This window comes from Cannabis sativa, chromosome 1 (assembly GCF_029168945.1).
Source record: "Cannabis sativa cultivar Pink pepper isolate KNU-18-1 chromosome 1, ASM2916894v1, whole genome shotgun sequence".
In the NCBI taxonomy this organism is placed as follows: Eukaryota; Viridiplantae; Streptophyta; class Magnoliopsida; order Rosales; family Cannabaceae; genus Cannabis; species Cannabis sativa.
The window spans coordinates 640,475-775,286 of record NC_083601.1 but is presented as its reverse complement, the minus strand read 5'-3'; the positions used below and the strand labels follow the sequence as shown (position 1 = coordinate 775,286).

Sequence of the window (134,812 nt, the reverse complement as noted above, 5' to 3'; positions counted from 1 at the left end):
AAAAACATGTTTTATTTATTTATTTATTTATTTATCATTTCCATCACCATTTTTCTCGTTTTTTTATTATGAGTTTTTTATAACTAAATTTAGCTATTTTTTTTTTCATTTGCACTCAACCTTTCAAAAATTGTATTTTGGAAACAAAAATTTAAATTTTGTAAGTGAAAAATTATTTTCAAATATGTGATTGGTTGTAGTGTAATTTAATGTTTTTAAATTTTAAAAAATTAAATTTGTGATTGGTTGAGAATCTCAAAATACAAAAGTAAGAGAATAATTAGAGAGTTTTTGAATTTTATGATTTGAAAACATAAAAATAGTATTTTCATTTATTAGCCTAAATTAACTCAAAATAATATTCAAATTTTATTTTTAAAAACACTCAACCAATCAAGAATTCTTATGTGGACCCCCACTATTTTAATTTTCAAAAACATAAAACAGTTTAATCTTTTATTCTTTTTTTTTTTTTAAGGATTTAATCTTTTATTCTTTATTATTATTTTCTTAAATTTCGTCCCAAATATTTTATTTTAAAAAAAATTAACAGTTTAATCTTTTGGTATAAAAACTTATTAAAATGTGTAGTTTCCCCTTGATATTAATATAGCTATATTGTGTGGCAGATATTGAGATATACCAACAAGATCTCACTATTATTTTTTGAATTATATATCAAATCATAATGTTCATACAATTGGAAATTTTTTTTACATTAAAACATTAAACATTTACATTTTTCACATGTTCCATGGATAGCCACGAGAGCCAGTTTTTCCTCAGTATATCTTTCTATCATATTAAAAAATACACCTTACTTAATTACCAATTACATACTTCTTTCTTGTCCAATCTATAATTAATTTGCTAATTATTAAAATTCCTTAAAAGGGTTGTCTTGACCACTACTGAATTTTGGGGTAGAAGCTGGTGATTCTACCAATGCCATTTTAGTGTAACGCTTCTCAAAGTTAGCCACACAACAATCTCCATCAACTTTGGGAAGAAAACTTGGCTTAATTTCTCTGCACTCCAATTTCTTCCAATTGATTGTCTTGAACCACTTGTGCCTTTTTATGTCATTTCCCCCATTTGGTCCACTTCCAAGACGCATTCTTGGATCTTTTTTAAGGAGCTGATATAAAAAAACATACCCACAAAACAAAATAAATATAAGTAACATCAATTATTGTCAGACCCTATCTAAACAATCATCTCGCATTTAATGCCGCATGGGAGGAGGCGAATTGAAACTGCCATATGTCTTAAAGTCTGATGACACAACCCCCACTCTGTAGCTACTATGCTATGATTAGCAAGCCTAGTGACGGCTACTTTATGAGGACTCACATCAGTCAAAAAGGATAAAGGACTACATCCACAAAACCCCTACAAAGCCTAGGGATTAGACCATGCATCTCTTATGATATATTCATTGGGAATGTGTGGCTTTACTGATAATTACAGAAAGACATGTACCTCAATTCTAGGGATCACCCCACATAAACACTATAAATACCCCAAACTCATTAAAGGAGGGGTTGGGAATTCTGGGTTACATAAGAACTAGAAGAAGAAAAATCCACCAAGAACATTCTCTGTAATAAATACTATCATAAATATACAGACTCGTGGACTAAGGCTCATTAACGCCCCAACCGCGTAAAAACCTTTCTCTTAATTCCTTAAAGCTCTCTTAATTATTATTATTATATTGGTTGCCGAAAACCTCGGTCAACAATAAAATATTTAATAATGAAACAAATAGATATATATGTTACTAAAATAATAACAATAACAATAAGAATATAATATTATAATTTAAACCTATAACATGGTATAATTAAAAATATTGGCGAGATGGTTAAATTTTAGGATGAATATTATTTTGAATCATGTGTTTTGTAAAAGTTATTCATTGGACCTTTTATTTTGTTAAATGATCAAATAGATACTATATTTTCCAAAATAGTAAAAATATGACCTTTAGTTTAATTTTCAACAATTTTATTTTTAGGCTTTGATTAGCAATTATATGGCAATTTAAATTGAAAATAATAATTGGGAAACATGCAAGCATGTGGCCGGCCATGGTGTGTATGGGCCTCACATGGATTTTACAGTTTCCTCAATTTTATTTCTATTTCTCCAAAAATACCATTTTTCGAATTCTAATCATTTAAATGTCAAAACTAATTATTTAATAACTAAAATAGATTATTAAATAATATTGCCATTTAAAATAATTATTAATTTAGACATGCAAAGTCTCATAATTAATAATTAAACCTAGAAAACCTTTATCCTTAAACTGTGAGAATTCAAAAATTAGACATAGTCTAACTTTTAGAATTATAATTGATTAATCATAAATCAATTATAGAGTCTTACAAACAGTATAGTCTCAACTAGAATGGGGACCATGGATCTATATGCTGAGCTTTCAATAAGTTGAACCGATTTACCAAGTAAATCCCTAACTTATTAATTCCTCGTTGAATCCACTCTTAGAACTTGGAATTGCACTCTCAGACTTATATAGAGCATATCATATGTTTCACGATATCAATATGCTATCTCATTTAACCATTGTTATAATCTTAATGTGATTTAGAGATCCTCTCTATAGATGATTTACATCAAGATGGGACCAATTTACCGTTTACACCCCCTCAATGTATTTTGCCCCTTTGAACACTTAGTTACCTGTAAATGATGTTTTAGTGATCTGATATACAGTCACTGAAACAAGAGCTCATCCATTTACTTCTATTTAACTAAGCTCAAAAGGAATCATCACTTTACTTCTATACACCAGTAGAAGCTATAGATTTCCATATTTATGTTCAGCACTCCCACTCAGTTATGCAATCATGTTCCCAAAATATATGTATTATCCTGACCCAAAGGTAGGCTTAACTAATAAATCAAAGAACAAGAATAGCACTCCTGAGATTGAGCCTAAGCATATCAGGATTTAGATTCTCTTAATCTAAGATCAACTTCTGATATTGACTTGGAAAGATACAACGGTAAGTTTACAATATCTTTGACCAAGTTCAATATTGGTCCAGTCCAATGCATACTCCATACATTCGAAACCAGTATACTTTGTCAATGTTCTGGAAAGAACATAACACTTACTCCAAGTGTAAGTATACTTCATCGCTGATTATCACATCAGTGTAAATCCAAAACACTAATGAACAGGGACCAAATCTTTTGAATCATATAATCACAATCACATTCCACTGTATTGACAATACTGTAATTGTGAATAACTATATGTTCTGGATTTAACTGATTTTGTGCATATATCAAGTATATATATTAAACCATAAACATGTAACATACATGTAATCATAATTCACTTCAAAATTCTAAATTGATAACTAATCAGATTGTAATGGGTTTTATTTAGGGCATAAAACCCAACAAACTCCCACTTGCACTAACATAAAACAAGTTGTGCATTACAATCAATCTTTTGCCTTGATCCTCTGATCAAGTGTAGTATATTTGAATCCACCCATATATCTGGAACCAGGTTCATAAGACTCATGAAACCTCCTTAACTTATGCTTTACTCATCAAGGGATACTGAAATCCTTACGGCCCATTAAGTATATCTGAACAACCAGAAGACATATCTCTCAAATTTTAAAATTTGGAATTGAGATAATGCAGTGTAGAATTTTCTTCAGTAAAATAACTTTCTGGTAATTTCGAATTTACAAAGTTATATCTTCTCTGATGAAGCTTGAATTATTATAGATGGGTTTTAACACTCTTCTATAATGATTCCTCCACCCCCAGAGTATCAGTAACTGAACTAAAGGGAAAAATATTTTCGTAAAAGATAACATCTCTTGAATGAAATAGTTGTTTGGTTTGAAGGTCTAGTAGAGTGTAGGCCTTCATATTTGGAGGATAACCAATACATGCACAAGCTCTTGCTCGAGGGGAAAACTTGGTGGAGGTGCTAACATGAGATGCATATGCAAGACAACCGAAGTTTCGAAGATGGTTGTATTGGGGGGGTTTGTTGTGTAATAATTGATAAGAAGTTTGGTCTTTTAGAAGGATTGATGGTGTTCTATTTAACAAATAGACACCAGTAGAGATCATGAAAGACCAATATTGTAGGGATAAGTTGGATTGAAAGGCAAGGGCTCGGGCAACATTCAAAATATGCTGGTGTTTCCTTTCTACCACAGCATTTTGCTGTGGTCTTCCTACACAGGAAGTGTGATGTATAGTCCCTTGAGAAGCATAAAAGGAAGTGAGGGTGAGTTCTTTAGCATTATCGGTTCTTATTGCTTTGATATTGGTCTTATACTGAGTATGTATGAGTTTGAAAAAACTCTGTATTGCCAATATTGCATCTGATTTGGTTTTTAAAAAATATAACCAAGTGTGTCTTGAGTGATCATCCACTATGGTTAAGATAACTTTTGAAGATACAAAAAATGTAACCAGTTTTACCATAACATCTCTAGATCGAATTATTATTATATTTTATTTTGACAAAAAATCAATTGAAAGTCCTATTTATACAATTTTGAAAAATACATGGTCCATTTTATCATTTAACAAAATAGAGAGTCCAATTAATAACTTTTGCAAAATACAGAGTCCAAAATGATATTCACCCTAAATTTTACTACCTATAAAATGTTCTCCACAAGATGCTATTTTCCAAAACGTCCTTGCAAAGTCTGCTACTTATGAAAATATTTATATTTTTTTGGATAATTTTATTGGACACTCAATTTTGGCATTTGTATTAGGAATGTATATTGCAGCTTATTTTTTTATTCATTTTATTGGACCCTGAGGGAGTATGCTGCCAAATGAGATACTCTTCAGACGGAGACAAAAGGAGAGGAATGGTGAGGATGACATTAACAACTTCCTTTGGGAAATAGTGGGAGAGGCAGGGAAGATTCTAGGTCATGTTATTATTTATGAAGTGTGCAACCTGGGTTGGAGGATCACAATGGGTGGTCACAAACATAGTATTTGGGATCCAGTAATCATGCACAGGGTCAGTTTTTTTTTGTCGTTTCCAATCTTTTATATAAGACCATGTTTCAACAAATCCTTTCCCCAGTTAATGCTACGCTACACTAGAGAAGGGGCACGCGCAACAGTACTGTCAAGGAAAGAAGAGTGAGGATGATATCTAGTTGCAAGAACTTTAGCCACAAGAGAGTTTGGATGTTTCAACAGTCTTCAAGCTTGCTTAGCAAGCATAGCTTAGTTGAAGTAAAACAATTAATATTTAGGGAGGCATATTGATAAACTTGTATATAATTTTCTTTTTACATAATTAATATATATATAAATCTATAAAAACAAAACATTTAGGGAGGGTTGTATAAAATCATAAGAATAATATTGGATTAAACTAATTCTTAGATTAATTATAGAATCAAAATCATAATTAGAGTTTCATCTACAATATAACAACTAAGAAAATTAGTCATGTAGAGCAGAAAATATATGGGTCGTGCTTTTTGACACAACACGAGTTTAGGAGGCACGAGCACAACTTAATATGAAAAAATATAGGTTTAACATGACACGTCATGTTGCTGCAAATTGGCATGATGTTATACAAAAAATATAGGCATTCACACGACATGAGAAATCTAAAAACACAACACGTAAGTACAAATAGACTAATCCAAGAGCACAACACATTAAAAATTCTTATAATACTAATAATGATAATAATAACAATAATAATAGTAATAGTAATAATAATAACAATGCATATGTATTTACTTATAAATATTCAAATTTTAATTATTTTCAGTAGTTTCGTATATAATTATACATAAAGTATTGTTGAAAAATTATATAAAAAAACATACATTTTAGTGATTAACTCATTAATTATATAAAAAAAAATAGAAAAGTGAAGCCCGAGTACTACCCGTATAAGAAAATGGGCAGACCTATTTATGAAAACCGAGTCAGTCCGAGTAAAACATGACATGAAAATGTACCTTTTTAAAGTATTGGCACGACATAGTACAATACGACCTATATTTTCGGGTCAACACGACACAACTATATTATTACGGATATTTTAAAATATGGATCAGACTAATACGACTCACGTATTTAGAATTATAATTAATGTGATGTCATTTATCATCTTAATATATTACTTAAAATATACACAATCAGAAGAAAGTAAAAAAGAAAGAATTAAAACAATTTAAAACTCTTCAATGCTACTTCAATTTGCTTTATTGGTCGATCGAAATCATATCTCTTTTCAAATTTTCTTTTTCTCAGTCTCTCCTCCCTTTATTCTGGTTGTTCATAGGCATGTTATATGTCCAAAATTGACTGTGAGTCGAAGTAGAGTTAAAAACATGTTTTATTTATTTATTTATTATTTTCATCACCATTTTTCTCGTTTTTTTATTATGAGTTTTTTATAAATTAATTTAACTATTTTTTTTTTTTTCATTTGCACTTAACCTTTCAAAAATTTAAATTTTGTAAGTGAAAAATTGTTTCCATATATGTGATTGGTTGTAGTGTGATTTAATGTTTTTAAGTTTTAAAGAATTGAATATGTAATTGGTTAAGAATCTCAAAATAAAAAAAGTACATAAGAAAATAATTAGAGAGTTTTTAAATTTTATGATTTGAAAACATAAAAATAGTATTTTCATTTATTAGCCTAAATTAACTCAAAATAATATTCAAATATTATTTTTAAAAACACTCAACCAATCAAGAATTCTTATGTGGACCCCATTATTTGAATTTTCAAAAACATAAAACAGTTTAATCTTTTATTCTTTTTTTTTTTTAAAAAAAAGGATTTAATATTTTATTCTTTATTATTATTTTCTTAAATTTCCTCCCAAATATTTTTATTTAAAAAAAAATTAACAGTTTAATCTTTTAGTATAAAAACTCATTAAAATGTGTAGTTTCCCCTTGATATTAATATAGCTATATTGTGTGGCAGATATTGAGATATACCAACAAGATCTCACTATTATTTTTTGAATTATATCATATCATAATGTTCATAGAATTGGAAATTTTTTTTACATGAAAACATTAAACATTTACATTTTTCACATGTTCCATGTATAGCCACGAGAGCCAGTTTTTCCTCAATATATCTTTCTATCATATTAAAAAATACACCTTACGTAATTACCAATTACATACATACTTCTTTGTTGTCCAATATATAATTAATTTGCTAATTATTAAAATTCCTTAAAAGGGTTGTCTTGACCACTACTGAATTTCGGGGTAGAAGCTGGTGATTCTACCAATGCCATTTTAGTGTAACGCTTCTCAAAGTTAGCCACACAACAATCTCCATCAACTTTGGGAAGAAAACTTGGCTTAATTTCTCTGCACTCCAATTTCTTCCAATTGATTGTCTTGAACCACTTGTGCCTTTTTATGTCATTACCCCCATTTGGTCCACTTCCAAGACGCATTCTTGGATCTTTTTTAAGGAGCTGATATAAAAAAACATACCCACAAAACAAAATAAATATAAGTAACATCAATTATTGTCATATCAAAAGTCACATGTATAAATTTATATAATTGTATATAGTTTGAGTTTACTTGATATAATTTACTTACTCCTTTCAATAATGAATGTGCTTCACTTGACAAAAATGCAGGCAGCTTGATCTTCTCTTTCACTATTTTTTGGTGGATTTTATATTTGTTTCCACCAGTAAATGGAGGCTGCAACAACAAATTAATTAATTTAGATTAGATAAGTGAGTAGAATAACATGTTTTAAACTTATTGGTAAAATTAACAAAACAGTATTAGATTTGGACGTAATTAATTACACAGTAATTTCCAAACACGAAATATGAAGAAAGTTAGGTACCTGTCCAGTGAGCATTTCAAAAAGGAGAATTCCGACACTCCACCAATCTGCAGCCTTGTCATGATCTCGTCCCTGAACAATCTCCGGCGCCATGTATTCGTCGGTTCCACAAAAAGTATTTGATCTTCCTGTGTTCTCATCAAATTGTTTTGCCATGCCAAAATCAGTCACCATTACCTAAAAACAGAACACATATATAAATGTAAAGTGATTAGTAATTAGAATATATAACCAAAAGTAGTAACAGAGGATCACACAATATTAATATTAATTACATGGCCTTCAGAATCAAGAAGAATGTTATGAGGCTTTAAATCTCTATGCATTATCCCATTTTCGTGGAGATAAGAAATAGCAGAAACGATCTCAGCAGTATAAACACGCGCCAAATCCTCTCTGCAAGGAAGAAAATTATAATGTATAATGTTAAAATTAAACACATAAATAGTACTTACAGCTAATTTATTAAGTTGAAAATCACAATATATAGAAGTAATTAAGGGAATATTGTTTGTTTAGTGCAATTAATATTATGAATTGTTTGTCCTTCAATCAACTTTAATATCCTATCTTTTTTTTTTTTTTTTTTTTTAAGTTAGTGCAATTTTAATAATATAGAAAACTTAAAAAAATAATTAAATTTTTAAAAATATCATTTCTTTTTTCTTTTCTAAAACACTAAAGATAGTAAAATAATATATTGTTTAGAAATATAAAAATAGCTGTGTGTACCTAAATAAGCCTTCGCGATGAAGCTGATAGTCAAGATCGCCTCCATTAATGAAATCGAGCACAAAGTACAGTCTATACTTGTTCTGACATAATATAAGATTAAGATATTAGTTTTGGTGCTACAATATCCATATATAGTAACTACAGTCTAATTAAATCAACTCTTTCACCTATCTATATTCTATTCTTAAAATATATCTCGTAGTGATATTAAGCACCACAAGTGAAGTGGCTTTTAATATTTTTTTATATTTTAATTATAATTTAGTACCTGAAAAGAGTATTTGAGTTGCACAATGAAGGGATGATTCAGTTTGGCAAGTATTTGTCTCTCAGATATCATGTACTGAGCATCATTTTCATCCGAAGCCTTATCCTTACGCATGACTTTCATGGCATATACTTCACAAGTACCAATCTTTCTCACTTGATAAACTTTTCCATAAGACCCTTGCCCAACAACCTTAAGAATTTCAAAATCTTCAATTCCCACACTTTGATGATCATGATCATAATTATTATTAGAATATTCATGTGTACAGTCATCATCCTCTAATAAGGTCAGATTTTGAAGGTCATAGATTGAGTCCGGAAGAGGACCAAATGTATCAGAAAAGTCTTCATCAATATTATAAAACTTCTTCTCAATAGGGTTCACTATCACCATATCGTTTTTGCTCTGGAAAATAATCTTTGAATGAAAAATTAATTGGAGGGGTCTGAACACACGTTAAGAAAAAATAAGAGAGTAACACATATTTATAAGTGTTATGAGATAGCCTAATTCTAATAGGAATATAAGTATAGACGTGATTAATTATAATATCTACAACAAATTACCCATTTCACAACAGAAGATTATAGCATTTTTCAAAAAGTATTATAATTATCTAAGACTTAATAAAACCGGTAAATTAGGATTTTTAAAAAGGATAGGCGTGCCTAAAAAATTTTAAGCGGCAACTTAAAAAAATAAATGTGATATTTTCTCGTAAGCAGTAAATTAAATTCTCATTCTATTCTTTTGATTCTAATATCCCAGCTTTCCCATTTCGTCTCTCTCGCACTATTTCTCTTAGCAGCACCACATTTGTGATCTCTCTCTCTCACTCACACACACAATTCCTATTACAAAAAGGGGCGGCGACGACAAGAGGCAGCGGCAATAAAAGAAAAACTACATTGTTTAGGTATGATTTTAAGTGTTTATTATAAGATTTTCGTGACAAATATTTTTTTTTCACGTTATTTGATAAGATTTGGGTCTCTCCAATCACGAACACATTATTCCTAGTGACGTTATTGGCCCTACGATAGCAAAGTTCGTCAAACAGGTATTTCATCATTCTAATTATTATTATTTTGTTCTTGTAATCAAATGAATAATTTTTTTAATATTTGAATTTTTCAATACAATTAAAGTTATTAGGGTTTTGTTTGTCAAGATTTGTGGTTTATTTTAGAATCTCATGTTTATGATTGTTTTATTGATTTAATTAGGTGTTTAGATAAGCTGAAATGTCGATTGAGTGGGAAGCCCATAATTGATCTAGAAAAATAGAAATTTGATTGTCTTTTTTCTCAAGGTTTGCCTTTTTTTTTTTTGTTATTTTCTTTTTTTGTAATCAAGGGGTCAATGAATTAAAAAACGATTATATAGTCTGTTTTGTCTTTGGGTTTTTGTTGGTGAATGTACTAAATCTTCTCTGATAAGAAAAAATTAGCTTTGCTAAGTGTTGGCACTTACAACTTTTAAGGAAGTTATATGAAGACCCTCATTTGTAATTTTGTTCAATTGGAATGCTTTACACATATATCCAATTGGGTCTTGAGACTATCTTATAAAGATGTAATATATCAAATTGGTCTATCTATGTTAGTACAAATCATAGAGTTTTTTTTTTTTAAATTAGATTCATTATTATTGGTAAGTTTAATAAAGGGTGGGTTTATAATTTATTTTCTAGTTTTGGAACTGTATTTGCAGTTATATATCTACAGAGGCATTTGTAAGTGGTTTCTTGCTGTAAAATTGGGACAATTTATTTGACTTCTTTTTCAAATTTATTTATACTTTTTCAAAGCATGTATATTGTACTAACAAAATGAAACTAACTTGCTTTTTCTTTTAGATGGCTATGAATGAAATTCTTACTTTCTCACAATATGTATATAATAGTGATTAAAGACTAAAGATTTTATTCTCCTATGTATAAAAAATATCTTGATGAAATACTCACGTAAGTTTTGAATTTTATTGTATTGATTTTAGTTGACTTAATTTCCAATTTTTAATGTTAAAAAAATCATTGTTCAACAAAGGGGCTGCAAGAGGTGAAGATTATTTTTACTGCTATTAATTTTCGGATTATTTTTTCATGGAAAATTATCTTTTTTAATTGTATTATAGATGCGAGTTCTTTTTTCAACTAAAAAAAAGTAAAAGATGAGATAAATTGGAAATAATTAATGCTTATTTAGGTGTTGTTTGGTAACATTTTTGTTTTCTAATTTTTTAATCACAAAATGAAAGTAAAATTTTTGTTTTTAAAAATTTTGTTTTTGAAAAACAAAAATGCTTTCTATAACGACTTTTGTTTTTCAATTTTAAAAATAAAAAATAAAAGTGCGTTCTGTAAAGTTCATTTTCATTTTCATTTTTTGATTTTTTTTACGTCGGGTCTAGGTTCGGAGTCAGATTTGGGTTCAAGTCAGAGGCTGGGTTCAACGCCAGAACCGTGGGGGGATTTGGGTCTGAGTCATGATCGAAGTCCAAGATATTGATTAAGAAAAAAAAAAAACTGTTTAAAAAAATATTGAAAGTGATTTTTTTTAAAAAAAAAAAAAATTGATTCTCAATTAAAAAATTGAAAAGTATAAACAATTTTATAGACCATGTTTTTGAAAAATATTTTTATTTTTTCAATTTTAAAAACAGAAAACTGATTAAAAAAGTGTTACCAAACGACACCTTAGTTTTATGGTTTTGAGCTAGTTTCTCATTTTCTCTACCGTGGTAGAGTCAAGTCTTACGGACTGAGTTCTTATATTGAATTTAGGACTAATCCTGAAAGTACAACCATGTATATATTTTTAGAAGGATTTTTATGCTTATGAATCTTTTCTATTTTAATACAGGAGCTGCAAAACTCGAAGACTATAACTTCAATTGGTGATCTGAACAATGCTCATAAAGAAACAGTCATGGATAGCCCTATTGTGAGTGTAATTTTTTCTTCATCTTATAACTCTCATTATTATATGGTAGATAATTTAAGGTTGGATGGTTTTTTGCAAGTAAATTGATAGTTGAGGGAGTTTTGCCGCAAATTACCCTTAAATTTTTTGTTTTTATTTTAATTTTTATTTTGTAAAATATGGCCACGTAGGATAATTTTTATTGACCTGTCATTGCCACGTGGGCAAAATTAGGACTTAACGAGGCTAAATAGACGACACCTTAAAAATGTAAACGAAACAGTACTTTGGAAGGTTTTCCCACCAAAATATGAAGTTGGATGGTTTTTTACAAGTAAATTGATAGTTGAGGGGGTTTTGTCGCAAATTACTCTATTTTGTTAAATGATCAAATGAATATTATATTTTCTAAAATGGTAAAAATATGACCTTTAGTTCAATTTTCAACAACTTTATTTTTTGATATAACTAACCTTAAGATAATTTCTGAAGATACAAAAAATGTAACTAGTTTTACCATAACATCTCTAGATCGAATTATTTAAATTTTATTTTGACAAAAAATCAGTTCAGAATCCTATTTATACAATTTTGGAAAATACATGGTCCATTTTTTCATTTAACAAAATAGAGTTCAAAATGATATTTACTCTAAATTTTACTACCTACCAAATGCTCTCCACAAGATGTTATTTTCCAAAACGTCCTTGTAAAGTCTGCTACTTATGAAAATATTTATATTTTTTTGAATAATTTTATTGGATACTCTATTTTGGCATTTGTATTAGGAATGTATATTGCCGCATATTTTTTTTATTCACTTTTTTATGAGAACAATATCTCCTTTGTTTGGACAATAGGGATAAGTTTTCTCTTTTATTCTTTTTGTTTCTCTCTACATATATAGTAAAGTTAAGGAAGCAACTTTGAAATTAGAGTCGCATACGCGGGAGTTGTATCTCGAGTTATTCCGATAAATTTTGAGGACAAAATTTCTATAAGGAAGGATGGTTGTAATATCCTGATAAGCCTAATAGTAAATATTTAGGGTTTATATATATTATGGGATAATCAAGTAATAAGTAAGATTATGATCCTACTTATCTATTTCAGTATAAATTTTAATTTTATTATAAGTGGATAAATAAGCGTACTTTATTAATTACGAAGAATTATATGGCATGTGTGAATATAATATGAGCTATTTATGGAATAAAAATATTTTTAAGTTTGGCGACCTTGGTGACTCAATTAGGAGCCAAAGATGTCATCACATGTTTAATTAGTAGTTTTGATGGGAATATTATGATAAGTTGATAGTATAAATATTAGGGTTATTAAAAGTATGTTGGGGATAGTGTCCTAGAAATAGAGTTTTTTAGTGATTAAGAAATAATAAGATAATTATTATTAATAAAATTTTATTAATAATATATTAATATTATTATTAATATATATTATTAATATTATTATTATTAATAATAAAATTTATTTTTTAAACTTTATTAGTATATATATTAAGTTTTTATTTTTAAAACATAAACAAAAAAATAAACAAAACTCTCTTTTTTGGTGCGACGAAACCTTTTGTGATTTCGTTTTAAGTTGAAAATGATTGGTTTTATATATTGACTTTGCGATTTAGAGTAGTTATGGGGATTATGACTTCATAAAACTATTTTTAAGTACTTATGGGACTAGTTTCGATGTTTACTTGTTGAATATGAGGTGATTTTGAGTTAGAAATTGAGTTTGAAACTTTTAAAATCTTAAGTCTGAGCTTTAATGGTGTTTTCCGTTTAAGGATACGATTTTAATTTTTCTCATGTAAGGACTGTTGTATCTATAGCATTTATGTGCCCTAAGAAGTTTGGAATGATTTGGATAGATTTCAGTGGTATTTTGGAGAGTCCCAAACTTGGAACTTTCGTTCCTGTAGAAAACGGTCTGTCGTTTGGGAGAAAATGACTAGCTGTTTTCTGTCAAGAAACCTAGAGAAAACAGTAGGTCATTTGTGTTGGTGTTTTTGAAGCCCAATTTTCGTATTTTTTTTTGGAATTGAAAGTAGGGATACCCTAGTGACCTATAGGGGACCCTTGGAAGTAAACTTTTGGACCTGAAATAGGGATAGATTACTTGGTAAACTGTTGTTTTATTGTTATGACAGAAGACCCGAGATCGTCGATCGTTCTCCAAACAGGTCGACCAACATACCTGAACCGAAACTTGAGGTAAGAAAAGTATAATGTACCACATGGCATGATAGGTTTCGTAATTGTTAATTGTTTGATTAGGCAATAACAATGTGAATGTGATATACGAGTTCACCTGATTAGGTGAGGAAATATATTAGTGCCAGACTATGGCACAGGTTTGCCTGACTAGGCAATGTGATATATGACTTCACCTGATTAGATGATGTGATATATGGATTCTAGGCTATGGCATGGGCTTGCTTGATTAGGCAATATGATTTATGGATATCGGTATTCAGGTTGTTCCTATGAGGCAACCGTGATAAAGTCATGACTCTAAACTGAAACCATTGTTAGGTTTCTTCTTGTCGGTGATCCTAGTTAGGTAGCGGCAGTGACACATGGGTGTCAGGTTGTGGCACAGACTCACCTATTTAGGTGATGCGATACATTGGTGTCAGGTTGTGGCATAGGCTCACCTGTTTAGGTGATATGATACATTTGTAATGACTGCATGTTAAAATATAGATTAGTAAAGGCAATTAGCATTAATTATTGACATTTTTATAATTATTTATTATTTTATTATGTTGTGGGTCCCATTTTTAGAAATGGGCACCAGAGTTATAATTTCTCTATTCTGGAGATTTTATTAAACTCTATGAATATTATTTATATTAAATATGAATTATGCAATTTTTTATGATTTTTGCTCGGTAACAACGGAAAATGCAATGGATGGTCGTTAAAGTCACATGGGTAAGTTTAGAACCTATTTCTTAGCAGGACAAACTTTTGAGATATTACGAATATTGGGTTTAAGTGGGGTTATAGTTTTGGACCATTTTACCCCTAGACTTATTATTACTTAAGTTACAAGTAAGAGGGGTATTTTTGGTATTTCACACTTGAGGATTAGGTGGCTGTTTGAGAGCTTGACAGCTGCCCAATTATTAGTTTTCAGCATAATTGGAATTAATGGGTTAGTTAATTAAGAAGAAAATCCAAAAAAATCAAGAAAACTATAGAAATTTCTCTTTCTCTCTCCCTTTTGCTCGACCACCATAAGAACCGGCAGAAATCAGCCCTAACCCTCATTATTTTCTAGAATTCAACAAAAAATTAAGGTGTTTCCAGGTGGAGGTAAGCCCTAGCACCTCAATCTTTTAGTTATTCAAGCTTTAAGTTTAGTTCTAGCATGCAGTTTTGTGAATCAATGGCTGTTAGGGTTAGAATTATTTGTAGTCTAGTTTCTAGGTTCAGTTTGAGTTGAAATTGAGTTCTTGATGCTAGTTTTGATGTGTTATGTGGTGAATGAACAATCAAACTTGGGTCATTAATGACATTTTTGGATTTTGTGTATGTTTCTTGCTGTTATTGCTTTGAAAATATTATTTGAGGTTTGTACATGTGTTCTGGAAGTTTTGGTGATGTTTGAACACGAATTGGACAAGTTTTGAACTTGTTTGGGTTACCTAGTGCAAACCGGCTAATCGTATCAGGGGTAGGTTTCCCGAATAGTTTGATTTGTGGTTCGTGTTATTTTCAAAGCCTTAGATGGTTATTTCCTTGATAATTAGGGTATTTTTATAATAATTACCAATAACAGAACTGTTAATTAGTAGTGAGTTTGGGTTCTCGGATTAGGGTTTTGACATGTCACTTACCTGTTTACATAAATATGACTTAGGGCATCCATCTAGCACAAGGTTTTCCGTTCAAGTCGGCCGACTCACTTGAATTTAGAAACAAGGTAAGAATAGCATAGAACATGTTATATATGTGATTGTATATATGTGATATATGTTGGGTTTTGTGCCCTAAATAAAATTCATTTCAATATAATCAGATTTACTTATTAATAAAGATCATAAATAACATTTAATGTTTCATGGTTCACATGATTTATTTCATGATTATATATACATAATGTATGAATTCTATTTAAGTCCAGAAATATGAATTTGTTAATGATTATAGTGTTGTCAGCACAGTGGAATATAATCTTAGTTATATGTTCGAAAGTTTATTCCCTGATTTGTCAGTTCACTGGATTTAGACTGACATGATAATCAGCGATAGGTATTCTTACACCTTGGATAAGTGTTATGTCCTTTCAAGGGCATTGGCAAAGTTTACCAGTATCAGATGTATGGAGTATACATCGGAAGGGACCGATATTGAACTTTGATTACATATATTAAAATTTACCGTAATATCTATTCAATTCAATATCACCCGTTGATCCTAGATCAAATGATCTTAATCCTGATATGTTTAGGTTCGATCTCAAGAGTATTATACATGTTCTTTGATTTGTTAGTTAAGCCTACTTTTGGGTCAGGGTGATACGTACATTTTGGGAACATGATAGTATAATTGAGTGGGAGCGCTAACATAAATATAGAGTCTATAACTTCTATAGGAATTTAGAAGTGAAACGATGATATCCTTCGAGCTTGGCTAAACAGAGATAAATGGTGGAGATCTCATTTCACTTCGCTGAAATATCATTTATACGGAGCTAAGTGTTTTAAGGATAAAATACATTGAAGGTGTAACGGTAACTTAGTGCCTATTCAATGTAGATCATGTATTAGAGGGTCATTGATCAAATTAGGATTATAACAATGGATAACTAATAGCGTATCTATATCGTGGAATATATGGAGCGTTCTATATGACTGAGAGTGCAATTTCAAGTTCTAAGTGTGGATTCAATAAGGAATTAATAAGTTAGGGAATTTACTTTGTAAATTCGGTTCGACTTATTGGAAGCTCGGTTTATATAGGCACATGGTCCCCATACTAGTTGAGACCATACTGCTTGTAAGACTCAGTTAATTGATTTTGATTAATCAATTATAATTCTAAAGTTAGACTATGTCTAGTTTATGAATTTTCACTAAGCAAGGGCAAAATTATGAAGAAAAGAGATTCTAGGTTTATTTGTTAATTAAGAGACTTTATATGTCTAATTAATAAATATATTAAATGACAATATTATTTAATAATTAATTTTAGTTATTAAATAATTGGAATTGACATTTAAATGGTTGAATTTGAAAATTGGCGTTTTTGAGAAAATGAGATGCAGAAATGATAAAACAGTAAAATTGCATAAAGTAAGGCCCATTATCCAAAGCCCATGGCCGACCACTCTTATAGACTTTTATCATTTAATTTTTTATTATTTTTATGCCAAATAATTCTAACTTAAACCTAGGTGGTTACCTATAAATAGGTAGTGTTGGCTTCGGGAAAAAGATGATGCATCTCATTCCTTTAGAGAAAATCTTCTAGCTGCCACCTTCTCTCTTCTTTTCTTCTTCAATTTCGATATCCTTGAGTGATAGAGTAGTGCCCACACACATCAAGTGGTATCTCAATCATAGTGTGTAAGACTGTAGGAGATTCCAAACAACAAGAAGGAGAATCAGCATCAAAGGAAGGAGAGAACGAGATCCACATTCAGATCTTGATTATGTTCTACTACAGAAAGGAATCAAGGGCTAGAGATCTGAACGGAAGGAGTCATTATATTCCGCTGCAACCAATGTAAGGTTTTCTAAACTTTATATGTGTTTATTTCATTGTTTTAGAATTCATATTAGGATGTTAATGAAACATACATGGTAGTAAATTTAGATCCTGGTAAAATATTTCCAACAATATATGCATGCTTAATATGATTCGTATACTACCAACACTAGTACTGTAGCAGTACTGAGTGCATTGGTATAGCGTACAATGTTTAAAGAGTACAGTACAGTATTACCAACACTAGTACGGGCGGGTACGAAGTTTATGTGGTATAACACTTTGTGGTACTCAGGGTACAGGATAAATCCTACCAACACTCGTACAGTAGCGGTACGTAGTGCATGTGGTACAGTGGTAGTACCCTAGTAAAGAATATTCTTACTTATCAGATAAGCTTTGTGGATAGGTGTATGAGCGCCTAGATACATGTTGATAATATATCATTTGTTATATGCTTTTCTTACTGAGTTTGTTGACTCACAGTTGCTACTTTCATGTGTAGGTAAAGGAAAGGCGAATGCTGAACATGAGTGAGCTCTGAGCTTGGATGGTGATTGTACATGTCGAGGCGACGCGACCTAGAGTGTTCAATCGCAGGACATCTTGGATTGTATTTTATAGTCCATGTGCGACAAGTTTATAAATGTATTTTGATAATGTTTGTAAAAGATTAAATACAAGATCCCAATTTATGTAGATAAATATATAAAAGTTTATAAAGTTTAATAATTTAAATCAAAAGTTATAATTTAGCACGATTTTCAAGAAAAATCATTTGATTAGCAAATGTGCTACGTTAATTAGAAAATCACTGCAGCGCCTAAGTATTAGGGTGTTACAACATTGGTGCTAGATTAGGGCACATGCTCTTCTGATTAGGCGATGCGATATATTGGTACCAGTTTGTTGCACGAGCTCACCTTATTAGGTGATGAGGTCAGATGATGTATGGTGTCAGGTTATGACACGGGCTTGCCTAATTAGGTAAAGCAATATATGATTACTTCTTATCGCCACGTATACGATCGATTATACTACATACTCTTTGGAACATACATTGTTTGATTATTTTATGATAGTAAGATGGATAATTAATTATTACATGTATTTCTTTTATTATTTTTCTTGCTGAGTCCTTATGATTCACTGGTGCTTTGTGGTGCAGCTAAGGGTAAAGAAAAGCTAGAGGAGCTATTAGGTGATGGTCTTCTCTAGCAATGTATATATTGACCTTACCAGCGTGTGTGTCGAGTTACCATGAGTTGTTTTGGGCAATATCTGCTTGACTTGCTGTTGTACATAGTCTTGTTATAAAATTTTTATAACAGGGATCCCTAGAACACAATTTTAGTGTCGTTATGATGTCCATTTTTAGTGTTTTATTTTGGTGAAGTTTTTAATATTCACATATTTTAAAAATTAATTTATCTATTAGTACTAAACTAGTTTATAAAATCACACACGTGACGTCCATATAGATTAGGGCGTTACACCAAGTACCTTTGGGCAGTCACTTAAAACAGGATGTCATTTGGGTTGAATGGGCGTACAATCTCTATTTGAAAGGTCAAGATGTGTGGTCTCTTGAACTGAATCCAATGTTAGTTGGTATTGGAGGAAGCTCTTAAGACTTAGAGATGTATTTGTTAGATAAATTAACAATTAACCCAAGATCTATTTGTATATAACATAGAACACAATAGTAGTATATGATAATTGAGTATGTGTACCTGATTGATCCATAGCAATTATCTCAGTTTGATCCACAACAGTTACTCCAATTTGATAGTGCAATACTATCAACTAAGTCTTCCTCCCTAGATCTCTAAATCAGAAGCAGTTTATTTTATCTGATTATCAAAAGGTATACAATTGTGATGAGATAATATGTATTTATAGAGTTAGGGAGGGGACTTAGCTACAAAACCCTAGTTGGGCTGGGCCTGCTCATCAAAGGCTTCAGTCAACTAGAAAAGCCCACACTTCTGCTTCACCTAGACTTTACTCACAGATGCTAAGCCCATTAACAATTGATCACCAACAACATGGGCTAACACAGCAAAGAACTATCCAATCAACCCAAGTTTTAATAAAACCAATAAAATTTAATGTAAGCCCAAATAAAAGTCTAACATTCTCCCACTTGGGCTACATTGATTTTAATACATATATATTATATATCAAAAATAATTTTGTTTGAAAACGACTCATGGGTTGAACAACAAGAAAACATTTGTGGCCACTTTAAAAAATGATAGTTCTCTGATAGCATCTCAACATACCGGTCCAATTTAACCTTTGATAATGAACTATGACAATCATATTGTTTTTAAGTCAACAAAAGACATTCATAATCACAAATACCAAAGTATTAAATCGACATGGTCAATAAGTCTAGTAGTGTGGTAAGGAATTATGTTCAACATGTGATCAATTTAAAATAACATAATATCCTTATCAGTCCTCAATTTCACTAATACCGTGATGCTTAATAAATAAGCCAGTGAAATTAAACATACACCACTTAAAATAAGTAAGTGTCACTAAACTTGCTTAAAGAATTAAGCCAACAACATATCATTGTCAATAAGCAAATAAATTTAAAAGACAATGATCACAACAATATGAACCACATGCTTTCAATTCAATCATTCTCGAGAATATAACAAAACATAATTGAAAACATATCCATTCAATAATAAAAAATATTGAAACATAAAATGTAGTTCATAACTTTATTCAGAAAATTATAAATAATAATTTCTAAAAACAAACAGAAAACAAAACTCCCACTAACCCAAAAGATCAAAAGATTCTAAAATGCCCATATTAACAACATGTTTATTAAACAGCACGGCACTTAACCCTTTGGTTAGAGGATCTTCTAACATCGACTCGGTCTTGCAATTTTCAATGACAATGTCTCCTTTCTTGACCAAGTCTCTGACAGAGAGATACTTTATTTCCATATGTTTAGAAGCACTACTAATCTTGTTATTCTTTGAAAAGAAAACAGCAGCATTATTATCACAATAGATTAGCATAGGTGTGGAAATAGAATCAACCACTCGTATCTCCGAAATAAAATTCTTCAGCCACAAAGCTTGCAAAGATGCCCCATAACATGCAACAAACTCAGCATACATAGTAGATGATGTGATCAAAGTCTGTTTGACACTCTTCCAAGAAATAGCAGCACATGCCAAGGTGAAAATATAGCCAGAAGTTGACTTTAAATCATCTACACAACCACCAAAATCTGAATCTGAATAACCAACAACTCGAAGATTGTCAACATGCTTATACACAAGCATAAAACTCTTCGTTCTTTGCAAATATCTCAAAACTTTCTTGGCTGCAACCCAATGATCATGACCAGGATCAGATAAATATACATTTACTACGAAAGCTATGTCAGGTCGAGTGCAAACCTGAGCATACATCAAACTCCCTACTACACTTGCATAAGGGATGTTCTTCATTGCTCCTCTTTCCAAGTCGTTCTTAGGACATTGCTGCTTAGTGAACTTGTCCCCTTTCAGAATAAGAACAGAACCGGCTTTACATAAATCCATGTTGAACCTTTTGAGCACACGATTAATGTAAGCTTCTTGAGATAAGCCAAGAACTTTTCGATTCCTGTCACGATGGATCTCAATCCCCAAAACATAGGATGCCTCTCCAAGATCTTTCATATCAAAATTGGAAGACAGAAAATTTTTGGTCTCATTTAGTAGTGACAAATCACTGCTGGCAAGTAAAATGTCATCTACATAAAGAACAAGAAAAATATAACGACTCCCACTGATCTTCATATAAATACACTGATCAAACTTGTTCTCTACGAAACCAAACGATGTCACAACCTTGTCAAACTTCAAGTACCACTAGCGAGATGCCTGTTTGAGACCATAAATGGATCGTTTCAACTTGCAAACTAAGTGTTCTTTTCCTTTCTCCTTGTAGCCTTCAGGTTGAGACATATAGACTTCCTCATTCAATTCTCCATAAAGCAAACGGTTTTAACATCCATTTGATGCAATTCTAAATCAAAATGCGCAACTAAGGCCATAATAATTCTGAATGAATCTTTAGTGGAAACAGGTGAGAAAGTTTCAGTGTAATCAATACCTTCTCTTTGAGTAAAGCCTTTAGCCACTAAACGCGCTTTAAACCTTTCAATCTGTCCCTTTTTATCCCTTTTAGCCTTTAAAATCCACTTACAACCTATTGGTTTAAAACCATCAGGTAATAAAACTAGGTCCCATACACCATTTTTCTTCATGGAGTCGATCTCATCATCCGTAGCTGCTAACCATTTTGAAGATTGTGGACTATTAAGTGCTTCACTAAAAGTGACAGGATCCACAAAATGATCAATATCATATTCTCCTTCTCCAAGATAAACAAAATTATCATGACACTTTGTTGACTTCTTTTGTCTCTGAGATCTTCTTAGAGGAGGTACTTCTGGAATAACTTCTCTTTGTTGATCATTGTTTTGAATAACATCTTCCACAACTGGAATTTCTTCAATAACAGGATTCTCATTAACAATAGGAGCTTCATCATTAACAAGCCCTTCATCAATAATAGGACCTTCATCATCTTCGATATCGGGAGCAATGTATTCATCAACAATGGGAGCATTACCAACTGGAGTAGGATGGAGACTACTATTATCATCTCTTGAAAATGACATAGGAATACAAATTCCTTTAGAGGACTCCCCATTTCAAGAGATGTTGAAGGAATTTTTTCAGCAACATCAAATTCCAGACATTTAGCGACCGAGATTCAACAATTCGCGTACCACGAGTGGGACAAGAAAAAAGCGATAGCCTTTTGAGCGCATTGGATAACCAATGAAATAACAGTGATTTGTTCTCGGATCTAACTTTTTCAAATTAGGATCATAAATCTTTACTTCAGCTGGACAACCCCATACACGAAGATGATTTAGACTAGGCTTCCGCCCAGTCCACAACTCAAAAGGGGTTTTGGGAACAGATTTACTGGGAACACGATTTAAAATATAAGTTGCAGTCATAAGTGCTTCACCCCATAAAAACTCTGAAAGATTTGTTCTACTCATCATACTTCTAACCATATCCATGAGAGTGCGATTTCTTCTTTCAGCAACGCCATTTTGCTCAGGTGAACCAGGCATAGTGTATTGAGCAACTATACCATTTTCTTGTAAGTACTCTGAAAAAAGCCCCATGTGTTGTCCAGATTCTGTATAACGACCATAATATTCTCCTCCACGATCAGAATGAACAACTTTGATGACTCTTCCTAATTGTTTCTCAACCTCATTTCGAAAAAATTTGAGTTTATCAAGGGCGTCAGATTTTTCTTTAATTAAATAGGTGAATCCATAACGAGAAAAATCATCAATAAAAGTGATAAAATACTTATTTCTGCACAACGTGGTGGAATAAGGACCACTGATGTCCGTGTGGATAATTTCCAATAAAGATTGACTGCGATTTGCAGTCTTCTTTCTTGTTTTAGTCAATTTTCCACGAGTACAATCAACACAAGTATCCCAATCAGAAGCATCAAAAGGAGGAAGTACTTCAGATTTTAATTAAACGATCAACCCTTTCTCTGGAAATATGACCCAATCTTTTATGCCATAACAATAAGGATGTTTCCTTAATATGAGGTCTTTTACCCACAGTATTCACAACATTAAAAGAGGAATCTAAAGGAGCCAATGACAACTTGTAAAGACTATCAGAATAAAAGCAATTTCCAATAATTCGAGAGTCAAGCATAATGTCAACATTATCATTTGCAAAATGAAAAGAATATCCTTGTTTAACCAAAAGCGGAAGCGAAACTAAATTCCTTTTAAAAGTAGGAACATAAAAGGTATTGTTCAAAATAATCTTAACAGTAGACTGTAATTCAAGAATAAATGTTCCAACATAGATAACGTCAACTCCAACATCATTGCCCACTTTAAGCTTGGACTCCCTCTCACTTGGCTTCCTGAGATCCCTTAGCCCCTGTAAGGAAGCAGAAACATGAACAGTAGCACCACTGTCTAACCACCAAGAATCAATAGGAACGTCAACTAGATTAGATTCAAAACAAACACATGCTAATGGATTACCTGATTGTGCTTGCTTCTTTTCTGACCAAGTCTTAAATTTGTGACAGTCCGTTCTCCGATGCCCCAATTTTTCACAAAAGTAACACTTCACATTAGAGTATTTGGACTTTCCATTGTTATTCTTCTGTTTATTCTTATGCTCCTTACCATTACCATTCTGTTTAGTAGCACCATCATTTTTATTCTTGAATTTTCCTTTTCCTTTGTTGGGCTTGAGGTGAGAAACATAGTTAGCAGATTCATTCTTCTCACTTTTAAGCTTGCTTTCTTCAGCTACACACTAAGAAATTAGGTCGCTGATAGTCCATGTTTGATTGTAAGTGTTGTAGGTTGTCTTGATAAGGCTGAAAGAGGCAGGAAGAGCATGAAGAGCTCGATGAATAATGAAAGAGTCAGGAAGAGGAATATTATGATCTTTCAACTTGGACTGAACATTCACTAATTTCAGAATAAAATCTCGCACTCCTTTTAATTCATCATACTTAATGGTTGTCATTTCATCCATAAGATGTCCAGCTTCAGCGTTTTCACCAGTGTCGTATAATTTTTCTACAGCATTGAAAAACTCTTTGGCATTTGTAGTGTCTGGCAAACCACTCAATAGATGTTCAAGAATGGATCTTTTCATAGTAAGAAGACTAAGACGACTTGACTTTTCCCATTGTGCATGATGAGTTCTCTCGGCGGTACATCGGAATCGCAAGATCGGCGAGTTTTTCTTCTCGTAGGCACAAGTCCAAATCCATTATGCCTAAAGTAAATTCCACATCTCGTTTCCATGTCTTGTAGTTGGAAGCATTCAAAATATGGGTGGAAGCATTATTGTTGTTCACAGAAAAGGAGACTGAAAAATTCAAAAATTAAAACTTGAATAAGCAATATGAGCAATGTATTAGAAAATATTGTAGAATCAACTGGTCATTATAAACTCCCCTTTGTGGTGAGAATATAACACACACATGATCTACCTTCATGAAGTTAACAACAAAGAAAAAAATACATATCATTTAATAATTTTATTACCTTTGGGCAAATAAATTTCTTAAAAATATGTATTAATTCAAGCAAAAAATAATAATAAATTTATATATTTAAATTATTACCTTTGGGCAAATAATTAAAATATATACATTTAATATTAACTCACTTCATGGAATGTGAACTAATATATGTAAATACTACCTTTGGGCAAGTAATTACACATATAGTCAACCAAAAATATAATATTTTCTTCAACATGTGAAATTTGGTGATAAAACAATCATTAAAAATTAATAATTTTCAACCAAATTTCTAAAAGAGATATATAATTGCTTTTATTATAACTTTAGAACAACAAATAATCAAAAGATTTGAATATAAGAAAATTGGTGGAGACTACATAGTCAAAATAAATTAAATAAGGGAGTGACTATGTCATATGGAACGAGAAGAAACTCAAAAAATTTTCTATGATCGACAAATTTCGAAAAATTATCAAAAAATATTTTTAATAATTTTTTAACTACATAATTATCATTAAAATAATAATAATTATTAAACGGAGTCAAAAAATTAATTAAAAATCATAGAAAAAATCAGAAATTTAATTTTAAGCACGCTGAAAAAAAAAAACGAAATTCCAGGAGCCCTCACGCGCCCCCACGCGCCGCCTGCGCGAGTGGGCGTTGCTGGCTGGACTCCTTCTCCTTCCTCCAGCGGGTCCTGTGAAACGGGTCACGCGACCCGGTTGCCCAGTCGGGTCTGGCGTGAAAAACCGGCGAAAAACCGACGGAAAAATTCGAGAAATAGATGGTTTTGCTCGGGATTGAATTTCTAGTCAATCTATATCTCTAATTTCGGCTATTAATTGCTAAAAAAAATAGATCTGAAGGAAAGCTATCCAAAAATAAAGAACATAAAAAAAAAATTGATTTGGAATATCAATCTTAATCAAAAAACAAAATTAATCATTTAAGAACATTCATAAACAATTAATAATGAGATATCTATAATCAATTTTAGATTAAAAACAATAAAATCAAAATACACAAATTATAATTTCATATTATAATCATATAAACCCTAAAATTTTAAAGTTAAAATTCTCTTAATATACACAATGATTTCATGCATATAATATATCAATAGAACGAGAATTTAATAATAAACAAACCCCCTAAAATTTTAAGATTTAAAAACAAAAAAATCAACATAAAATAATAACGAAATTAATATGAAATTATGGATAATTAACATATACAAATTAATTATACTAATTATAGGTTCTAAATCATATACAATAGGCAATCTAATACCAAGTACCTTTGGGCAGTCACTTAAAACAGGATGTCATTTGGGTTGAATGGGCGTACAATCTCTATTTGAAAGGTCAAGATGTGTGGTCTCTTGAACTGAATCCAATGTTAGTTGGTATTGGAGGAAGCTCTTAAGACTTAGAGATGTATTCTCTCAGGAAGATATATTGCAAGTCGGTTGTAATGGCAATTTTAAGATTGGACAGGTTTACAACAAGCTCATAAATGGATCTCGGTATGAGTTCTTGAAAGCAACTTGGTGTAAGCTTTCAACCCCGAAATATAGATTCATTATATGGTAAGCATTACATACCAACCTTCTTACAAGATTATAGAAACACATCCCTATTACCACAAATGTGTGTCTGGTGTGTGAGTGAGACATTTTTTTTTTTTTTTGATTCAAGCGTTTATATATTACATCATGTTTTACTCTTGGAGAGTGTTACAACATATTAAGAGTGTACTTGGGAGTCTTTGGCCTAACTCTTTTGAGGATTTTCGGAATTGGCTTGGTTTAAAGAGACCAGAAAGACTCATTTTTGATAGTCTCTATGTTGTGTTAGCATGTACATTTTATGATATTTAGCTAATTACAAATTGTGTATTTCTGAAAAAAGTGCATAACATCAAGTTGTGTAGGTAGTAACTTTAAAGAGAATCTAAAAATTAGGCTAAAGATTCTATTGGAGAAAAAATTATCTAATCTTGATAGAATTATTCTTAAAAAATATAAAAGAGATGTAATTGTTTTGGTGGGGTGTTCTATTTGTAATTCACTTAATTTGATTAATAGAAATTTTATTTATTATAATTAAAAAAAGCATTATAATAGATTAATCATGTTTCATAAATTATATAAAAATAGATCTTAATTAGCTAATATATCCAACGGAAGCTGCAGCTTTGAGAAGCAAGCCAAAGAGTAGAAATGGGTTTGAGAAATTTGGGCAGTGATCACTATCCAAAGCATACACATCCAACGGTCTCCATCTCTTGATCATAGCTTCTTGTTGCTCTGGTTTCACCACTCTATCCTGCAGTGTTTTGATGTAGACACGTGGCACCTTGTCCACGTCATTACTCTCAGTGAACTTGGCCGACTGTATTGCTAGGATGGGCCCTGGTCTCTGAAGCATGGAAGCTAACGTGCAATCCTGAAATATAAAACACAAGAAAAATGAAAAAGAAACTTATATATATAGAAAAAAATAATTAAAAATCATAGTAAAAGAGTGTTGCAGAATGAATGAAATGACATTGTGGGGTTTTGATGATAATTTGTTTAAAGAATAAAAAAGACATACGATAAATAAAAGAGCCATGCTCAATAATTATACAATTGAGGGCTGTCACGCAATCTACATAATTTACATGAACCATTAATTATTTTTCAATTCTAATATATATATATTTTTTTATTTATGTGTCAGTTAATACGGAATCTTATCTATATTAAATTATAAATGTAGTGAAATTACCTCTTGAGGGCTCATGTGGTATGAAATTTTGCGTTGAAACTCTTTCTTGATAATTGCACTAGTTGGAGGCTTATCATTTCCAAGCCCAAATCCCAAGTCATACACATCTCCAAATTCAGATAAATCTGGTGCGCCCTGTTTTCACCACAAAGATATTAAAAAGAAAAGAAAGAAAGCCAGAATTTTCATGTCCAAGAAATAAATAAAGAAATATTTGAATCATTGGGTTAATTTATACTTTAAATAAACACTGTTGACTCAACAGTAGTCATCTCTCAATGATTGAAGGTACAACACATAGCGAAAAAACACTGTTTTTCTTGGTGAGCCTAGTAAATGTGAGTATGAATAATAAAGTGATCTTAGTTATTTCTTATTGACAAGACAAAGCTTTTGTGTTGATTTGGATAACAAAAACATGCCGACAATGGAAGCCAAAAAATTATTGAAAAGATGATTGAATAAATTAAGAAAGGGGGACCAAATTAAAAAGTAACTAATTATTTTCGTAATTATGTGCCTAGTTTTTTTTTTAAAGAAGAGAGGTCAATTCAATTCAAATGACCAAAAGGCCTAATCCATCTATCTCCATTCTTCATGGAGATTTTAAAATTATCTTCTTATTAATAAAATAATAAAACCCAAATACCTTAACTCCACCATGAGATTTTACTAATTGGATGACACTATGTTTAGTGTGATTTTTATTTATTTTTTTAAAAAAAACAATGCTACTCATTAGTGCTCTCCTCTTAGCTACAAAAAGCCTAAATCTAAACAAATAAATAAATAAATCTATAGTTAACCATAACAAAATCGTGAAATGCTTTTTTTTTTTTTTTCCAATATGATAAACTATTTTGTTTTTTTTTTAAAAAAAAAAACTCTTCCACATATTTGAGTAAGTGGGTAAGCAATATTCAACCCCGACTGGTAAATTTCTTCTGAAATAAGCACCTAGTAATCTCTCTACAATTCCAAATTACCCTATGATCTTACCAATTCAAATCAAACAACAAGATAAGCAAAAACAACATTAAAAACAGAGTAAGTTGAAGAAAGAATGAAAGAAAAAAAGCTTTACATCTTTGATATCTTGATCAGTACAAAACCCAAGTTTGAGCATCGTTGCAGCTAAATACACAGCCAAACCAATTTTCTTTGCAAACTTATGAGTTGCCCAAGTTACACTAATTCCTCCGGCACTATGTCCCACCAATATAACCTGAAATATATATATAGATATACATATTACAATATATATAATCATATAATAAAATGGAGATGTCACAACAAACTAATTATAAATATAATATATTAGGATTGAGCTATATATATATGTACCTGCTCATCTTCTGGCAAAGTTGACATGAAGTTGAATAAGGGCTCATTGTAATCGTCGAAAGTGAAGACGGAATCGGCATCGGACTTGTCTATACCGGCGGATTTGAGGTCAATACAGGAGACTTTATAGCCGGAATTTTCCATTAGGCACCGGATTTTGTACCAACACCAACTCCCTCCACTTATACCATGGACCAAAACAAAGTGTGCCTTCAATGGTGCTGCTACTACTCCGGATTCTGGCATATTTTCTTCTTCTATCTTTTCTTTCTTAACTTTTTTCTACCTTCACTTGTCCACACATATATATATATATATCTTATATACATATATATATATACACGTACATATACATACATATATATATATGCGTTTCGAAGTTGGAATTAGTCTTAGTGAGTCATGATTTTTTTGCTCCTCTCACTAATTTGGCATTATTCTGAGATGGGATAATTACTATATGGGCTCACGTCCATCATAAGCACATTGAACACCCTTTTCACAAACTCAGCCAATCAGCTCCTTGGTCAAACCTTTGAAAGTCAACCCTCACTACCACTGGACATGAGATAAGGGTGATTTATTATTATTATTTTCCCACTTAAGCGTTTCGTTTCAAATCACGCGTTAGACATGCTGTGTAAAACAGACACTGTAACACTTTAAACATAAATTACTAAAACTGACGTTATATGACTCTAATCAATTTCTTGTTTTTATACAAATAAGAATATCAAAGAATACATCATCCAAACCTCATACATGTTGTTCGTATGTATATATTTATAATTTATAATATGTAGAGAGTCCCAACAGTGAGAAAGTTTTGAAAATATTATAAAATTTATATATATCCTTGGAAATGGAGATTTGTCTCTCTATTTAATTAGTAGCATTATTAAATTTGTTATATATATTGCAGAGCAAATTGATTTTAAATTTGGTTTGTCCATCGGAAATTTTGCGTTTATTTGGGTTGATATGTTCAATCAAATATATATGTATATATATATTTTCTATATGCAGGCGAACATTTCATTTTCATCATGATCAATTCAAATTAATAAAGTATTATTAATTAGTTGGAAATAATTCTAGTGATTTATAATTATATCTTGTTTTAGTGGTAATAAGGTCTCCTAAATTAAATATTCAATAAAACAAAAAAAAAAAAAAAGGAAAAAAATGCTTGCTTAGTCTACCTATATTACTATGTATTCATTAGTATTAAAAGAATATTATATTATTAATTTGAGTTTATAAAATTAATTAGTTATTATGAGTCATTATTTAGAACTCGATTGGGGATTGATATGCATATATAGAACTGCAGCTGCTTGGAGTATCAGAACAAAAAAAGCTTATTAAGAGGTGAGGTGGGTCACATTAATATGGGACAATGGCATATAGTCTCCATGATTTAATTCAGGAGATTCTTCTTTTCAATGAAATAATTAAATAAATAAATATATGATAAAATAATCGTAATTCAGAAACAGTGAAAATGATTAGCAGGGCAAGAATTTTTTTAATAAAATTATTATTATTATCATTGGAAAAAAGGTAATAAACTGGTCTCTTGCATTTGGAATTGAGCTTTTGGATAATGACAAGTATTATAACATACATGCATATGCATATAAAGATGCACAAACAGCCAGCTAATTCTCAAATATTCCTAGCTAGTTTAGATATAGTAAATTGTATTTTATTCAACTACCTATAAGCCATTTTTATATCATTAAACTTGGAATTGAAAAATTAAAACCTCTTGGTATTATTAGGTATAGATAAGATTTCAGGTGAGGTGTAGCTTTCCTAGATGTGAATATTTTCTACTTCAATTTACTTAATAATAGACTCCTCATCGACTATATATAGATTTATTGATTTTTCAAGTTTCTAGCCAAATTAATTTTGAAATAGTTACTTGTATAAGTAATATTGCTATACAGATTAAGTTGATGTATCTGTGAGAGAGAAGGAAAAAAATATTAATAATATGTTACTGAAAAAGTAATATATTCTTAATACTGGCGAGCACTAAAGGCCAATGGGGCATATAATTTTTGCTACTTACACTTAGTTGACAACACTATTTTGCTTACGTTTCAATCAAAGGAATATCATCAACTCCTAATATTTATCCTTATTCATCAATGAGTTTTTTTTTTTTTCACCAAAATCTTTTTAACTGTCGTGTTACTAGTATTTAACTTTCAAACTCAAATTTTAGTGGTAAAATCCTCTAAATTACTGAACTAGTGGTAAGTTTAAGGTGTCATTCAATTAACTGTCATTATGGGTTGTTTATGTGTACGCTCTTCTACACATGACATGTTTATATTGGTAGACCTAATATTATTATTTTTAAAATTCATTTTAAAATTAAATAAATAAAAAATAAAAATATGATTAATTTTGAAATAATTTTTAAATTTTTAAAATAATAATATTAAGTGTAGCAATATAAATTTGACACCTATACAAAAGTGTATACATATATAGTTTATATTAGAAATTAACGGCAAAAAATGGATGGCACTTTAAATTTACAAGTAGTTCAGCAGTTTGGAGGGTTTTAGCATCAAAATTTGAACTTGGATTAAGTGCAAGTGCAGTAATAGTTAAGAAGATTTAACAGCAAAAAACTTTCATCAATTAATAAGGTATAAGGATCACGCGGTTCCAATTAATATTTATATGTATAAAATATAAATTAGAAATCTATATTTGTTGTTTGAAAAATAAACTCATCATCATCATTAGCAACACTATATATACTTAATAGCAGTTAGTGATAATAATAAATAAATTGATTAATTACTCGTGAGATTCGAGACTAATCAAGCTAGTGCCTGCAGATGGTATATATGAACATATATTTATATATCTTTTTTAATAATTAATAGTAATGTTTATTTATTACTCTCTTCGTGAGAAAAAAATAATAATAATGATAAAAGTAGTTGCCCAATACTAATGATCAGAATCTTGATTAGCATTTGTTTATAATAATTATTAAAAAGTCAAAAACATTTCAGTTTTTCTAAGATTTGATGGTAAAAGGTTGATCCTCCACTTCATTTTAATTTGTTTTCCATAATTGTTTTATCATTGCAAAACGTGCCTTAACTATATAGGTTTTCACAATTTTTTTGAGAAATTTCCACTATTATTATAAATCAAAGGTGGTTTACAATAATAGAGAAAATAAGATGTGGTGTTTCTCTCATCTAATAAACATCTTCATCCAACTCTAGAGAGTACTTTGCTAAGCCGTGGGCAGCTTGATTAGCATGCCTACGAACATGAGTGACAGTAACTCTAAGGAAAAATGATAAAAGACAACAAATATCATCACTTAGATTTGAAAAATAAGATAAGTCTGTATGTAAAGAGATTAAAGCAGAAGACACTCTTAAAGCATCAGTTTCAACGTGTGCTATCGAGATTTGTCGTTGATTAGCCTAATCAAGACTATGAAAGAATGACTTTGCTTCCATTTCATCGCTTCTAAAATAGTCTTGGACTGGTTTGGATAATGCAGCAACAACTTCCTCTTTGTAATTTCGAATCACTGCTCCAATTTCCAATACCTTATCTTTAGTGTTGGCAGCTGCATCTACATTTATTTTAAGACAATTGAAATCTGGCGGCTTCCACAGTATCCCATTCATTGGCCTCATGTTGTAACCAGTATCATCATGTTGTGGTGAGCCTTGTTCGATTAACACAGGTGGGTGATCTTGCTATTGCAACACATATCGTGATAGGTGCTGCTGGTGCAATGTTGCAGGGGCTGACGTGCCTTGGTAGTGTAGTGAGCCTTATTCAATTGACACAGCATATCGTGGGTGATTTGCTGGTGCATCACATGTCGTGATGGTTGCTGTTGGTGCAATGTTACAGGGGCTTACGTGCATTGCTGGTGTGACAAATGAGGATATTTATCCAAATAACTTATAGCTTGTTTTGCAAGAGCAGAGGCAACACGTTTTGTTCCACCATGAAGCCCTTTATTTCTATCATTCCAAGTGCTCCACATAAGGCAAATTCGGAGTTCAACATCAACCTTATCCATAGTTGTTGCGAGATGAATTAAAAAATCTTCGTCGAACATACCATGAGCACAATAAAAATCAATGGAAAAGTGCATTTGCTTCCAAACTGATTTGGCATGCTTACATGTGAATAATGCATGACCAATTGACTCCCAAGCGCTATTACACCTTGGGCAAGTTGCCAAATCAATAACTTTTCTTTTATGCAAGGTAGTGGCTACGGGCAATGCTTGTTGAATGACCCTCCAAGCAAATATTTTAACCTTTTGGTGGTAACTGTAAAGCCCAAAAAAACTTCCACCAACTTTTGTAGTTGTCAGATGTTGATTCATCGTTAACTTCTGAGATAGAATTTGCTAGGTAGAATCCAGACTTAACTGAGTAGATCCTAGTAGTGTTATGATGCCATTTAAGTCGATCTTGAGATTGGTAAAAGCTTAATGGAATTGGGAGAATCCTATCTATGTCAATTTGAGCAAAATGCTCTTGTAGAAGAGGTAAATTCCATTCCATAGTATTGCATATGAAGGTAGAAACTAGGAGGTTTGATTTCATACTACAAACTACACTTGATCTGGATATCAAGGTGTTGAGATTATTTGAAATGTACTTTTTGTCTTATATTAGTGCAAGTGGAAGTTTGTTAGGTTTAGTGCCCTAAATAAAACCCACTTCAATATAATCAGATTTACTAATTAATATAAGATCATAAATCACTTTTATATTGCATGGTTCACATGATTTATTTAATGATTATGTTTAATGTATAAATTATATTAAGTTCAGAACATATACAAATATGTATATGTTTGTTCATGATTATAGTATTGTCAGCATAGTTGAATATAATCATGATTATATGTTCAAAAGTTTAATTCTCATGATTTGTCAGTTCACTGGATTTAGTCTGGCATGATAATCAGCGATAAGTATACTTACACCTTGGATAAGTGTTATGTCCTTTCTAGGGTATTGGCAAAGTTTACCAGTATCGGCTGTATGAAGTATACATTGGAAGGGACCGATATTGATCTTGGATAAGATATCATAAACTTACCGTTATATCTTTCTAAGTCAATATCAATGGTTGATATTAGGTTTATGGATCTTAATCCTGATATGGTTAGGTTATATCTTAGTTATAGTTTTTATGTTCTTCAATTTGTTCGTTAAAGTCGACCAATTGGATCTTCTTGTGACATACAGATTAAGGACATGGTAGTTCAATTAAGTGGGAGCGCTGATCATAGATATGGAATCTATGGCTTCTATAAGCATTTAGAAGTGAAATGATGATTTCCTTCGAGCTTGGCTGAATAGAGATAAATGACTGAGGCCTCATTTCAGTAATTATATTAGTTTAATGAAGTATCATTTATAGGTTGCTAAGTGTTTTAAGGATAAAATACATTGAAGGGTAGAACGGTAAATTTGTCTAGTGAACCACATAATTTTAAATAATTAGGGAGTAGCCACAGCATCCTTAGTTATATAAAATTATATATATTAAGTGGATCAAGATCACATAATGGACATGAATTATGTGAACATAATAATCTTACCCTATAGGAATTTTATTATATTTACATAATTAATATGTTAAATTAAATTCTCTTAATTTATCCCACAGGGAATTATGTAGATTTAATTTAATAATTTTATCATAAAGTATAAAAATTTTGAAACCTTTATAAATAATTAAGTGTTTCATACCTTTCATTAAGATAGAAATATTAAAGTTTAAGTTTTTCATAAATTATTGTGTAAATCTATCATAATCTACATCTAAATCTAATCTTATTAAATTAAAAATTTAGCTCACAGGCAATTTTTGTTTAATAAGATTTCATATTTAAGCATGTTTATTCATTGGTAAAAACATGATTCATTTAAACCTCAAAACTATAAATGTAATTTTATTACATCACTATTCATAAATTTCTTCCATACGAGTAAAATTTCCAAAATTTATTCTGATAACTTCATCTAAAATGTACAATTTTTACTGTATAATTAAGAAAAATAAATCACACTTTATTATCACCAATAAATTTTAATTTATTGTGTATGAATTCATTCTAATATAGTCAATGTGATTATTATCACATAGTGGATTATTTTAGATTGTTATTCCACATTCATAATTTCTTACAAGGTTTACAAATAAACTTAAGAAAGTCAATAACTGTGAGCAAATCTTATCCACAGACAAGATAAGTTCTCACATTTAGAAGTTTAAGGAACAAGCAATATAGTAGTGGCTTTGTTTTAAAATTGGCAAAGACCTTTTATGTTCCAAGATTCTATTGAAACTTGATTTAGACACATTTAGAGGTCTTTACTACAAAATGATGTCACTCATAAAGATATGCAAGTTCAATCTGACAATAAGAAATGTGTTATTAATAAGAATTCTTCTACATTATAGCATAAAAAATTATGGAACATATATCCATGAATAGAATAAATGTTAGTAAATGGTGGGGATATTCATTACACTTGATTTTACTAACTTTATTTAGAACTTGTGTGAAATTCATTAAGAATATGTATTCCAACAAGTCAAAATCGGTGCATATTAGAATTCTATCATATTAGAAATCATACAAGTCAATTAATTTTGAAGATATGGACTCAAATTTTGCATCTCATTTTTTAATGATTACTCACATAAATTATTTTTCTACAAAAGTATAGATTTATATGTTTCAAAGACATTTAAATCTTAAGTAGAGAAATAGTGCATTTTGCATATTAAGATAGTGAGATCAAATATAAAATGGAGAATACTACATTAAAATTCGTGAGTATGGATAAACTCTCGATCCATTTGTAAAGTTTCTTTAAAAGTATGGATTCATTGCCCAATACATATGCCTGGTACACCTAAATCATAGTGTGTGACAGATTTAAGAAACTAAGCATTTTTTGGACATGGGGTGGAGCCTACATATCAAACTCCAAACCTTCCTAAATCTTGGTCTATTGATACTCTTCAATGGGGTGTACATATCGAATCATGTTCTAACCAAAGTTGTTTCTCAAACATATTTTGAGTTGTGATAAGGCTGAAAACCGACTTGATGACATGTACACATTTTATAAATACCCATATATAGTTAGAGTACAATTGTCAAAGAAAAGATCTGGGCTCAAAACCATAAATGAGCATATTTCATCTGAAAAGCTATAAGGTTTAAGGGTTACATATTTTATTATCCATCTCACAACGCTAGAACTGTGGAATTAAGAATTGACTTAATCAGTGGGAGTGATCAATCTATGAACCTAGTTTCTGAGAAAGATCATTTATATTTTCTCAAACTTCCACCTCAAGTGTTAGATTAATTATGATTTACAACAACCCTTAAGATTAATGGTTATTGAGAATTCATAACTAATCATTAATAATCTACAAGTCATTGATAAAATTCTAATAAGTTATGTTATTTAGTAATTGCTTACAATTTCTAAAGTAACATGCATATTGAACCATTTGCTCTTTCAAGAGTTTGTTGGTCCATCCTTAAGATGACTTATTAGAACAATAAGATCAATGTTTTTTAGTGATTACATTCTATACAATAAGAGTTCAGTTACAATATTAATTTGAGACACAAATTAAACTGTGGAATGCACAGAATTAAAATTACAGTACAATATGCCGTGAATGAATATATGAATATCTTAAAGAGCAATAAAGTTTATCTTTAGTAAAGTTGCCTAATGGGGTGGAGAACATTCATTAAGTTTAAGTTTTTTCACCAATAAATACTCATTAGGCAACATGGAGAAATATAAAGATATAAAATCAAATTCATTGCTAAGAATTTCATTTTGAAATAAGAATCAATAACAAAGGAGATCTGCATTCTCACTTGTTTTTTATAAAAGATTCTATTATAGACCTTGGCATTTGTTGCTCGTTTCAATTCATTAATCAATTCCGAACAGTGAATTAGAGGAGAAGGTATACAGACCGCCATAAAGTTTTTTCTCTAATAGTGGTGAACATATGCTAGCTTAAGGTGTCTACCTATAGATTAAAATAAATATCTCACAAATTGGTATTTTCATTATATCATCTTTTCCTTTAGGTTTGAAAAGAGAATTATGGAAATAATTATATACCAGAAGGTTAGTGGGAGTAATATTTGTTTTATACATAGACAATATGTTACTTGCAAATGATGATAAAAGTTTTTCATATAAGGTGAAATAATTCATATCTCAAATTATTATTTTGAGATAAAGAATATAAATAACATATATAATTTTAATTAATTAGAGAGTAGCCACAGCATCTCTGATTAAATAAAATTATGTATTATTCATCTGATAACTTTTATCTTTAAGTGTGATAAATTCAACTCAAACCAGCATCTGAATTATGATCTGGAGTGAGAATGAATTAAGAGCATTCATTTGCTTCTATTTTAGAAGCCTAATGTATGCCTAAGAGTCTGAATAAGACTTTGCATTACATTTGTTTCAGGATCGTTAAGTAGTATCAGAATAACTAAAGTTAAGACCACTTTATTCTTCATACAAAGTGATGAGGTGTCTTTAAGATACTAAAAATTATATTCATACATATTTTAAGATGAATTGACCATCTGGAAATATAGTTAACCAATTAGATTCTAACGTACTTCACTGGTTGTATTGATTCACGTAAATCAATATTTTATTACAACCTTAAGATTACCAGTAAGTTATATTGTGGAGAATCTTGATTGTTATTTCCACTATAGAAGTCACATTCATTTATTGTTTTGAGGATACATCTCATATGATGTATTATAGAGTTTCATAGTAGGCCTAGAGTTTAGAATTACAGTTTCATTAGGCCATTAAGAAAATTTTGCGATAAATTCAGTTACAATAATACTAGTCGAAGCTAGCATATCGACACTAAGTATTTAGTCATAAAAAGACGTGATAAGTGGTCATTAATCACGCAAACTGAATTGGGTGATCGCACATCCTTGACTAAAGGCATGCCGCAACACAAATTCAAGGATCATAAAGTAAATATGGGATTCAGTTAACCCATATGCAGTTTTTTATTTGTACAACCAAAAATTATTCAATGAAACTCTAATTTCGATATTTTCTCATATTTATGTGTACCTTAATTTCATCTGAGAAAATTATCGTAAGAGGACCTGAATAAACATAAGGTTTAGGGTTTATTCACTTAAGTACATTGCCACATTAAGTACATTGTTATATAATAAATATATCGTAATACATGGAAGATAATACTCGACTTATAATGAGGACATGTCGCTATGATTCGTATGTTTATTATATAATGAGGAACGTTTAGGTTTGAATGTTTTAGTCTAAATGCTGACCAAGTGGGAGAATATAAGAATATTATTATTTAAGGAAATATATTTCTATTTAAAGAAATAAATTTTTATTTAAGGAAATAAATAAATAATTAATTTTCTGATAAATGAATATTTTATATTCATTGAATCTGGACAAAATCAATTATGTAATATTCTATATATGGTCAGATTTCTCTATTCATTGCCTGATTTGATTTCCTGAATTAATTGTCAAAATATTCTGACAATTAATGTGGCGCAGATACTGATGGAGTTTCTCACCTATAAATATAGGGTCTCAGTCCCCGAGCTACTTACTCATTCTGTTCATAACAGCAAAATTCCATCTAAAGAGAGTTGAGAGAGCGAGGAAGCCCGATTACCCACATCAACTAGTTTCCTTTACAGATCAAAGCTTATGTGGGTTTGAAGCTCAAGAATCAATGGCTGGAGGTATTTCGATCTTATATTCATATAGTGTATATGTTTATTTATTCCGCATGTTTATTGAACTTTGATTAGATATATTAAAATTTACCGTAATATCTATTCAATTCAATATCACCCGTTGATCCTAGATCAAATGATCTTAATCCTGATATGGTTAGGTTCGATCTCAAGAGTATTATACATGTTCTTTGATTTGTTAGTTAAGCCTACTTTTGGGTCAGGGTGATACGTATATTTTGGGAACATGATAGTATAATTGAGTGGGAGCGCTACCATAAATATGGAATCTATAACTTCTATAGGAATCTAGAAGTGAAACGATGATATCCTTCGAGCTTGGCTAAACAGAGATAAATGGTGGAGATCTCATTTCACTTTGCTGAAATATCATTTATACGGAGCTAAGTGTTTTCAGGATAAAATACATTGAAGGTGTAACGGTAACTTAGTGCCTTTTCAATGTAGATCATCTATTAGAGGGTCATTGATCACATTAGGATTATAACAATGGATAACTAATGACGTATCTATATCGTGGAACATATAGAGCGTTCTATATACCAAGAGTGCAATTCTAAGTTCTATGCGTGGATTCAACGAAGAATTAATAAGTCAATGAATTTAAGATATAAATTCTTGATCTGCTTATTGGAAGCTCGGATATATAGACCCATGGTCCCCATACTAGTTGAGACAATACTGCTTGTAAGACTCAGTTAATTGATTTTAATTAATCAATTATAATTCTAAAGTTAGACTGTGTCTACTTTGTGAATTTTCACTAAGCAAGGGCGAAATTGTAAGGAAAAGAGATTCTAGGTTTATTTATTAATTAAGAGACTTTATATGTCTAATTAATAAATATATTAAATGACTATATTATTTAATAATTAATTTTTAGTTATTAAATAATTAGAATTGGCATTTAAATGGTTAAATTGGAAAATTGGCGTTTTTGAGAAAATGGGATGGAAAAATGACAAAATGGCAAAATTGCAAAGTGGGCCCAATCCACAATCCATGACCGGCCACACTTAGTGTATTTTACCATTTATTTTTCATTATTTTAATGCCAAATAATTCTAACCTAAACCTAGGTGGTTACCTATAAATAGATAGTGATGGCTCTCATTCAAACTTAACTCTGTCAGATGAAAGTTGAGCCTCCTATTCTATACATAGCCGCCACTTCCCTTCTCTCTTCTTTTCCTCTTCAATTTCGAACCTTGAGTGAATGAGTGAGTGCCCACACACATCAAGTGGTATCTCAATCATAGTGTGTAAGACTGTAGGAGAATTCCAAACAACAAGAAGGAGATTCAACATCAAAGGAAGGAGAAAAAGAGATCCACGTTCAGATCTTGGTGATGCTCTGCTACAGAAAGGAATCAAGGGCTAGAGATCTGAACGGAAGGAGTCATTATATTCTGCTGCACCCAATGTAAGGTTTTCTTAAACTCTTATGTGTTTATTTCATTGTTTTAGAATTCATATTAGGATGTTAATGAAACATACTTGTTAGTAAATCTAGATCCTGGTAAAATATTTCAAACACTAGTTAATAAAGATTATAAAAATAAAACAAAAATGATATACAATGAAAATAATTGAAACCAGATTCATTAATCAATCAAATGGGGAAAAAATACAAAAAGAATACTCATAAATATAAACAAAATAACACACAATGCACACCAATAATCTAAAATAAAATATAAGTGTGAAAACTAGTTTCAAACCTAGAAATAAAATAATAAAAAGAAACTTAAAATAAAAAATATACAATAACATCATAAAAATACTCATAAATATAAACAAAATAACACACAATGCACACCAATAATCTAAAATAAAATATACGTGTGAAAACTAGTTTCAAACCTAGAAACAAAATAATAAAAGGAAACTTAAAATAAAAATTATAAAATAACATCATAAAATAAAGCAACCTCATTACAGAACCTTTAAAACCTGTAAAACTAGTTTTGAACTTATGAACCATGTAAAACCAAATTCGACACTATGAAAAATCATAACAAAATATAAATGCTAAACAATAAAGTTAACTGAAACAAGTCATCAGAATTGGAATAGTCGCCAGAGTTGCTGTCGGCACCGAGAAAGTCACCAGAGTTGTTGCCGGTGCCGAAAAAATCATCGGAATTGACATTATTGTCGAAAAAATCACAAAAAAATACCAAGAAACTGGTATCTTGATGGAGAAACTGGTTTCTTGATGGAAAAAACAGTTTCTATGGTTTCTTGATGAAAAAACCAGTTTCTTTGTGATTTTTCCGGCGACAATGCCAAATTTGACAAATTTCCCGGAGTTTGCTGTTGGTACCGAAAAAGTCACCGGAGTAGCTACTAGTGTCGAAAAAGTCGTTGGAGTTGTTGCCAACGCCAGAATAGTAGTCAAAATTAGCATTGTCGTCAGAAAAATCACCGAAAAAATTACCAAGAAACCAGTTTCTTAGTCATTTTTCCAGCGACTATGTCAATTCTGATGATTTTTTCGAAGTTTGCTATCAGTGTCGGAAAAGTCGCCGAAGTAGCTGCTAGTATTAAAAAAGTCGTTAGAATTGGCAGTTACCGGAAAAATCACCAAGAAAGTAGTTTCTTCATTAAAGAAACCAGTTTCTTGGTGATTTTTTTAGTGATTTTTCTAGTGACAATGCCAATTCCGACAAATTTTTCGACATCGGCAGCAACTCCAATGACTTTTTCGACGCCAATAGCTACTGCGGTGATTTTTTCGGCACCGGCAGCAAACTTCGGCGACTTTTCCGACATCAGTGACAAATAAAACTACCTAAACAAATAAAAACATTAAATATGGGATTTAAAAACCTAATTTACACATATACATATAGCATATCAAATACTATAAAAGTACCTAAAAAAAATACCATATAAATTGGTCAAACTTAAATGTGCCATATTTATCATAAGAACTTTTAAAATCTCATAGTAAATGTATTCCTTAATAGATAAACGTGGATAGTAAGGAACAAGGGAGTTTAATATCGGTACACGTTTCAAAACAATCTACCCCATTTTTAGGAATAAAATTTGCAACGATAATTATGCAAATAATTTAATAATAATTTTATCGAGAGTAATTTCTCTTAATCTCTTATAACAGAATGTGTTTTTTTGTCATAACAAAAAATTAATTGTGACTAAAATATAATATTTAGATACAAACTGTTACTAATTTAATTTTAGAGACAATAAGTATTGTGCTTAAAAATACATTTAGTCACAATAAATTGTGATTTTTGTAATTAATATCTTTAACCACGAACCTTTTAATGATAACATAAGAATGATGAGTCATTTTTTTTTTACTTTTTAATAAGTTTTATTGTGACTAAATTTATTGTATGTCTAAATTTATGAAGATTAATTTGGAAGCACTAATATTATTAAATTTATTTCAACCATGCATTAATCATCCAATTTTTACGTGTATTAAAAAGTTAGAATAAGGAATTTATATTGTTAAGTACTTAAAAGATGCAAACTAATTAATTCTAATAACTATTATCATGGCCGACCCCGAGGGTAGGCGGGTTAGGCGTGCACATCGGGCCCCCGAACGCTCAAGGCTCCGAAATTGTGAAAAAAAATATATTAATATATAGATAAAATATTAAATAAAAAGAAAATATAATAATAAGTGTTTGGTGTAGTGGTAAAAGGTCTTACTGGATTGAACCTTAGAGCTCTTAAGAGTTTTTTAAAGCTTTACCATTAAATTAAGTACTAAAACTATCACTTTCATTGTAGTTAAATTAAATATATAGGGGCCCCAAAATTTAATTTCGCCTTAGGTCCTATATACCTTAGGACCGGCCCTGACTATTATTGAAAATCATTTGCCATATTACTTTAGATAAGTATAGTAATTCGTAGATGAGTTAATGATTAGAATTTGGAGAGTGACTTGAGCTTTAAAGAAAAGGAATCGGAGAGTACTTGATTTGGAGATTAGAGTAAAAAGTTTGATAAATACAACTACTTTATGTTAGGAGAAAGTGATTAGATTTTGGAATGAATAGTACTATTAAAGATGCATGTATATGTATATATGGGTATAGATCTTATCACTTTTGTTGTTGGTTTGTTTTTTCAAAAAAGCTTTATTATTCATTCTTTTTAAGCGCACAAAATTAAAGGGAGAGAACAAAGTTGACGATGAGTGAGTCCCAATTCGAATTGATCTCCGTGCAGAGTAGATAGAATAGGAGTAGAAGAAAAAGAAATACAGAGAACAAATATGTATAGCAATATCGAGTCCACGTTGGGTTGTCTCCAAAAACGTTATTTTTTATGACTGTAGTACTACTAGTGTGTGACAGCCTATGCACTTCTTTTATTAACCAGAAATGCATAATGTGTAAAGTGTCCATACTATTATTCATGTAATTAAAGAATCTACACCTTCCTAACACCTTCAAACATACAATTAATACAAAATGTAAAAAATGGTAAGTTTCTAAACTTCTCCCTTATATACGTCCATAAAGAAAATTTTACTCCTTCCCCTATTGTTCTAAGATTTCTTTCGATGATACCTTCCTCTATTGAAATTTAGCTTACCATTAAAGTTTTCCGATTTTTTATTCTTCGTCTCTAAGTCTATAAATTTTAAGATAGACATGACTTCATTTAGGGTAATATAAGTTCTTCCATATTTGATTGTTGTCTTTACTTTCTTGTAGAATTCTAGTAATGAGTTGAGAATGATGATTGCGTGGTTTTAATCACTCAATGCTTCACGTTCTTTGGAATTAGCCAACTCTATATGCATTCTCATCAATTCATCTAAAATGTGTTCAAGACTCTTAGATTTGTTCATCTTGTAGCCAAAGGTCCTTTCCTTAAGAAAGATTTTATTTGTTAGTGAATTCTGTTGAAATTGCTCTTTCAACTTCCTCCATATCTTTACTGGAGTTTCTTCCTTATCAACCAACCTAATGATTGCATCACTTATGTTGAATATGATAATTCATGTAGCTGTTTCAAGATACTCTTCTGGTTAATTTGAATTTATATGCATACATTTAGTGTATATTAAATTTTTGAACACAAGCTTACTAAAATTAAAAAAAAAAAAGGAACACTTTATATTCATACTCATAATATCCTTCTCTCTTCTCTTCTCTTCTCTTTTAACTTCATCATCTATACTCTCCATTCCCATCTATACTGATGGTGGTTCGATGGGAGTCCGATGGTGGCCCGGTGGTAGCTCGATGCTACCTATTTTTTTTTAAATTTTTTTTATGTTTTTGTACATAAAAAAAGGTAGCATCAGGCCATCATCGGACCATATTCTACATTTATAGATGTTAAGCTTCATTCATTAAGCTCGTCAGGAAGGCATCGGACCACCATCGGCCCACCTTCGGACTACCATCAGACATTCGTCTTCAACCTTTACTTATTTTAACAACAAGAAGGCATCAAACCACCATCGGGTCTGGTAAAGAAACCAGTTTTTTGCCCAAAACTTAGATCTGGCCATTTTCAGCCCTAAATCTATTCTCACATATAATAAACATTAATCATATAATTTATTTCTTTGATAATATTGTCGATGGTGAAGCCGTGGTTGAGGGAGAAGTCGTTAGGTCTGTAGGTTGCTGGGTCCGCGGTGGTCATTGGATCCGTGGGTCGTTGGGTCTGTGGTCGTGGTGGTTGTGGAGAGAAGGGACCAAGGTTGTGAGTGGTGGGTTGTGGGTCAAGTCCTTGGGTGAGTTCAGAGAGCGAGAGAGATAAGGGAGGAAGAGAGGGTTAGATGTTTGAAGTCGGAGGGGTAGAATTGGGTTTTATAAAATGTTAGCCTAATCTACCAATATGGGCTAACTTAGGTGTAGAAAAATAATTTTAATATAATAAATGCATAAAAATCAAATTTCCCTTCCTTTAGGCCATTCAATGGGTTCTTCAAGGACTCTTAACAGCTTTTGTTGTGCAAGTAGAGACCTTATCTTCCTCCTCCATATTCTATAGTGACTTGATCCATCAAATTTATCAATGTGAGTTTTAAGACTACTCATATTGTATTTGATAGGAATTAAATCAGATTTAGTGTTAGAAATTTCTATAGGATCATTTAATGGAATGTTCTCCGAATCTCCAACATTTGATTCCTCCTCTTGATTGCCATCTTCATGTTCTTGAAGATCAAATTCCTCTTGTTCTTGATTTTCGATATCTTGCAGACTTGCTTCTTAAATGTATTAATTTGTATCTTTATTTGCAAAATGTTTTTCTTTCAGGCCCAACAAGCAAAGTCAAGAGTCAAAGATTGTCTTCACTCACCACTAAGGTTCGGCCCAACAACAATAAAAAGCAACCCAAATAATGAAACGCTAAAGATACAAGAAACCTTAATATATAAGGGTGAATAAACACACGGTAAGACCCTTAAAGCATCACCTTCTTCTTTTATTCTTCTCTTTCTATTAGTTGCAAGGGTTTCAAAAGTTCAAGGGTTAGGTTGTATGGCTCTCTATTCTTTCTCTTCTACACTCTCGCTACACCAGAAAAAAGAACCCAAAAAAAAAAAAAATACTCAACTTGAACCAAGAACACTCAAATCGAGCCCAAAAATTTCTATCTCAAAATCCAAAAATTTCTATCTTAAAAACTCACTCTCTCACGGATTCAAACACTCAACCCGAAACCAAGAATAATCCAAAAAATCACAAAGAGACTCTCGGCCAAAACTCTCAAAATTGAAACTAAGAACAGCACAACAAAATAATCTATAAAAAAAAAAACAAAAGTTAGGGTTTAGAGAAAAACAAACAGGGCAAAGAAAAATACCCAAAATTGTTCTTGGAGTTTGTTTACTGAGATTTTTGGAAACTAAAATATTCAAGAGCTAAAGAAATAATAAATGGTGAAAAATAAGAGAGAAAGATTTTTTACGTGGTTCGGGTGTTAACAAACTCTAGTCCACAAGTCTTTCTATTAGCATCGTTGGGCAATATTGATGAGTTTACAATGTTATGCAGGAAATCCTAACTCTTTTCCCTTACGTTCTTTCTTAAGAAGAAGAAGAAGACCAAGGATGATTTTACCAAAATTTTTGCTATGTGTTTAGTTGGCTTGCCCCTTTTGCATGAAAATAGTAGGGGTATTTATAGGCTAAGTCATGAGCGTGGGTCGCCCCACGACCCACCTAGAGTCTTTGCTTTTTTTCCACTATTGAGGTAAATTACATGCAATATAAGACTGATTAGTTGATCCTTAAATTTGATTGCTGGCATCACACGCATGAGGGAGCGCGTCCCTCAGGGAAGTCATAGCGACAGATGAATAATTGAAATGACTCTTCTTTTAATGAACACATTACTCAAAGCATGCAATGATGAACGTCAAGTGTTTGGACAGAACATTAAATGATAACGTTTTAACTTCTCAACCATTGAATGGGAGGATACTCTTTAATTGAGATAATCAAGGTCGGTCAGTTTAAAGGGCAAGGACTTCAATTGGTGCATAAGTAAATTTAAAAGGTTTATTCGTCTTCAACCTTAGTAAGTTTCTTCTATTTTTTTTAGAATTCAAAGCTCAAAAATCTCTGCTCACCTTACCCCCTATTTGATGAAGACTTAGGTTGCTAACATTGTCGCAACTGGACATTTAGGTAAGCTTTACACACTCGGGCTTAAAGTACAACACCCTTCCTTTACCTGCCTTATTATTCGGCAAGTAACCCCACGTTCTGTTGACTTTGCATAATCTGCGTTAACATTACGGTTGTATTCTAATTACTTAATCCTTTGAAAATAGGTGGAACTCAAATATTCCCTTCAATTATACTAACTTTAATTAACATTTCAATTAAATAATAAATTTAAATAAAATAAAATGTTATGATTATAAAAAAAAAAAACCATAAATAATAAATTTAAGTAACATATATAACTGATAAAGATAATAATACATAAATACATATTCATTTTATATATTATTGTAAACAAATTGTAAAAAAAAAAACCTATATATAACTAGATCGTGTCTAATGTTGATATAATAAATAATTATTATTTTTGTAAAATAATATATAAAATTTTTATGCTCAACCAAATAATGTAATTTAATTAAACATTATCATACATAATTAAACACAATTATAAGTTTATAGACATATTTTCCTTCATCATACTCATCATAATTATATTATTTTGAATCCCTTTTATCAAACAGCTTGGTTATTTTTTTATATATATTTTTCAACTTCTTTTTTGAGAATTTTTTCCATAAAATAGTTTTTCTTAAAAGAAAACTATATCTTTACACATAATATACAAATTCATAAAATTTGCAATTTCTCCACAAATATACACATTTTATATAAAATTAAAACTATTAAAATGTTATAAAATACAAATTTTATGGGAAGTATGAATCATAAATTATTAGTATATAATAATTAATGCTGATATTTTGTTGGATACCAATAATATCTAGCACCTCTAAATATATTATTCTTAAAGATTATTATATCAAAATATATAAAACTTGATATTAATTAGACTAATAGTCCTATTAACACATAAAAAATAAACATTAGACTTTTTTAACATTTCCTCCTTTGTTTATTTATTCATTAAATTTGAAAAATCACAGTAATGTTTTCCCCGCCACAAACTTTTGGTTAATTGGTTTGGTTGTTCGGCGATGGACCCACATTGACTATGTTTCATTGGCTATCTCTTCGACTCATCCGCCATACTTTAAACTCACTTATTTGTATTATTTTCAGTTCCCAAAATACCCTTTCCTCATTCTAATATTACTCAGCTCATACATTTTCAACCTTTAATCAAAAAATATGAATGCTTGTATTTTTCAAGCAAAATTTTATACAAACTCTATTCAATAAAAATTAATCTTTAACATTCAAAAAAAAAAAAAAAAATTCTTTAAGCTGCCGCCTCACTAAATTTATGTAAAACTAAATTATAGATTTTTGTTATGTGATTTAAGTTCATTGAATTTTTGTAATTTGTATAAAAAATACAATAATTTTTACTAAAATAATTTTAACCCTATGAATTTTGGTAGGAAAAGAATATGAGAAAAATGTAAAAAAAAAAAATATATATATATGTTTGGTATGAAAATAAATTGTATAAATAAAAATATTAATTCCACAAAATTTTTATTAAAAATAATCTCACATTGTTAATGTGTAAAAATTAAATACCATATATATATTAGAGTTGGTCTAACAATGTGTGAAAATAATGAATGAGCTACTCCTTTTATTACTGTAATTGGGTTTGAGATTGAACCTCATGTACTTTAGTTACTTTTATTCTAAAGTCGAGCATTATATAAGATTCATAAATTACTCATTAATTTTGAGATAGAACCTCATACATATTCATTTTAAATTCTAACCATTTTTTTTTTAATTAGTGAAAATTCTAACAATTTTGCTTTGCTAAATATGAAAAGTTATTTTTTTAGTCTTCATAATTTTTTTCCTACATTTTCTTACTTTTTTTTCTTAATAAAATCAAACTTCTAAATACAGCCTAAAAAATTAAAGGAGTTTTCGTATTTTTACATTTTAAAATATTTTTTTATATATATTTTTACGAAATTTTACACAAAAACTTCTATAGCAATTAACAAGCAACTTAAATAGCAATTAAAATCCGCATAACAACCCACATAAAAACCATCAGAGTAATTTAAATCATAAATTAAAAAAATAATAATAAATAAGGTAATTTTTCAAAATTAAATTAGTAATTTAAGATGAATATTTATTATTTAAATAACCCCTAAAAATTATTTTAATATATTAGTAGTAATAAATGTATTGCACTTTTTTGTATTCTTCTTCTGAAATACATGTTTTTTTTTTTTCTTTTTTAAAAAAAACAGTTTGAAATACATGTTTAAACAATATTTATTCTTAAAAGAATAAAGTGTAAAATTATAAATGTTAAATTTTTTCTCGAAAAAAAAACTTAGAAATGTTAAACTGAAAAATTAGTTCATTACAAATTTATCTTTCAAGTTATTTTAGACAAAATATATAAAATTTTTGTATATCAGTTTATAAATTCAGAAAAAAAAATAAAGTTTTTTTTTCCTTTTTGAAGGTATCAAATCAAAGCAAATAAAGAGTTATTATTATTATTATTATTGTTTTCCCAATCATTTTCTAATAAATCTAGAAAGATACAACAATTAGATAAATACACATTAATAATAGACCCACTATTTTATTAAAGCTTATCAAGTAGATGTAGGGTCCAGATTCTAAATTCTAATACTAATAGATAGGGACTCCAAACTAATTTTTAAAAAACAGAGGAGAGATGGAAAGGACCAAAATTGAAAATTAAAAAAATGACTGAGGGCATTTTAGGAATAATACAAAAAAAAAAAAAAAAGGCGGGCTTGCTTATGAATGGGCGGATGGCCCGAGACCCAAACTTGGGATACTACTGTCCTGTCCTCCACTCTCTCTCTCTCTCTCTCTCTCTCTCTCACTATCATTTCAATTATCAAACAAAGCTAATCAAAACCAAAAATTTCAACCTTTTCTCTTTGTCCTCAAACCCCAATAACCTACTTCCTTTGAAATGCAGTGAATTTGAAGAAGACCCCATTCCCTCGTCTCCTTCCTCATACTCCAGTTTATTCTTCTTTCATCTGGACTGGATTTCATTCACACCCGCTTTTCCTATCTCAAGGTCTTTCCACTCGAAATTCTTTTCGTATATCATTGAGCTTGTGTATATAATATATATATATATATGTACTTATATGGTTCTTCGTTCTTGTGTTATGTTGATTCACTTGATTTCCTTTTTTATTTTGCTTTCTGGGTTTTTTGAGTTTGGTTGATTTGGTTTGTAAAGTAATGTTCTTGTTTGATGCATTAAAACCTTTGTTTAAAACTTTTTGCTTTCAGGGTTTAGCTTGAATTATTTCTAGTGTGTGCCTGTGTGTTTTTTTTTTTTTTTTTCTGGCCTTCATCTTAATTGTTACTTAGGTGGTTTTATGAAAATGTTGGAAAGTTTTGGTGTATTTGGCTGTTAAGGATGAACATGACTTAATCATTTAGTGAATGTAACCTTTGGTGATTATACAAATATGTATGTAGCTTTTGTAACAAGGAGTTGCCTCTGTTACCACCATGGGAAATGAGTGCCTTATTGGTGTATTTATTGAAAGGCAAGCCAAGTGGGTGGTGGGTTTTGCTTGTTTCATCTGTCATGAACATGGCTTTCTTTTTTTTTTTTTTTTTTTTGCTTTTCATGGGTGGTGAGATGGGTTCTTCTGATTGAAGCGTTTCACACATGTAGTATTTAGTAGGTGTGATGATGGACAGATGGAGTACTAAACATTGTGTGGGCAGAATGGCCAAAAAAGTAGATTTTTAAGCATGGGAGGATACTTAATTTTCTGACACCAATGTGTGAGGAAAAAGTATAACACAAAGTAGCTTTATTTCAATCATTAAACCTTTTATTTAGTCAGAAGTAGTGATAAACTACTTAGGAGATTCTAATCCTGAAGCTATTCAACCATTATGAGAAATAAATGTTTATTCATTACTCTGGTTCAATTAACCATTAAAGCTGCGATGCAGAAATAAAAAGTTATTTCTAGATCTAGTTTTGTTTGGTTGGGTAGAAAGTTATTTTTTTTCTCTTGTTTATGTTCATTTATTGAGATTTATGATAATATCTATTGTTTGTTTGCTTTTCTCAGGATTTACTATTTCCTGAGTAAAACCAAATAACAAAGCCAATACTTTTTCTTTTCCCTTCTTTTAATTCAGCTCTGGTTTTGGTGTTGTGCAGTACACAGTAGTTGAAGTCAACTGTACTTGTGGTTAATATGAATATGACTGAATCAAACACTCAAGGTTCAAGTTGGGAGATCAATCCAAATAGTTCTAAATGGCTGGCAGAAAATCTTAAGGGTAAGCAACTATCTTAATACTTGTAATGATAAATTTGTCAATCACTTCTATAAACCATGCCTAGTATGTTTGCTCATTCATTATGAGACTGTGTAATTGCTGAAACTTTGTCAATATTTATGTATTCATTGACTAAGTAACTAAATGATTCTTCTTCACAGAGATGGACCAGAGTGTAAGGCGGATGCTAAATCTGATCGAAGAAGATGGTTCTTTGACACTGAATGTTGAAATGTACTTCCAGAGAAAATCAGAGTTGATTATTAATGTGAAAGAGTTTCACCAACTGTATCGATCATTGGCTGAGCGCTATGATCATGTGACAAAAGAATCATATAAAAGTATATCATCTGATCACCAAATGCAAGGCTCTGGAAATTCCGAGTCAGGATATGATCAAGACTCTCCACTGTTAACTCCTGATGTTAAAGTTGGTTTGAACAAATCTGGTCATCTTGCTGCTGGCTTGGATACATCTCCAAGCTCCCCTGGTGGTGGCTCAGTTTTTTCTTTAAAGGAGGGGAATGAATCATCCTCATCATCATCAGACTCTGAGTCAGAATCTTTTGTCAACAATTACTTGCGAACGCCTCTGATCATCAGTAGCCAGTCACTGCAGCAGAAGACTATTGAGCTGGAAAATGAACTTTCTGCTTTGAAAGACAAGCTACAAACAAGAGAAGCTGATCTTGAAGCTGAGAGAAAACGAGTATTGGTTTTGCAAAAGCAGATTTTTGAGATGGAGACTCGAGTTTCAGATACAGATTATAAGAGTGGGATGTTAGAGGAAGAGTTGGAAGTAAGTAGAAATATGCTTAAGGGGTCAGTTAAAGAGATTGCCAAGCTGAAACATTTACTTAATGAGAGAGAATCTGAAGGTCATCAGTTGCAACATCAGCTTGAGTCAGCTCAAGAAGACATAACAACTTTTAAAGTGCAGCTTGATTCAGAGAGAAGACTTGTTTCTGAACTGGAGGAGAGGATTGTAAGGTACAATGCCGATGTATCTGACCGTGAACTCATGGTGAGGGAACTAGAAGTTGCATTACATGATGCTGAGCAACAATTTTCTCAAGAGAAAGCAGAGTTGGAAGCTGAAGTTTTAAGTTTGACTGAGAGACAAGCCCTTCTTGATAGGAAACTTAAAGAGAGGGAATTGAGGATCAAGGAGTTAGAAGAAAATATACTGATTTCTAAAGTTGAGAAGATTGAAATGCAAAGAGTGCGTGTTGCAGAAGAGATGGCTTTGAAGACTGAGAACAATCAGCTGCTGGTAGAGCTTTCTGAGCGAAGAGAACATATTGAAGTTTTGAACAAAGAATTCGACAAATTTAAACTGAAGTATGACATGTTAGTGGCAGAAAAGGATGGCTTAACTGCTAAAGCTGACACACTCATTGCGAATGTGAGTACCCGGGACAATCAGATTCAGGCAATGGAGACGCACCAGTGTCAGCTTCGCAAAGAACGAGAGGAGTTGACTGATGAGTACCAAAATGCACAAAAACTTATTGATGAGCTGAAACTAAGGGTAGATGAGCTGCAAAATGAGGTTGATAGGCAGAGAGTGTTGATCTCTGATGGAGCTGAGGAGAAAAGAGAGGCGATAAGGCAGCTATGTTTTTCGCTGGAGCATTATAGAAGCGGATATCAAGAACTTCGTCAAGCCTTTGTTGGACACAGGCAGAATGCTGTTATGGCTGCATAATATGTGATGTTGGAAGTTTCTATGTGATGTTCATCTTTGCATGGTTTGTTTTGTTCTAGGTTTGGAAATCCTTTATATTTGTTCAATTTGAACCTTTTGATTTTTGTTTGATATGGTTTAATGTTTATGTTTAGTAAATAGTGTGTAAGAGACTGGGAAGGAGCAAAATGTAGCTAAGTAATTTTATTCATTTTATATTTCTTACTTTAAATCATTCATTGATATATTATAGTGTGTTGGTCAAAGCTTACAAGTATAGTGATTGGACTTTGCTTTGTATTTTAAGGCCTGTTTTCTCATATCCAATGGCGCAGTAAATTGAAGTTTGTTGTCGTATACAATTAGGGGTGTTCATCCGATCCAATCCGCACTTTTTTGGTCAAACAACATCCAATCCGCACTAAGTGCGGATTTCATATTTTGGATCCAATCCGATCCGCATAAGAGTTTAAATCCAATCCAATCCGTAATAGTGCGGATTGGATCGGTTATTTTAGATCAGTTATTTTTTTAATAATTAATTAATTAATATTTCATAAAAAAAAATTAAATAAAGACTATTGTTTCTTAATCTCCAATAATAATCTATTTCTATCTTTATATATACAAATTAAACCAATATACATATAGATATACTTATCTTTAGATTTACACTAAAATATATATGTATATAATTACTAAAATAAATAAGCTAGTATATATATATTTAAACTTTTATGTGTACGTGTCTATGTGAATAAGAATTATTTTTGTTGTATTTTTTATTACAAAATAAATAAAATGCACCAATTCAATATATTACTAAAAAAGATTAAGAAATTAGAAATTTGTGTATTTTTTTAATTAATATATATTACATATTATAATTTTTTAAAAATATATATAATTAAGTGCGGATTGGATTGGATCGGTTACTTTTTGAGGTCAAACAACATCCAATCCGCACAAGTGCGGATTTTAGATTTTTCAATCCAATCCAATCCGCACAAGTGCGGATATCCGCATTTTGCGGATTGGATCGTGCGGATTGGATTGGATCGAATACTTTGTGAACACCCCTATATACAATATCATCCCTTAGTATTTGGCAAACGAATTGGAGCACAACCAAAATATCTATAAACCATTGAGTCAGAGAAAACCTTTTGCCCGTTCTGCATTATTGTTATTTTTTTTTTTTGTTTGTTTGTTTTTGAAAGTAAAAATGTGTTTCATAACACGTGTTTAGTAAATTTCATTTTTTTATTGTTAGTATTTTTTTTAATTATTATTTAAGTGAGGACTGAGAAATTGAGGTTAGAGAAAGTGGGTCGGGGTACAACACCGACATCGGGCCAAGGGCTAGGGTTGAGGTCGGGGTTTGGGATAGGCTTTGGGTTTAGGGCTAGGCTGAGTTTCAAGCGGGGATTTAGGTTTTGGCTAGGGTCGGGGTTTGGCTCGGAGGCCAAGGTCTAGGTCTAGGTCCAAGGTCGGGGTCAAAGTCCAAGGGTTGGGATCTAAGTCCAAGGGTCGGGTTGTGGTTGGGATCCGAGTTTGAGACGAGAATCGGGACGGGGCTAGGGTCGAGGTCCAGGTCTAGGCTAGGGTTCAGGGGTCGTGTCGAAATTGAGCACCAAGTCGGGCTTGAGGTCAAGGTTCGTGCTAGGGGTTGGGGTTGGGTTCTAAAGTCCAAATTGAGAGAATACAATTAGACTATAATTAAAAAAAGAAAACTATTTAAATAATTTTTTTTTGAAAAAGGGAATTTTATTAATCAACTTGAAAAACTATCATCCCTTACAATTGAAAGTAAATCAGATGGAGCAGAAAGCTCATCATAAATACAATCTGACATAAAACAAGACCTCCTCGCAATGCAATGCGCGACCCTATTTGCAGATCGTTTAACAAAAGAAATAAAAACATTGTTTAAATCAGAAAGAAGCCTTTGACAATCTTGAATAAGTAATCCAAACTGAGAAGGCATCTGTACCGAACCATTAATAGCTTGAACAACTACTAAAGAATCGGTTTCAATTTCCACATCAGACAGATTTTTGACCTTAATCCAGCTCAAAGCTTCCTTCACTCCAACCACTTCAGCAATCTCAGGAGACACCCTTCCAACTTTGCTTTGTGAAAAAGCTTCCACAAGTTTAGCCTCACCATTTCGAAGTATACACCCGAATCCAAACCGATTTTCAGGTTCAAAAATAGCCCCGTCGACGTTCATCTTGAACTTAGTTTTAATTGGTTTCATCCAATGCTCTCTATCATTACTGAAATTAACATTCAGCAATGGTGTAAACACCTTTGTTTGAGCATTTTTCCATGTGTCAAGATTAGTCCTAGCCGATCGGACTACTTCCAAAGCTGTAGTCGATTTGTTGCTCCAAAGTACATCATTTCGTTCCAGCCACAAACGCCACAAAATCATGGCAGTTTCCTCCGCCTTTTGCTTGCTACTGCTCATTAAAATATCACTAAACCAGCTGGTGAACATGTGTTCTTCCACACCAGCAGCCGTGACAGAAGAAAGGTTCCAGCAAGACCGTGCAAACTCACAACCAAAGAGGACATGTGATGTTGATTCTGGGGACTTAGTGCAGAGAGGACAAGTGAGATCAACATGTATATGCTTGTTGGAGAGTTGAACTTTGGTTGGTAATGAACCAGAAGTTACTCGCCACACCAGATGCTGAACTTTTGGTGGAACATGCAGCTGCCAAATTCTCTTCCAATATGCATCAGCACCATCAATCGGCCAGTCTCCATTCTGTTTCTGCAACAGTTTGTAGGCACTTCCAACAGAGTATACCCCACTTGTTTCCTTCGACCAATACCAGCAGTCACCCCTACTTGAATCACTCAATTGAATGGACAGAATTAAGTCCTGATCATGTGGAATAAACATATCTTTAATCAACTCAACATCCCAAGCTCTCCTTCCCATCTGTAACAAACTATCAACCGATCTACCAACAAGATTGGGGTGATAAGTTGTGACAAACTATTTAAATAATTTTGAAAGTCATATTATTATATTTTTTTTAATTTTTAAAATTTAAATTCTCATTTTAAAAATTCAAAAATAAAAAAATATCTTTAAAAAATATTTTTACGATTTCTAATTAAGAATAAAAAATTGTTACAATACGCACACTGTTTTGAGCTAAATGATTGATAATCTAAGATGGAAACAAAATTTTTATATATAAATATTTTTATATATAAAGTTAAGATATAAAACGGTGATATGATATTTTAAAATCACTCTAAATATTACGTATATCTTGAATTTTATAATCATGTATATAAATGTTATTATTATTATTATTTAAATTAATAATTAGGTTATAGCAACTCTAATATTAGAACTCTAAGCAAACATACATTGCATATTACTAATATCTAGTATATATATTAAAATCATGTATATGTGAGCTATTTATTAATACGTATATATATATTTTAATTTAAGAAAAAAATAGTAAAAATATCAAAGGGACGAAGTTTTTAGCATTTGTTACTACAAAGTCAATTACAAAAATAGTAAAACAAATTCACATATATTATTTACTGTATTTTTTTTTTTAAAAAAAAAAATTAACATGAGATTCTAGGTTCATATTAAGAGACGTTGATTAGAATTAACCTAGATGTACTAAGGTTTTTTTGTCAATAACTTATTGTTGATAAACCCATTCTATGCCAACCTCTTAAAAACTATTTCAGAACAAATTTATAAACTCAATCAATTAAAACAAATAACAACTCAAGATTTACTTAACTAACATTATTTCTAGCTCAAAAAAGTTAGTTGGAAAGTTGTTACCTTTCCTTTCTTGATTCTTTCAGTATTTAAGAAAACCTCTCATTCAAATCCACGTGGTTTGAGAAGTTGATCACTTCAGAGAGAGAGAGAGAGAGAGAGAGAGAGAGAGAGAGAGAGAGAGAGAGAGAGAGAGAGAGAGAGAGAGAGAGAGAGAGAGAGAGAGAGAGAGAGAGAGAGAGAGAGAGAGAGAGAGAGAGAGAAGATTCACCATTATTGAGACTAGATTGTGGCTGGAATTGATGAACATTGATGTAATCTTGGCTTGAAGTAATAAGATTGACTAAGCAATCCTTGTGGAAAGCTCGACAGAGGACGTACCCCATATAATCCGGGCAAACATATATAAATCTAGTTGCTTCTCTTTGAATTTTCTCTTTGATTTCTGTTGTTGATAATCACTCCTGCATGAATTGTGTTAGATTGTTTTGCTAATCTTGAATGTGGTAAAATTGATTCTTTTCTAAGCCTGTTCTAGAATCAAGAAAGGAAACTTGATTAGTAAAGTAGGTTTGTGCATGTGTGGTGATATTGTCACAAATATGGTTGTGTATTTTGGTTGCATGTGTGATAACTAAGGTCAACAAGTTGACCTTTGTATATCTAATGTCATTTTTGTGAGTTGGTGTAAGTGTGTATTAAACTTCCTACAGTGATATCAGAGCCAAGGTTCTTGGCATCAAAATTCAACTCATATATTGATAGAGAAAATAAGAAGTTCTAGAAGAAGGAGGAGATCAAGAACAAGAATTCAATCTTGAAGAATTCTTTGACATCCCTTTGGATGAGAACACTCGAACTCAATCTGTATTTGATTTAAATTTTGATATCATGAGTAATATCAAAGCTGACATTGATAAATTTGATGGTTTAGAAGATTATAGGATACGGAGGAGGAAGATTTGATCCCTGTTAGCTCAACAAAAATTACTAAGAGTGCTGGAGGACCCTATAGAATAGCTTGAAGTGATAACCAAGATTCAACAAGGAGAGTTGCTTGAAACAACAATAAGATTCATCATATATAACCTATCTGATGGAATTATCAGATTAGTTGACAAGGAAGAAACCCCTGCAAAAATATGGAAGAAGCTAGAAGACCAGTTCTAACAAAACTCCTTGACAAATAAGATCTTTTTCAAGGAAAGAATCTTTGGATACAAAATCAGTCACTCCAAAACTTCAAATCAGAATCTTGATGAATTTCTTAGATTGCACATTGAGCTGGCTAACTCAAGGGAGAATGAAGCCTTGAGTGATGTAAACCAAGCCATCATCATTCTAAATTCCCTACCAGAATCCCATAGGGAGGTTAAAAGAGCGATCAAGTATGGGAGAACATCCATAACAAAGGAAGAGGTCATTTTAGCATTAAAGTCAAAAGACTTGGAAATGAACTAATGAAGAATGAAAGATTAGGAAATTCCAATTGGGAATTGAACCTAAGTAGAGGCAGACCTAATCAAAGGAAGCCATGGCAGAATAGAGATAGGAGTAACAACCAGGGACATAATAAATGACATCACAATAACACCGAAGGAAAACCAAACAACAAAGGCCCTTTAGACCCTAATGGTTGCTATCATTGTGGAAAACCATGACACTACAAGAGAGTTAGTTATTTTTGGAAAAAGAGTAGCAAGAACAGAAAAGGGTCAAGGGAAATATTAGACAATAAACAAAAACAAGACTATCAAAATGCCAATCAAAATGATGGCTATGATAGTGGAGAGGTTTATGCGGCAACAACCACATTCAATGATTATTGGATAATAGATTCTAGTTGTACATTTCACATGACCAACAATAAATTTTTTGTGTTTTTAGGGAAACCTAGGGAGGCAAAGTCATTCTAGGTAAAAATCAGACATGTGAAATCAAAGGGGTTGGTACTGTAAGCTTCAAGATGTTTGATGGAGTCACTATATCACTAACTAGAGTCAGGTATGTCCCTAAACTGGCAAGAAATTTGATTTCACTAAGTATGCTTGATGACATGAATATGAAAGGCAAGATTAAGGTTGGTCAGATCAAGCTATGCAAGGGCATTATTGTCATCATGAAAGGCTTGAAAAATTATGGGTTGTACATGTACTATCTTTATGGTGAACCAATTCTAAATGCAAAAACGCAGTAGCATAGACACCAAAGGACGAGAATGCTACCCCATGGCACAAGAGGTTAGGCCACATATGTGAGAAGGGACTTCAGATAATGAGAAACTGCTTGGAAAAGATAAGGTAACAAAGGTAGATTTCTATGAATTTTGCATTCCTGGAAAACACCATAGATTGAAGTTCAAAAATGGCACACATAAGTTTAAGCACATACTAGAATATGTAAACTCTGACCTTTGGGGCCTAAAAAGGTCAGTACACATGGGGATTGTGTCTATTTCTTATTCGTAGTAGATGATTAATCTAGGAAGGTTTAGATGTATCTACTAAAACATAAAAATAACACTCTTCAAAGGTTTGTTCCTTAGAATTTCCTTATGAAAAATCAAACTAATAGGAGGATTAAGGTGCTTAAAATTGACAATGAGTTGGAGTCTTGTAATGATTTGTTTGATTATTACTACAGAGAAAATGAGATATTAAGGCATAGGACAATTGGATTGATACCCCAATAGAATGGGTTGCTGAAAGGATGAATAAGACTTTACTTGACAAGTCTAGATGTATGATGTTTAATAATGGATTAGCTATGGGGTTTTGGGGTGAAGCTGTTACAATTGCTTATTTAGTGAATAGATATCCCTCTAGTGCCACAGAACTTAAGACACCAGAAGAAAAATGGCCAGGCAAACCACCTAACTATCTAACCCTAATCTATTTTGGCTGTGCAGCTTATGCACACTAAAGTGGGTACAGGTTGTGGGTGAGAGAACAAGGTGGATATAAAATCATAGACAATAGAGATGTGATATTTAGAGAGAATTGTTTCTCTTGTATTACTAATGAAAGTTTAAGTGTAGGTACTTTAGACTCTAACAATGCATGAACACAATAATTATACCACCATAAACTATTTAGGTGGAACAACCAAGAACAAGACCTGATATTGGTCAGGTGGAACTAGCACAAGCTGAAGCTGATCAGAGAATGACACAACCTGACATAGGTTAGGTGAAAAATAAAAGTGAATCAACCCAGAAGACATCATTGAATACCAGCTCATTGGAGAGAGTAAAGAGGGTTCCCAAACCTACTCAAAGGTTTAGTTTTAATCTCTGGAATGAAGTGATGGCTTATGCTTTTCTGACTGTTATGGAACTAAACAACACAGAGCCTTACTGTTATGAAGGAGCCACCAAGTCCAAAGATGTAGCAAAATGGAACAGTATTATGGGTGAAGATATGACTTTACTTAAAAAGAACAGAACTTGGATACTGGTGAGAAGACAAGAGGGCAAGAATATTGTTGTATGAAAGTGGTTATTCAAGCATAAAGAAGGGGTCAAATATGGAGATCCAATTAGATATAAGGCAAGGCTTGTAGCTAAAGGATTCACACAGAAAGAGAGTATAGATTATATTCATTAGATTTTCTCACATGTTGCTCAATATAAAACTATTAGAATTATGCTTGCCCTAGCTACAAAGTACAACCTAGAAGGAGAGCAGATGGATGTAACCAATGCTTTCCTCAATAATGAATTAGAGGAAGAGATATACATGGACCAATCCAAGGGTTTTGTAGAAAAAGGCAAAGAACACCTAGTATGCAAACTAGAATAGTTCATGTATGGGTTAAAGCAGTCTCCTAGACAGTGGAATAAAAGGTTTGACTCCTTCATGGTCAAACATGGATTCACTAAGAATTATTAGGATACATGTTTGTATCTAAAAGGAAAAAAATATCATGATGACCATATATCTAATTTTATATGATGATGACATGTTGTTAATTAGTAAAGAGAAGGCCAGGATTGAGAACTTGAAGAATTTGTTGAAAATAGAATTTGAATTGAAAGACTTGAGGGCTGCTAATAAGATTATAGAATTGCAACTTTTTCCTGAGAGTATAAAAGTTAGAGTATTGTAAGTCAACTGTAATGAAATTGTAATGCAATAGTTATATCAATTGCGAGCCAACTAACATAAAACCTCACAAAACCTAATAATACCCCATATGTAATACAAACGAAACTTACCACAATCATGTTTTGTGTTAGGCTATTTTTAGCCTAAGTTTTAGGTTATTTTTTTATAGTTATTTTTCTTCTTTGTTATTATTTTTGGAATAGAACTACGCTTGTTTTCTTTGATTTTAGGTTTCAGACTTGGAATATATGAATTGATTAAATTTCAGAAAATAACGATCTATAAAATAGAGAAAATTTGTGAGAAAATAAAGATGAAACTTCAAGCCTGAATTAGACTATATTCTGATCAGAATTTGGAAAATGTCAAAGCATAAAAGTTTTAGATCTCTTTTTTTCTTCTTTCAAATGCATCTTGAATAAGCTCATTTAGAGTTTGTATGTGAAAGTTATGCATATTTTACTAAGAGAGGTCAAAGCAAAAAATTGAATTCCGTGGTCGCGATCAAAAGTGGGCAGAATGGTTTTCTTTTTTCACTTTTCCACAGTGGTCGCGACTAGACTATCTGTGGTCGCGACCACAGCTCCGTACGGGACCGCAACTTTATCTTTTCTCAATTTTGGGATGAAAAACTCTATTTTAATAAAGGGGGTCACGAATTTTAGTGGAGATAGACAAAATAGAATCCTTAAAACACAAAAAGAATGCTCTTGGAGCGAGCGTGGGTGATCCGTGAAAATTTTCCATATAGTTCTTTCTCTTCTCTTGATTTCTTATATTTTTATTTGTGTTTTGTTTAATTATAGATTTGATTATGAGCTAAACTCTCTATTTAGGGATGTGATGAATATTGATCGAGATTATTCTATGGATTAATGCTATTTGATTGTTCTTTCTTTTCTATTATTGAGATTTATTCATATTTATACTTATTACATGTGTTTGATTGACCACCTTATGCATGATTTATGATCTCAATACAAAATTTAAAAAATTAGTATTGAGAATGCTCTAAATTAATAAACATAGATATAATATTAAAGCATATATAATTTTTCAAGAAGTCGTATCCTCTGATACGTTTGCTGTCTCTCTATTTTGAGAGTTTGTTTTGAGTGCTTTGTTGTTTGTTTGTTTTGATTTCGACTGTGTGTTGGTATCCGATGGCATCAAGTAGTGGTAAGGGGAGAATCCTGGAGGTTAGGAAAGAACCTATAATCCTAGAGGAGGAAGAGACAGAAGTCTTAAGAATCCCAGGGAGTAATATAGAAGAAGTGGCGATAGACACCAGATGGTGTTTGGTGGGCAAGCTATTAACGGGTCGAGTTTCAGATTTTAACGTCTTTCAAAACATGATGGCGTTTCTTTGGCAGCCGGGGATGGGAATGTACGTCAAGGAACTCAACCCAAATTTGTTTCTTTTCCAATTTTACCATGAGATCGATATACAAAGGGTCATTGATGGGAGTCCATGGTCCTATGATCAAAAGCCATTCATCTTTACTAGGTTGAAGGATGGTGATAATCCTAGGCTTGTTGAAATCAACCATCTTGATATGTGGGTTCAAATCCACAATCTACAAACGGGTAATATGACCCTTAGTGTTGTGATGGCGCTCGAAAATTATATCGGTACGTTCATTGAATCAGATCCTAACAATTTTCTGGGAGTTTGGAGGGATTACCTTCATGTTAGATTTCGGATAAATGTTGATAAACCAATTAAATGAAGGATGAAGATAAGTATTGATAATCTCTCATGGTACTAGGCAAATTTTAAATATGAAAAACTACCAACTTTTTGTTTCATATGTGGGATTATAGGACATTCGGAGAAGTTTTGCCCAAGACTTTTCTTGAAGTCGCTGCATTTGCAAGAGAAGCCATATAGCCTGGAATTAAGGGCATCGGCTCAGAGGAGGCAATCGACTTTCGGGGCGCAGTGGCTCCGGTCAGGGGCGGCGGTGCGGGATACTTAGGGGAGCAATGTTGCGCAGGGGGTCACATTAATTCCTAGAAATCTGGAGATAACAGGGGGAGTGATTGGAAAAAATCATGGACATGATACCAACCATGATTCTTTGCTGAATGAGGGGCGAAGCAGTAGCAAGGGGACATTGGGAATCAATGATGAAGATTTGACTTTAAATGTTAATAGTAATGGGAATTTCTTTGATTTTACCATTACTACAATGGTTGACTCAAAAAGAAGAAGGCCAGATTCCAATTTGGGGAATTTTGTGGGACCACGGGAGAATGAATTTTCTGATATAATAGATGATATGGAGCAAGATGTTGTGGGGCTTCCAAAAAATGGATCTTTGGTGGGTTCTGGTTTCCAGGCCCACCCAGAACCATGAGTTGTTTAAGTTGGAATTGCCGTGGGCTTGGGAACCCGCGGGCCAAACAATTCTTATTGGACCTTGTGTCCCAAAAGAAGCCCAACTTTTTATTTCTTTGTGAAACTTTATGCAATAAGACTTGTATGGAAAGTATTAGAGCCCATTTGGGCTTTGAAGGTTGTTTTGTGGTGGATGCACGTGGGCACAGTGGCGGCCTAGCTTTGTTATGGAAGGATGCGAGTGAAGTTGTAATCCAAGGTTTCTCCTTTAACCATATCGACGCCACAGTTTAGATGTTGGGGTTTTCTCGTTGGCGATTCACAGGAGTCTACGGAGAACCAAAAAGGGAGCTTCGGTTCCAGACTTTGGGACCTTTTTCGCTCTCTCAAAAACGACAGCAACCTCCCTTGGTGTCTTATGGGAGACATGAATAACTTGGGGTCTCATCTTGAAAAGAAAGGAGAGAGGAAATACCCTGACCAACTAATTAAAGGTTTTACCAGGGCATTGGATGACTGCAATTTGTTGGCTTTGCCTCTAGTCGGATACCCGTACACCTGGGAGAAAGGGAGAAACAGCAGCAAGTGGATCGAAGAAAGGCTTAATAGAGCATTGGTGACTAATGAATGGCTAAATTATATATACAACGATATTAGATATATCGTAGTACAGAAAATTAATATACCGTAGTAATAAAATTATATACCACAAAGAAATTATAACAATGCTAAATTAATACTTAAAAAATATATGTATCATGCTAACAAAATTATATATACCACCATTAAAATATGAATACATACCAAAAAATTAATTTATATATAATAAAATAGAAACTAAATATCATATTAAATAACTAATATATTATAGACAACAAAAATCACATACCATACAATAAAACGTATATACCTACAATAAAAAATAAAACGTATATACCTACAATAAAAAATAAAACAAAATAATATAATATTATTAGAAAAATTATATATATCATATTAACAAAATTATATATCACCTTTATGTATACTAAAATAAAAACTAAACATGCATTATCTAAAATAAAATGATATACTATACAATAAAACTTATATACCATATAATATAAAATATATACCTTACAATAGAAATATATATAATAATAACAACAAATAAAAATAAAAATATATAGAATGCTAATAAAATTATATATCATGTCAACAAAAGTATAATAGAAAATTAAACTTAAATATTATTTAAAAAAATTATATACCGTATAACAAAAAATACATATACCATACACCAAAATATATATACAAAAAATAATAGTAAAAAAAAATATAGATTACTAATCTATATATATATATGTATGTATACTATACTAATCAAATTATATACCACAATTAAAATATATATACCATGACCATTGTATATAATAAAATAAAAACTAATTAAATATTATTTAAAATAAATAATCATACAATCAAAAAGTATAAAAATAATAATTAAATATATGTAGCATGACAATAAAATTATATACATTAAAATATTTTTATTATGCTAATAAAATCATATACCATTATTATACATATCATAATAAATAATAAATATCATTTAAGAATAATAATATACCATACAACAAAATAGAAATATACCGTACAACAAAATCTATATACCAACAACCCAAAACAACTCATAAAAAATTAAAAAAATTGACATAACTTTAAAATAAAAAAGATTTTAACAAAACTAATATAGATATACCATAATATTTAAATAATTTGCTTCTAATTCTACGAAAAAAAAATTAATGATTTTGAAATAAATCACATTTATTAACATAATCTTATGATTTAGGGTCATTTGCTATATTTTTTTTGAAATGAGGACATAAACTAACATAGTCCTATAATTTGGGGCCATTTACTATCATTTGTCTTTGTAATATTTTTGTTTTGTTTTATATTAGGGTTGTACATCGGTCGGTTTAGTCGGTTTATACTACATATTTTCTAACCCAACGTAAAGATCAGTTTGTAAAATTCTGCATACAACCTACCCAATTAAAAAAAAAAAATCTTAACCCGACCGACGGTTACCCGCCCAAACCGAAATAAGAGGGTTTTTTTTTTTTTAGTTTCAACTAAAATAAAAATTAACCACATAAATACACAATATATGTGAGAAAGAATTTTATTGAGAGGTTGAGAAAGAATTTTAGGATTTAAGACTTTTTTTTTTTAATATATATAAAATTAAAAAAAAAAAAAAGTAAAAATCGGGTTAAATCGGGTTAGGCGGTTTGGGTCAATTTTCAACCCGCCCAATTAACTGATTGGGCGGTTTAGAATTTTGTCGAGTTATGTCGGTTTGTAATTTTTAAGGATTTTGTAGGTTTGGTTTGGGCGGATTATTCGAGTTGGGCGGTTTACGAAAATTTTTGTACACCCCTATTTTATATACATGAAAAAATCCCAAACCTTAATTCATTTCCATTTTAAATTTTAAAATGTATCATACGTCATGCTATAGTCATCCACACAAATCATTAAAGAAAAAAAAAATTCCACTTATTTTCATTAAATTTATTTGTCAAAGAATAGGAATGTTCAAAATAAAAAAAAGGAATTAATAGATAAATATGGACACGTAAGTTATATGTCATGCTATAGACATAGCTCACTATTCGAACATTCCACACTCAAATTATTAATCTATTTAATTCATCATATATATTACTCTAATTTTGCTACCTTTCTTTTTTTCGAAAATGGATTTAATTAGTTTTGGGAATTAGCAAGAAATGACAGTAAAATAGAAAAAAGTAATAATAAATTAAGAGAATCGAAGAAGATTTGGTGTTTGACTAAAAGCTGGCATCAAATTCTGTTCCGTCCGACTTTTTCCAATACAAACTGGTTTCAAACTCTAATTTACTAAATCATTGCAGTCACGGTGACATTAACGAAACCCATACTAAACATTTATAAATTTAGAGTAGAAATAGTAATAAATTTCAATATGCATTATAAAAGTTATTAAATATTTTTTAATATTGTATTATAATAATATAATCTTTTATTTTTAAATAAAAAAAAACCATTTATTTTCACAATAATAAGAATAATATTGCTGTTGATATTGCAGAGTGTTAATGCAATTATGCAAGTTGTGTTTCTCGTATTAAGTTTGTTTGGATCTCTCGTACTTCAAATGGAGCTGCTCAATCTCTACTTGTCTACCGGCTTGGACAGCTTCTATTATGAGTTTTGGTTTTTTGGACCCTACAAAATGGAATCTTTGTTTAATTCCTTTGTGTTTTGAGCTGTTTCAACTTAAAATATAATAACCAAACAAAAAAATAATAATTTCTTTTCATTTGAATCTATTTTAGTAAAACCAATTATTTGAACTTTGCTAAAAAATTTCCATTGAAAGTTGGAAGCGGTCACATTTATAATTATTTATTTGTCAGTCACCACTCCTCGCTCACCGCAGTTTTTGTTCACCCCGATTGGACAGATTTACCCCTACACATATCAAGAAGAACAAAATTAGTGGTCCCACTTAAGTCATCATTAGTCACAAACTTGGAGCCACGTGTCATATGACCCCACCACGGAAGACATTTCCACGGTTGACTTTGAATTTTGGGGCAGAATTTTTAATTCCAACTAATACCAAACACTTTAAATGAAAGAAAAAGCTTAGTAAAAAGCATCTAATTAATTATTAAGTAGTTATTTATTACCTGTACAGTTCAATTATAATTTTCGTATTTTTTCTAATAGAAAAAGTTGACCTGAACAACATAACGGTCAACAGTAGAGATGGAAAGAGAGGTACACGTAAGAGGACACGTCATCACATGGCTTTAGTTTAGGCGCCCGACTTCAGCTTCTCCGTTCGATTTTGTTTTCATATATTATTAATTTAATTGCAATTTCAATAATTATTTTCTTGTCTTTGAAGCTACGACTGGAAAAAGTGGTCCGCTCAGTGTAGAAAGAGGAGAAGATCGACCTCTATCAGAGCTGAATTTATGGGTCTTGTGTGGTTATATATATCGAGTGGGATGAGTTGACCGTTGACCATTAAGCTCCTTTAGCACGGCAGAGACTGGTCTATGTGCGCACGAGACGAACAAGAAGAAGTAGAACAAGAAGAAAAAGATGGATTTGAAAAAATTGGAGGTGGAAGATGATGAGGAACAGTAGTAGGATTTTTTATTTTCCTTTTTAATTAGGGGTTAGAAGCCCTAATAAACTTTTGACTGTGTAGCTCTCTGAGTAATTTCTGAGCAAGAATAAAGAAGGTTAGTTTTTCAATGATGGTTTACGAATCTTCGTCCTAATCGCTTTTGCATTTTAATTTTAAATCTTTATGGATTATTTATTTTTCATTACTATTAATCCCAGTGCATTATATTTTGGTCTCTGATCTAAACTGCAATTATTAATTTTTTTATGCTCGTCTTCTACTCGAAATTCTTTCTCACATTAGATTTGGTTCTTTCAAGGTTTTATATAATCTCATCTCTTTGAACTTTAAATGGTAAGCGTTAGATTTGCAACAAACATTTTTTTTTGTCTTGCTATATATTTGGAGACATGTTTGTTATTAGTTATTACTGTCTTAATTCTTATTAACTGAGTAGTTTAGTAATAAACAAAGATGATTGATTTGTTGTTTTTATTTGGTGCACAGATTCCAAATACCTGAATTAATGGGAATTATTTTTTTTAAAAAAATATATTTATATATTAATAAAAAGGTGAAAAATTGAATGCTATTTATACCATCTAGTTGGGAAGATAAACCTAGGAGACAAGCCTATCTATTTGTTTATTTTATTTTTCTCTTTATCCTTTGGAAAAATCTCTAGAAGAAATAGGGTATCGCTCAAAGATAACCACAAAAATTAGAAATAATTATTTGGATTTATATGTTTTTCTTTTTCTTTTTCTCCTCTCAATTTCTTAAATCTAGTCTAATTTAGTTAATCCATGTTTTAGTTTCTGATGAGAATTACTTTCTGTTTGCAGGTTGTATGAGCTTTTCATCAAATCATTGACTGTTATTATTGTTATTATTAACACTTGTCAAGTCTAGCAGTGGAAGCTCAGTTTTTTGTCTCTGGTTACTGCCACTAATTTGGACGGGCATGGCGAGTGAGTGTACCACCAAAGTTCGGCTAGTTAGATGTCCTAAGTGTCGATTGGTCCTTCCTGAGTTGCCTGAATTTAATGTATACAAGTGTGGTGGATGTGGTGCCACTCTCCAAGGTACTCTCTCTTATGAAAATCTAAGCAAGCATATATATACATAGTTTTTGGAACAAAAAGTAGTTTCGCAATGTGTTTTGTTACTTTGAAACAGCATGGACCTTACTATGCTGCTTGGTTCTTTTTCTTTTTCCAACAAGTCCTGATGTTGTTTTGTTTATGGTGTGAGGAATCTAAATTGTTGGACTGCATTGATTAATTTTTACTTGTAATGTTCTGCTTGCAGCAAAAAGTCGAGTTACCAGAAGCACGGCAACCAGTTTAAATGTTGCTGATGCTGTTCAGGGAAATCAAACAGGCCGTGTTTTTGAAGATAAAGAACCCGAATCAGGTAAGAAAGAGGTTCTTCGTGGCCCGGGAGAATGCTCTTCATCCCAAAACAATGAGTGGGATCAAAGTAGATCTAAGGAGTTTGATGGTGAGCAGGGTGGGGTTGTGAATCTACCTAGTGAAAAACAGAACAATGGGACTCATCAATTCAGCGAGTCTTCAGATTGTGATGTGGATGGATCTGAAGCTTCCAATGAAGTCGTTTCACCAATGGAGTTTGTTGATAGTAAGAATGAGGAGTTTGTTCGTCAGGAGGAGGAGGAGAGTCCTAATAACAAGAAGGAGACGTTTGCTCGTAATGAAAATGAAGAGGTCCAACAAAATGAGAACAGAGAGTTAGCTGATAATGGGGATAGGATTTTTCATAATGAGATCGAGGAGTGTGACGATAGTGGAAATGGGGAGCTTTTCCACAGAAAAATTGAGAAATTCGCTCGTAATGAGAGTGAGGAGCTTGCTCACAATGAGGGTGAGGAGTTTCCTCGCAATGAAAGTGAGGAATTTGCTCATAACGAGAGTGAGGACTTAACTTATAATGAGAATAAGAAATTTACTCCGGAAGTTGCTCGTAATGAGATTGAGCAATTTTCTCAAAAACAAAATGATGAATTCACTCAAAACCAAACTGAGAATTTTTCTCAGAAGGAGTCTTTAGGTTTGGTGGGAGTGGATGTAGATGTAACAGTCAATGGTGAGAGCACTCCATCAGCAGACACCAGCAAGAAGATTGGCTCAGATTCTAATATCAGAAACTATATTGCTGTCAACTATGGGGCTACAGCTGAAAATGGTTCAAGACCTAATCATACGGCTGTAAGAGAAAGGATTGCATCCGATTCTGTAGTATCTTCTCCTAGTAAACTGAAACCACCTCGGAGAAGTGTTCAACATGGATATGATCATCCGAGGTCTGAAGAATTCGACCCCAGCTCTGAGCTCAGTGTTCAACATGCATATGAAAGCAGTATCTCATCGTACGATGGAATGGATGAGCGATTTCCTAACCGCCATTTTCACTCATTTGAAAATAGTTACAAGGCCGAAAACTTTCGACATTCTGGAGAACGTTCAAGAGGAGACAAATTCCTGGCGCAACCTATGATGAATAGTGATTCTAAGTTACAACATCCAGCAAGGCCTTCCTGGTCAGATAAGAGCCATTCAGTGAACAACAGACAGTGGGGTCGAGATGAATTTGTAGAACCTGCAAGACATGACCGAAGTGTTCGAAATTGGACATTAGAGAGACATGAACATCATCCACCTAGTTCGGTTTTTGAACGAATAAATCGTCGAACTAGCTATCAGAATGGACGTCCTTCTGGTCAATTGCACGGTGAGTTCCACCGCAACTCAAGCTTTCAGTCACATGAGTGGTCTGAGGATCCTGAACAAATAAAGCTGAAACTGTTGGCATTAGTTTTTGATCAGCTTAACAAAACCCATTTGCATGATAAGGAGAACGAGGGAATTTCAGGACTCCCTTCAAACACAAGATACAACCCCAGGTACAATAATTATGAAGCTCCTATGGAGGAACGTCTTAATCCTCCAAATTATCGTAGATACCCTGGAGGATACAGCACTGGAAGCAACAGTTCTTATCGACGTAGGTTCAAGAAGATACCATTTTCAGGTGAGGCAACTAGCAGTAGTAGTCACCAATTTGACCCCTCCTGTGCCCATTGCTGTCCACCAAATTGGCAGCGCTCAGCTCAGTTACCTCCACCCTCACATTACAACAGTAGTGGGCCGTGCAGGGTCCATCCCGGTCACAGCTACTGCACATGTTGTAGCTCTTGCCCGGCAAGCCCTCAGTGGAGTATGGATTCCGAATATCCTCCATGGGGACGTGAAATGCAATCTGATGATCAGCGCCGGAGAAGTCAAGACATGACAAATTATTTGAGGGAGAAACAACGTCCAGCTAAGCGCCATTTCCGACCCCTTGCAGGTGGAGCCCCTATCATGGTTTGTTACAAATGCTCTAAAATCCTGCAGATACCTGCAGATTTCCTCCTGTTTAAAAAGAAGTGCCATCGGTTGAGGTGTGGTGCTTGTTCAGAGGTACTAAAGTTTTCACTCCATAAAGGATCTCATATTGTTCCTTGTGAAGCTAGTACTGTTGACCCTCCACCACCAAGTGAAGCCGAAGATTATGGTGATGATATAGATAGGAGAAGTATGGCTTCATCTTCTCAAACTCCACTTACTGGTCCTGCAACATGTTCTGAAGATTGTGGACTCTCTTGCTCCACCACACCATTTCACACTCCAAATGGAAGTACAGTTGACAGGAGAATGTCACTAGATTCTTTTGATCTTTCGAGGGATAGAGTGGAGTTCATTCCCACACAGTCTCAAGGGAAAAATAAGTCCAAATATGAACTCTCTGGGCCTTCCCCTAACATACCCAGATCACAAAATTTCTCTTCAGAAATTGAGGAGCTGCCACAAAGATCAACTTCACCACTTCATCGACTCATGGGATACTCTTCTCCAAGTGACGTGATATTTGGTTCAGTTACATCTGGCCGAGGGACAAGTACTTCATACTCTATGCTGAAAGAAAATCGAGCCAAGAACTGAAAAAAAAAAAAAAACTTTTTACTACTGAATACTAGATTTTTGTATCTAGTTCTCGTGTACTATGGCATTTTGAGAATTCAAATGGAGCCAAGGTTTCTTCTGCTGGTGGTGGATTGACACAGCCAATGTTTACATACAAAGGCTTCAACTTTTTCTATATACTTTACTAAGAAGTGCAAGATGTGGAAAATGGTTAAAAGAAAGAGTTTCAATTTTGTATATAGAAATGCCCTAGACTTCGATTTAATTTATTTGTTTGTGTATAATAATTTTTTTTTTTTTTAAATTTACACCCTTTATAGCTAAAATGAAAACTTTCTTGGTTTCTAGTTCATCAACTGTTTGTTTATGTTTTAATCAAAAAAAAAAAAAACTGTTTGTTTATGTTTTATTTATCTTAATAGATGCTACCATACCAACCATCCTACTTTCATAGCGTTGCAGGTTGTCACAACTTGTTTTTAGTCCATCTTTGGCTGGTAACTTAATTGGAGAACATTTTTGGTCAGATAAAACATATAATATAGACTCAATCTATTGCACATAAGAACAGAAACGATTGATCTCTCAATATGGTAGTACAACACTAAACTACTTAATATAAAGAAAACTCTAGTTAGACTAAGTGAAAGGCTTCAGTTAACTAAACCTATTGTTTATGTAAGCTCATAAAATTCTAACACTTTTTATTAAAATAGATGGAGCATGATATTGTTATGTCGAAATGTTTAGACTAACAAGAGATTTTATAGGGAAGATTTTCTCTTATTGAATAATGAAGTACAATTTGAAGGGCATTAAAATAGTAATATAGTTTGGCTTTGGAATGTACTTAACCAAAATATAGTACAAGTAGTAATCAGATTCATAACTCAAATTATTATATCCTCTTTGCCAAAGGCATGTAAGTACATGGCTATCCTGCTGTATTTATGCTCCTATGGTGTATGTTATTTCCAACACTCCAAGTAAATTTATTTGTATTTACATACAAGTCTATGCATCACATTCATCTGAAGTTGTCCCTGTAGTTGGTCCTTCGGTTTGAAGCGATAGAGATCCTCTGATCCTGGAGCATGTTTAAGTTTGGTGCCAGTAACCGGGTGTACCGGTCAAAATACAGCAACTGCTTCAAGAGAAGTGCAAATTCCCTTGGAAATTTTAATCCATATGATTCGCTCACCCGCACCTATCGATCAAGTAAACAAGTCGCTTAGCTTACGATAAAATGATCACATCAATTACTTCAAATAATAAGAATATTAATTCTACCATTTTCAAACTGTTTCTTGATAAAACCCCTTAATGGCCAAATTTTTATAGTTTTAGTAAATAACAGAATGCAACAGCATTTAAATTGACCGACTGACAGCATTCTTAGAAGTGCATATAGATTTTCAATGTGACATCCCCCATTCCCTTTTTAGCATAATGAAAATCTAGAACTTGGAATCTATATCATTTCAACTGTCTTTTAGGCATCGTATAATCCTGTTCCAGAAGTTCATAGCAATCTATGGGTCTCAGGCAATGAGAGCAATATGAATATGCACTTAAAGCAATTTGGTTGCTGATGAAACAGAAGGTCTTCATATTAAGCATTTAAAATCAGAAGAACAACTTACCACATCAAGGAAAAGTGCATTCATCTGCCTCTCATCAACAATCACATTAGCAGAGACAGCAGTTGCCCCGGTAGTTGTTCCCCTAGCTGTCGCTACAACTACTTCTGTATCCAAGTCCTGCATAAATGATGGTTTAATATTTGAACAGAGAGAAAAGGACATCAAGTATAATGTCCATTAAACATCAAGCCTTATGCATAATTTGTAATGCTTGCCTTCATTGATGAAAATATTTTCTCCAAGTCTCTTGCAAAGGCCTTGGAATCAACATCTGTGTTTGTAGCACCCATTTCAATCAAGGCCGAAGCCATTGATTCATATTCTTCAGTTGCAATTGATGACAAAAACACTTCCATTGCAGCCCAAGTTTTGGGGGCTATGCGGCCAACGATTCCTATTAAAAAGAAATATTTATAGTCCTTTTAGCTACAAAAGTAGAAACATTTCTCCAGCCATATATTGATCAAATAATTTGTATACCTACAAATTGATACGAGGCAGAGATTTATTGTTTTTTTCTTTTTCTTTTGAGAGCCAATATTATTGTAGTTAAGTTTCTATACAGCTCAGGAAACACATGCTTCAAAAAGGAGATACAGAGGTAATAAAAAAAATGTCACATATATAATCTTGGGGGAAAATGTACCAAAATCAAGAAACCCAATGCGGCCATCACGCAAGAGCCACAAATTCCCTGCGTGTACATCTGCATGAAAGGATTCACATGCAAGCAAACTGCCAAACCTGCAGAATAATTACAGAGCCAAACAATGTCGTAAAACTTTAACAAATTAAACAAATAGGTGAAAACCCATGTACTAAGTGATATAGTTGTCCTACCAAACATTTAGAGCAGTTATGAGACTGGTCTCTGGACTAGTAACAAGAGAGCTTATCGTGTCTAGGTCAGTAAGAGGAACACCATACAACCTCTGCATAGTCAACACACGTCGTGTGCTGCACTGGTAATACACTTTCGGAGCTGTAGCTTGCTGTGTCAGTCCCATTGCTTCCAAATATCTTCTAAATGACTCTATGTTTGCAGCCTCCTTTTGAAAGTCAACCTCTTCAAGCATGGACTGCCGTATGTCTTGTACGATACCAGCCTACTGAAAGGATGAGTACATTAACTGAAACTTGAAGAGTGACCATACATATGAAACGAGAACACTTATCGATCTGAATATGTTGCTTTTAGTAACATTAACATTGCCACAGCAGGAGTAACATCATAGTTTTACAAATATGTTAAGTTCGTCAGTGAATTGGAAAGATTCCTAATTTATAATCTTTCTCTTTGTGCAAAGTGCAAACAATTCAAAGCTAAATCAGTAAAAGAGAGGGATTTATTTTTGCTAGGAAATACACATTCAACTATTCAAGTTAAGAGCAGATGAAGAAGATTCTATCCACATTATACCAGTGATGTACGGCTTAATTCAGGATTCACAAACTCCAAAAGACGAGCAACAACGTAAACAAAGTTGAGATCTGCAACCAATATATCTTCTATACCAGGTTTCAAGACCTTAATAACCACATCCTCCCGAGAGCCTCTGAGCTTGGCACCATGAACCTAATTGCAATATCAAATTTTCAATTATGTTCTTTGAATTTTTGACAGAAAAAAATAAAGAGGATATAGAATCAAAGTACAGACCTGAGCTATTGAGGCTGAAGCAATTGGAATTGGATCAACATACTCATAAACACTCTCTATTGGTCTCCCTAATTCCTCACTTAGTATTTTTTTGATCTCATCAAAGGGAACTGAAGGAGCTCTATCAAAGCAATTCTGGAATTCCTGAACATATTCTGGAGGGAATAATGTGGGGGCAGAAGCAATAAACTACAGAAGGCATGCAAGTGTATAATTAGAGACCATGTTTAATGCATAATGAAAATGGCCGCATACTGAATGCATTATAAATATATATATAATTACTTTTTAATAGCACAAAAATTACCTGACCTAACTTGATATAGGTTGCTCCCATGCGTTCGAATAATTTCCTCAGATACAAGGGTGAAAGCAATCCAAGCTGAATTTCAGTTGGCAACCCAGTGGAGGAATTTGCTGACTGAAAAAACAAAGTGCATCCATAATACAAGGTACTTTGAGAACAAATTTGTTATTAAGTTAAGCGCATGCATAATAAGCCAGTTTGTCATTTATCTACATTATGGAAATAGAAATCCAAAGAAAAAGAATAGAATAAAAAGACGAGTCCCAAATAATGTGAATGTGATGAATGTAAAGCTGCTCAATCTTCTGCTTGTTTGATTTAAAAATAAAATTGAAAGCCTCATTGTATAATGAAAGAAAGACTGAAAGAACACCCTAATTAAAGCCTTGACAAATTTAAGCTCAACATTAAAGAGTCCATGTAGAAAACAAAAAAGTAACAGCAAATCACGGATAGAGGATAAAATTCACTATGTCCAAACAATGGCACAAGAGTTGTAGGCTCGTAGCAATACAACATGGAAAATACATAATGGGAAAACCTAAAATGATAAAGGTCCATTGAGCCAATTTCTCTCAATATTTTATTTCACCACAATTGTATAGAATTTGGGTCATTGTTAGAATGTGGAAGTGCGGTTTAGAAAGTAGGATGAAAGGTGAGGTGTGTGGTAAGAAATATGGCATTCTATCTTTCTTTTTTTTTTTGAAAGGAATGTGGCATTCTATCTCAAAACTAATTTAAGTGGAGTTTTCCATGCATCTTATATCTAGTATTAAGTCACCACACATATCAATATGAGACTCTCTAACCCACACAATCCCAACAATCCACTGCTTCTTTGCTTGATTGAGGGGCTCTATCCTCCTTTCTCCAATCTTGATCAATAGTTTCAGCCTCTTCAAGGGCAGGATTACAAGTCAAAAAAAAAAAGGGGGGGGGGGGGGGGGGGGGGGGGTAAGTCTTGGTCTTTGACTCTCTACTTTCTACATTTTTTTGTAAACTTGTTCAAGCCAATTGATTGGTAAGTTTGACATGGTAATAGTAATATGGTATCAGAAATAATTTGCTATAATTACCTTTGAAATGTCTGCCAGCCACTCTCCGCCGACCCCTAAAACAGCTTGAATTCCTTGTGCCATCCTCAGGGCACCCCTTGGACCTGTGTTTATTGATGTTTGGACTATATCCTCAACCAGTTTAGGCAGGTTCTCTATACTATCTGAAAAAAAAAGTATGAGACTTGAAACGAGAGCATAATAATATAATATACAATTTCTGAAACCCGAACAATATGACTTCACATTCGAATTTTCTTATTTCATATAGCTCAATAAGAAAACTGAGCTAAGACCCAGAAGCCAAAGCAGGAGCAAAACAAGTTTGAAGAACATAGAGAAGTAAATGGAGTATAAAATTCAGGGAAAAAAATAAGACCTTGGAAGCGTGAGGAGAAAACATCCTGAGCTTGTGAATAGCGAGCGAAAAAAGTGAAATTCCTTGAGTTGGAGCGAAAGTTGAGCTGTTTCTTCGATCTTAAGGGAATCCAACTGCCCATTTGACGATGACCATGTTGGAGCAGAGGCAAACGACCTCCACCTCCTCTTAGTGCTGATACAACCGCCATAGTCAGCTTCAGCTTCTTCTGCTTCTTTCTTTGTAAATTTCAACAGAGAATGAAGAAGAAGGTCACGAGTTGGATGGTTGGACTGAAACGAAACGACAGCGTTTCCTTCTCATAATAAACGACATCTGAGAAAGCGTTTCGTGTAAGAGATGATGCCACGTAGCATCGCTAGAGGCAAATATCTGGATGTCGTTTACTGTTCAAACAATGAAAACAGAAGCGACATGTCGTTTATTCTACCTATCTCGTATAAACGACATGTGCCTATTTCTTAGTTTCACTTCAAAACTCAAAGTACACGAAAATAGTTGTGTCCCGTTTCTCTGCAAACTGTTATGTGGAACTGTGGTGGCGCGTAAATTTCACGTTTCATTCTCGGCTCTCAGAGAGTAACCCCATTCCCGGCTCTTTGAAGTAAGATATTTTCACGTTCCTTTTTTATTTCTCCTTTTGAATCTTTATAGTAAAATTCTGCAATATATTACAGCTGCTATAAATCGTGGTAATGTCATTGTTCATGGTTTCTTTCCAATGTGTTAAACTCCTGCGTTCTTCCACAGTTCAAGTTTTGTTTTCTTAAAATTGTGAAATTTCTTATGTGGGTCTACTTGTAAACCATCTTAAATTGCTTTTTCACATGTGAATTCTATGTTAAGCTTTGTATTTGATGATTACGATATGAATTATAGTTGAATTTTCATGAAAGTGTATAATTACATATTTTTTTCGGCTGTAGTAATAATGGGCAGAAAGAAGAACAAGCCGCAACGTTCTGTTGGGATAGTTTTGAATAGTAATGAGACTGATGAGCAGACGGAATTGGGAAGAAAGAGATCTTTAAAGTCTGGGGAGGCAAAAAAGAATGATGTTGAAGAGCCTTATTTCGTTGAAGTTGATCGGTCTAGTTGGATTTCGAACGCCCACCTTGATATTTCCGAAGTTGTTTTGATGAATTTGAATTTTAGAGAAGGGTTTTCTGGTCATGAATTGAGTGCAGATTTTCTTAGGGATGAGAAGTATTTGTTAAGGTTTCAATTGTGCAATGTAAACAAGTGTGTTGATCGAATAAAGTTAGGCCATTGGCCTGTTCTACCCTCAACAGATATATTTCTTGAGTTAATTGAGAAACCTGCCATGGAGGAAGAGATGGGAACTTGCTCAGTGATTTTATCAGGGACTTTTGATGGGTCTGATGAGGGTATAACTGGTCTTGTTCATTTGACAAGCTTGAAGTTTATGACATTGAGACCAATTATGGAGGTTGGGCTGTCAAAGGATACTGCATCGCTCAGGATGAGAGTGGAGATGCTTGGGAGTGCTTTTGATGCTTGTGAGTCACTTCTTGATAATACAAGGGAGATATGGAAGAAGAGTATGATGAATGCCATGGCTTGGTTGCGTCCGGAAGTGGTTACTTCGGAGGCTCGATACGGTGCCAGAAAATGTGCAGAAATGGACTTTGATGTGCATACAGAGATAGCAGAAGAAAATTCCAACCCTAAGAAAAGTGGAAGGTTTGATGTTGCTGGGTTTTATGAAGCCATTAAGCCTCCAAAGTGAGTATCGGGATTTTTCATTGTCATGTGTTGATGAGGATCCATTCTCTCTTCCCAGAATTCAATATTTATTTTCTCTCTTTCAATCCTGGAGTGAAATCCGCTGGTGTGTTTTCTGTGTAGAACAGATGCAATGCTTGAGGAAGACTTGCCTGGTTTACTTCCTGAGTTGAGGCCGTATCAACGCCGGGCTGCTTACTGGATGGTGCAACGAGAGAAAGGAGGTTTACAAAGTAAGCTGAGAAATGGAGAAAGCCAGTATGTTTCCCCTCTATGTATGCCTGTGGGATTTCTCAACACTCATTCAAAAATGTTTTACAACCCATTCAGGTATGACCTTATAAGGGTGTGGAAGTTAGTAAGACAAATATAGAGTTTGGTTTCTTCTTTTATGTGCTCATGCTGGTAGCTTTCCAGGGAAAGCCTCCTTACTCCTCCCTCCACCCCCTTTCTCTATATGTGCACACACACATACATATAGAAATATAAATATGTATACATTTATTTTCTAATGCACATGTTGATATGCTAATCGATCATCTTCAGTGGAAACGTGTCGTTGCAGCCTGAATCACCTTCAGCATACGTTTGTGGTGGTATTCTTGCTGGTAATCTTACAACCTCACAATAATTCTGATTGCTAGTAATCATGTCGCTGTAAATCTCTAGGTGAATGCATTTAGTTGCAGTATTATGTTAAGATTTCCGCTTGGTAAGAAGTTAGATATTGCTGTAGTTTTAATAGTATGACTCTCAAAATGGATTTTTGTTGGTATAAGGGAAGAATTTTAGTAAATATTTCTAGAACTCCATAGTCCTTTTATATATCACTCCAATGTCATGCTAGCCACTCGACATGTGCTGTGTGTTGACATTCATTGTATAGCAACATCAACAAATAATTTGGACACAAGACAAGCCAGAATAACAATACTGACTAAATTGACACCACTGATCTATGGAAGTTCTTCTATGCCTTTTTTTTTTATTAAGTTGCTGTTTTACTATTCTTCAAAATTGTTGGCTTTGTCAACAATCTTCGCTTTGGTTTAATGATTGAGCTGAAAGGTTTTTGTTGTAAATGCTCAGAAATATCAGCACTAAAATAGATTGATAGTTATCCAACTGCCTTGACCATTTTTTTCCCTGGCCACTACTGTAGATGAGATGGGTTTGGGGAAAACTGTTGAATTGCTGGCTTGCATCTTTGCTCATCGCAGTGGAGCATCTGAAGACAGCCTCTTACTTGATACTGAATTGCAAGCTACCAGGTGTCTTAGAAGATTGAAGAAGGAGCGTGTGGAGTGTGTATGTGGAGCTGTAAGTGAAAATTGGAGATATAAAGGAATATGGGTACAGTGTGATGTATGTGATGCATGGCAACATGGAGACTGCGTTGGTTATTCGTGTAGAGGTAAAAATGTAAAATCCAGAGGAGTTTCTGATGGACAAGGAAATCAAGAGAGATCGTCTGCTGACAAGAGAAAGAAGAATGCAACCACAATAGTTGAAAGAGACGGGGAGTATACATGTCCTTCTTGTTCAGAACTGATACAAGCTACTGACTCTCCTGTAGCTAGTGGTGCCACTCTTATAGTGTGCCCTGCTCCTATATTGCCCCAATGGCATGCTGAAATCATACGGTAATCTCTTCGTTTTCTAGTATCCTGCATTTAGAGATATCACTTTTAAAGACTGAATTTGACTTTAATCTGGCTTGATGTTAATTTGGTTTGGCTAATGTTCCTGAACTTCCCTGAATTCATACTTTTGTATTTGCTAAGATATTGACATTTTTATGCCTTAGCTTAAAGGATTTTTATTGTCACCCAAAGTCGCATTTTCTCATAAAGTGTATCAATTACATATGGGCAAACATTATCGACTAACGAAACTCTTGTGAAGCAAACCTTTTATCTTAATGTATGAAAATCACAGAGACATGAAGAGAAATGATTTATTTGGGTTTTCTGTTACCACTTTGATGATCTCTAAAAAAGTCTAATGAATACTTACTGCTGAAACTGAAATCTGGATAAGGAGTATAAGTCGGTTGTTACAGTTCTTTACCAATTTATTGATGCCTAGTTTCTTTAATTCATCTCCTGGTTGTAAATGCTCTGTATATTATTGCTTAGTTACTTATAGTTCTTTTTATACTCTTATTGAGTGTGTCTGTTGTGTGTGTGAGTGGTGCGGGGTTTAAGTTCCCATAATGGAGTATCTTATATAAAAAGAAAAGATAAGAAATAAGCTATTCTATTCATAAATTGTTTGAGGATTCAGTTACTTATAATATTTCTTGTAATGTATTTGCTATGAAACTGATTAGTTTGCTGTTATTTGTCACCATAGCCATACCTGCCCAGGTTCCTTAAAAACTTATATCTACGAAGGAGTAAGGGACACATCGCTGTCAAATAAATCTATATTTGACATCAATGAACTTGTCAGTGCTGATATTGTCTTAACAACCTATGACACACTTAAGGAGGACCTGTCACATGATTCAGATAGGCATGAAGGGGATAGGCGCATCATGAGATTTCAAAAAAGGTTCTTCCAGCGCTTGTGACATTTTTACTTAATATTTATTTCCTCAAAATATGCTTTTAGAAGAATGTGTTAGAAATAAAGTTTGTGAGGATCTTATATAACATATAAATGTAGTGCAGAACAATTTGATGTAAATATATAATTCTTTTGCCATAAAATAGCAAATAGTTAATGACTTTCTTTTTGAAAGGATAAATAGTTAATGACATAATTCTTACATATATATAAATATATTTATCTTCATATATATACATATATAGGGAGAGAGAGATTTGATGGATATGAAAGTTTTCAAGACACTGACAGCTAATTTATTGCAGGTACCCAGTTATTCCTACTTATTTGACAAGGATATTCTGGTGGCGGGTTTGTTTGGATGAGGCGCAAATGGTGGAGAGTAATGCGACTTCCGCTACAGAAATGGCATTACGCTTACCTGCTAAGTACCGCTGGTGCATAACAGGGACTCCCATACAACGCAAACTTGATGACCTATATGGGCTTCTTCGGTTTCTTAAGGCTAGTCCTTTTGATGTTTCTAGATGGTGGACTGAAGTTATGCGAGATCCATATCAGGTAGCAGACTTCTTAGGATTTTCATTTATTCTAGAATACAGTAATAAGCTTTATGGAGTACTGAATCAGATATATTCTTATTTACAAGTTTGTTTTAAAGTTGTTACATGCCAATTACTTAAACAAGCTCATTTTAACTGTTTATGTCTGTCAGCTTTGGTCTTTAAATTTATGTTTGACAAAACCTTGATAATAACTTTTAATTAACTAGTTGGAAATTGTTTGTCATGTCTTTGAATTGAACCAATAAGGGAATTTAAAGAAGTTTTTTTTTTTTTTTTTAAGAAAGAAAAAAAAAACTTCTTAAAATTCCCTTATTGGTTCAATTCAATTTTTTTTTTTTTTTAAAAAAAAAAAAAAGTGGAAGGTTTCAATGTTAGGATTGACTCGTGTATGAGAAATTCATTGTGTACCACATAGTGGAAGTAAGAACTTATGGTCATTGAACATTTTCTTTCAAGCTGCTTGAGACAAGCAGACATGATGTCTTCAAGATATGTTAATATGCAAATGGTATAGAGTTCTGGAGTCAAAAAATAAAAACAAATGATAATCACTTTTAATTTTCTCATTGTGTTAAAAACACAGTAGACGAATGGCTTTCTGCTTCATTTGACATCTTTTTATGCAAAAGAGCCTCAAGAAAAAAATATTTTAATACTGTACTGTCAATAGCCAGTAACTCACATTGCTGCTAGACCCATGGACTGCCCACTTAATTTATTTTCCTGTAACCTGTGTTTATCTGCTTTCTTCTAATGATGTGCATTTTGTCTGTCCTTTTCTTTTCTTGATGTGAGAACCATGTTTGTATATATCACACCAGTTTCTCAATTTTGATCACTGTCTATGGCAGAGGAGAGATGCTGGGGCCATTGAATTTACTCACCAATTCTTCAAACAAATAATGTGGCGTTCATCAAAAGCACACGTAGCAGATGAGTTGCAACTTCCTCCTCAGGAGGAATACACCTCTTGGCTCACTTTCTCGCCAATTGAAGAACACTTTTACCAGAGGCAACATGAGACTTGTGCAATTGTTGCTCAGGAAGTTATTGCAAGTTTGAAAGATGAAATTCTCAAAAGAAATGTCTCAGGTTTCTTTTTCTTTTCTTTCTTTGTTTTTCCATCAGTGAAGATTTGGTTTTTAAAACCAAAAATTACAAGTAGGAGATGATATTTTCAGATTTTAAAAGTTATTTCATGTTGTTCTGTAGCATCTGATGGTTCATCTGATCCTTTCATCACCCATGCGGAGGCTGGAAAGCTTCTGAACACACTCCTGAAGCTACGTCAAGCTTGCTGCCATCCTCAAGTGGGAAGTTCTGGGCTTCGCTCTTTGCACCAGTCTCCCATGACTATGGAGGAAATATTAATGGTGGTTTACATTTTTTTTCTTATATATTTCAGTGTGTTTCCCAGCACTTATTATAATTAATGTACTGCCTGCTGAAAGTCGTCTGTTTCGTAGGTTCTCATAAATAAAACCAAAGTAGAAGGAGAAGAAGCTCTTAGGAGATTAGTTCTTGCATTAAATGGGCTTGCAGGAATAGCTGTAATTGAGGAAAAGTCTACTGAAGCTGTATCACTATACAAGGAATCCTTGGCTTTAGCTGAGGAGTACTCAGAAGATTTTCGCTTGGACCCTTTGTTGAATATTCACATTCTTCATAATCTTGCTGAGATACTCCCACTGGAAGCAAAGTGCTTGGAACAGTGTTCCCTGAATGGGGAGAATCTACCGGTAAGCCCTGGCAGGGTGGTCTTCAAGAGACAGAACAATGAAAAGTGTGAGCAGCTTGTTTTTAAGAGGCGGAAAGTTCGTAGGAAAGACAACTCAGCAATTGATGCTGGCAACCCACAGGATATTACTTCTGACATTAAAGAAAATGGCGTAAATGCCAACCTAGAAGGTGATAATGTACCTCGCACATCATGCAGTTCCACTGGTGATGAACCTTTGAGAACTTCCTGCGAGAATATGAAACAGAAATACTTATCTGCTTTTAGTGCAAGGCTTTACAGTGCTCAAGAAGAATTTAAAAAGTCATTTAAGCAGGTAAATCTTATCTAGCCTCTACTATGGTCACAAGAACAATATGTAGCACTGTATATCAGACTACAAACAGACTATTTCATGTCATATTTTATGGCATGCAACACACAATATTTTTCTCGTATGTGTTAACTGATAGATTCTTGCAGATGTCTCATTCAGTGTGAGAGATCCATGTGTAAAATCAATTTAGAGTACATTCTTATTAGTCTAACTATACCAAGTCGATTCACTTGAAGTGTCCCCTGTTTATTTCTTTTTGCTATTTCTAATCTTCAACTAAATGTTATCTGTTTAAGGTTTGTTCTGGAATTAGTGAAAGAAAAAATCAACGCACAGATTGGTGGATGGAAGCCCTTATTGATGCCGAGCAGAACAAAGATTTTTCATTTGAATTAATCAGAAAGATTGAAGAAGCCATATCAGGAACTCTAAACAATTCAAGATCATCGAAGATGCCATCTGGGTAAGCGATTTTTTTTTTTTTTTTACAAATTAATATGAATATATATTTTTCAACCCCCTGAATCTGGCAATCTCTGAGAATTAAGAAACTTACTATGATAGGTGTTAGAAATGCACCATAAGCTCCACATAATGGACATGTACCATAAGTCTCAGTGTCACTAAATGGAATTTCCTAAAACTCATAAATTGGACAACTCTTTCTGAAGCATAGATGTACCCCTGATAAGAATATTTTTTGGATTGCAACTTGTTAATGGATTTCGAGCTTTTTGTGTGGACATTCATTAATGTCAAATAATTTTGATCTAGTTTCCGATCGATAAGTGGCCTTAAGTATCATATTCAGAGTGGTTTGGACCTGCTGGAATCCTCTAGGAAAGTTCTACTTGATCAACTTTTGGAAATTGATCAGACTATGGAGAATCCAAGGGAGGAGGATATTGAACGTGTAAGATATTGTCAAAACTGCCAAATTAATGGCGATGGACCTTCATGTGTTATGTGTGAACTAGACGAATTGTTTCAGGTTTGCAACAAAGGAACTGTTAGTGTTTGATTTATGTAGTTTTGTTGTTCATTTTTCTGGATTAACTTATTTATGCTCTTCAATAGCGTTATGAAGCAAGACTTTTTCGTCTCAATAAAGCACATGGTGGGATAATTTCGTCTGCTGAAGAGGCTGTAGATCTGCAGAAAAAGAACTCTGCTCTCAATCGATTCTATTGGAACTTGTCACAGCAAAATAAAACTTTAAAATCAGCTTCCAATGATTATGAAGAATCAAGAAAAAGAGATGTTCGAGAAAAAGTGGTGGTCAGTTACCCTGACACATACTATCTTTCCTATATCTTTGAAGCAGAGTAATTTAGCATGTGTATTTTGTACCCATTAGATCCTTTTCATGTGAGGCCTTCATTTTATTTATATGATACGCGTTACAAGAATATATATTTTTTTGTGTACTTACATATATGGGTTAAAGTTGTCGATAACTCAAGGGTTGATTTAATTTTCTCTACCTCACCAGAATTAGTTTGTTGTTGCTGTTAATGAATGAACAACCTACATAGGGGAAAAAACTTTGTAAACATAAACAATATTAGTAACTGTTCTTATTGAATATAAGGTTCTTCGTTCGCTCACACAAGAATTCAGGCAACCAAAAAAAAAAAGGGAACATTACTGATGATTTATTCTCATGTGTTTGCATCAGCAAGAATGTGATCAGTTTCTTTTGCTAACTCTGCCAGCTACTGATTAAACCTGACATTTTAATGGACAGAATTGTGCCAATTATTTGAAACTCATCTTCTCTGCCTTGTTGTTTTTGGATTTGGATTTGTAGGTTTCAAAATCTCCGTCTGAATTGGAGGTTGTTCTTGGAGTTATAAAGAGTTATTGCAAGACTCACTTGGGAAGAGATGGTTTGTCAGCAGCAAGTAAACACCTACACATTCTTGAGGTATTGCATTACCAATCCTTTTGTTAGTGGCAGCTACTTATGACAAAGTCTCATCTTTGGTTGACTGATTTTACTAGAATTTTTTTTATTTTAACATTTTTCATACGATCATTTTGTTTGGATGCTTGCTCTATCTCAGATTTTACAGGATGCTCAAGTTATATTATTGCATTCAATTATTCATATCTAATTGTTTTTATTCTTGTACCTGGTTAAGGGCATGAGAAAGGAGTACGCTCATGCAAGGGCTTTGGCAATTTCTCAAGCACAAGTTCTGCAAGCTCACGATGAGATCAAGATGGCTACTACAAGGTTGCAGTTACAAGTGGATGAAGATGATAAATCCTTGAATGCCTTAACTAAAGAAGAGTTACCTTCGGCTAGCGTGCAGTACTCTAGTGACAAGTTCATGGCCTTGCACTTGTTATCGTGTATTAAAGGGAAACTTCGTTATTTAAAGGTACATGCACCGAATTTCATTTTCTGCTGTTTATATTTAGAGTATAGCTTACCATTATGAAGTATTGGGCATTTTAATGATTAATGTCAGGCTCAAAGGTAGATAGAATCGTGGGTGCCTAATTTCTACATTTCTTGTGCTTCCATATAATTAGTGCTCGTGTCCTAATATTTCGCTTTAATCTACCTCTAGCATAGCAATAGTAAACAATAATAGACTAAGTCCGTTATTCTGATTTACTTTGCTATATACAAAATTTCCTTCAAATTTGGCTATGCTAATTCCTAATTCTCTTCAAAACAAAACCAGGGTTTAGTGCAAGCTAAACAGAAATTTCCATTAGAAAGTCCAAACAGCTCCTCGCTAACTGAAGAGGCAGCAGCAGCTTCTTCATCAGCTAACACTGAACAGAAAAGTGAAAGCATACTTAAAGTTGATGAATCATGCCCAGTTTGTCAAGAGACTTTGAGCACTAAAAAGATGGTTTTCCAATGTGGGCATGTTACATGCTGTAAATGTATGTTCTTTCGATCCTTTAATTTTTCTCTTCTTAAAATTGTTTGCATTAGCAGTGAGATGTATTTTTATAGTAAAAGGCAATAAATGTTATACAGTTGACCAAGTGAGAATTTCTGTATTCAATTTGTAGAATCTACTGCACATGCTAAGCTAAATTTGATTTAATTCTTTTTTTTTTAATTTCATTCCAATAGGTTTATTTGCAATGACTGAACAGAGAATACTTCGAGATAACAAGGTTCACGATAAGTGGGTAAAGTGCCCTACTTGTCGAGAGCATACCGATGTCGGGAATATTGCTTATGTTGATGATAGTCAAAGTGATTCTAGTAATTCTTCTATGATTGATACAATTGAAGGTCTTGAAAGTAGTGCAGCAGCCATCGTGGTTCAAGGTTCATATGGAACTAAGGTATATTTCCTGGTTTTGTAAGTTTTTATAAAACTTATATACTAGATTTAAGTGCCAATATTATACAAGTGTGTTTGCATAGTTCCACCTTTTACTTATTTAATTATTCCTATGCTTTAGTTATGGGGGCATAAACTATGTTAGTTTCCAGATTGGGCATGTACCATATACACCCTGATCTTGTGAATTTGGGCTCTAGTGTTTTTCATGCACAATAAGTTTTTAGTAATAACATCTACATTCCAGTCTCTTTCTTTCTCTCTCTCTCCCTCTCTGCTATACATTCACATTACGTGGTATGCTTTTGAAGATTGAAGCAGTGACAAGAAGAATATTGTGGATCAAGTCTAAAGATCCAAGAGCAAAAGTCCTTGTTTTTTCAAGTTGGCATGATGTCCTTGACGTAATAGAACATGCATTTACCGCTAATTCTATCACCTATATTCGGATGAAAGGAGGCAGGTAAGATAATTATCAAGCTTCATAATTGTATCATTCTATAGTTGGCCAACACTTTTCATTAAAAAAATTGTTAGGAGTGAATAAATATGAGCATCTGACTTCAATTATCTGAAAAATGCAGGAAATCACATGTTGCAATCAGTGAATTTAGAGGACAAAAAAGCAGCCCAAAAGGGAAGAAAAAGAAGCCTTCACAAAAACCAGAAGAGCAGTCTGTCCAAGTGTTATTGCTGTTAATTCAACATGGAGCCAATGGCCTCAATCTTTTAGAAGCACAGCATGTTGTTCTTGTTGAGCCTCTACTCAATCCAGCAGCAGAAGCACAAGCAATCAGTCGGGTACACCGAATTGGGCAAGAAAAGAGGACACTAGTTCACCGTTTCATTGTATGTGTACCTTTCATACGCTTTGCTCAATTACTACTGTTGATTCATAAGCTAATAACAAATTGAAACTAATTTACTCCTGGTTTAGATTTTTTCCATGTATGCATCCTCTTATTCTCAATTCAAATGCATGAACTACTTACTATGTACTTGTTTTCTTGGTTTTAGGTGAAAGACACAGTTGAAGAGAGTATATATAAACTCAACCGAAGCAAGAACACAACATTGACATCGTTCATTAGTGGGAAGACAAAGAACCAAGATCAGACCTTTTTGACACTAAAAGACATTGAATCCCTTTTCTCAGCTGCACCGTCCACAGTTCCAGCACCGGAAAATGAAGATGAGATGACCGATAATTTAAGACATTTGCCACCTTCTACGGCAGCCGCTATAGCGGCTGAGAGGAGACTGAACAAGCATACATTGTCATCATAACTCACTCACGCAACTTGTAATTATTCCTTTCTACTGATTGTGTAAGTTCTTAGCTCTAACCTTTTTTCTGATTTCTTTTTTAATCTTACTGAATAGACTAATCACTTCCTGTATATACTATACCATTTTAGTAGTTGTATTTGAACTTTGTAGAGACTAATTCAGAATTGTAATTGAATGATATTCATGTGAAAATGGTAGATGTTGAGTCTCATCTTGGGCTAAAGGCTAGTTGTACTTTTTATTTTTAATCCTGGTTATCCAGTTGTAAAAGACAATGTAAACTTTGAATAAAAAAAAAACTTAGAATATATGCTTGGAAAGTTAATGGTAGAGCTTTGACATCTGAATTTTAATAAACGTTTAGCCTTTTTATGTATTTTATTTTATTTATTTATTTTCTTTTAAATGTATTGAAAAGATGTAGTGTTATTAAAATATGAGACATTTTAGGGGAATCCAAAAAAAATTTCATTATTTGATAAGGAAAACTTCATTAAACGAGGAAAAAACAAGGAAACAACTACAGAGCCTCTAAAAGGCTAGTTCGAAGAGGAAACAAAGGGAGCAGCCCTAGCAGCCATATCATGATGGTTCCTTATGAACTTTTGTATGGAAGAAAATTTAAAAAACCTATTCACTGGGATGAAGTGGGTGAAAGAAAGTTCTTAGGTCCCAAAGATGTTCAGAGAACAAGTGAGGCAGTTGATAAAATCAAAGCGCGAATGCTCGCAGCTCAAAGCAGACAAAAGAGTTATGTAGATCCAAAGCGTCGGGATATTGATTTTCTGATCGGGGATATGGTATTTCTCCGAGTATCACCTATGAAGGGCATTAAACGCTTTGGTAAGAAAGGAAAATTTAGCACGAGGTTCATTGGACCTTTTGAGATCCTTGAGAGGATAGGGCAAGTAGCGTACAGGTTGGCTATGCCTCCAACGCTGGCAGCTGTACATGATGTGTTCCACGTTTTGATGCTTCGGAAGTATGTCTCAGACCCGTCCCATATTCTGAGTTATGAAGCATTGGAAGTTCAGCCAAATTTATCATACGAGGAACAACCAGTGCAAGTACTAGTCTTGAGAAACAAGACAATTGCACTGATAAAAGTATTATGGAGAAATAGTAAAATAGAGGAGGCAACCTGGGAACTCGAGATGGATATGCAGCAGAAATATCCAGAGTTCTTCAGGTAAAATTTAGGACGAAATTTCTATAAAGAGGGAATAATTGTAATACCTTAAGATTAAGAAAACGGATTAGCGAACTCTAACTAGTTAAATATGTATTAATATGGAATTATATCATTATATTTTTTATTATATGTGAATTAATCAGATAAATGACATGTTAAGACCCCGTTGGAAAGCCAGGGGCAATTTCGTAATTTTGACCCGAGAAGGGTAAAACTGTAATTTTAATATTATTGCATGCTTATGGACGATATTATTATATTGTATACTTGTTTTGTCTTTCTACATGTATTTTCTAACAAGTTGGCGCGGTATAGTCACAATCGGTATTTCGGATCGAATCGGGTTCGGGGCCGAAATATATTTTTGGGATTTTATTTTGGCATTCTATGATTGATTGAATAATCTGAATTTATTTGAGTATGATATGTGATAAAATGATAATTATACCCTTGTTTCATGAATATGTGATTTGGTGACCCTAGGGGCATTTTGGTCTTTTTGACCATTTATTCTATTTTCAACAAAATGGGATTTTTGGTAAAATGAAATGCATTACTTTCTGATTTTTCTTGGCCTAAACCGACCCTCCCTCACCCTTTCTATTTCTCATCTCAAAACTTTGGTTAATTCTTGAAAATTGCTTTGGATCAAGCTAGAAATTTGGTGATCTTGGTGCTTGGATTTGAGTATAGCTTGAGGTAGTCCTTCTATCACTTTAATTTTGAATTTTTTGCTGAAATTGAAGATTGAAAAAGCATGTTTTATTTGTGATTGTGTTCATATATGCATGTCGGTGGAAATTGGATTAAGTGTGGTGTCTTATGCATGATTAAGTTGTTGAGTTGATATATATTGTTCTTGTATGTTTTAGATGAGATTCTGGGGTTGAGTTTGTGGTTGGATTCTGATTATTGGCCCTATTTATGGTTGTGTTCATGTATGAAGATTTGGTTTTGAGGTTCAAGCATTTATATGGAAGTTATGTTGAATTTTAGCTCAAGTTTAAGCTTGCTTTGTGTGTGATTAAATATGAATTTTGGATGCATATTCTGTTGTGAATTAAAGCTTGAATTTAGTGTTTTTACTCTCTGTTATGATAATTTATAATTGTGGTTTATGATTTGAGAGTTTGTTGAAGTTTTGGGTATATTTGGATGTGTTTTGAGCTTAGTTTTGAAGCTAGAAAATGGGATTTCCTGAGTTTAGAACACAAGCGCCGCGCCGCGGCCCGCCTCTGTTAAAATCGTGGGTTTTCAACCCTGGTGTCGTGGCCCCATATGGGGAGTGTCGCGACCCGCCCCTCGTTTCTGGGCAATTCGAATATTCATAACTTTGTGATTTGAACTCTAATTTGGGTGTTTCGAGTATCGTTGGAAAGCTCATTCTGAGCTCTTTATGTTTATCTGGATTTGAATGCCAATTTTATAATTATGTGAAAATGGATTTAGGGATTAACCCTATTTGTGAATCTCAGAAACGGTGACTAGGATTACCAGAACTTGGTCAGGAGCACTCGGGAATTTGGAATCTTCACGTTTGCGGGACATCAGGTAAGACAATAGTTAGCACGTACAGTTAAGCGCGGTGGTGCTCATGTTGAATATTATAATTGTGATTAATTAAAAGATCGGGATTAGGGTTATAACCTTAGAGTGAGCGGTTGTATAGCCTAGGGTTATTACCCTAGTGATTATTAATGTTTAAATGTTATGCCATGTTATATATAGTTGAGATTAAGAATTATGCGTTCAAGGCATAATTTAGTTGGACTCGGTAATTAGAATCGAGATGGACCGTTCTAAGGCCTTATTGTAAATAGACGTGTGAGCGTAACACGTGGGTCTATGCCACATAGACGTATTTAGGCGTGTGAGCGTTATTATTGTATGTGTAATATATATATATATATTGTGATTATTGATATTTATATTGTCTTGCTGGGCTTGGCTCATGGTGCTCTACTGTGCAGGAAAAGGTAAATCTGTTTGTGATCAGCCATGAGTGCGAGAGCTTGGCGGTGCTTGTACATGTTCAGGTCACACTAGACCAAGCAGGTTGGAGTCTACTAGTGATGTATTTTGTAATCTCTGATTTTGCCGCTTAGGTCGGCACGTGACTTAAGCTTGTAATATTTTGTGAAAATGTTTATGGGATCCCGAAACATAACTTTTGGTTTATTTGTAAAGTTTAAAATTATTACAAATTTTATTTTCATTCTGATGTAAATAAAGTTTAAATTTTCTGCGCTTATATTTTCAATAATTCTGAATTAGTGGAATTAGGGTTTCATTATCGATTACCGTGACGTGCCTAATCATTAAGGTGTTGCACATATTTAGTTTCTTTATCTTAAATGAGAGAGAGAAAGTTGTGACAATAATCCAACAATTATTGGTTATCTATTTTTATTTATTTATTTTTTTTTGGCTCAAAAAAAAAATTATTGGCTTAACTTTGAGAGCATAAATAAAATAATGTAATATGAAATATGATGGGTTGAATTTACTTCCTTTTTGAAATTCAACCTTTTGCCACTCCAGTCAGATCAAATTACCAACTAGAAGTAGAACTACGTACCATAAGAAATCACTATCCAATCTTTCAAATCTGAAAAGCATAGCCCCATTTTTTTCTTTGCTTGTGTAGCAATTTGTGATAATAAGAATAAAATGTCAACAATTAATCAATTTAGATAATATCAGTTATCAAGTAGTGTAGGAATGAAATTCTACCGTAGGTTTAGAAATTTATTATAAAATTAGAATGAATATAATTCAAAATAATCACAAGTTTGATAGATTTGTTCCGTACATATAATTAAAAGTAATTAAGGATCTCAATTAAACTCTTCAATTTTCGTAACCAATAAAAATTAAGTGTAATCACACTAGATAATTTAAAATATTACTATTTTTAGATACTTATATAGTTGAGTTTGGTTGGAAGGAATGAAAAAATACAAATGGAAATGAGAATATGAACAGAATAAATTTAAAATGCATAAAAAAAATTGATAAAAAAAATTATTAAATTTTTTCTCATTATGTATTGGAATGGTTTTTCTTTCTATTTTAAAATGGAATAGTCATTCTACGAAAATGGTAAAAAAGTCATTCTATTAGAATGACATTCCAATACTTCAACACTTTAATATGCAACCAAACAAAAAAATAAAATAAAAATTGTTTCATTTTCTTTCCATTGTATTTAATTACCTCCAATCAAACGCCACATACTTAATATCTATACATATATTATTTCAAAAAAAAAATATATCTATACATATATTGTATTTAAAATATAGTATAATTATTCTAATTTATAATTACTATTCTAATAATTATACTATTTAATAATTATATAGTTATTTCCAAATGAATGCTAAATATTTGATCCTTTAACAAAAGAAAGAAGAAAAGTATAGCCTTAATTCATCTAAAATCAAAACTTGAAAAGTACACATAAAGACTTGCAAGTTCTACATTATGTAAAATTTACGTAACAAATGATGTGTCGCATAACTCACATTTATGTTCATCCTCAATATGAAATGTATTTGGATTAAATCCAGTAGTAGAAGGCAACAATTAAAACTAAAAAATTTGGACCACATGACATGACCACTCAAAATTGGGGCTATAACTTTGACAAGTTGAACAAGATTCCTATGTTTACTTAACGTAATCCAAAGAAAATTGGACCCAATTTTAAGGCCTAGGAAGAGTTTCACACTATTACTACTGCTGTTACTAGCTTAGGGAAGGTAACCTTACACAATGACACATGACAATCCCCTCGCACGTGCCTATCTTCTCGAACGCCCTCCTCATCCACTTCCTCACACGTGTCCTTACGCCCTTGCACGTGTGTGCGGTGTGATCTCCTTTTGCTACGTGGACTACTGGAGTTGGCGCCCTACATATATATATATATATATATATATAGTATTAGTATATATAGAGTTGTATGGGATATTAGTCAAGAATAATCTTCTAGTTCGATCCAGTAGGCTCTTATGGAAGTTGTTCCACTTTCTCAAACCTGTTTTCCAACCTCACGTCCTTCTGTTTCTTGCTGCCAAAGCCTTATTACGCGCCACCTTGATGTAAGATGTTCGAGAGTGTGGTGGTCTAATAATAATTTGTTACTTAAAAACACGAGAGTGAAAATGGCTGCGGAGTGTGCCACCAATTTGGGACCTGTGGAGGTGACGAGATCATCAGATCATTTCGATGACGAGATGGGCGACGACGCTGAAGAAGTGGCGGAATGGATGAAATCCGGGAGGTTGAAGGAGAAGTGCGGCGGAGCTGAGAGAGGAGTGGTGGAATTGCTTGAGTGCTTGGAGAGAGAGGCCATTATGGGGGATGACCATGGGAGAGAACCAAATGATTACAATCGAAGGGCTCAGATATTCGATAGAAGCTCTAGAGTTTTCCAGGCTCTTAGGGAACGTGACACTAATACTACAACTCCTGCTACTGTTGATGGTGTCTAACAATCTTGGTCTGTTAATGTCGTAGATTATGTTTTCTTCTTCTATTTCCCCTTTTCTGTTATTATGGTAATAAGAAAAGAAAAACAATTTAATTACTGTGATAGATGGCTGTGTTATTTTCTTGATAGATTGTTGAACGTTAATATTTATTTGTTAATACTAGATTAGAACAAGAGGATTTCAACTTTTAAGTACCAAAGATGAAAAAAGCTCAATAATTGAAACTCGGTTCAACTTTATGGGTCGGAAAACGACATTAAAGTGTTTGCCACATTAAGTACATGAATATGGAACTAGAAATGTATAGTAAATTTGGAGATACATCAATTAAAAAAAGAAATACTCCGAACAAATTTATCCTACAGAACACTAGATGAAAATAAAATAGGCTGTCATAGAAAAATTCTACAATATGATAATTCTCTAATAAAGTAAAATTGACTCAAGACATACACATCTAACTGGGGGCAGCTCTGCCACTTATATCATCAGATGAATCAAATTACCAACAATGGCCAGTCAGAAACACCTAAAAGGAACTCCCTCACACTAACAGAACTTCCAACGGTTATTGCAGTTTACACATGTTACGTAGGTTGTCATAGGTTCATCCGCACTTCGCGTCTGCATTTGGTAGTAAGTGGTCTTCCGTTTACCGCAACGACCGCACTTGAATTGATCGGTTGTTGCTTCTCTTTGCAAACCGCGCTCGCAATCGAATAAAGCTTTTTCTTCGAGCTTTTTATTTTGTTGCTGCCTCTCATCACTTGCCATCTCCGCTGTGCTCATGTCCACAAGCCTCTCTGCCTTGATTTGTCCTAGAAGAACTTTTCTGCGGAAATCAGGGTTTTTTGGATCCTTGAGATTAAACATTAAGGATCTATACTTGACCTTCTGTGCACCAGTAGCACCACCCCAATTCTCAAAAAGCACTGACTCCACAGTCACCGCAACCCGAATAGGATCGCAGGCATTGACGTCATCTACCATATCTTCATCTGCCTCGCCAGAGACCTTGGACAAAGCCTCATGAAGCATGTCACGTACTCGGTCTCGTGAGACATCATGAGATTTGACCATAGATGTGAGCTTGGGAGTTGATGAAGCACCCACTGCTGCTGGTTTCTTCACATCTCTATTTATCTTTTCAATCTTGACATTCTCCACAGAAGACTTTTTCTCAATTTGAACCTTTCTTTCTACTACATTGCGCTCAACTTTCTCAACCTTAACAGGTTCTGCCTTGAAACCCTTCTCCATCTTCCCAGAGGAAGTTTTTTGAAATTTGGAAGGCCTGGGACTCTCAGCTTTTGGAGATTCGAGTTTGAAAGAAGGTTTATTTTCCAACTTTCCATTCTGTATATCTTTGCTTGTTTCTTTTATGACAATGTCCTTCCATATCTCAATCAGGCCGGTTGCAAGAGTCTGTATTTTCTTCCTAGGATGTTTGGTGAGAGGTCGAAGACGCTTTCCAACCTGAAAGAGAGCATGTTAATAATCAAATCCAACGTCCCAACTCTAAATTGAAAGAAGCTAAATCAGAAACACTGCGATAAGCACAAATCTGATTCTGTGACATGTAACATTAGATGAGCACTAAAAAAAATCATTGGACACGAATAAATAAATAAAAATATAAATTAAACAGCATAACTTATTCTTTTAATGTTCAACAGTATAACACTGAAGCAACATCCAGGGTAAAAATAATCTGCTAATAGAAACGGCTAGTTTGTCCCGAATACTAAATAACTTTCTCATGAAATATCAGAAATAAATTAATGCAATTCAGAAAATTTTCTTGGAAGAACAACTGCCTAATTTTGCACCTTTACCCTTAAAGATCGGATTTTTTCTTTTTAATTTTCTTATGGTGACATTTAGTGATTAATCAAACTTAAACACATTCTCATAGACAAAGAAAATTTCCTCCTTTTTACCAAGTCCTGAACATTATCACGTAGCTCAAAACGTTTTCCATCAACTAAACTCAAAATCTTATCCAAATTATATTTAAATAAAAAGAAACCCTAAGAAAACAGGAAGTTTCAGATCTAAATTGTCGTTCTTTTGACTAATATCGTTAAGTAGAAGCATTAACTTTTCCATTGGCCTAATTTTACAAATTCCATTATACATACACCCACAGAAACCCCTTTTGTATCCAAGCATTGAGCTTTAAAAAAAAAAAAAAGCATTGGAAATTCACCTGAGTGGAGACAAGGAGTTGATAAGTTACGGGAAAAATCTTAAGCTGTTCCAATGCATCAAGGCATCGGCCTTCCTCTGCGCCCGATTCTGTCAACGTCGCCGCAGCGTCAGCGGCTTTCTTCGCCGCTTCAAACAGCTCCACCAGTTCTGACTCCATTTATGTTCTCCCTCTAATATTCACGGAAATTAATCAATCACCTCAAATTTTCCACAAATCACAAAATCGTATAAATTTGACAACAAACCAATTAGAAATATTGCGACGAAATCAATGATCGGCATTTACAAGGACAAAAAAATGAAAATGAATAGAAACTTACAGAGAGATCTATGAGAGGGGGAGAGTGACTGAGGCAGCTGTGTTCGTTGTCGTCTGTATATTATTCTGGCGCTGAATTTGGTTGAAAGAGGGAAAAAAAAGGGGAAATGTGGTTGCCGTGACTAGTATATGTATATCCACGGAAGGAAGAAGCTAAGGCACGTGTGATCGGATGGCTGTTGTTTGGCACACGTGTAAGAATGAAGGGAGGAGATGGGGGTTGGGTGAGTAGGCTTGTGTTGTAGTTGTAGAGAACCGGTCTTAGGGTTTGTTACTCTTTTACCTCCTAAAAATTGTCATTGGTCTCACTCTCTTGTGGTATTTAATGAGTATTGACATCACTTTTTTCTGATGTTTCTCTTTCTCTTTCTATAATAAACTTTAATTGTCCTATTCCTATTCCTGTTATATTACTTTCATCTTTCTAAGATTATTTATTTAATTTTTTTTAAGTATTTATTTATCTTTTTAAATACCGTTATTAAAATATATTTTTAATATATTATTTTAACAAATGTTTTTTTAGTTTTACAGTTTTTTATTAATCCTAATTACGATTTTTTTTTGTTGGGTCCTAATTACGATTTTATATAAAATCGTATAAGACAATATGAAAATAATAAAAAAAAACACAAAATAATATAAAAATAATAACACAAAAATAACATTAAAAAAAATAATGTAAATCAATAGTCCTATAGTTGAGATTGTACTCGAGAGAGAGAACAGAGAAAGAAAGTAATCTTGCTTTATTCAATGAATGACAGTAATTACATGATAAGGTATTTATAGAGTAGAACAGAGAGAACTACCAGTACACAACTAATGAGTAACTGTCATAACAGAATAAACTGACTTAACTACCAAACCAACTAACTGCCTATTCTATCTTATCCTCAACATCCCCCCTCAAGGTGGAAGGAGGGTACTCCAATGACAGCTTGTGACATAGAAAATTGAATTTGGGTAGAGTAAGAGGTTTGGTGAGTAAATCTGCTGGTTGTTCTTCTGTGGGGATGTAGGCAATCTGAATTTTATTTTTGGCAAGTAGTTCTCGAACATAGTGAGCATCAACTTCTATATGTTTGGTGCGAGAGTGAAAAACTGGATTAGATGCCAACTGTTGTGCTCCCTGATTGTCACACCAGATGGTGGGGATTTGAGACAATTTTATTCCCATTTCAGTAAGAACTGAAGTAATCCATACTACTTCAGTCGCTGTTGTGGACAGAGCTCTGTACTGGAACGAGCTACGGCTCTTTGCTTTTTAGAACCCCAGGTGATTAGATTATCTCCAAGCATGACAGTGAAGCCCGTAGTCGATTTTCGATCATCAAGATTGCAGGCCCAGTCAGCGTCAGAGTAGGCTTCGACTGTCATTGTTGTTGCAGGCTGAAAAACAAGACCAAGGTTGGTGGTGCCCTTTATGTATCTCAGAACCCGTTTGCATGCATTCCAATGTATGTTGGTTGGGTTCTGCATATACTGACTGAGTCGATTAATGGCAAAAGAGAGATCTGGTCTGGTGAGTGTTAGATATTGTAGAGAGCCAATGATGCTTCTGTAGAGCTTAGGGTCATGAAACAAGTCTTCTGTATTGGTAAACAATTTATTGCCAGGACACATAGGGGTGCTACATGGTTTGGAATCTTCCATATTAGCTTTCTTTAGGATATCTTGAGCATATCGTGACTGATTTAAGTATAGGCAGGAATCAGTTCTGTGAGCTTGAAACCCCAAAAAATAGCTAACAGAACCAAGAGTTTTGAGTGCAAACTTGTTGTTGAGAGCTGTGATAACTTGTTGGATGGCATCCGAGTCATGACCAGTGATCAATATGTCATCGACATATACTAAGACAAGTAACAGATGGCCTTTGTTGTTAGAGATGAAGAGAGAGTTGTCCGAGACAGAGTTGACAAATCCCCATGATAGCAGAGCTGTTTTGAGGTGTTCATACCAAGCCCTTGGGGCTTGTTTGAGGCCATATATGGCTTTTTGAAGTTTGCACACATGAGTTGGATGTTCCTTGTCTTCAAAACCCTTAGGTTGTTGCATATAAACTGTTTCTTTGAGTTCCCCATTTAAGAATGCATTGTTGACATCCACTTGTTGTATGTCCCAATTATTAGTGACAGCAAGAGTGAACATAATGCGAAGAGTAGATGGCTTGACTACTGGACTGAATGTATCAAAATAATCAACTCCTTCAGTTTGTTGAAACCCCTTGGCTACTAGCCTTGCTTTAAGTCTTTCCACCGATCCATCACTGTTTAACTTGGTTCGAAATAGCCATTTGTTTTGAACAACCTGCATGCCATCAATATATGGTACTAGGATCCAAGTTTTGTTTCGAATTAGAGCATAAAATTCATTGGTCATTGCTGAGTTCCATTTTGGATCAGCTAAGGCCTTTTTGACAGACCTAGGCTCAAGATAGTGATGATTGGAACTCGAGAGTATTGCAGCAAGTATTTTTGGCTTGTGAATTCCAGACTTAGATCTGGTTTGCATTGGATGTTGGGAAGCAGTGGTAGTGGGGAGATTTGAGGGAGCAGTGGTGGTGTGAGATGTGGAGGTGGGAAGGTTGTGTGTAGTGTGTTGGGTGGACTGAGTTGGGGAGGGAACAATGTTGCAGCTGTTGGTAGGTTCAGGGATTTCTGGGGACCTGTTAGTGGGTAGACAGGGAGCAATTGAGGGTGTGGGAGTACAGATGGGATCATGATGTGTGGTTGTGGTGGGCACAGGGATATTAGGCATGTGTATACCAGTAGAGGGACTGGTTTGAGGATCAGTTGCTGGTTTAGTTGGAAATAGTTGCTGATATGGGAAATTGGTCTCATCAAAGTTGACACTTCTTGCGATATAGATCCTACCCGAGGGATGTAAACATCTATATCCCTTGTGGTGTGGACTATATCCAAGAAAAACACACATAGAAGTTTTAAATTCAAATTTGTGCCGATTGTAGGGTCTTAGAAAAGGGAAGCATGCACATCCAAAACTTTTAAGAAAATTGTAGTCAGGCTTTTGGTGAAACAGAGTTTCATAAGGTGAAATAAATTTGTTTCTTTGGATAGGTAATCGATTGATTAAATAAGTTGCATAAACAAAAGAATCCCACCAGTGGGAGAGTGGCATTTGAGCTTGTGCAAGCATGGTAAGTCCCATTTTTGTGACATGTCGATGCTTACGTTCAGCTCGGCCTTGTTGTTGATGTGTGTGAGGGCAGGGGTGTCGAAACACAGCTCCTAGGTGTTCAAGAATGGGTTGTAGGGGTCTATATTCCCCACCCCAGTCTGCTTGTAGACTTTTGATAGGAACACCAAATTGTCTTTCAACATACTTGTTAAAGTATTGGAATACAGAAGTAGTATCTGACTTTGTTTTTAGAGGAAAGATCCAAGTATATTTGGAAAAATCATCTATGAAAATAATGTAATACTTGAACCCTTCATTGGTAGGATATGGAGATGGCCCCCATAGATCGGTATGGACAATTTCAAAGGGGTGTTTAGTGCTGTGTTGAGATGAATGAAAAGAGAATTGATGTAATTTCCCATATTGACAAGCATTGCAAAAACTAGTTTGAGTAGTGGGCACATTTATGGAATTAAGAACTTTATTCAAAACAAGTTGGGAGGGGTGGCCCAATCTTTGGTGCCACTGATTTACATTGGATACATTCTTTGTATCTTGAGTGTTCTTATTACAAGAAAAAGATTGAAAAATCTGTCTTGAGGGCTTTTGACTGTGAGACTTCTTTTGGGTAGGCAAATGGTATAGACCTTCTTTAATTGCTCCCTGAAGTAGATGGTTCTTGGTGTGATTGTCCTTGACATAACAACAATCAGAGTTAAATTCAACTGTAACATCATTATCTTTGGTAAATTTAGAGATGCTAATAAGGTTTTTAGTGATAGAAGGGACATGAAGAATATTTTTAAGGTGTAAAGGTTTACTTGCTGCAATAGAACAAGAGCCAATATTTTTAATTGCAAGAGATGAGCCATTACCTACAACCAATTTTTCTTTGCCTTTGTAGGATGTTTGTTGTTGTAGGTTCGAGTTATCTGCTGTAACATGGTTTGATGCTCCACTGTCGAGATACCAATTGGAGTCATCAGTCATAGAGGGTGAAGTGATGTAGGCCTGTGGTTGGTTTGCTGCAGGGTTAAGATTTTCATCTGGTCCATTGTAACTTAGATCGAATCGTCTGTAGCATCTTTAGACTGTATGTCCAACTCTGTTGCAGAGTTGGCACACAGGACGATTGCCTTGATTGGGGTTTCGACCTCCTGAGTTGCCTCGACCGCGACTGTTGGGGTTTTAACCACGGCCTCTGTTTCCTTGCCCCATGTTACAATTTGACTGATTGGAATTTGATGGTGGTGGCTTCCTGAACTGAGTCATGTTGGCTGAAGCATTAGTGAGATCAAGGGAGAGAGTAGCAGCATGTGCTTCAATTCGGGTTTCTTGATTTTGCAACAAGAATTGCACTTCTTGCAGAGTAAGGTTGTCACGAGAAGTAAGGTTGACAACAACTGCTTCGTATTCAGGGCCCAACCCTGCAAGAACATAGAGAATGAGTTGATCCTCAGAGATGGCATTTCCAGCAGCACGTAATCCGTCAGCAAGATTTTTCATCTTGAGGAGATATTCATCGATTGGCAAGGATCCTTTCTTGGTATACTGAAGTTGGCTCATCAGTTGAATCATGCGAGCTTTAGATGTGGTGCCAAACAATTGTTCAAGTGTTCTCCATAGCTCATGAGCCGTATTGCAATTCACAACATGTCCCAACATAGTTTCAGAAATGGAAGACATTAGCCATGATAGCAGAAATTGATCTAAACGCATCCAACGTATGTATTCAGGATTGGTTACCTGTGTGGTGCTCTCAGGTGGTTGTGGAATGCGCTGTTGAGGAGGATTCTGATTATTCAGTATGGATTCAAGATCATGTGCCCGAATAGCTGGTAGAACTTGTGAGCGCCAGAAAAAGAAATTGTTGCGATCAAGACGTAGTGGGGGAAGAAACATTGAGGTTGGGACAGCAAAGTTGTTGTTGGAAGACGCCATGGATGAACCTTGGGCAACTGATACCAAGTTGAGATTGTACTCGAGAGAGAGAGAGAGAGAGAGAGAACAGAGAAAGAAAGTAATCTTGCTTTATTCAATGAATGACAGTAATTACATGATAAGGTATTTATAGAGTAGAACAGAGAGAACTACCAGTACACAACTAATGAGTAACTGTCATAACAGAATAAACTGACTTAACTACCAAACCAACTAACTGCCTATTCTATCTTATCCTCAACACCTATATATAAATTTATAATTCATAAAAATATTTAATTCTCTAAAGTCATATTTTTGTAAATTTTTTATATTTTTTTTAGTTAATTATGAAAAAATTTATATTTTGTACAACTTACAAATAATTTTCATAAGCTCAAAATAAACCCACAAGTGTAACGGACATAAAATCTTATTTGGGATATAAAAGTTTTAAATTATATATATTTTAGATGGGAAATTTAAGGAAATTATTATTTCGAAAGCTAGGCGAGCTACTCTTATTGAGTCTGTAAGTCTGTCCATGCATATTACAAAACTCTCGAACCATCTTGTTAATAAGATTGATGGCATCGTTTGTGATTTCTAGTGGGGTTATGAGAAAGGAAACCATGAGATTTATCTAAAGGCTTAGGATAAATTGTGCCTTTTCAAATCCCGGGGTTAGTTAGGTTTCTAGAAGACTCAAGAAATGAACCATGCTTACCTGGCTAAGTGGGAGTGGAACCTGTTAACTTGGAGTCAATCTCTTTGTTGTAAGGTCTTGGAAGCGAAGTACATGAAAGGAAAATATTTCTTTACCTACAAGTACAAATACTCAGATTCGTAGTTTTGGGAAAATGTGGTGAAAGCCAAAGCTATTTTGAAGAAAGGTGCTTGTAAAGATCATGGATGGAAAAGATACGAGAATTTGGGAGAATCCTTGGATCTCACATGGAAAGGAGTTTTATCCTAAGTCGAATGGTGTTATAGTTTTGGGTGGTAACAGAGTGGTTAATCTTCTTACGGATCACGGCGATTGGAATATTCAAAAATTGAATTACCTTTTCGACAAAGAATCTGTTTGGCCATCCTGAAAGGGGGTGGACCTTCCGATCAGGGTAAGGATAGGTGGATTTGGACCAAGAAGAGTAATGGGGGCTTCTCGTGTAAATCGGCTTATCTTATCCAAGCTTTAGATAGGGCTCCTCATTATGAAGTTGCACCGTCCGTCTGGAATAAAATGTGGAATAGTAACATATTGGAATGCCATAAGATATTGTGGTGGTGTATCCTCTCTAAGGCCTTCCCAGTTCGTGTTGTTCTTTCTAAGAGACTCCATTTAGAGGATGTGGCCTGCCCCTTGTGTGGGGGTGATGAGGAAACGATAGAGCACTTATTTCTCTCTTGTAATTTGGCTTTTTATTTATGGCATTCATCCCCGTGGGGTATATTCCCCATTTCTGGGTCTGGCATTCAAATGTGGGACTGGGTTAAATTCATCAGGCCACTAGGAAAACAAAGCATTAATACAGATGAAGTGTTTCTTTATGCTTCGATTATCGTTGATATAATTTGGCGAACTCAAAATGACAAGGTACACAATAGAAGACTGGTTAATATAAATCATTGTATTGACTCTATTCATTACTCTTATGAAGATTACAGAGCCTCTATTTTCCCTACTCCTTCTCCGTGTCTGGTAGTTGGATGGCAGCCTCTCCCTCAAGAGTGGATTAAGTTTAATTGTGATGTTAAAGTGGGGATGGAAAGCAAGTGCATTGCGGTTGTGGCTAGAAACCACCTTGGAGTGGTGTGTGGGTCGGGTGCATATGGCTAGAATGGAGTTTTTTGATGCTATTTGTGGAGAAGTGCCAAGCTGCTGGTTGGCTTTGGAAGTTTCTAAAGATGAAAGCTGGAATATTATTATTATAGAGAATGATTCTAGGGTAGTTATCAATTCGCCCAACGATCTAGAGTTTCGTTGGAAGATTGAGTGTTAGAATTTATTTTACCAGGATCTTAGATCTACTCACAAGTATGTTATTTAACATCCTAAATATGAACTTTCTAAAACGATAATAAACACATATAAAGTTAAGAAAACCTTACATTGGTTGCAGCGGAATAATATGTCTCCTTCCACTCAGATCTCTAACCCTTGTATCCTTTTTGTTGCATCAAGATCTGAGTCTGAATGTCCTTCTCTTGGATTTGGATCCTTCACAATCTTCCAAACTATGATTGAGGTACTACTTGCTGTGTGTGGACACTACTCTTTTCACTAGGGTATATCGAAATTGGAAGAGGAAGAGAAGAGATATAGGGTTCGGCTATAGAGAGAAAAGGGAAGGCTCAATTTTCTGAAAGAGGCAGTTTCCTGAATTACTGAATAATTGCTTAACTGCTTAATTTGGTATGAGCCATCACTTTCTATTTATAGACAACTGCTAGGTTTAGGTTAGTAATTAATTGGCATTAAAATAATGAAAATAATAATTGGAAAATGCTTGCACAAGTGGCCGGCCATGGTGTTAATGGGCCTCACTTGGATTTTGCAGTTTTCACAATTTTTATTTCTATTTTCTCAAAAACGCCAATTTTCCAATTCTAACCATTTAAATGTCAAAACTAATTATTTAATAACTAAAATAGATTAGTAAATAATATTCTCATTTATCATAATTATTAATTAGACATATTGAGTCTCTTAATTAATAAATAAACCTAGAATATCTTTTCTTTACAATTTCACCCCTTCTTAGTGAAAATTCACAAACTAGACATAGTCTAAGTTTAGAATTATAATTGATTAAACATAAATCAATTATTGAGTCTAACAAGCAGTATGGTCTCAACTAGAATGGGGACCATGGATCTTTATTACTGAGCTTCCAATAAGCCGAACCAAATTTACCAAGTAAATTTCTTAACTTATTAATTCCTTGTTGAATCCACTCTTAGAACTTGAAATTGCACTCTCATACTTATATAGAGCGTTCTATATGTTCCACGATATAGATACGCTATCTCATTTAACCATCGTTATAATCTTAATGTGATCAAAGATCCTCTATATAGATGATTTACACCGAGAAGGGATAAATTTATCGTTTCACCCCTCAATGTATTTGGCCCCTTAAAACACTTAGCTACCTGTAAATGATGTTTTAGTGATCTAAGATATAGTCACTGAAACAAGAGCTCATCCATTTACTATTATTTAGCTAAGCTCGAAGGGAATCATCACTTGACTTCTATACACCAATAGAAGTTATAGATTCCATATTTATGTTCAGCGCTCCCACTCAGTCATACTATCATGTTCCCAAAATATACGTATCACCCTGACCCAAAAGTAGGCTTAACTAATAAATCAAAGAACATGAATAATACTCCTGAGATTGAGCCTAAGCATATCAGGATTTAGATCTTTTAATCTAAGATCAACTAGTGATATTGACTTGGAAAGATACAACGGTAAGTTTATAATATCTTGACTAAGTTTAATATCGGTCCAGTCCAATGTATACTCCATACATTCGAAACTAGTATACTTTACCAATATCCTTGAAAGAACATAACACTTACTCCAAGTGTAAGTATACTTTATCGCTGATTATCACATCAGTGTAAATCAAAAACACTGATGAAACAAGGACTTAGTCTTTTGAATCATATAATCACAATCACATTCCACTGTGTTGACAATACTGTGATTGTGAATAAGTATATGTTCTGGACTTAACTGATTTTGTGTATATATTAAACATATATATTAAACCCATAAACATGAAAAATACATGTTAACATAAATCACTTCAAATCTCTTAAATTGATAACTAATCAGATTGTAATGGGTTTTATTTAGGGCACAAACCCCAACATTGAGAACTATGCTAAGTTTTGTAATAGACTCTCTCGGTATTTTGCTAGTTGTAATTTTTCTTTTGTTAGCAAAACTTGTAACTTTATGACCCATAATGTGGCTAAATGGACTTTTACCCACAATCGGTATGGTCGTATGTGTGTTTCTTCCATTCCGAACAATATCTTTTGTAATAATCGTGAGGTCTAATTTTATCTTAGTGCATTTATTTAAAGAAAAATATATTAGGGTTGAATAACTTTTATATATATACATATTTTTCAAGTTTTTTTTTTTTAATTTTTTTAATTATAATTTTACAATATCTTATAAAAATAACATGAAAATAACAAAAAAATAACAAAAAATCAACATCAAAACAACAAGATTATAACACAAACATAACATAAAAATATCAATTGTCTATATTTTTTTTTGTAAATAAAAACTTATAAATTGTCTGTATTTTTTTTAAATTAAAACTTATAAATTAAAGAAAAAATTATACACAACCGTATTTTTGTAAATTTTTTTTTTTTTTTTTGAAAATATCTCATATTAGATCTACAATTTGTAAAATTATAGAGATTATCTTTTCAAATTTTTTGAGAAAAAATTTATAGAATATAAACAAAAATTAGTAAAACCCAAAACATAATTAATATTAAAAATGTTAGCTTATACTGAATTTTTTACAAATATAGAACATTGAAACCCAAAATCATAGAATAACCACTTCTATCTTTCTTTTTTTTTTTTTAAAGAAAAAAAAAGAAGAAGAACAAAGAAAGAAACGTTATATCTTTGTACATAAAAGGAAAAAAACAAGAAATAGTCATCAAATTTTATAGTTATTTCTATTTTCAAGGCAATGTTGCAACTCAATGTTTTTTTTTTTGGCACACTAAATGAGGAATTGGTGAGCAATTTACCCTATCCCGTTATGAATTTTAGTTTCCATCATTGCATATTCCTCATAGATGATAGAGCAAGAAATTCTCACAAAAATCCAATTATGTAAAATTAAAATTTATATTAAAATTAAATATATAAATGTAAAATTCATAAAATTTAAAATAGTTGATATTATTTATCATTCAAAATACTAATTATTGTCCTGAGGCATTCCTAATTATTAATTAAGATCTTTATTAGAGATTTTTACTAGTTTACTTACTAATTTTCCCGAGACGTCCCTAAATTCATGTTCGTATTTTCATGAATTAGTTGTGCATGCTCTTAAGGTAGATAGTAAATTAGTTTGGATGGATTCTCCATCTTTTTTTCATGATGTACTGCTCTCTTATGATTTCTCAATAAAATGTTTATTCATTGTTCAAAAAAAAAAAAATACTAATTATTATCCAAAATATAACTCATAATCTGTATATATATAAATTACTTTGCTAAAAAATTACTAATATTATAGGAAATTACATTAGAAAAATAAATAAATAACGACTTAAGATGTAAGTTGAGAGATGTGTACTTTTTTTCTACATGATATAACATATTAAAAATTGATACAAACTTGTATTTTTTTTATAATATTAATTATAGTTTAAAGTAAAGAAAGTAACAATGAAAATTTTTGTTTCAATAATAGGTACTAAATACAAATTTTATTGATAGAAGTTTTTTTAATTAAAAAACTTAAAATACTAAGAAAATAAGTATGTTTTTTATGAGATTTGAACTAATGACCTTTAATATGTGTGTAAAATAGTTTAACAATTATACTAAACCTTGTATTATGTTCATTAAGAGCTCGTGTTATATTGTATTGTATAGTATTTGTATTAGATTGTATTGCATTAATATTATGTAAAGCAATACTATGTTCACTATTGACTTGTATTAATAACTTGAGTAAAATTATATTTTTACCATAAACTCGACCCTAACTCTGACCCCCATTCAGGTCCGAGGTCTTAAGCCAGGTATGGGGCCGAAGTTTGGGGTCGGAACCAAGTCCAGGGTTCGAGTCTAGGGTCTATTGTTTGAGGTCAAGGTCCAGGGTTTCAGGTCTGGGTCCAGGGTTCGAGTTTGAGTTTAGGCCCAAAGACCGAGGTCCCGATCCAGGTCTGGATCTAGGACCATCGGGACCATGTCCGGAGTTTGAGGTCGGGGTCAGTAGCCAGGTCCAGGTGTCTAAGGTTCAAGACTAGGTATGAAACTAAAATTCCCAACCCCAAACCCCCATTTCCATGGTAAAAATATGCATCACCGTGTCACTCAGCTAAGATGAATTAAATCATCATGGATAATTTTGTCACAATCAAGATTAAGGAGTGAAAAAACTAAAGAGACTCAACCCCAGCAAATCGATGCAGGTTTTGATACATTAGAAAGTACGGTCCTTGGCAGGGTGTTCTACTGCTCATTGATTAAACTACAGAGATGAAGCCTGAAAGGATATCATTCAATCCACACACACACATGAGATATACAGAAACCTGAGATTCTCTCTCCGGAGAAAAAAGAAAAAGGATTTTATAAATGGGAAACCGGAAAAGTCTGTAGCCTTGTAGATTATTGGAACGAAATGATTACAAAAAATAATTGCAAGATTAGCACTGAAGCAAGAAATTGAAACTACACCATATTATTCAAAATAATCCCTTATCAAAATTGTCTCGTCAATTCAACTTTTTCTTTATGGATGCAATTGTCAGCAATGCACATAAGACCAGAGAGTTAAACAAGAAAAATAATCAAAACCCAGTTTATTTCTCGGGCTCCGGCTTCTCCAGGAAGGTCTTCTTCAACCAATTAAATGGCTGCAAAGAAAGAGAATGCAAGGGTCAAGGATTAAGCAAAAGAATTTAATAGAAACCAAAAAGATTAAATGCAACTTATATACAAAGGTTGAATTCTTTGGACGATTGAGAAAAAGAAAAAAATCAAGAATATGCAGATTAAAAGAGACTATTAGTGATTTCTTTTTTCAATAATTATGTTATAAGAATGCAAATGGAAAAATATAATATCTTAACTCAATGAATTAGAAGAGCTAGTGATAATAATGATCCGCAGAGCTGCATAGCTCAATACCATCATACTTACGTGCATCATTAACCAATGGGATTGAAGAGCGGGTACTAATATTTCGGATTGATTCATTTCATTTAAAAGACCCGAAGTAGCAAAACCTTGGGTAAAATTAACACTCGGCGCAGTTATTACGTTTAAACATACAACGACCATTATAGTCCTAATTTCTATGTTGTTAATTTGTCAACATTTTCATGAGTTTGGCAAATTTCCCTAGTTAAACACTTAAACTTAAATCCTACTCTAACTCTTCCTGCAGAAGTTAATTCCTTATTCCCAATTTTTCAAACTACAATTTTTGCTGATTACAACTTGCGATAAACATGTCTTTCAATTCAATTTTAAATATATTGGAATTGAATAATCTATGTTTTTTCAATTTGAGGTGCAGGAAAATTAGTTTCACAAAGCTTGGCAAAGAAAAGGGAACATGGAAAACTATTAAACTTCTATCAAAAGCTTCATAATTTTACAAATAATAAGCAGAGAAAAGTCATCTCTTTTGTCCAGCATAACTTTATAATACACTCAGATTGTGAATCCAACATGCTTGTATAATTCAGAATCTATCATCCTATTCATCATTAAAATGAAACAATGAAATTCCCTATAACTTTAACCATTTAAATCCATGAATACATTTGCATCAAACGAAAAAACCATAGCAAGAACGCAATCGGATTCAGATTCAGATCAATTGAGCACAAAGCAAAACAGTCCATAACAATTAAAGGGAAAAAAACTTAATAAAATATAGAGGGAAGAAAACGAAAACCTGAACGACCCAAAGAGCAGTGGTGGTAGCAGCGAAGCCCCATAAGGCGGCGGATTTGATGTCCTCCGATTGAATACGAATCCTTGGCTTCAACGATTTGAGAAAACCCGCTTCACCTGCCATTTTTTCTGATCGAAAACCCTAAAACTTAAAGTGGAAATCAATGAAACCGAATCTTTGTTTCTTACAGAAGCGTCAACGTCTATAGAGGAAGAAAGAAAAGAAAGTGCCCTATTATTTTGAATCCAGTGGGTCGGGGTCCACACAACCAATTGTGAACGAATTTCGATCGTTGGATTGCCTCCCCGAACTCCCTGCTATTTAGATTTGTTTTTCCTCCCATACAACCAAAAATAAATTATTTTTTACACCATTGAAATTTTTAATTTTTACTTTTTTTATTATAAAGAGGATTTTTTATTTAAATACTGTATTTAATGGGTAAATTTTATATTATGTACTGTGTTAAGTTTTCACAATTGTTTTACGGTTGTTTTTTAGTTGTTCTACTATTATTTTAATTGTTAGTTGTTTTATAAAATGACAGTATTTTTATAAAAAATTCTGTTTGATAGTAAAATCGTAAACTTTTATTCAAAATATAAAAAAAAGTCATTAGTTACTTAATACTATTTTACCTAGCTTTCCAATACAAACTGCCTACTTCTATTTGAACAAAAAAAAAAAACTCAGAAATTTTGTTATGTTTTATTTATAATTTTACAATTTCAAATTTTTAATTACAAAAATAAATTTTACTCAATAAAAAAAAATTAATTTCATAGCAATCATAAATAAATTATAAAATAACAAAAACAATTAAAAAAAACATCATAATAACTATGATATAATTATAAATAAATTATAAAGCAGCAAAAAAAAAATAATATATCATTTTTACTGAGAAGATATTTTTATAAATAAAAAATTCAAAAAAATAAAAATAATTTTTTTTAGTATTAACCTATTTTTATATATATATATTTTTTTAATTTTAGTCAATAAATTTTTCAATAAAAATATACATACTACCCTATTTTTACTACAGAACAAAAAAAAGACCATTTAAATAAGGTGCCGTTTGGTAATATTTTTGTTTTTTTTTTAATTTTTTAATCACAAAATGAAAGTAAAATTTTTGTTTTTAAAAATTTAGTTTTTGAAAAATAAAAATATGTTTTTTAACTACTTTTATTTTTTAATTTTAAAAATAGTATACAAAAATGTGTTCTGTAAAGTTCATTTCTATTTTTATTTTTTAATTTTATTTAAGTCAGGTCTAACTCCGGAGTCGGGTTCGAGTTTGGGTCAAAGACCGGGTTCAGTGTCAAGACCGTGGAAAGAGAATTGGGTTCGGATCTAATCAGAGTCTAAAATATTGATTAAGAAAAAAAAATTATTTAAAAAATATTAAAAATAATTTTTTTTTTATTTTTAAAATTTTGATTCTCAATTAAAAAATTAAAAAATTAAAAAGTAAAAATAGTTTTATACAAGATAAGCTTTGACCAAACTATTAGTATTAGTATTACCACTAGCATACCTTGCCCCTTAATTTTTTACTAAAAATTCCCCCTATGTTAGCCAATCTATATCAGGCCAAGTTTATGTTATAACTGCAATATGCATTTTCTTAATAAACACTCAAATTTGGGCAATACAGTTCTTTTTCAAAAAAGAAAAAAAAAAAGGCAATACAGCAAATTCTCATCACAAAAATGTCCCAAAAGAGTATAATGACCCTTTTGAGGATTTGTTACATGCCATTTCATTAACAGATCCAAACAATAAAAGCTCCTCTATGCAACTGCATTATAATTTCTTGATGTGATTAGTTAGGCTGAACTTGAGAGTCGAGTAGGATTCTTTACACCCTCAGAATCAGGTATGGGCCGGCGACCCTTGTGAGGACCACCAATTACTCCCCACGTCTCAAATTGCCTTTGGCGGGCTCTTGCCCTCTCCTTCTCTTCTTCAGATTTCGATGAGTAACAGTGAGGACATGAAACTCCGAGCTCCCATAGAGGGGATTCCATGTCAGCATCACTTACTGGTTGTTTGCACCCATAGCACAGCTTATAAGTTCCTGGTATTAAACCGTGCTCCACTGAAACCCGCTTGTCAAACACAAAACATTCTCCCTCCCACAGGCTCTCTGGCTCAGGAATGTCTTCAAGATACTTAAGAATTCCACCTTCAAGATGATAAACCTGGGAAGGAAGAAGGATGTGAAGAAATGTGTCAAGTCAGATAAAATTATAAAAAAACCATTTCCATTTATCAATCCTCTCTGAAAATATGTTAGGCAGAAGAGTGTGCTCCAGTTGGTAGTTTTTTAATTCGTCGGTGATCTAATAAACAATCTTGTTCCAATTTATGATTGTGTGGATAAAACCTGTTCTTGCTTCAACATAATTTTTTGGACATACACATTCCTGGAATAGGGTGGTGAGTGGTGACCATAATTATCAGAAGAATTGACAAAATCTAAACCAGCAGAAGGAATCACCTCTTTGAAACCTTTACTGAGGAGAAAACTTGAAGCTTTTTCACATCGAATTCCTCCTGTGCAGTACATGGCAACCCGCTGAGGCATGTCTTTTTTAGGACTCCCTACTTCATTTGAACTCGTGTTCTCAATCTCTGAATGCTCATTATCTGGTCCAGAAAGTTGGAACTCATCCTCTACCCATGATGGGAACTTCCGAAATGCTGTTGTACATGGATCAACTGCTCCTTTGAACTTCCCAATTCTAGTTTCGTAGTGATTACGTACATCAATCACAACCTAAAAATGTGTATGAGTTAAAATTTAAAACTGAGTAGGGAACATTCAGACAACCTTATGGGAACTTTACATAAAAACTTTACCACAGCATACTTCACCTTACAGCCAAATGTCCAGAATGAATTAAGAAGGCTTCCAGTTTTTCACCATTAAGAAAACTAAAAATGGATTATATTACCAGATCAAGAAGAAATGAAAAACTCAACTCTTGACCAAAAATAACGTTCTAACTTCTAATCAACATTAGTTGTAATTGAAAAGAAAAGAAACCCTTTGATTGAAAGATAAAACAGCCACTCACGGTTTCAGGATCACTTATCAATTCATTCCACTCCCTTGGGCTCACATACTTCCCAACCTTTTCAATAGGTGATACAGTAGGCATTCCAAGAGAAACAATCTGCTCCATTGCACAGAGAAAATAAACCCGTCTTAGAAATATTGTAAAATTAATAAATAAATAACAACACAGCATTGAGGACACTCCACATAGTTTGTGACAACTTCACTGTTTAACAGAAAGTTAAAAAGTACCTCTTTCTTCAACTTCACTCTGACATGATCCCAACGGAAAGGTGCATCTTCCCCAGCTGCAAGAGGAGAACTGCTAGTGTGCCCATGATGGATAGCTTCTTCCTCGGGACTCACAGGAGATTCAATTCGTCGTAACCCTTTTAACCTTTCATCGTCTTGAATGAACCCAAGAACTCTTTCCACTGATTCCCGAGTCCCACATATGCTGCCATTGATTCCTTCTGGTGCAAGAATGATACCTCCTGAAACACGCTGAACAGGATCAGCTTGTGAGGCTTTAACTAGTGGATAGACAACCAAACATATGAATACTATCATAGCTTGAAATACAAATGTGAGTGAGGACTAAAAAGTTTATCAGCTAACAGAATGTGATCCTGATTTCTAGCAAACCAAACATTGGTCAATATCTATTTAAAACTTGCTGACCTTGTTCATCAATTATCTCAATACAATGTAAGAAATGTAAATGGTCGGAATTAAATAAATGCAGCATAGTTCATGAACAAATAAGTTGTCATACATCAAGTTGCTTCAATCCTCATACCAACATTTCTTTGGGATTTTGCAATTGCAAAGTAAACAGAGTCAACATATTAAAGTCAGTTCCTTTAACGACACCACATTCTTAGAGCTAACGATTAATAAAACTGAGAGAAAATTATGAATAAGCAAATAGAAAAGAAAAATAAGTACCAATTCCTCGCAGAGTTCTTTCAAGGGTTGTCGTAAATGGGCATGGTCGGGAAAATCAGCGAACTTGTAGAAGGAGACCACCACAAGAGGTTCAGAATCGGACTCATCAACTTCAAGTTCTTCGCTTCTCGTTCCAGCGGCGGTCGAAATGGGAATGGGGTTAGCATATCCACAGAAGATTGTGGAAGTAAGGTTCATGGTTCGTGGGAAACCGGAGAGAGAAGAACGAGAGAGTATGGGGATTCGAGAGAGAGGTTTCGGGAGGGAGTTCAAATTAGGGCTTATGGAAAAGGACGGCGAGGAAGACGATGATGATGTTAGCATCCTCATGGGAACTAAAGAAGGCGCTCTACACCTGAGCATTGAGAGAAGGCAGTGTTTGGATACGGTACTCCCTACGGGACTCTATTCAGGACCCTCTCTCTCTCTCTTTCTTTCTTTAGGTAGATGCAAATTCACGGTACTATTTAAGATTTTTACCTTTAAATACCCTAAACTTTTTTTACTAAATTTTTGGAGTTAAACTCTTCAAATTTTAGTTCTGTTTTACTATTCACTATTCCACCCATTTATACACAAATATACAAATTTTTATATGTTAACGTAATATTAATGGGAAAAAAACAGGAATATTCTAAAAATGGTAAAATATTACAACAATACTGTGGGCCGGCCCAATCAACATTTGTACAGCCCAAAATGAAAATATTACAAAAATACCACTTGCCCTTACCTTCAGCCGCACGTCACAAACGGAGAGGATGAATGAAGCTCCATCGATGCAGTCGGCCACGCAACCAGAATGAAACCAGATCGAACGTAAAACAACTGTAAATCCCGTCGAATTTCAATAGGAATCGAACAAATCCAACGATCTAAACAGAAATTTTTTTAAAAAAAAAGAGCAGGACAACCGTGGAGAAACTGAATTTCAACATTTGATTTCGGTTTTTATAGTGCAATATCACTCAAACGATCGTCGAAAATTCAGATTGAAGCAATGTAAATCTGTATTGAACAGATCTGGAGCTCCCCCTCAAATCCAAAAAAAAAGGTATGAACTGAATTTTTTTTTCAACAATGATACACAGCATTTTTAGTTGCATTCTGGTTGATTCAATGGTGTGCAACAGGCAATACATATGGTAAAAACCAATAAACAAGAACTGATTATGATTAAGGAAACAAGGGATACTAATAATTTCGTTTCATTTTTTTTTTGCGTTGGCTTACAGTTGCATTATCGTTTGAAAATGGTTTCGAAATCATGAAGAAGTGTTATATGACAAGTACCAAGAGCTAGCATATGCACAAGGTAAGATATATGTTAATGGTAGCAAATTAGTTTTATAATAGTTGTAAATCGATCTGATTCGAATAAACATGATGAAAAATGACAATGCGTTATAACTATGTAATTTTGGGGATAAAATCGTTGTTTTTCAGTTGGTTTACAGTTGCATAATCATTTAATAATAGTTTCATTACGTTTTTTTGCAGGAATTTATTGTGGAAAAGATAGAGTACAGAACAGTTTGAGAAATGGTTAGTTTCCCAAAATTTAAATGAAGTTTCTTAATAGTTTTATTCTCGTTTCTTTGTAGTTTATTAACTACCAAAAAAATGGCAAAATCGTAACTACGGACAGGAAACACAATGCTTGAACAAAGGAACAGAGATAGTAGTAAGTTTGTACTCTATTTCATAACATAATAAAACCAGTTTTAAAATTCGTTGCCTCGGACTAATAACAATTGCAAAAACACAGGAAAGGAAAGACATTCCATTCCTAGTCTTCTACAATGGAAAATTCGATGATCGAATGAATTATGAAAATTATGAAGCCAGTGGACACTACATTTCTGCCAATTGTAACTATGAAGATTTGCAACAGAAACTCAAAGATGTCCTGGAATGCAACCAAGAAAACACTGTTTTGCAACTGAAATATCAAGTGAAGGAAGGATACCAACCATTGAGGATAAAGGATGATCAAAGCCTGCATTTCTACATACAACTCAAACTGAAAGACCCCGACTTCACAACATACCCAATGTGTGTGAATGTCATCAACAACCCAACAACAACCATCGATGCAACATTCTTTGGAAATGACAATTCATTAATTACACATAGAAGCGCCTTCCAACCAATCGAATACAATGCAAAGAACAACAGAAGACTCAACAAATCAACAACATATAATTGAAGCAAGAGTACGGAATTTGGGGAAGAAAGTTTTGACTTCATGGACTATGCAAAACTTGTGGCGAGGAAATGGTTGAGCAACTGGAAAACAACAAAAAAAGGAACCATAAATCACAGATTATGACGAACTACTAATCACAGATCCGCATCATCCGTAAATAGAAGAAGCACAAATATACAAAGACAAAGAAACACTGCAGAGCGTGCTTGGTTTCTATGCAATTAGGAACAACTTCCAATTCAGAGTTAAAAAATCATGTGCAAAAACATACAAGATTTGTTGTTTGGATCCAAAATGCAAGTGGGCACTAACAAAGATCCGTAAACGGCCAACAAAGTCATTCATCATTCGAAAGTACGATGAAAGGTGATACACACTTGTGATCTAAACATCGCATTTGCCGACAAGAGACAAGCTACAACGAAATTGATTGGAAACTACATCAAGCCACGGTTCACCAACATAAAAACAACTCAAACGCCACAAGACATCGCAGGAGAAATGAAACACAAGTATGGGGTCGAATGAACTACATGAAAGCATGGAGAAGCAAAGAGCACGCGCAAGAAGAATTACGAGGAAAAGCCAACGAATCATACAAAAGTTCTTGCCCGGTTTTTTGCACATGTTGCAAAAAACTAATCCCGGAACAATAGTGGACATGGAAACAGAGGATGACAACAGCTTCAAGTACTTGTTTGTCGCACTGGATGCATCAATAAAAGGATGGAAGAAATGCAAACCTATAATAGTTGTTGACGGAACTTTCCTTAAATCAACATATGGAGGTACACTGCTCTCTGCTTGTACACGGGATGCAAATGGGCACATTTTTCCACTAGCTTTTTCTCGTTGTGGATTCGTAAAACAACAACTCATGGCAATGGTTTTTCACAAAAGTGAGAGAAACATATGGGATTAGAGAGGAACAAAGTGCTTGATCTCGTATAGACATGAGAGCATAAGTAAGGCGGCTTGTCAAGTATTTCCAGAAATCACACATTGCTATTGTGTATACCACCTGTTAAGCAACCTAAAAGCAACCTTCAAGAAGAATGCAAGCAAGCTGGATAAACCATTCTTCGCTGCAGCCAGAGCATACACAGAGAGAAAATTTGAATACCATATGAGCGAGTTGGACAGCTTGGACATCCGTGTAAGACCATATTTACAACAAGTTGGATACCACAAATGGTCAAGATACCACTGCAAAAACAACAGGTATTCAACTATGACTTCAAACATTGCTGAATCTCTAAATGCAAAGAACTTGGCAAGCCTAGAGAGCTACCAATCACAACACCGATGGAGTCATTGAGAGCATTGATTCAACAATGGACATACACAAACAGAAAAAGCACAGAAAACAACAACATTTTTAACACCTACAGCAGAAAAGAAATTAGTCGACAACTTTGTGGAATCATTGACAGAAAATGTAATGACATGTTAATTATTTTAGTTGCATTTCAGTTTCTTTATAGTTTGTTTTTCGTTGTCATACATATTAACAGTTTCACACTTAATCCGCAGGTAAAACCAATAAACGAGACCATGTTCGAAGTCATTGAACTAACCAGATCATGGGTCATCAACCTCAAGGAGAAAACGTGCAGTTGCAACAGATTCCAACTTGATGAGTTACCGTGTGCTCATGCGCTTGCTGTTATAAAAGAGATGAACTTGAATGTTTACAACTACTGTTCGGGTTATTACACCACGCGAACATGGCTTGAAACATACAGCGGCTCAACATATCCGTACACAATCACACAACTTGGGATGTGCCACAAAACATAAAAGATATCATTGTTCGCCACCAAACCAAAAAATAAGATCCGGAAGACCAAGGAAACGAAGGTTTTTATCTGAATGGGATACAAAAAAACATAACAGGTGCGGCAAATGTGGACAACACGGACACAATCGAAAGACATGCAACAATCAAGCAATAAAATAGATACATATGAAATATTTGAATTGTTTAATTTTGTGTGCAAATTCAAACGAGTTGATCCGTGATGCTCTAAATACATGGGATTTCATTTTTATGAAATTTGAAACATTTTTTAATAGTTTCAAAATCGTTTTGTTACAGTTGCGACCCTTTGTAAAATATTAAGTACCGGAATGACTTATTGTTTACAGTTTTAAAGGCAGTCAGTCAATAATTGATAAAACATAGCTTGAATAAGGGAAAATAGTTAACGGAATACGAAGAATAAATATACATTCATAGCACTATTTAGGAAAAATGAAAACATAGTTTGTATTTAGTTGGTTAATAGTTTCTCAATAGTTGTGCGACCCTATATATGAACTTGAACAATTAAAAAACCACAAAACTTTGGGAAATACAAACCTATACAATAAAGATATTATAAGTAGTGAATGTCAAATATCCTAAAAGTTTTAAACCAGCTACATAGTATAAAATCAAATATAATACCTACATTGAAACAACAACACTAAAACTTGTCAAGTAAATAGATTCAACAAATAACATAATAAAGCCACCAAAATAAAAGTTCCTATTTCTTCAATTTAGATGCCTTAGAAGACTTGGATTGCTTCTCATCCTCGCTATCAATACTTTCGTCAATTTTCCTTTGTCCGTACGAGTAGAAAAGTGCAGCAAGTCGGGTTCGATAAACTTCGATGTCAAAGTACGGGGACATCCTTTCCGTGTATAAAGAATTCAGCAAAGGCAGCAACATATGCTCCACAATCACTGTTAAAAAACATAGAGAAAAAATAAACAGATTAGAAACTAAAAAACAACATAAAAGAAACTTAAAAGAAACACTCACTTCTTCTGCTGAGACGCAAGACCACTAAGCTCCACGATTCTGAATGGAGCTGTAGGGTCAGAAACTGAGGCAGGAACTTGTGCTCTATTCTTCCAGAACCCAAGTAAATCGAAAAACAAAGGCAACAACACGGAATAAGCCTTCATCGCATTCCTAGCTGCGGCATTCATCTTCGCGGTTCTCAAAGAATTGTACAGAAATAACGTCCTTTCGTGCACGTCAAGACGCCCAAAAACCCAATGACTTTCCCTTCTTAAATTGATGATGAAAAGCACGTGATCGGCTTCATACCAAGGCTTGGAACAGGGAATGCGCATACCTCGGATATAATGCGCAATTGGGTGGGCGCGTGAATGTGTGACATCTTAGTCTTCATTGACTTGGCCTTGTTAAATTTGTGGTACAATGCTTGGATGGAATCATCAAAAAGACAATCAAGTGGTTGCGAAATTCAACGTCACGGCGGAAGAATACTTACCTTTTTTCCGAAGGTAATAGAATATGGTGTTCATATGCCGAGAAAAAAACAACACGAAAACACAAATGAAAAGGTTTAACAACCGTAAAAAAACCGAAATGTAGTATCAAAACTAAAAAACATTTATAAAGAAACTAAAAACAAACTACCATAAGTACAATATAAATTGGAAACTTTACCGAGTCGTTCATAAACATGTCGCATGTGGCCAAATGGTAAAACCAAGTTTTATCCTCAACATAATCAACACCTAGCCTAAAACCCGGGTAAATTTCTTTGCGCCGTCTTCATAACAATTATAATGCCTACAACAAAAAAAAACAAAGCATTAAAACAGAATAAACCGGAAAAAAAAATAATACAAAAACAGATTTAATAAAAAACAACAATTCGGGATGTTTAAGCAATCCTTCACCAATCCAAGAGTCAAATTTTGCCTCAATCTCGGTAGATACGGGATCAGCAAAAGCATCATTAAGAGCATAAAGGCCCTTCACATAAGTCACCATTTTGAAATCCCTATCATCCCCAAAGCAGATCGAGAACTCCGAGGACATAAGCTCCATTGGAGTGCTCCCAACATCGCCAGACCCGAAATCAACAAATGGAGATTTCAAGGCCGGAGCACGCTTCCTCTTATCCAACGAGAGGTGTATCGAGACGGTATCCTCGGTTTCTTCATCGGTATGAATGGCATCCGACTTTTCACCAACAACATCCGGATTGGGTGCGGGGACCTAAAAAATAAAGAATGCATTAAAACAAGCTTGCAAAACATAGTAGAAACTAAAGAGCAACCAAAAAGAAACCTAGTTTTTTTGAAAACAATTAAAAGTAAACTTACATTGATTTTAGCAACAGCCTCCAAGCCAGCCAACACAACTTGATCATCATCTATTACAAGCTGGCTCAACCCATCAAAGAAATCGTCCCCCTTCAATCGAGACTCATCGCCCTTCGGCTTCTCAACATCCTTAACATTTTTATCACTCCCTCCAACATCCTCGAAGGATTCACATCGGCGAAGGGACGCAAGAATACCTTGTCGCATCATCGCATCCCCACCAACTTTAACCAACTCACCACCATCGTCGGAGTCGGAATCAATATTTTCTGGATCAGGCAATTGCTTGTCATCATCCTCGGCATCATCATCATCATCATCATCATCAGGATCATCATCAGAATCTTGAGTTACTAATTCATCCGATGACTTTCCCTGTATCAGCCAACATAAATAAAACTTAAATAAAACAGTAAAGAAACTATACAAAAAAAAATAAAAAAACCTAAACAATAAAGTAAGAATAAATACCTCGTCAGAAGGACGACGATGAATGGCATTAACCTTCTCTTGGATATCCTTAATTACAGTCATTACAGATATGAAATTAAAATCAACAAAACACCTCAACGAAATGAAGTCCTCGGCCAATGATGATTGATTCGAACTGAGCATCTCCACTTAGATTTCATCCAATCAATATCTCGCCGAATCAGACTTCTTTGAAGATGAGCCACCATCGAAGGATTGCTTCACTACACCACGTTCATCAATAGATTCATCGAGAAATAGACCGTCAAGTTGAAGCTGCTGCCTCTCTTCATCAGTAGGACGCATGTTTTTTATCTTCAACTGAACAAAGATAATTAAACATAGTATGAAAAAAATTAAAACAATTGGAAAAACCAAAAAACAACTACAAATATTAAACCGAAAAGAAACAGAAAAAAACAAGAAAAAAAACTATAAAGTACCTTCTCCAAAGGTAAATCAAAAATCTTGCCCTTCAAGTCTCGAAGGGTTGGATTTTTGGTGACGATGGTGTTGCTCCAGTTCAGAATCCTGGGAATAGAAGATGAAACTCTCTTACGAAAGAGTTCACCATTGCGGGACTGGCATTCATAAAACCAAACAAGAAAAACCCAAGGACATCCCAATGCCCTATACCGGCCATCATATTGGCCTCCCTTCTCTCGCCTTTCTATTTTTCATAATGATACCATGCTCAATCCTACCTTTGAATGAGTCAATTGTCAATTCAAATGATTCCCTACCCCAACAATACTCATCCCACCGACCGCTCTCAACTATATCTAGAACAAACCTAGACACTTCTTTGTCGAGTATTGCTAAGAAGAAAACACCGAATGAAATACAAAACGGCCATTTTCAAACCAATAGACTCATCCAAACCCCACCGACTACCCAAAAAAGCATCCTCGATGGCTTTGTTGTCAATAGTTTTTACACCACGGAAACAAGTTTCTACCAATTGATTTGTTTCCTGTGAAAACAACAACTTGTTGCAATCACCGAAACAATCTAAACCAGAAATAAGGTAAAATTCTTCGGCACTAAACCGTATGCAACGGCCACAACCTTAGCCCAAAACTCCTTAGGATTAGGTGTAAAACTTCCCTTAGTAGTAAACTATGAACGACTTGTGGGTGAAAAACAAACTCGAGGCATATCCAGAAAATGCCCAAACCGAGTTTGACGAAACAAAGAAAGCAAATTAACGAGATAAAGTGTTTTTAATATTATTTATCACAGAATCACACACTGGTGCACACACACTTAGATCTGTAAAAATCAGAAGGACTAAATTTACATCCCAAACCCGCAACATAACAAAAAAGGGCCAATATAAATTAAAAATCCCGAGTTAAACAAGATGAAAACCGTAATACAACTACAAACAAACTAAAAACAAACTATCAATGGCAAACAACTACACGTAAAATAACAAAGAAAGACCTTAAATCGTTTGGAAACATAAAAAAAACAGTAAACAACTAACCCTAAAAGAAATCGAAAAATGCAGTATAAAAAGAACAACAAAACTATATTAAAACAACAAACAAACTAAAAAACATATACAACTATAGGAAAATATAGAGCAAAGATTTGAAAATAATTTTGAAATCTAAAACATAACAGCAAAACAACAAAAACTTATGAAAATCGAAAACACATCAAAACATACCAAGAATAAACTATTTAAAAAACCGAAAAGAAACTAACGAAGAATGATTGAAAACACCAAAAACGAAAACAAAACACATAACTCCGTAAGCACAAAAAAACACTAAAAATAAAGAAAACAAAACAAAATTAAATAACAACACCCAGACCAGAATCAAATGGAAAAATAAAAAGCAACAATAAATAACTAAAAAATTTAAAAACATGAAACAAAATGCACAAATGAAACCCTAAAATCACACAAAGCAAAATGATCATGAAACGCCAAAAATGCGGTAAAGCGAAATGGAAGAAAAGGGGAAACGAAAATAAAACTAAAAACCAACCTCGATCCGATCTCAGAATGTGTAACGTGTTTCGAAATTTTTCCCGTAAATTTACGAAGCGAGGACTCCTCCAAGTTCAGCTTCGATTTCTTCGAAGAAGTGGGTTTCACACGCTTCGGCATGGGAGCTTCAAAATCAGAATCAAAATCATCAATGATTGGGCGTTTACCCTTGGATTTGTTGGCCAAAGATTTCTTGCCCATTTTTGATTTCTTTTTGAGAACTGGAGAAGGGGATGAAGATGACCGAGTGATTGCCATGGTATAAATAAGATTGAAAAAAAATGAAACAGAGAGGGAAAAACAGTTGCTAAATCGTGGGCTAAGAGGAAGTTGAAAATTCGTGGATGAACCAAAAATAAGAGGGAAAAACGTGATAAATTGTGAGTGGTTAATGGAGGTTACTTGATTTCAAAATGAACTTAGAGAACAGAAATGAAGAATAGAAAATGAAATCAAAACAAAATGAAAAAAGAGAGGGAAGAGAGTATGATTTGATTGATGATGCATGGGGATAGAACACGTGTATGCATGGTATGATGAGTAAGTGGTAAATGTGTAATAAAAATAAGTTTGTAAGTATAAATGTAGTAATAGGCGTGTGAGGGTAATAATGTAATAAAGAGAGTAAAAAGGATTTTTCATGTAAAAATTTCAATATTAATTGATTAAATATTATAAAAATAAGATTATTAATATTAGAAAATATAATTTTAAAATTTTAAAAATGATTAAAATTAATATATTATTTTTCTTTTTTCTTTAAAAACACTTTGAATTAGAAAATAACATTATTCTCTTAAGGTGTAGAGAATACTCCAAAAGATCCAAAATGTGAGTACTATTCACAGGGCCGGTCAGAAGGTGGGGTAGCTAGGGCCGAGGCCCCAGGCCCCATAATTTTGAAGACTCCGAAAAACTTAAATTTATATATATACATATAAAAACATATAATATATAAATATTTAACTCAATAAATTAAATGAAAAACATGTAGCATAGTTGGTAAGAAGATCTTTCATTAACCTTGAGATTCTAGGTTTGATCCTTACCGAACACCGTTAGAATCGAAATCGACGAAACTGAAAACCGAAAAAACCGCTAACGGTTAAAACTGTCATTAACCGGTCGGTTTTTTTTTTGGTAATAAACCGACCGAAAAAACTAAAACCGACCGTTATACATATATATATATATATATTAATTTATTAAGTTTTTTTTTTCCATGTATTATAGTTACTAATAATATAAAAAAAAATACTATATTAGTTTTTTATTAATATTAAAGTTAAAAGAATAAAATAATTAGTCTTTGAACAATTAATTTGTATGTTTGTAGTTGTAAAATGTAGAATAATATATTTATAGAATAAATTGGATTATTTTATTTTTTTTAAAAAAAGTTCGGTTTAGGCAGTTTAAACCGACCAAACCTCCGAGGTTCAAAACGGTCGGTTTTAATATAGGTTTTGGATTGGTCGGTCGGTTTTCGGATTGCACCAATCCAAATCGAAAACCGAATTTCGGATTTTTATATAGAAAAAAACCGATCAAATCGACCGATGCTCACCCCTAAACAATATTATAACTTAAATATTTGTATTACTATATAAAAAAATATGTTAAAGTAATTTTAATTTTAAAATATTAACATACATTTTTAACGATACTATTAATAATAAATAAAATTTTAAAAAGTCTTGTTTCAAATTTCGCCCTAGGCCTCTCATCACCTTGAGACGGCCCTGACTATTCATCACTAACAAGTGTTTGGATAGAAATATCGTTTATTATACAAAAATTATTGAGGATACTTAATATGCTTAACAAGCTTCAAGAAGTAAGATTCTAAACCTTGTTATAATTTGATAATTGCATGCATGATATATAAGTTGCATATAGTATATATGTTTGTATATATATTATTGTATCTTTATGATTGTGTATATATATGTATAGGCGCTTATATACGTTTCATGATTAACAATATGATATATTAATATAAGATTTTGTGATCTTGAGTATATAAACTGTTTATATATTGAGATTATGATCTCAAGCATAGAAAGTCATCTAAAGTTTCAAATATTAAAATATCACTATAGTCATCCGAAGTCTTAAGATTATAGAAAATTTTTACCAATTATCATTGGGTGAAGCTTATAGGATGTTAGAATTTAGAAGACATAGCAACATACGACGAGTGGGGTTGTAATTATCCAATCAATGATCAAATTTAGGAGGACAACTACAACAATTCAGAGCCAAATTTTGACAAGTACTCAAGGAACAAATGAAGAGATTTTAGAAGATTTTTAAGAGTTCAACATTGAAGAAGTACCTCATCAAATAGCTTAACCAAGTTCGTTGGAAGTGTTGATGATGGAGTTCATGGCTAAAAACGATGTTTTAATTCACAGTCAAGCTTCATCCTTGAAGAAATTGGTGTTGTGAATTTATGCATTAAATTAAACTTAATTTCAATATAATCTTATTTACTATCAATTAAGATAACAAATTATTTCTTAACCTTATCATATGCTTTGCTCACATATTTGTTTTATGGTTATATGTTTAACATATGAGTAATGTTAAATCCCGAACATATAGTTATATATAGTTATTTATAATTATAGTGATGTCATAATACTAGAAAATAATTATTTTAAAGTCCTTTTTAGCAAGTTAGTTGACAAAATATTTTTTATTTAATGGTAAGATATTTTTGCATTTATGACCGATGATCTTACCTTGTATATTTGGATTTAGTTGATCTTTTCTTGGTAAGGAAAGATGCTTTTATTGCTGAACTTTCCTTTGTTTAAAAATTTCTTCTAAGAGAATCTTTTCTCTTATAGAAAGTTGATTTATAAAGGAAACATTGATTAAATGCCTTATCCTCATTAAATTCGATTGTATCTTGATACAATCAGAATATATAATTTGTTTATGGCAGGAATCAAGACTTAATAGAGGATCAGACCCGATTATAACAAGTTTCCTTTTTCTGGTCAGATTTCCTACGTAAGCATCCGATTCTGATGCTGAAGATCGTGTTTTTCTTAGGAAAGTTTTGTACAGTTGTAGATTCGATCTTGTGTCTATCTCTAGGGTTTCTTTGTTCTATAAATAGAGCCTAGAGAGCAGCCATTCGAATTAGCTCTTCCATTATTCATTTTTTGCACTTAACTTATTTGAGAGAAGAAAGTTTCTTTGTTATGTGAGAGCCTAGTTGTTCATCTAGGTTATAGTATTCTATATATCTGTTCTTACTCTGTCCTAGAGTTTTGTTAAGAACGACTTGACTGAACAAGAGAGTGGTCTTCGGGAGAAGACTTGATAAAGCCTTACTTCGGGAGGAAGTAAGCACTTTGGTCTTCAGGAGAAGACTTGTTGAAGCCTTACTTCGGGAGGAAGTAAGCACTCACACTTCAAAGACGAAGGGAGTTCGGGCTTGAAGGTGTTTCAGAAGTCAGATTCATAAAGTGGATTACAAAGGATTGCAGCAATAATTTAGAGGGAGTCTAAACTTGTTTAAGTCAATTGTCTTTGTAATTTTGATACTTTATTAATTGATTTCATTCTCTGGGCGTGGCCCAGTGGACTAGGAGTGTTCGGGAGAACACTGATACCACGTACAAATCTCTTGTGTCAAGTTGTTCAATTTTCTGTTAATATTTTTATATTCTGCCCGATGACAAGGGTCCCTTATGGGTGTGACATGGTCATCAACCACCTTTGAGGATTAAGCCCATACTTGTTCAATTTGAAACGTTTGAAAAGTTTTAGGAATTTTATGCTTTTGCTCAAAACCAATTAGGTAAAACATTAAAGATCTTGCGAACTGATAGGGGTAGAGAATATATGGATATGCAGTTCAAAGATCATTTAATTGAACTTGAAATTGAATCCCAATATACTGCCCCTCGCACTCCACAGAAAAATGGAGTAGAAGAGAGAAGAAATCACACTCTTTTGGAAATGGTTAGGTCTATGTTGAGTTATTCAACACTGTCTACGTCCTTCTGGGGATATGCTATACAGATGGCAAACGGCATTCTAAATGTTGTTCCATCTAAAGCAGTTCCTAAGACACCCGTCGAACTATGGAATGGTCGTACACCTAGTTTACGCCATTATAGGATTTGGGGGTGCCCTGCTCATGTCTTGAGAATGAAAGAAGGCAAACTGGAATCGCGAACATAAGTTTGCATGTTTGTCGGAAATTCTAAAGAGACTAGGGGTGGACTATTTTATAGTTACAAGAATAACAAAGTGTTTGTCTCTACAAATGCTACTTTCCTTGAAGAAAACTATATTAAAGACTACAAACCGAAAAGTAAAATTGTGTTAGAGGAAATGCTTTCAGATATAACTCCTTCCAATGTTCCATCATCTTCCACTCCAGAAGAGGATAATCCCACTACCTCAGTCGAAACAACTGAGAGAACTGCCATTAAAGTTCCTGTTCAGAAGATCACCGCTCCTCGTCGTAGTGGGAGGGTTTCTACTAAACCGTCTCGTTATGGCTTGGATGGTGAAATCAATATGGTCGTTGGTGACAGTATTGAAGACGACCCATTAACCTATAAACAGGCAATGGCGAGTCCAGAACGGAAACGATGGTCAGCCGGCATGGATTCAGAAATTGATTCCATGAAAAAGAACAAAGTTTGGGAATATGTAGACACACCCGATGACTATCGTCCAATCGGATGTAAGTGGGTCTACAAGAAGAAAAGAGGCCCTGGAGGCAAAGTCAAAACTTTCAAAGCTAGACTGGTCGCCAAGGGTTACACCCAAAGAGAAGGCATGGACTATGAGGAAACTTTTAGTCCGCTCACCATGCTCAAATCCATCCGAATTCTTCTCTCCATCCCAGCCGCTTTCGATTATGAAATCTGGAAAATGGATGTCAAGACAGCCTTCCTTAATGGAATTCTAGAAGAAACCATCTATATAGAGCAACCAGAAGGCTATGTTCTTCCAAGGCAGGAAAAGAAAGTTTGCAAACTCAATAGGTCCATTTATGGACTTAAGCAAGCTTTCTCGCTCCTGGAACAAAAGGTTTGATGAAATCATCAAGACCTACAGCTTTCTTCAGAATGAAGATGAACCTTGTGTTTACCAACTCAAGGAAAACCAAGTGGTAGTATTCCTGGTCCTTTATGTTGATGACATTTTGATCATTGGCAACAATGTCAAGAAAATGATTGACATCAAGGAATAGCTAGACACTCAATTCGAAATGAAAGATTTGGGTGAAGCTGCATATGTTCTCGGTATTCAGATTATTAGAAACCAGAAGAACATATCCCTTGCTCTCTCTCTCAAACAACTTACATATAAGGTTTTAGAGAGATTCTCAATGACAAACACCAAAGGGGCGACTATGTCTTCTAGATATGGTATCTATCTAAAGAACAGTGTCCCACTGATCCTCAAGAGATAGAGGACATGAGAAGAGTTCCTTATGCTTCTGCAGTTGGGAGTCTAATATATGCAATGCTATGCACTAACCTGACATCTGTTATGTAGTAGGAATCGTGAGCAGGTATCAGAAAAATCCAGGACAGGAACATTGGAATGCTGTTAAGCATATCTTGAAGTACTTGAAGAGTACAAGGCAATTTGTGTTAGTCTACAAGGGTGGTGCTTTAAACCTTGCTGGCTATACCGATTTAGATTTCCAAGCATGTCTTGATGACAGGAAATCCACATCTGGGATGGTGTTTACTCTTGGGGGTGGAGCAGTGGTTTGGAGAAGTGCTAAACAAACTGCGATTTCAGACTCTACCATGGAGGCAGAATACATAGCTGGTGCAGAGGCTGCAAAAGAACTTGTCTGGCTTAGAAAGTTCTTCACTGGACTCGGTGTCATCCCTGGAATAGAAAAACCACTAGTTTTGCTTTGTGATAACCCTGGAGCCATAGCCAACAGTAAAGAGCCTCGAAGCCACAAGAGAAGCAAGCATATCGAAAGGAAGTATCAGATCATCAGAGAATAATGGAGCGATAGCTAACAGTAAGGAACCTCGAAGCCACAAGAGAAGCAAACATATTGAAAGGAAGTACCATATTATCAAAGAATACGTGGCAAGAGGGGATGTACTAGTTGAGAAAGTGGACACAGAGGACAACTTAGCTGATCCATTCACCAAGGTCTTGGCATGAACTGCATTTGAAAAGCACCGTCAAAAATTAGGATTAATTGAAATGTACTGAATTTAGAATTTAGGAGTTTGCATGTATTATAGTTACTAATAATATATAAAAATAATATATTATGTTTTTATTTATATTAAAGTTAAAAGAATAAGATAATTAATTAGTTTTTGAACAATTAATGTGTATGCTTGTAGTTGTAAAATGTAGAATAATGTATTTATAGAATAAATTAGATCATTTTTTTTTGGATTGGTCGGTCGGTTTTTGGATTGCACCAATCCAGACCGAAAACTGAATTTTTGATTTTTATATAAAATAACCAACCAAACCGACCAATGCTCAACCCTACTAAGTTCAATAGGTTTTACTGTTAAAATTTCAGTTTTTTATAGGTGCCGTTTGGTAACACTTTTATTTTCTAATTTTTTAATCACAAAATGAAAGTAAACTTTTTGTTTTTAAAAATTTTGATTTTAAAAAATAAAAATGCATTCTGTAACCACTTTTATTTTTTAATTTTAAAAATAGAAAACAAAAGTGTGTTCTGTAAAATTCATTTTTATTTTTATTTTTTAATTTTAGTTACGTCGGGTCTAGGTCCAAGGTCGGATTTGGGTTCAAATCAGAGGTCGGGTTCAGCGCCAGGGCCGTGGGGGGATTTAGGTCCGGGTCTGATCGAAATCCAAGATATTGATTAAGAAAAAAAATTGTTTAAAAAATATTGAAAGTGATTTTTTTTTTGTTTTTAAAATTTTGATTCTCAATTAAAAAATTGAAAAGTAAAACAGTTTTATAGAACATGTTTTTGAAAAATATTTTTACTTTTTCAATTTTAGAAACAGAAAACTGATTAAAAAAGTGTTACCAAACGACACCATAATTAAATGTTAAAAAATATAAAATTTAAGTGATTTTGCCAAAAAAAAAAAAAACTAATAAAGTAAAAAGGTTTGTTGTGATCCATAAATGTGGTGGGCATATCATATGTTATTACTCATAAACTCATAATAATTAATAAATACATTGTACGACGAACTAAAGGAAAGAAAGCTCCCAAGTTGACATGTTTTGTAAATGAGATACCACCTTTAATATCTACCACTACTACATAACCTACCTATATATCTATATACACGTACTGCATAGAAAATAATGAGGCAGCGATGAATACCGTTCAAATTAAATATTTTTCTACATTAGGTCAGTGTGACAGCTACGTATGCTATAACCTAATTATTAATTTAATAAACTAAAATTATGCCATTTTCATTTTCTAATTATTCAACTAACTATATTAATTAATTAATATACATTAAGAATGTATATTGGCCTGTTGCTTTAGTTATAGACTGTATATGTTAAGATATAAGTCAAACCCTTTGTCCAATGAATTATGAATTTAACGTTTGTCATTTTCCACTTGGTACTTGGTTTTAATAAAACCATCAACTTTATTTACATGTGAAACAAAAGAGTACGATACTATAAATTGGTAGGTGCATTGTATGTGTTCTGGATAAGTGTCATAGTTTTTACTCTTTAAGCATAGAGATCTCCACTTGATTTATTAATATACTACACTATTTATAATGTTGATTAAAATAATTAAAAACTGTAATATCAGGTGTTGAAATAAGTTAAGTTATAAGACGAGTTTGTAACTTAAGAAAATATTATAACGCATGCCATGCCATGCCATGCCATATAAGCAGGTATAATTGATATAGAATATTTGTGTAACAACTCAATTTCTAAGTTATTTTGAAGGACTTTGAGGGCTTCAATAAATGAGCTAAAATAGTTTAATTTTCAAATTATAAAGAAAAGTTTGTATTCCTCAATCATACCCTTGAGTAATTTATTTTTGTATTTTTTTCAGCATAAACTTACTAATTCTTCCACACTTATATTGTTACAAATATTCATTTATATGATTTTTTTTATTATTATTTTTAACATATATGAAATACTTACAACTCACAAATATTTATTCTAAGGGAATTATTTTTTCAAATTTGTTTTCTTAACTCATACATAACCATATTTTTTTCAACAAAATTCTCACACTATTACAAACACATAAATCATTCATATACTATGGTGTAAAAAAATGATAAATAAGGAAAAAAAATTAGGCTCAAAGGTTATTGAATAGGGTCAAAAAGAAAACGAGATTTTAACATTTAGGTTCAAATTGGGTCAAAGTAGAGAATTCACAAATAGGGTAGACTTGAAAAGCTCAATCGATCCAAAAATTGCCTATATCATATCTCAAAATCATATGTAATTTATCAATTTTATCTCAAATGATTATCAAACAAGTTCTAGAGCGATTGGAATTTTAATCAAAAGTCAAACATGCATTCATCTTTCCAAATATTAACAAATATGATAATTCAACTGATGTGTAAAAGTTTTTTAAAAAAATCAAGCTTGAGCAGTAATTAATCATAAGTTAAACACACAAATTATGAGAATCTATCATTTTTCGCATAATTATAACTATCACACAATCAAGAATTTTATCATCAACAAAATCATTTTACACAAGACCATGCATAAGACATCAAAGTAAAATCACACATCAAACAAGAGCAATCATTGTTAACAAAATTTCACCAAACCCATGCTCACTAAAATTTTTAAAAAAAATAATATAAACTATAAAAAACGATTAAAAAGAATATATAACTAAAAAACTAAGAAAAAAAATTGGATAGACACGACAGTTAATCTTCCCCCACACATAATATAAGCATTGTTTTCAAGGTTCAATTAAATAAAATCAATGCAAAATAAAAAGAAAAGGGTAAGAAAAACTCCTGTAAAATTGCTTTGTTTAACGTTGTTAGCTAGACTGAATGTTGTCTTCATTTGGTCTTCATGTTAGGTCTTTTAACAAAGACTCATTCCTTATGTACCTATCAATGAAATCTAACACAATGAATTTAATTACTTCACCATCAAATTCTATTGTAAGTATCCATATTTTCATATCCAACTTCTTAGTAGTGAGTAAGAAGGGCCTCCCAAATAAAGTTGATGTAGGATTGGGATCACCCTCATCTTTCATCTCAATTATGTAAGAATCACTTGGAGTGACAAGTACATTAGACTGCACAAAAATATCTTCAACTATCCCTAAAGGGTAAGAAGTATTATGATTAGTCAATTGAATCAAAACATGAGTTTCTCTTAACGAACTAAGATTTAAAGAAGTAAAATTGGAATGAGACATAATATTAATAATTGCTCCTAAATCTATCATGCAATGATCAAACCTAGTTTTACTAATTATGCATTGAATTGTACTTGTCTTAGGCAACAACTTTCTTTGGAGAATTACAGAAACATTCTCCCCCACACTTATTTTCTCATTACCCCTCAACTTACGCTTATTGATGCAAAGCTCCTTCAAAAACTTGGCATATCGTGGTACTTGTTTAATGGCATCAAGAAGAGGAATGTTCACTTCCACCTTGCAGAATATCTCAAGAATTTCCTTGTCAACTTCTTCCTTTTTAGTCTTCTTCAATCTGCTTGGGAAAGGTGGTGGTGTGACAAAGGTAGGCTTTGGTGGGACATGATTGTTTGGCTTGGGTGCCTCTATTTCATCATCTGAGCTATCATCTTGTGGTTTGGGTGGCACTGGTTTTGGCTTTGGGATGATAGGTGGGTCATATTGTTTACCACTTCTCAAGGTCACTACACTAGCATTCTCCTTAGGATTCTTCTTAGGTTGGGAGGGCAGTTGAGTGTAAAACTGAGCTTGCAATCGATTATAAGATTCTGAGAGTTGGCCCACTTGATTCTCTAAAGTTTTAAATGCGACTTCAGTTGTTTGCTAGATACTTAAAGAACTAGCAACCATGGTATTAATAAGTTCTTCAGTGGTAGGGTTGGGAGTTGTTGGTGGGGCAGCTTGTGGTGCTTGATTCTGCCTTGCAGGTGGCCACTATTGATAATTGAAACTAGGTTTTGTAGGTGCAGGTTGCTAGAAATTTTGTTGATTTTTGTAGCGAAGATTCGAATGATTCTGCCAATTAGCTCTATAAGTTTGTGAGTGTGGGTCATAAAGCTGGCTTAATTAACCAGGAAAATTACCTACATCGTTCATATCTCCAGTCTCCTCTTTAAACAGTGTAGGACAGGTATTAGTAGCATGTCCCACAGTTTGACAAATTCGACATGGCCTCACCTGCTGGCCTAAAGCAAGTTATTGTACAACAGAGGTTAACTGAACTATTTGCTAACTAAGTTGGTTTTTAATGGGTTTGCTCACTTTATTAACCTGTCGTGATGTTGAGGGAGGCACTCGAAGAATGCCAAACTGCTGTGAATTGGCAACCATGTTTGAGATTAGATTTCTAGCTTCTGTAGGGGTCTTATCTACCAATACTCCTCCACTGGCTGCATCTATCATACTCCTTTCAAAAGGTAAGAGACCTTCATAAAAGTTAGGGGTATTTACGGATTGATTTGGTTCAAATTTTCAATTTTTTCAAACCAAACCACTATTACAGTTTTTCAAAAATTCAAAACCAAACCAAACCAATAAAATGATCAAACCAAACCAAACCAAATCACTCAAAAACGGATTGGTTTGGTTCAAACTATGGTTTGTATTTCATAGTTGTTCTAATTTTTTTTTACAATAGTTGTTCATTTTTTGATATTTTTTTTTTACTTTTTCAATAAGGTTATAATACATAAGTAACAATAAAGAATTATTATCATAACATTATAAACTCAATATCAACATTCTTTTTAAAGTTGTTTCCAAATATCAATATTTTGTCCAAAAAAATATATTAAGTATATGTATAATAATTATACGGATTTATTTGGTTTGAACTGCTATCGTGATTTCTAAAATCGTGACCGAACTAAAATTTTTAAAATAGTCTGGATTGATTAAATAATTCACATCAGATTCATTTGGTTCAGTCTCAAATGGTTTGGTCCGGATTGGTTGGGGTTTGAAACCACAGATTGCAGATTATATGAACACCCTTAATAAAAGTATTAGATTAGGAGTTGTTCACTGATCTGGTGATGAGGAAAACTATCACAAAACCTCTTAAACTTTTCTCAATATTCATAAAGTGACTCTCCAGTATCTTGCCGAATTCCACAAATTTCTACTCTGATGCTTCCAACTTTAGAGGCTGGGAAGTATCGATCCAAGAAAATAGTCTTCATGTCATTCCATGTCTCAATGTACCAGGTGGTAGATAATACAATCACTCCTTAGCAGCATCTTTCAAGGAGAAAGGGAAAGCCTGGTGCTTGATTTGCTCTTCAGTTATTGATGTAAGTTTCATACTAGAGCAGACAATATGAAACTCCTTCAGATTGTTGGGGTCTTCACTAAGAAATCCATGAAAAGCTGGTAGCAAGTGGATGAGGTTGGATTTCAGTTCAAAGTTGATATCCAAGGGTGGATAATGGATGCACCGTGGTTGTTGGCCAAGATTTGGCACGACCAACTCTTTCAACGTCCTATTTTGAGCCATGGTCTTGTGAGACTTGATCGAGTCATCAGCATCAGACTTGTGATCAGCTGATAATGGCTCTTTGACAGGACCAAGAGGTTGAAAGAAAGGATTCGGTGATATCCTTTGATAAGCGAGAAGCAGACAATAACTCAAGATATTATTTTACCCTTGATAGTCTCTCTTGAGTATCGTCTTCACTAGACATGTACACCTGAGATTGCCAAAGTGAAAACAAGTTAGTAAGACAAAAATATTAAATATGAATAATAAAATAAAACAATAGTCCCCGATAATGGCGCCAAAAATTTGATGTGTGTCGTATACCGTATTAAATTTACTAATATTTTAATTCTAATACCTCCAACTATTTTTAGTATAATTGTAAGTAAGGGTCGATCCCACGAGAACTATGTTTATTCAATTACTTAAAATTTAGTAACCAAGGTTAGCAAAGGGGGGTTTATGTTTAGAATAAAATAGCATAAATAAAAATAAAAACAAATTAAAATTGAGACTACGATATGAGATAAATAGTTAAAGGTTATTCTCCACCCTCAACAATCATTCTTAATTCCTATTAATGAATGTAATTTTAATTTCTAATCAAATTATTAATCTCACAGATAACGCTGAAGAAGTCAATTATCACAATCTCCCTATTACATATAATCAAGGCAAAGTACTCAATAATTAACTCTTTTATCTAAGCAGTAAATCTACGAAGCATGCAATTTATTTAATTTAGATAAAGCTTTGAGATTTATAGAGATAGATTAATCTAGGTAATAAATTAATGAAGCATATAATTTATTTAACCTAGGTTCTATTCTTCATCACAGTTAAAAATACCTTTAACAATATTAGAAATCGCAATTTATCACAAACACTTAGAATCCTACACTATTAGGTGAATAGTAATCCTAAGATGATGGTAGATTAAAGTAAAACCTAATTTAGTAGCCATCTACACACGATTAAAACAAAAATCATGACATTGAACATAGAAGAATAAAAACAATTTGATATAATAGAAACTAGAAATTAACATTCACTAATTAAATTAAAAACTTGTGTCTCGGGTTTTGAAATGACCCTTAACTAAAAGAAAACTACTTGGAACTAGACATTATAATAAAAATTATAATAAATAGTAAGAGTTTAAGGAGAAGAAAAGAACTATGATGAAGAACACTTTGAAGCCGCAATCTCTATCTCTTCCTTGCTCTCTCTCTAAGTTTCTCTCTCAATTTGGTAGCACTAGGGTCCTCAAATTCGTAGCCTAAAATGTTCTATTTATAGTGCTTGAAAATATCCTACTAAAAAAGATATCTCCCTTTAAAAAAAGATCAAATTTTTGTAATTTCCCAGTATTTGCTTCCTTGCCGCGGCCACGAGCAGCCTCGCCGCGGCAAGCCAATCTGTGGTCGCGGTGAGCAGAGCTAAAACTCTATCTTTTTTTTTTCTTTTTTGCTTGCTTCCATCCTTCGCTGCAGCGACAATCCACATGTTTTTCCTCTTCATGGACTTTCAAAACTCCTAAAAAATGTTGTTTTGGCATGTCATTATTGGATTTTGTGCCCTAAATAAAACTCAATTCAATATAATCAGATTTACTAGTTAATAAAGAACAGAAATAACATTTTATGTTGTATGGTTCACATGATTTATTTCATGATTGTTTAATGTATAAATTCTATTAGGTCCAGAACATATGTATTTGTTCGTGATTATAGTGTTGTTAGCACAATGGAATATAATCATGATTATATGTTCGAAAGTTTAATTCCCTGATTTGTTAGTTCACTGGTTGATCCTAGATCAAATGATCTTAATCCTGTCATGGTTAGGTTCGATCTCAAGAGTATTATACATGTTCTTTGATTTGTTAGTTAAGCCTACTTTTTGGTTAGGGTGATACGTACATTTTGGGAACATGGTAGTGCAATTGAGTGGGAGCGCTAATCATAAATATAGAATCTATAGCTTCTATAGGTATTTAGAAGTGAAACGATGATTTCATTTGAGCTTGCTAAA

At 33.2% G+C, this 134,812-nt stretch overlaps 13 protein-coding genes, 2 long non-coding RNA genes and 1 pseudogene across 20 annotated transcripts; 7 read left to right on the top strand and 9 right to left on the bottom strand.

The window, feature by feature from the left end:
* Positions 1 to 7,126: 7,126 nt before the first annotated feature.
* Positions 7,127 to 9,657, bottom strand: LOC115704831 (serine/threonine-protein kinase AtPK2/AtPK19). The gene is made up of 6 exons (XM_030632041.2): positions 8,904 to 9,657; positions 8,633 to 8,715; positions 8,176 to 8,296; positions 7,901 to 8,077; positions 7,642 to 7,749; positions 7,127 to 7,511 (listed from the first exon to the last, which is right to left on the bottom strand). Exons 1-6 carry the CDS (start codon positions 9,297 to 9,299, stop codon positions 7,251 to 7,253), a joined length of 1,146 nt encoding a protein of 381 aa, XP_030487901.2. The 5' UTR covers positions 9,300 to 9,657; the 3' UTR covers positions 7,127 to 7,250.
* A 19-nt stretch (positions 9,658 to 9,676) lies between these two features.
* Positions 9,677 to 18,650, top strand: LOC133029994 (uncharacterized). Its single transcript, XR_009683923.1, has 4 exons — positions 9,677 to 9,966; positions 11,771 to 11,851; positions 17,436 to 17,583; positions 18,071 to 18,650. It is a non-coding gene; the product is annotated as an uncharacterized LOC133029994 (long non-coding RNA).
* Positions 18,651 to 26,769: 8,119 nt separating this feature from the next.
* LOC115708280 (methylesterase 17) lies at positions 26,770 to 29,260 on the bottom strand. The gene is made up of 4 exons (XM_030636508.2): positions 28,815 to 29,260; positions 28,555 to 28,695; positions 27,471 to 27,605; positions 26,770 to 27,146 (listed from the first exon to the last, which is right to left on the bottom strand). The coding sequence occupies exons 1-4, from the start codon at positions 29,058 to 29,060 to the stop codon at positions 26,865 to 26,867; spliced, it is 804 nt and encodes a 267-aa protein (XP_030492368.2). The 5' UTR covers positions 29,061 to 29,260; the 3' UTR covers positions 26,770 to 26,864.
* Positions 29,261 to 49,125: 19,865 nt separating this feature from the next.
* Positions 49,126 to 52,576, top strand: LOC115705190 (protein NETWORKED 4A). Of its 2 annotated transcripts, none has more exons than XM_030632442.2 (3): positions 49,126 to 49,406; positions 50,523 to 50,644; positions 50,806 to 52,576. In XM_030632442.2, the coding sequence occupies exons 2-3, from the start codon at positions 50,560 to 50,562 to the stop codon at positions 52,350 to 52,352; spliced, it is 1,632 nt and encodes a 543-aa protein (XP_030488302.2). In that variant the 5' UTR covers positions 49,126 to 49,406; positions 50,523 to 50,559; the 3' UTR covers positions 52,353 to 52,576. The 2 variants fall into 2 exon arrangements, with proteins under 2 accessions (XP_030488302.2, XP_030488303.2); XM_030632443.2 differs by lacking the exon at positions 49,126 to 49,406 and adding an exon at positions 50,008 to 50,348.
* A 1,529-nt stretch (positions 52,577 to 54,105) lies between these two features.
* Positions 54,106 to 55,284, bottom strand: LOC133029956 (uncharacterized). The gene has a single exon (XM_061101990.1). It carries the CDS (start codon positions 55,282 to 55,284, stop codon positions 54,106 to 54,108), a length of 1,179 nt encoding a protein of 392 aa, XP_060957973.1.
* Positions 55,285 to 66,360: 11,076 nt separating this feature from the next.
* Positions 66,361 to 71,011, top strand: LOC115705376 (uncharacterized). Of its 3 annotated transcripts, none has more exons than XM_030632704.2 (3): positions 66,361 to 66,842; positions 67,573 to 67,812; positions 68,039 to 71,011. In XM_030632704.2, exons 2-3 carry the CDS (start codon positions 67,692 to 67,694, stop codon positions 70,729 to 70,731), a joined length of 2,814 nt encoding a protein of 937 aa, XP_030488564.2. In that variant the 5' UTR covers positions 66,361 to 66,842; positions 67,573 to 67,691; the 3' UTR covers positions 70,732 to 71,011. The 3 variants fall into 3 exon arrangements, with proteins under 3 accessions (XP_030488564.2, XP_060958088.1, XP_030488565.2); XM_030632705.2 differs by lacking the exon at positions 66,361 to 66,842 and adding an exon at positions 67,321 to 67,422; XM_061102105.1 differs by having other exon boundaries at positions 66,447 to 67,812.
* Positions 71,012 to 71,475: 464 nt separating this feature from the next.
* On the bottom strand, positions 71,476 to 76,058 carry LOC115705994 (uncharacterized aarF domain-containing protein kinase At5g05200, chloroplastic). Its single transcript, XM_030633486.2, has 10 exons — positions 75,761 to 76,058; positions 75,403 to 75,545; positions 74,324 to 74,437; positions 74,017 to 74,205; positions 73,777 to 73,932; positions 73,197 to 73,462; positions 73,003 to 73,100; positions 72,572 to 72,750; positions 72,357 to 72,473; positions 71,476 to 71,920 (listed from the first exon to the last, which is right to left on the bottom strand). The coding sequence occupies exons 1-10, from the start codon at positions 75,948 to 75,950 to the stop codon at positions 71,741 to 71,743; spliced, it is 1,632 nt and encodes a 543-aa protein (XP_030489346.1). The 5' UTR covers positions 75,951 to 76,058; the 3' UTR covers positions 71,476 to 71,740.
* Positions 76,059 to 76,206: 148 nt separating this feature from the next.
* Positions 76,207 to 90,747, top strand: LOC115705427 (uncharacterized). 3 transcript variants are annotated; one of them, XM_061102098.1, is made up of 22 exons: positions 76,207 to 76,364; positions 76,687 to 77,506; positions 77,630 to 77,836; positions 78,053 to 78,114; positions 78,669 to 79,149; positions 79,862 to 80,062; positions 80,383 to 80,638; positions 81,495 to 81,735; positions 81,856 to 82,016; positions 82,110 to 82,697; positions 82,994 to 83,160; positions 83,472 to 83,688; positions 83,775 to 83,975; positions 84,508 to 84,624; positions 84,842 to 85,084; positions 85,394 to 85,601; positions 85,798 to 86,015; positions 86,326 to 86,477; positions 86,599 to 86,863; positions 87,032 to 89,195; positions 89,972 to 90,047; positions 90,467 to 90,747. In XM_061102098.1, exons 2-20 carry the CDS (start codon positions 76,692 to 76,694, stop codon positions 87,299 to 87,301), a joined length of 5,070 nt encoding a protein of 1,689 aa, XP_060958081.1. In that variant the 5' UTR covers positions 76,207 to 76,364; positions 76,687 to 76,691; the 3' UTR covers positions 87,302 to 89,195; positions 89,972 to 90,047; positions 90,467 to 90,747. The 3 variants fall into 3 exon arrangements, with proteins under 3 accessions (XP_060958081.1, XP_030488621.2, XP_060958086.1); XM_030632761.2 differs by lacking the exon at positions 89,972 to 90,047; XM_061102103.1 differs by lacking the exons at positions 86,326 to 86,477; positions 86,599 to 86,863; positions 87,032 to 89,195; positions 89,972 to 90,047; positions 90,467 to 90,747 and having other exon boundaries at positions 85,821 to 85,955.
* Positions 90,748 to 92,512: 1,765 nt separating this feature from the next.
* LOC115705132 (uncharacterized) lies at positions 92,513 to 93,098 on the top strand. The gene has a single exon (XM_030632371.2). The coding sequence runs from the start codon at positions 92,513 to 92,515 to the stop codon at positions 92,993 to 92,995; it is 483 nt and encodes a 160-aa protein (XP_030488231.2). The 3' UTR covers positions 92,996 to 93,098.
* Positions 93,099 to 93,210: 112 nt separating this feature from the next.
* On the bottom strand, positions 93,211 to 95,865 carry LOC115705131 (transcription elongation factor TFIIS). The gene is made up of 3 exons (XM_030632369.2): positions 95,527 to 95,865; positions 95,205 to 95,376; positions 93,211 to 94,471 (listed from the first exon to the last, which is right to left on the bottom strand). Exons 2-3 carry the CDS (start codon positions 95,361 to 95,363, stop codon positions 93,545 to 93,547), a joined length of 1,086 nt encoding a protein of 361 aa, XP_030488229.1. The 5' UTR covers positions 95,364 to 95,376; positions 95,527 to 95,865; the 3' UTR covers positions 93,211 to 93,544.
* Positions 95,866 to 101,494: 5,629 nt separating this feature from the next.
* Positions 101,495 to 102,426, top strand: LOC133029954 (uncharacterized). Its single transcript, XM_061101983.1, has 2 exons — positions 101,495 to 101,588; positions 101,687 to 102,426. The coding sequence occupies exons 1-2, from the start codon at positions 101,495 to 101,497 to the stop codon at positions 102,424 to 102,426; spliced, it is 834 nt and encodes a 277-aa protein (XP_060957966.1).
* Positions 102,427 to 107,031: 4,605 nt separating this feature from the next.
* Positions 107,032 to 108,621, bottom strand: LOC115708320 (cytochrome b-c1 complex subunit 10, mitochondrial). Its single transcript, XM_030636557.2, has 2 exons — positions 108,284 to 108,621; positions 107,032 to 107,234 (listed from the first exon to the last, which is right to left on the bottom strand). The coding sequence occupies exons 1-2, from the start codon at positions 108,404 to 108,406 to the stop codon at positions 107,181 to 107,183; spliced, it is 177 nt and encodes a 58-aa protein (XP_030492417.2). The 5' UTR covers positions 108,407 to 108,621; the 3' UTR covers positions 107,032 to 107,180.
* A 1,311-nt stretch (positions 108,622 to 109,932) lies between these two features.
* Positions 109,933 to 112,839, bottom strand: LOC115707358 (rhodanese-like domain-containing protein 7). Its single transcript, XM_030635293.2, has 5 exons — positions 112,302 to 112,839; positions 111,606 to 111,857; positions 111,373 to 111,471; positions 110,793 to 111,071; positions 109,933 to 110,493 (listed from the first exon to the last, which is right to left on the bottom strand). Exons 1-5 carry the CDS (start codon positions 112,662 to 112,664, stop codon positions 110,119 to 110,121), a joined length of 1,368 nt encoding a protein of 455 aa, XP_030491153.1. The 5' UTR covers positions 112,665 to 112,839; the 3' UTR covers positions 109,933 to 110,118.
* A 365-nt stretch (positions 112,840 to 113,204) lies between these two features.
* LOC133029988 (uncharacterized) lies at positions 113,205 to 113,929 on the top strand. Its single transcript, XR_009683914.1, has 3 exons — positions 113,205 to 113,355; positions 113,537 to 113,616; positions 113,802 to 113,929. It is a non-coding gene; the product is annotated as an uncharacterized LOC133029988 (long non-coding RNA).
* A 3,242-nt stretch (positions 113,930 to 117,171) lies between these two features.
* LOC133029953 (uncharacterized) lies at positions 117,172 to 117,656 on the bottom strand. Its single transcript, XM_061101979.1, has 2 exons — positions 117,321 to 117,656; positions 117,172 to 117,241 (listed from the first exon to the last, which is right to left on the bottom strand). The coding sequence occupies exons 1-2, from the start codon at positions 117,635 to 117,637 to the stop codon at positions 117,172 to 117,174; spliced, it is 387 nt and encodes a 128-aa protein (XP_060957962.1). The 5' UTR covers positions 117,638 to 117,656.
* Positions 117,657 to 129,308: 11,652 nt separating this feature from the next.
* LOC115706150 (uncharacterized) lies at positions 129,309 to 132,931 on the bottom strand (annotated as a pseudogene).
* Between the last annotated feature and the right edge of the window lie 1,881 nt (positions 132,932 to 134,812).

Bases quoted from the DNA above. Each gene is read 5' to 3' on its own strand.
- LOC115704831 (XM_030632041.2), bottom strand. From the start codon at position 9,299: ATGGTGATAGTGAACCCTATTGAGAAGAAGTTTTATAATATTGATGAA. The intron at 8,078-8,175 runs GTAATTAATATT...TTCTGTTTTTAG, and splicing joins TTCTTGATTCTGAAGGCCAT to GTAATGGTGACTGATTTTGG. The intron at 7,750-7,900 runs GTACCTAACTTT...TTGTTGTTGCAG, and splicing joins TTGAAATGCTCACTGGACAG to CCTCCATTTACTGGTGGAAA.
- LOC115708280 (XM_030636508.2), bottom strand. From the start codon at position 29,060: ATGCCAGAATCCGGAGTAGTAGCAGCACCATTGAAGGCACACTTTGTT. The intron at 28,696-28,814 runs GTACATATATAT...TATATATTTCAG, and splicing joins CTTTGCCAGAAGATGAGCAG to GTTATATTGGTGGGACATAG. The intron at 27,606-28,554 runs GTAAAGCTTTTT...TGGTGAAAACAG, and splicing joins CTGATCAAGATATCAAAGAT to GGCGCACCAGATTTATCTGA.
- LOC115705190 (XM_030632442.2), top strand. From the start codon at position 50,560: ATGAATATGACTGAATCAAACACTCAAGGTTCAAGTTGGGAGATCAAT. The intron at 50,645-50,805 runs GTAAGCAACTAT...TCTTCTTCACAG, and splicing joins GCTGGCAGAAAATCTTAAGG to AGATGGACCAGAGTGTAAGG.
- LOC133029956 (XM_061101990.1), bottom strand. From the start codon at position 55,284: ATGGGAAGGAGAGCTTGGGATGTTGAGTTGATTAAAGATATGTTTATT.
- LOC115705376 (XM_030632704.2), top strand. From the start codon at position 67,692: ATGGCGAGTGAGTGTACCACCAAAGTTCGGCTAGTTAGATGTCCTAAG. The intron at 67,813-68,038 runs GTACTCTCTCTT...TTCTGCTTGCAG, and splicing joins ATGTGGTGCCACTCTCCAAG to CAAAAAGTCGAGTTACCAGA.
- LOC115705994 (XM_030633486.2), bottom strand. From the start codon at position 75,950: ATGGCGGTTGTATCAGCACTAAGAGGAGGTGGAGGTCGTTTGCCTCTG. The intron at 75,546-75,760 runs GTCTTATTTTTT...TTTTTTTTTCAG, and splicing joins TTTCTCCTCACGCTTCCAAG to ATAGTATAGAGAACCTGCCT. The intron at 74,438-75,402 runs GTAATTATAGCA...TTGTTTTTTCAG, and splicing joins GGCTGGCAGACATTTCAAAG to TCAGCAAATTCCTCCACTGG.
- LOC115705427 (XM_030632761.2), top strand. From the start codon at position 76,692: ATGGGCAGAAAGAAGAACAAGCCGCAACGTTCTGTTGGGATAGTTTTG. The intron at 83,976-84,507 runs GTCAGTTACCCT...TTGGATTTGTAG, and splicing joins ATGTTCGAGAAAAAGTGGTG to GTTTCAAAATCTCCGTCTGA. The intron at 86,864-87,031 runs GTATGTGTACCT...TCTTGGTTTTAG, and splicing joins CACTAGTTCACCGTTTCATT to GTGAAAGACACAGTTGAAGA.
- LOC115705132 (XM_030632371.2), top strand. From the start codon at position 92,513: ATGGAAGTTGTTCCACTTTCTCAAACCTGTTTTCCAACCTCACGTCCT.
- LOC115705131 (XM_030632369.2), bottom strand. From the start codon at position 95,363: ATGGAGTCAGAACTGGTGGAGCTGTTTGAAGCGGCGAAGAAAGCCGCT. The intron at 94,472-95,204 runs GTGAATTTCCAA...GCTCTCTTTCAG, and splicing joins AACTCCTTGTCTCCACTCAG to GTTGGAAAGCGTCTTCGACC.
- LOC133029954 (XM_061101983.1), top strand. From the start codon at position 101,495: ATGGATGGAAAAGATACGAGAATTTGGGAGAATCCTTGGATCTCACAT. The intron at 101,589-101,686 runs GTAACAGAGTGG...CCATCCTGAAAG, and splicing joins TGGTGTTATAGTTTTGGGTG to GGGGTGGACCTTCCGATCAG.
- LOC115708320 (XM_030636557.2), bottom strand. From the start codon at position 108,406: ATGGCAGGTGAAGCGGGTTTTCTCAAATCGTTGAAGCCAAGGATTCGT. The intron at 107,235-108,283 runs GTTTTCGTTTTC...CTTTCTTTGCAG, and splicing joins CTGCTCTTTGGGTCGTTCAG to CCATTTAATTGGTTGAAGAA.
- LOC115707358 (XM_030635293.2), bottom strand. From the start codon at position 112,664: ATGCTCAGGTGTAGAGCGCCTTCTTTAGTTCCCATGAGGATGCTAACA. The intron at 111,858-112,301 runs GTACTTATTTTT...GATCCTGTTCAG, and splicing joins AAGAACTCTGCGAGGAATTG to CGTGTTTCAGGAGGTATCAT. The intron at 111,472-111,605 runs GTACTTTTTAAC...GCAATGGAGCAG, and splicing joins GAGTGAAGTTGAAGAAAGAG to ATTGTTTCTCTTGGAATGCC.
- LOC133029953 (XM_061101979.1), bottom strand. From the start codon at position 117,637: ATGCGCATTCCCTGTTCCAAGCCTTGGTATGAAGCCGATCACGTGCTT. The intron at 117,242-117,320 runs GTGAGTGTTTCT...GTTTTTTAACAG, and splicing joins CTTGCGTCTCAGCAGAAGAA to TGATTGTGGAGCATATGTTG.